General features: G+C 40.7%; 6 protein-coding genes and 1 long non-coding RNA gene across 10 annotated transcripts; 3 read left to right on the forward strand and 4 right to left on the reverse strand.

Moving 5' to 3' along the window:
- Positions 1–7660: 7660 nt before the first annotated feature.
- nf2a (NF2, moesin-ezrin-radixin like (MERLIN) tumor suppressor a) lies at positions 7661–43301 on the reverse strand. Of its 2 annotated transcripts, XM_072432847.1 has the most exons (17): positions 42885–43301; positions 42141–42266; positions 41947–42069; positions 37873–37956; positions 30249–30317; positions 30083–30165; positions 27648–27723; positions 26677–26811; positions 26523–26597; positions 25908–26021; positions 25706–25828; positions 24944–25161; positions 20762–20867; positions 18504–18622; positions 17793–17952; positions 16499–16544; positions 7661–9309 (listed from the first exon to the last, which is right to left on the reverse strand). In XM_072432847.1, exons 1-16 carry the CDS (start codon positions 42996–42998, stop codon positions 16509–16511), a joined length of 1761 nt encoding a protein of 586 aa, XP_072288948.1. In that variant the 5' UTR covers positions 42999–43301; the 3' UTR covers positions 7661–9309; positions 16499–16508. The 2 variants fall into 2 exon arrangements, with proteins under 2 accessions (XP_072288948.1, XP_072288947.1); XM_072432846.1 differs by lacking the exon at positions 16499–16544.
- A 588-nt stretch (positions 43302–43889) lies between these two features.
- Positions 43890–48353, forward strand: fbxo21 (F-box protein 21). The gene is made up of 12 exons (XM_072433087.1): positions 43890–44155; positions 44734–44869; positions 44972–45081; positions 45193–45314; positions 45702–45848; positions 45918–46054; positions 46128–46264; positions 46356–46535; positions 46625–46757; positions 46993–47183; positions 47249–47406; positions 47502–48353. The coding sequence occupies exons 1-12, from the start codon at positions 43932–43934 to the stop codon at positions 47735–47737; spliced, it is 1911 nt and encodes a 636-aa protein (XP_072289188.1). The 5' UTR covers positions 43890–43931; the 3' UTR covers positions 47738–48353.
- Positions 48354–48570: 217 nt separating this feature from the next.
- Positions 48571–60222, forward strand: tesca (tescalcin a). Of its 2 annotated transcripts, XM_072433592.1 has the most exons (9): positions 48571–48671; positions 50203–50272; positions 50587–50667; positions 52154–52293; positions 53242–53303; positions 53395–53502; positions 53583–53630; positions 53710–53799; positions 53871–55582. In XM_072433592.1, exons 1-8 carry the CDS (start codon positions 48611–48613, stop codon positions 53794–53796), a joined length of 657 nt encoding a protein of 218 aa, XP_072289693.1. In that variant the 5' UTR covers positions 48571–48610; the 3' UTR covers positions 53797–53799; positions 53871–55582. The 2 variants fall into 2 exon arrangements, with proteins under 2 accessions (XP_072289693.1, XP_072289694.1); XM_072433593.1 differs by lacking the exons at positions 53710–53799; positions 53871–55582 and adding an exon at positions 60074–60222.
- A 1545-nt stretch (positions 60223–61767) lies between these two features.
- Positions 61768–97767, reverse strand: fbxw8 (F-box and WD repeat domain containing 8). The gene is made up of 11 exons (XM_072433540.1): positions 97198–97767; positions 96556–96660; positions 96009–96173; positions 95730–95818; positions 73433–73590; positions 72819–73015; positions 72371–72589; positions 66475–66602; positions 62933–63106; positions 62417–62533; positions 61768–62029 (listed from the first exon to the last, which is right to left on the reverse strand). The coding sequence occupies exons 1-11, from the start codon at positions 97621–97623 to the stop codon at positions 61864–61866; spliced, it is 1944 nt and encodes a 647-aa protein (XP_072289641.1). The 5' UTR covers positions 97624–97767; the 3' UTR covers positions 61768–61863.
- A 2366-nt stretch (positions 97768–100133) lies between these two features.
- Positions 100134–112057, reverse strand: rnft2 (ring finger protein, transmembrane 2). Of its 2 annotated transcripts, XM_072433050.1 has the most exons (10): positions 111915–112057; positions 111754–111828; positions 110648–111171; positions 110508–110584; positions 110208–110308; positions 107411–107564; positions 103572–103721; positions 101184–101249; positions 100993–101094; positions 100135–100639 (listed from the first exon to the last, which is right to left on the reverse strand). In XM_072433050.1, the coding sequence occupies exons 2-10, from the start codon at positions 111798–111800 to the stop codon at positions 100505–100507; spliced, it is 1356 nt and encodes a 451-aa protein (XP_072289151.1). In that variant the 5' UTR covers positions 111801–111828; positions 111915–112057; the 3' UTR covers positions 100135–100504. The 2 variants fall into 2 exon arrangements, with proteins under 2 accessions (XP_072289152.1, XP_072289151.1); XM_072433051.1 differs by lacking the exon at positions 111915–112057 and having other exon boundaries at positions 100134–100639; positions 111754–111827.
- Positions 112058–112086: 29 nt separating this feature from the next.
- spring1 (SREBF pathway regulator in golgi 1) lies at positions 112087–114520 on the forward strand. The gene is made up of 5 exons (XM_072433052.1): positions 112087–112693; positions 113328–113484; positions 113564–113715; positions 113844–113957; positions 114113–114520. Exons 1-5 carry the CDS (start codon positions 112595–112597, stop codon positions 114194–114196), a joined length of 606 nt encoding a protein of 201 aa, XP_072289153.1. The 5' UTR covers positions 112087–112594; the 3' UTR covers positions 114197–114520.
- A 972-nt stretch (positions 114521–115492) lies between these two features.
- LOC140346947 (uncharacterized) lies at positions 115493–116225 on the reverse strand. Its single transcript, XR_011924346.1, has 2 exons — positions 115961–116225; positions 115493–115615 (listed from the first exon to the last, which is right to left on the reverse strand). It is a non-coding gene; the product is annotated as an uncharacterized lncRNA (long non-coding RNA).
- Between the last annotated feature and the right edge of the window lie 4128 nt (positions 116226–120353).

Raw genomic sequence — 120353 nt, forward strand, 5'->3', positions numbered from 1 at the left:
GTCATGCGGATTGATTGAAATAGTTTTAGAATTAGAGCAGCTGTGAGGAAAAGCATTCCACTTGACTTCAGATCTACTACATATTCGGGCTTCAAAACTCCTGCCATGGACACAATAAATGGTGGAACCTTTGGAACCTACTTCTGGTGGCATGGAAGAAGCTCATAACAAAGAACTAGATGACACAAACTGAACCAACAAGCAAGGACTGGTCCGACCTTGTAACTGACCTTCAAACAATTGAAACTATTACTTTTGGATTCAATTCAGACAAATTTAGTTTTGGAATAAATGGGATGACTATGCCAAACGTGTTTAGGGCCACGTAAAACTGTTTGTAAGTTCTCTGTGTCTTCTGTTCTGTGTTATTTCATGAAAAATGAAATACAGAGAAAAAGAGTGAATTACCATTAAGCAATATAATATAATATAATATTCCTGCTGAGAGAAAATGACATACACAATCGTACAGTTTGTGAAGACATATGTGTCATTTTAACGAGGACTATATGCACCTAAAATGTGAAATAATCATACAGATAAGTAAAGTGGTTGTTATATGGTGTCTATATGCATACGTTTATCATTATCATATCATTATGAGCCACATGAATCCATAATTTTAAATGTGGGGGCAGAACAATTACTATAATGCTCGTTATCCGAGGGTCATTATCAAAATTCATATTCATATAATTTCATCAAGAACAACTACCACACCAGTCTGAAGTATTCTTTCAAAGATACATGAAAAAGACAGCTCTATCCGTTTGCCAAAGCTCCAAAAATACCCTCGTCATTCCCAGGATCGGGCTACATAATGGAGCCAATCACAGAGCGATTTTACACAGGTATTTCGTTACGACTCATCCCCATCCCGCAATGAAAGAGCAGACTAATTTAAGACACTGACGGGAGAGATGAGGCAAGGCATATGTTTCAAATGTTCACATTTCAAATAAATGTGGGAGGATGAATCACTACTAAGTATACAAAATGTGTCAGACCAAAAAGGAAGGATGTCCGGACGGAATACAATAGGAAAGGAAAGTTTATTTGTAGAGCACTATTCATACACAAGGCAATTCAAAGTGCTTCACACAACGCAGTTTAAGACTAAAGAGAGGAGTGTAAATTAAATCCTTTCAGTCATATGCACAGCTTTTCCAGATTTTAGCTGCATAAAACTAAAACGCAGATCCTCATGTTTAGTCCTGACTCTGGCACCAGCAGGAGGCCGGTCCATGTTTAGTCCTGACTCTGGCACCAGCAGGAGGCCGGTCCATGTTTAGTCCTGACTCTGGCACCAGCAGGAGGCCGGTCCATGTTTAGTCCTGACTCTGGCACCAGCAGGAGGCCGGTCCATGTTTAGTCCTGACTCTGGCACCAGCAGGAGGCCGGTCCATGTTTAGTCCTGACTCTCGCACCAGCAGGAGGCCGGTCCATGTTTAGTCCTGACTCTGGACAGCAGCAGGAGGCCGGTCCATGTTTAGTCCTGACTCTGGGCACCAGCAGGAGGCCGGTCCATGTTTAGTCCTGACTCTGGCACCTGCAGGAGGCCGGTCCATGTTTAGTCCTGACTCTGGCACCAGTAGGAGGCCGGCCCTTGTTTAGTCCTGACTCTGGGCACCAGCAGGAGGCCGGTCCATGTTTAGTCCTGACTCTGGGCAGCAGCAGGAGGCCGGTCCATGTTTAGTCCTGACTCTGGGCACCAGCAGGAGGCCGGTCCATGTTTAGTCCTGACTCTGGTACCAGCAGGAGGCCGGTCCATGTTTAGTCCTGACTCTGGGCAGCAGCAGGAGGCCGGTCCATGTTTAGTCCTGACTCTGGGCACCAACAGGAGGCTGGTCCATGTTTAGTCCTGACTCTGGCACCAGCAGGAGGCCGGTCCATGTTTAGTCCTGACTCTGGGCACCAACAAGAGGCTGTCCCATGTTTAGTCCTGACTCTGGGCACCAGCAGGAGGCTGGTCCATGTTTAGTCGTGACTCTGGCACCAGCAGGAGGCCGGTCCATGTTTAGTCCTGACTCTGGCACCAGCAGGAGGCCGGTCCATGTTTAGTCCTGACTCTGGCACCAGCAGGAGGCCGGTCCATGTTTAGTCCTGACTCTGGCACCAGCAGGAGGCCGGTCCATGTTTAGTCCTGACTCTGGCACCAGCAGGAGGCCGGTCCATGTTTAGTCCTGACTCTGGCACCAGCAGGAGGCCGGTCCATGTTTAGTCCTGACTCTGGCACCAGCAGGAGGCCGGTCCATGTTTAGTCCTGACTCTGGCACCAGCAGGAGGCCGGTCCATGTTTAGTCCTGACTCTCGCACCAGCAGGAGGCCGGTCCATGTTTAGTCCTGACTCTGGACAGCAGCAGGAGGCCGGTCCATGTTTAGTCCTGACTCTGGGCACCAGCAGGAGGCCGGTCCATGTTTAGTCCTGACTCTGGCACCTGCAGGAGGCCGGTCCATGTTTAGTCCTGACTCTGGCACCAGTAGGAGGCCGGCCCTTGTTTAGTCCTGACTCTGGGCAGCAGCAGGAGGCCGGTCCATGTTTAGTCCTGACTCTGGGCACCAGCAGGAGGCCGGTCCATGTTTAGTCCTGACTCTGGTACCAGCAGGAGGCCGGTCCATGTTTAGTCCTGACTCTGGGCAGCAGCAGGAGGCCGGTCCATGTTTAGTCCTGACTCTGGGCACCAACAGGAGGCTGGTCCATGTTTAGTCCTGACTCTGGCACCAGCAGGAGGCCGGTCCATGTTTAGTCCTGACTCTGGGCACCAACAAGAGGCTGTCCCATGTTTAGTCCTGACTCTGGGCACCAGCAGGAGGCTGGTCCATGTTTAGTCGTGACTCTGGCACCAGCAGGAGGCCGGTCCATGTTTAGTCCTGACTCTGGCACCAGCAGGAGGCCGGTCCATGTTTAGTCCTGACTCTGGCACCAGCAGGAGGCCGGTCCATGTTTAGTCCTGACTCTGGCACCAGCAGGAGGCCGGTCCATGTTTAGTCCTGACTCTGGCACCAGCAGGAGGCCGGTCCATGTTTAGTCCTGACTCTGGCACCAGCAGGAGGCCGGTCCATGTTTAGTCCTGACTCTGGCACCAGCAGGAGGCCGGTCCATGTTTAGTCCTGACTCTGGCACCAGCAGGAGGCCGGTCCATGTTTAGTCCTGACTCTGGCACCAGCAGGAGGCCGGTCCATGTTTAGTCCTGACTCTGGCACCAGCAGGAGGCCGGTCCATGTTTAGTCCTGACTCTGGCACCAGCAGGAGGCCGGTCCATGTTTAGTCCTGACTCTGGCACCAGCAGGAGTCCGGTCCATGTTTAGTCCTGACTCTGGCACCAGCAGGAGGCCGGTCCATGTTTAGTCCTGACTCTGGCACCAGCAGGAGGCCGGTCCATGTTTAGTCCTGACTCTGGCACCAGCAGGAGGCCGGTCCATGTTTAGTCCTGACTCTGGGCACCAGCAGGAGGCCGGTCCATGTTTAGTCCTGACTCTGGGCAGCAGCAGGAGGCCGGTCCATGTTTAGTCCTGACTCTGGTACCAGCAGGAGGCCGGTCCATGTTTAGTCCTGACTCTGGACAGCAGCAGGAGGCCGGTCCATGTTTAGTCCTGACTCTGGGCACCAACAGGAGGCCGGTCCATGTTTAGTCCTGACTCTGGGCACCAGCAGGAGGCCGGTCCATGTTTAGTCCTGACTCTGAGCAGCAGCAGGAGGCCGGTCCATGTTTAGTCCTGACTCTGGTACCAGCAGGAGGCCGGTCCATGTTTAGTCCTGACTCTGGGCACCAGCAGGAGGCCGGTCCATGTTTAGTCCTGACTCTGGTACCAGCAGGAGGCCGGTCCATGTTGAGTCCTGACTCTGGGCAGCAGCAGGAGGCCGGTCCATGTTTAGTCCTGACTCTGGGCACCAACAGGAGGCTGGTCCATGTTTAGTCCTGACTCTGGCACCAGCAGGAGGCCGGTCCATGTTTAGTCCTGACTCTGGGCACCAACAAGAGGCTGTCCCATGTTTAGTCCTGACTCTGGGCACCAGCAGGAGGCTGGTCCATGTTTAGTCGTGACTCTGGCACCAGCAGGAGGCCGGTCCATGTTTAGTCCTGACTCTGGCACCAGCAGGAGGCCGGTCCATGTTTAGTCCTGACTCTGGCACCAGCAGGAGGCCGGTCCATGTTTAGTCCTGACTCTGGCACCAGCAGGAGGCCGGTCCATGTTTAGTCCTGACTCTGGCACCAGCAGGAGGCCGGTCCATGTTTAGTCCTGACTCTGGCACCAGCAGGAGTCCGGTCCATGTTTAGTCCTGACTCTGGCACCAGCAGGAGGCCGGTCCATGTTTAGTCCTGACTCTGGCACCAGCAGGAGGCCGGTCCATGTTTAGTCCTGACTCTGGGCACCAGCAGGAGGCCGGTCCATGTTTAGTCCTGACTCTGGGCAGCAGCAGGAGGCCGGTCCATGTTTAGTCCTGACTCTGGTACCAGCAGGAGGCCGGTCCATGTTTAGTCCTGACTCTGGACAGCAGCAGGAGGCTGGTCCATGTTTAGTCCTGACTCTGGGCACCAACAGGAGGCCGGTCCATGTTTAGTCCTGACTCTGGGCACCAGCAGGAGGCCGGTCCATGTTTAGTCCTGACTCTGAACAGCAGCAGGAGGCCGGTCCATGTTTAGTCCTGACTCTGGTACCAGCAGGAGGCCGGTCCATGTTTAGTCCTGACTCTGGGCACCAGCAGGAGGCCGGTCCATGTTTAGTCCTGACTCTGGGCACCAACAGGAGGCTGGTCCATGTTTAGTCCTGACTCTGGCACCAGCAGGAGGCCGGTCCATGTTTAGTCCTGACTCTGGGCACCAACAAGAGGCTGTCCCATGTTTAGTCCTGACTCTGGGCACCAGCAGGAGGCTGGTCCATGTTTAGTCGTGACTCTGGCACCAGCAGGAGGCCGGTCCATGTTTAGTCCTGACTCTGGCACCAGCAGGAGGCCGGTCCATGTTTAGTCCTGACTCTGGCACCAGCAGGAGGCCGGTCCATGTTTAGTCCTGACTCTGGTACCAGCAGGAGGCCGGTCCATGTTTAGTCCTGACTCTGGACAGCAGCAGGAGGCCGGTCCATGTTTAGTCCTGACTCTGGGCACCAACAGGAGGCCGGTCCATGTTTAGTCCTGACTCTGGGCACCAGCAGGAGGCCGGTCCATGTTTAGTCCTGACTCTGAGCAGCAGCAGGAGGCCGGTCCATGTTTAGTCCTGACTCTGGTACCAGCAGGAGGCCGGTCCATGTTTAGTCCTGACTCTGGGCACCAGCAGGAGGCCGGTCCATGTTTAGTCCTGACTCTGGTACCAGCAGGAGGCCGGTCCATGTTGAGTCCTGACTCTGGGCAGCAGCAGGAGGCCGGTCCATGTTTAGTCCTGACTCTGGGCACCAACAGGAGGCTGGTCCATGTTTAGTCCTGACTCTGGCACCAGCAGGAGGCCGGTCCATGTTTAGTCCTGACTCTGGGCACCAACAAGAGGCTGTCCCATGTTTAGTCCTGACTCTGGGCACCAGCAGGAGGCTGGTCCATGTTTAGTCCTGACTCTGGCACCAGCAGGAGGCCGGTCCATGTTTAGTCCTGACTCTGGCACCAGCAGGAGGCCGGTCCATGTTTAGTCCTGACTCTGGCACCAGCAGGAGGCCGGTCCATGTTTAGTCCTGACTCTGGCACCAGCAGGAGGCCGGTCCATGTTTAGTCCTGACTCTGGCACCAGCAGGAGGCCGGTCCATGTTTAGTCCTGACTCTGGCACCAGCAGGAGGCCGGTCCATGTTTAGTCCTGACTCTGGCACCAGCAGGAGGCCGGTCCATGTTTAGTCCTGACTCTGGCACCAGCAGGAGGCCGGTCCCTGAGGTCCTCAGAGTCTGAGATGGTTCATATGGCACTAACATATCCAAGATGTACTTTGGTGCTAGGCCATGGAGAGACTTGTACACAAGCAGAGCTGCTTTAAAGTTAGCTCTAAGTGTCTTGGTGGTTTTAGGGTAATTTTTTGCATTGTGGGATTTATAGCATTTTTAATGCCCTGAACTTTGTCATTAAAGAATAATGCAAACTCATTACACTTGGATGTGGAAATGAGTTCTAACGGCAGCTGAGCTGGAGGGTTTGTTAATCTGTTTACTGTGGCAAACAGGACACGCGAGTTGTTACTGCAGCTTCCAATTATTTCAGAAAAATATCTTTCCCTAGTTCTACATAAGATTAGGTTGTACATGTTCAGCTTTTCTTTGTAAATCTCTTTTTGAACCTGGAGCTTTGACTTGCGCCATTTCCGTTCGGCCCTGCGGCACTCCCTTTTCTGTGCCCTGACCGAATCATCATTTCTCCACGGCGCCTTCAGCTTATTTTTAACCATTTTAGCCTTTATAGGGGCGATGGTGTCCAGAACATTCAAAACACTAGATGTAACAGAGTTCAGCAAATCATTTACATTAGAACATGAGACATTTTCAAAGTTTATCTTTTCCTGTGAGTAACATAACATACTTAGTAAAATTATGTTTGCATTGCAATGGAAATCATCGTGTGGGAACTATGAGCTGCCCGAGGAGAAAACTCAAGGAGAAAAGTGTGTAAAGGGAGGTCCGAAAAGAAATTGTTGTGAAGTTGTGAAGAAAGTTAAGGAATGCGGGGAACTTATTAAAGAATCAAATGAGTGCAATAGTCCATCTCTGTGGATTAAAAACAACCATTTTTGGCCTTCATTGTTATGGTCATGAATTGTGCTTGTGGAAATGCACCTATTTTGTTGAGTGCCACTCACCATAAAACAAAAACTCCTGGTGGTTTTAGTTAACATAGAGCTGCAGACCTTGAATAACAAAAGGTGGGGTGCCACATATACACCAAATTAGTCTAAACATAATGAAGACAGGGCAAGTGTGAGATGACATTTTTCCCAGACAGTGTAGCTTAAACAGCCCAAGGTCCACAACACAGCAGCCTGATTAGACCTGGATACGTGTCAACACTCATGAGACAAGCTAACGTGACATTTTGCTCTAACCTCTCTTTATATAATCATTTTAATCATTAAAGCCATAGTTATATTTTTCACTAACAAGCAGGTAACCACATTCTGCACTTAAGGCTGAGAAATAAACAGAAAAACATTTAATGAATGTATTAGTTGTGCTTAGGTATTTTCCATCAAATGTACCTTCTACAACTGTTATCATTCTATAATTTACTGTACCATGTAAAAGTAAAAAAATCAAGGGAATAAGGGAAAATGTACGTACACATTGTTTCTCAAAGAAGAGGAAATACATGAAGATAACTGAGTGTGTGATCGGACCAGGTAGATAACTGAAGAGTACATTCACTGCATATGTTCTTTTCCATAGATGATTGAAGAGGAGATTTCTAAATGTAGCACAACCCACATACTGACATTGGAAATACACAGTGTAATCTAAACTGAGATCTAGTTACAATAAAAATCACCGACCATGAAATGTATTATGCTAAACCCTAATTTATGTATATATTTCTGCTACTCATACCACTTATACATTTCTGTGATCACTTGAGTAACTCAATTTAAATTACTTCTATATAGGAGGATTTGAAACAGATAGCTTCTTAAATTGCCCAAGTATGTGCTCCTAAAACCAAAAAAATCTCAAAAATACTTCAACAATACACAAGATGCACCGGTAATAAGTCCAGTCAGAGAGTCATTTATTTTCACATTTCTGAAAAACATACATTCACAATAATGTATTGTACTTTCACTTCAAATACTGGTTTCTTTGTCATTATAAGGTTACAAAAAAAACAAAAACAAAAGTGTTCATATGGCAAAAACTAAAAACATTCAAAGGGAAAGGGAGCAAATTAATTTTAAACAGATGCAAATTTATGTTTTGGATAAAAGTGTTTTTCTCCTCAAAAACATCCTGTGAGAAAAGACAGACTTCACAGTGTCACTGCAGAATCATAGTTTCTTTCTGTGGTTTATAATCTGCTTTCACATCTGAGGGCAGAACATGAAGTCCTTGGCCTTCAGGTGGTCTGAACTAGACAGAATCCACATGAGCTGTAAACTTCTATTACCTGACATGTTCAAACTTTTAACCCCTGCACTACATTATAAAAAGGCTACCCACAAAATGTAATTACTACAGCCTATCAACTCCCATTGTAGGTGATATTGCTATTTAAAAGGCAATATGGCAGAAAAGACCCTCTGTTTTAACATTAATTTTCTCATTAAACAGTTTCATTGAAGTGGTAAAAAGGCAGCAAGAAAAGAGAAGAGATAGAAAAGGTTTCGAATAAAAAATCTACATGTAATACAGTAGAGGTTATAACATTATCACAGACAATTTGCGTTAGAATAGGCAACATCAAGTCAATTTTGTTTTACACTAGGAGAATGTAAAACAAGGCACGAGTCCAATATGGTGAGCGAGATAAATTGCCATAACTACTCAAATTTGAGTATATCCTTATTTCTCCAAATGTTTAAAGTCATTTTTTTTTGAGTATACAGTTTTCCTGTTGTCCAAAATGATATGGAATCCCATAATACACAACATTTTGTTTTTTTTTCTACAAAGTAATAACTGGTAAACCAATATAATGTACACCTTTTCATAACAAAGAGCAAAACAAACACATTAGCACATTACATTAGTGCACACACACGTCCCTCAAGCTTAAAGGGGCTGTAACCAATATTTTTTCATGTAATAAAGTAAAATTAGTTTTGCCTCAGAACATTTAGAATGTAAAAGCAGCTCTTAGGGTCAAACTGAGATCCTTGTGTGCCGTCTACACCTAATATAAAGTACTTTTTATCGGCGCGAACCAGAAAGTCACTCTGATGCGCTGTTAGCATGCTAGTTGTTTTTAGCGTTCACAACAACACTTTGGCCTCTGGTTGTGAAATGTTCTTCATAAAGTAATCGCAGTGAATAATTAGGATACTAGGAATGCGTTAGGAAAGTGGGAAATACGTTCAGACTGCTGCAAACAAAATTAACTTGTTTCCCCCCCCACACACATAAAAAAATCAGGTACAGCACCTTTAATATAACAATTCACCATTCACAATTAAGGCCACCACAGTGTTAACTAGTTATAAAGCAGTAATATTGAGTGTATAAACACACACTCGTGGTATAAGACTCCCACGTTTAGTGCACAAATGTCACACCAACAGTTAAGGCTTTTTTAATGTCAGATATGTTTTGCACTGGTTTAGTAATCTGTAGAGGCACGGTTCCTGGGGGCTGCAGAAGTCATTCAAAGTTCCTCGAAGAATGCCACTCTGGTCTTGGTGCTTTGGAGGGTTAACTGTAAAAGAGATGAGCGGGATAAGCAGTGGAGCACAGGGGTAATTAAAGGTAATAGGCATGTCCTAATAAAGGTAAAGCAGTTGTATAGCACACACTCAGACACTTTGCAGTTAGGACAGACAATCTCCAGAGCAACACACAGCATAGCACAAAGCAAGATCTTCCATCTAACTTTTTCAGTCACAGAGCCCAAAATGCATGCAGTAATATTTCATTCTATTACTAGTCGATAGCATTTACATTTTGACAAAGTTTGATGAAAACTACATCAGATTCACTCAGTTTCACTTGTTACATTGCATTTTTCATTCACTCCCATGACGTCACAACATGACAAATGTGTCATGACAAATGCCAAAATGGTGCAACTTGTTTTATCAGTCTGAGTTCAGATGGGCGGGATTTGACAGGGCATACAGTCAATCAGGAACAAAACAAATAAGGTTTTTTACTAGGGAAAAAGAAAGGAAGCCAATAGCACAGAGGAATGAAACGCATCGTAGATTTCTGTAGAATCAATGAGTGGAGAACTAAATACTGTTGATAATAATGTGAACTGGTGATTGGGGGTGCCCAAGGACACAAAAACAGGACGGACTGCTCAGAGCTGGGATTAAATCAGCAACTTTTGAGCATTTGTGCCTCTAAAGTCTATCTTCTGGCCTGCCCTGATGGAGCAGTGGTGACAGGACGGCGTGTGCGCATCATCACACGTCGAAACAGATGCACTAAACAGAAGCTAATGTTTGGATCCGATGGTGCAAAACGACAGATGGCTTTAACACCATTGGTGGTTTTCAATTTGCAACAATTCACCTAATTATCTCCCGTATTGATTTCTATTCAGCAAGAAAAACAAAAGTGCTGTTTGACAACTTTCAGAGGTCAATATGGATTTTTCCAGCCAATACCACTCACTCTCTTGAGGCTGTAGTGATGACAATATTTGCTGACATGATAATCAAAATCTTAATAACTCCACACACTGTAGTATGCTGTAGTAATGTTCACAAGTTCATGGGTATAAAATAACTAGCAGCACTACGTTTTTAGCCTAATTGCTCTTTTATTTGCAAACAGTACTACGCTTAGTTGAGAAGACATTTTGCTTACTCTTCCCATTGTGAGTAGGTCCTAGTCCCAATGCTATATGTTGACAATACTGATTTGAAAAGTGTAGAATCCGTGCAGTATTTAAGGTTTTGTACGACTGATAACATTAACTCATAAATCAGAAATTGACAATGGTAATAAAGCTTTTTTTAAATTCTGCTTCTCAATAACGCTGTCATTCAAACTAAAGATAGATTTGTATAGCTGTAACAAGTTGTAACTAAACATACATTTGTGGAAAACCCTTGAGGGGAAATACAAACATGATTATGCTCGTTCCTCTTGGTTAATCAAATTGAGTGCTGCCATAAGGGCGGTTTAATTGAAAAAATCTGACGTTTACTGACAATGCCCAAGGTCACTGAGATTTTTAATGAGTCTATGATGATGCAGCGGTGATTGCAGCACATCCGCTATTTGTTTTTCCACAGAATAAACCCCTGTCCTCGGAGGATTGAGAAAGCTGTGGGACTCTTGGACGAATTCTCTACAATCACACTGAAGGAGCGGACTGGCTGCAGGATCAATGCCAGTCAAAGAGAGCGGCGCCATTAATTGTTTTTTCGTTCAAGCTTTACTGAGCTGGTGACAGGTTATTTCAGACCGGTGGCTGTAAGTAACTGCAAAAAACACTGACATAAGTAAATATTAGCTCAGGGGAAAAGCACAACATTTTGGACATGGCTTTTAAAGGGAGCATTGAAGGAGAATCAGCTAGATCCAAACAGCTATTATCTCCCATGACAAGCACATTTTCCAGGCAATGTTAAGAGACTTATCGATAATAAAACTAGTTTCAAAACTAAACACATTTCTGAACAAGTTTATAGATGAATGTCAGTGTAATCTCTCATTCGTCCAGGAGCGTTGTAGAAAAAGATTCAGTTGTAGTCATCTGGATTCTTGTTGTGAACCACCTTTTCATCCGGAGGTCCCGTCCAGTGGGCAGGGCCTCCCTATTGTAGGATAAATATCTGAGTTCCCGGTAAAAAAAAAAGTCCAGATGACTACAACTGAATCTTTTTCTTTATAGATGAATCATGATTAAGTAAATTGTGGACTTTCTCTGAATGGCCTTTATCTATATCAACTTATATCAAGTCACATATTAATAAACCGCTGTTTGTGTTCAAAATAGAACTGTCTACAAAATGTTTTTTTTTTTATCATCATTGTGGTATAAAACCATGTCATGCACTGATGACTTCCTCATGCTTTGAAGAAGAGGTGTCCAGACTTTTTTCATTGAGGGTCACCTTTGGAAACGTATACAGAGTGAACAATGACAATGAAGTGATTCATTTAAAATGTTGCATTTGACGTAGTTTTGATGAGACACCACACCTTTAATATGGCTTGGAACATTAATTTTAGGTCGGTATCACATAAAAAGGTTTTGAAAAATTCATAATAACCTAAATAACAAATTTACAGTAAAAAGTACCACTTTTGGTTATTTGGGCCAATTCAGCTGGACGCTAAGCTGACTCACAGAAGATTGAGCTGCGTCTCACTCTGAATTGAGTTCTTCACATGAGTCAGTCTGAGAAGGCTCAAACTGAAAGCTGGGGGGACGTTAAAAAAATACTTTAAAGTTTACACTGATTGGTGTCACAGCAGCGAAAAAAGCAGAACAATCTAAATTGTGTTGAATCCAGTGTTCAGAAAGTACAGTCCTCTTTTTCACCAACAAATGCACAAAGTTCCATTGTGCACATGTTTTTGAAAAACAAAATAGTCCGTACTTCTCCTAAAAAAAGCCGAAGTGCGTCCGTCGTTGCGCTGCCATGTTTATTTTGTTTGATTGTTTTGACTTTCACCCAAACCACAATGCTGCTCTGTGATTGGTCACAGTCCCCTTAAATGGCATGTGATTGGCCGTTAAACCACTGGCGTGGACTGCAAATGAACAAGATGGATTTTCAAGGGTTTGTGAAATCAAAAATTCCTATAATTAATGATTAGCAAGAAGCCTAAAGGCCAACAAAAATGAGTCTGAGGGTCGCATTTGGCCCCCGGGCCATAGTTTTGTCTGCTCTGGAGAATAAAGTGATCTACATAGGAGACCTCTTTTATATTAAATCACAAAGGCAGTTTAGGCTAAACTGATACAGGTGCCATTTTTGGTATTTTTGGTCATTTTGACCATTGAAAAGCTCTAATATTTTGTATTGGCAATTGCTATGGCAACAGTGCTAACATTTAATTTATCTAGGACAGCTATAAATTAAATGACAAATTACTAAATATCAGACAAAACACTTAAAAGCAACAGAGATTGGGGCGTGCATTGCTGTTTTTAATGAACATATAGTAGCAATTCATTTAACGTTGGTTTCCAAATCTAATATAAATTGAATAACCTTACAATAATCAATTAGACAGCTATTAAACATTTCAGTGCCTTTTGGCAAGAATGTGACTCAGAGAAGCAAAGAAACGGGCCTTCTTATCCTAAGAATCGTATAAACTAGTGGAATCACTTTTATTTAACTTGAAAGCGATGGCTAATCTGCAACTGAGATACTCCCTTCAATAGAGTTATGGTGCTGTGACTGCTCTAACAACATGAGCTGCTACCAGAAAACATCAAAGATAAGCGTAGGCCTAATCTAGCACATACAGCCACTACAGGAGCCTCAGTGAGTTACTATGAGACACTAAGTTGTTGTGAATGAGCCTTTGGCAGTGCTGAACCTGTGAGCTGTATCAGTACAAAAGCACTGGACTGGGTTAAGGCTCATTAATCATCCAGAGAGTGTTGGATGGAGAAATCTTTGCCTGGGGACGCCCTGGTGCTTTTGGCCGACACATCTGTGATTCATTGGGCATTCCCTCTGCTCTCCTCCTCCTCTTCCTGCTGCTCCTGTCCCCTCTTTAGCCACCAACTTCAGAGTACGGTCTCAGTCTGCACGCCTCCCCATGGCTCCTCGTCCTCTCAGGTTCCCGAAGAGTTTGGTCTGCTCCAGTGACTTTCTAAACTTGTGTGACATTACTTCACCTCGCATGCACTTTTTCTCCACTTCTTCTTGCCCTTTTCAGGAAGATGAATGGTGACATGCCAGGGGTCCTAATGAGTCTATATTGTGACCAGTCTTCATCTTTAGACCAAAGTGTTTTTTAGTTTAAGTCAACATTAGTTAAAATAATTGTGTAATTTTTCTTGACTACATTTTGTCAACACATCTCATAATCAAAAGCACCAAACTTGTTCCCACGACCTTGAATCAGGCTTGTCAAAAGCATCAAACATAAGATACTAATCAAAATTAAAATAGTATTGAAACTAGATACTCATTTGTGTAAGTATCAATACTATAATAATTACATGAAGCTTTATCAGACCTAGTGTAAGACCACCTCTTAACATAAAGGCTATAGTCTAAAAATATTTTTATATTATTGTGGTATCAAGTATCAAGCCTGTTCCATCATATCAAAATCAAGTTTGAAGATTTAGCATCATGTCAACACAGTCAGAATTTGGTTTGGTATATAAGGTGATTTAAAGTGAACCTTTCTGACGGGGGGTCGGGTCTGCCATCTGCTTGTCTCCATCGAGATATTTCTTTGCCTGGAACGTTTGGCAATAAATATATATATCACAGGGTGCAACTTTCACCGAGGTCCAATTTGAGAAAATTTCCACAAGTGGAGAACTTCACCGCATTTCTGCCACTTTGCTACTTTTATATTCTAATATATGTTATTATATTATAACATAAAAAGTATTATAATAGGCCTACTTATTTTTCACAATTTACCAATTAATTATATTTTATATTCAATAGTCTAATGGTGGTTTTTAAATGAACTGAAATGGTGTATTGCTGTTTTAAAAGGTAGAATATCACACACTGGACTCTTTCATCTGCACAAAACAATGCAGTGATGTGATTGGCTGATTGGCATTACATGCAAAAACTTTTAAGTTCCTCTCATTTCTCTAAAGAGCAGAAAAGTTAAGTGTTGCAAAGTGAACTCTCTCATCAGTCAGCGCTTGTCTTCTTTCTTATTTAGTCAGAATAAAACAGACATCAGACTGATCTCCAGCGCTATTAAAGCTTTCTCACGCCGCGCTGAGATCTGCTGCACAGTGATGCGCGGGCAGCGGGCTCATGGGCGGGTCCTAGTTCATTTGAAACCATTTCTTAAATTCCTCTCATCTCTAACACAGAGGCTGCACTGCTCGTTCTCCGTGAATGAGGGGCTTATGCTGTTCACTCCAAAGTTTAGTGCCAGAGGTTTTCGGTCCGTACGGGACTGCGCCTGGGTCGGCATCCGAAACAGAGTCCACTTTTTAGTGACCAAGGATCTATCGTCATGAAGACAAGCAGATGACGCCACCAGACCGGGTTACAGGTCAGATCTGTGGTGAGGCAACTCCACTAAAAACATCTGTAATTGATTCAATGCAGAATGGATATGTTTAACGCCAAAGTGAGAAACTTCCAGTCAAAGCAATAACATCTCCATGGAGACAAGCAGGTACATGGCAGACCCTATGTTAGAAAGTTACATAGTGCACCTTTAATTAGAAAATGAATACATTAAATTTAAACTATTTCATTTGGAGCTCATGAAGTGTATTAAAACTAGGTCCATGCAAAGTTAGGCCTCATTCTGAGACTGGCTTTTAGGAATATGTGTGTTTCTACCAAAATGTCTATTCCACGGAATGTAAGGGGCCCACATCTGATTAACTACCGAATGGGAGATGTCTCCATTGGCTGCGAGGCCTTGAGATGCCTTGTATACAGCTGTGTTTTCTCATGATCTCATTTCTGTAACTTCTCCCCTGGTGCTACCCAAATAAGGATACCTTTACATCTTGCTCTCTCATTGGCTAATCCGTTGGTACATGGATAGGGTCATACCTGTCAGATATTGTTTATCGGTCTTTGTGCGTTTTCAGTATATAAAGGCGAGATACGCCCAGAGACGAGGTTCGTCTTCCTGATCACCAGCGGACCCAGGGCGCTGTTTTCTGCTGTCCTGTATTTGACACTGCTTTCTCTGTAAATAAACTACCTTGAAAAGTTTGCAGAGCTTTGTCAGCGTGAATCCTTTGTCTACACCCTACGCCCCAAACGAGCATTGATCCAGCCACCACACTCACTTGTCCCTTGTATACCTTTTTGTTTTCTTTTTAATTCGCAAATGTTCAGTTTCCTAGAGTTAGGTTGTATACAGGTAAATATAGCGACATAAAGATAATCAAGAGAACATAATAATAATTTAGCAATTTATCTAGGCACAACTTATCTAGCCACTAACAGTGGCTTAACCAAGGCTCTAACCGCTCATGTTGTATAATAAATACTGTATCCAAGCACTGACCAATAAATTACATTTGCCCTACAGCTCACAAAGTTTCATTTTAATAGACTGGAAGGATAGACTTCAGATGCTGTTTTGTACCTGACGTCTTCTCAATAACAAACAGCTTTAAAAGGGGATCAATATTGCTCAGCTTGAAGCTGTTCAGTGTTTAGACATAATCGCATATTGATCTGCCCTGTTAAAACACTGGTGTAATAATCACATAAACTATATTTTAGATGTGATTTGATATAGCAATGTATTGAACCCTCTCCATCAATAAATACATTGAAAGGTAGATAATAATATTGTATATTGGTGTGGAATATCTGTGCGAAACAGAGTAATTAAATACATTGATTTTTCCAAATAAATGTTTTGGTGGCGAGTGTTTGATCATTTGGAGGCTGGGCATATTGTCTACATCACAATATATAATCACAATTGTTTTTAAGACATGCAAAATGAGAAGTATGTGATTTATTAAAAAAAAAATACTATAAAAACAAGGTTGTAAAATGGACAGAAACTTGCTGAGTAATTGTCTAAAAATGTGAATAAAATAAAATCAGTAAAAATGCACATTAAACAGTGATGAAATACTTTCCCGTAGCACAGTGTTATGATCCACTGCATGCCCTTGACCACAAACGTGCGTTCCACCAGCGCAGAGCCAGTATCTGTTAGTTAGCAGCATGCTATGCCATAAGCTCAGGCTTTGTCAGCGGAGGTCTGGCAGTGAAAAGACCCACCTGTTTGAGCTCAGCTGTGAGGGAACGCTTTGGGGCTCCCAGAGAACTACGGCAGCAACGAGAGCGCACAGGTCAGACAGTGTGTTTCTGAATCACTCATATGGTATTAATACTAAAACACGGCTACATACAGCTTCTGTTTGACCTGAGATTTATAGTTTGTAGTTTGACAAGAAAATGGTGAACTTGCAACAATCGATTTACTGTTTGTCAAATTTAATACTGTTTGGTCATCTACTTGATCTTTTCTGTGTTCTTTTCTGTTCTTTTGATTAACTCTTAAACTATTTAAATTATTATTTTTACTGATACTGAGAGTGTTTTTCAAACTTCCTATAAGTTGTCTGTTCTTTTCTTCTGTATCTACCTCTGTATCTACCTGCGTTGCATCAATTAAATTTCCCCATGTGGGACAATAAAGGAATATCTTATCTTATCTTATTTTACCATTACATTTTGTAAACTACATTCCGTTGGCTTTACTTGCTTACCTGTGTTCACACTTACACAGACTACATTATGGTTGAGGTACTTACTGTCCCCGCATTGTTGAGTCCCTTGAACAGTTGAGCAAAGTTTGTTTGCCCCAGTACAAAATGTACAAATGTATTGTAAAAGCAGCTCTTGGGGTCCAAATAAGACGTGTGCTGTCTGCATTTTATTATGTGTTAGCATGCTAATGCTTGTTAGCATTACCATAACAGTAAAACCCTACCCTGGATTGAAAAGAGCTAATAAACTTATTGTGAGAAATGCTTGGAATGGATTTGTAAATTGAGGAATAACTTTAGTTGGCTGCAAACAGTTAGCTAATTATAGTGTTTCAGGTTTTTAAAACTGTAAAATTCAGGAACCTTTAAACGCCTTTAAACCTGGACTAGACTAGGACCAAACAAGAACTAGAAGAGGACCAAACCAAATCCGGGACAAGAATGAACACACCCTAAAAGTACTAGCCTCAGTTAAATGCATGCTGCAACTTCATAACATTTTGAACCACAGTCTTCATTCTAGTCTAATAATTAATGGAACATATAAATCATTATTTTTGTCTACTATTTTAGGAGCATTTGTGGGCACACTTGCCCTGAACAATAGTGTCCAATTTGTAGTGCGCCCTGAACAATGACCCTCTGTACCGTCTGCACCTAATCAGAGCTAAGATGTGTTCCATCATCTAATGAGCTGATGATCCCACTTGACAGGGCATGAATAGGGAGACATTTATATGCATGAGTGTGGTATAACATGTGAGATATAAATGCATCTGATCATCATGACTGGAGCGTGGTACCTTTTTAAAGTTGCTGTGTTTGCTGGTGCCCTGCTCAGTGTTCTGGTTGTGAATGATGTCCAGAGGAGTTTCTCTCTCTTTCAACTTAAGACTTTCAATCTCAGTCTTCAGCTCGTTCAGCTGCTCCTGCAAGTGTTTACTCTTCTCCATGTACTCCACCCTGCAAGAGGGACACCACACTGGTCAGGCAGGAATTTAGTTTGATGTTCAAACTAAGGTATACAGAATAATACAAATACAAATTGAAAGGCCTCTGTAAATTTAAGATAAAAGGCAACTACTTTTACATGATAACTACTTAAAATCTAATATAATGCAGAATCTTTTGAAGATTTTCAAAGATTTCCACTTCCCCTACACACAAAACCAAAAATATGAGTGTTATTACAGTTTTCCTTCATCATCTTACTCAAAGTTATATTTTGATTAAGTTATGCATTCTTGTATAATTCTGTATTGTCCTACATTTGAGGCATGAGTGCTCAGAACATTACTGTTTTCACCTGCCGCCTTGCTCCGCCCACTGGTTTTCATCCCAGAATCAGAATCAGATTGCCATTGTCATTGAATAAAATTCAACTAGGGACTTAACGTAGCAACATAAAACAATGAATACTAAAAATCCTATAAAGCCTATAAAAAGAAATAATAATACATTAAATCATAAACCATAGGGACCGTGTTGTGTCCATAAAAATGTGAATCACTTACTTCTCCTTCTCTATCTCCATGGAAAGGCGCTTCATGTCAGTGTCTTTAAATTCAAAACTGAGGTTCTCTTTGCTGTAGTTCAGGTCGGGGGGCATGCGGGTTGCTGGCAATCCAGGGGGCTGGAAGAGAAAATACAAAAACATATATGAGAATAATGGAAATTGCATCTGAAAATGGTGGCAAGACTATAGGTCTAAACATATGATGTTGCTATGGAAAGAGAGAAAACACTTTGAAGCATGTGTATGTATGAGAAGCAGGTCTGACACACTATTTTAAATGTAAATTCATGGGTGACGGTGTGAATTCAAAGTAGTGTGAGGTGCGGTTCACATAAACATGGTTTGGCAGTGCAATGCAGGCCATTGTAAGAGTGGGTCCAGGGAAACAACAGCGAGATGTACAGTATTTATCGGTAATGTGTGGCTGCCGTGTGTTATAATGAATGCTTTTGTCACTTTTTTTACTGGCTTTGTTTTCACACCAAAAATCTGATCATTGTCTGATTTCTGGACTTATCATATTAGTGAAATGTCATGTTAACTGTTATATCGGTTGGAAAGCTAATAATTATCTGACACCAGCTGTTTTTGGTGAACAGATTTATTTTGTGCATGTAAACACACACTAAAATCATTCTTTCTATAGACAAAAAAATGAGAATTCCACACGTGTGCTTGGGGATATGGGAAATTAAATCTTCTATAGCAGGTGAACCGTTTGAGATACAGAGCTCATATTGGGCTTGATTTGAAATTAAGAAATTGGGGACATTTTTATTTACATATGGAACAGAGATGTCATGGCGTGGGGTCACTAATCAAAAAGAGCTGATTTTAAAAAGTATCATTTCAAATAAGGATATAAATTGTTATGTTTGCAAGTTTGTGGTTCATATTACTTCAACCAAAACATTTACAGACACTATTTACCACATTTCTGAATGAAAACAAAAATATAGTTTTATTATTGTCATTAGAATAATACACAATACTTGAAATACTTTATCAGTATTGCCAACACTTATGTTCAGTTTGAATGCAGACATTTCCCCCCCAATTATTTTTTACCAACCCAACTATTATGCCTTTGAAGAAAGACTTTGGACACCCCCTAATTGCAGCGTGTGTGTCTCATAAAATTATGCCTGTCAAACAGATAATTGGTTTTGCCACAAACAAAAACGTACAAAACATTAGCAGAAAAACAAAGAATGTTTTCAGGGTACGTAAATGACGTAAGAGTCTTCATGGGAATAACAACCATTATTTAATGTTTTTATTGCACAATTTTGACATGGCATATATTACTTGTTGTGTACCTCTCATATCAAATGAAAAAAATAAAAATTAAGTGTTATGTAGTAGGGTGTTAGTGCAATTTGCCCAAACAGATGTAACTTTACACCAGGTAGTGCACTGGTTTAATTAATCTATATACTCAGCATACAATAAACATCAAGTGAGTCAAACCTAGAAGCGTCACAAATTGATTTATCATAGATTTTATTATTTTATATTATTATATTTTTCCTTTTAATCATTTTCAACTGATCTCAGGGGTTTAGTGTCTGTGCGTGCATGAAAGTGGTACAAATGAAATTATGTGGTGAATAATCAATTTAATTAGTGAAAACTGCCTTATTATGAATTAGCAGAAGGAATATGGCAGAATATACAAGCTAAGAATTTGAGCATTAGGGAAGACATTAGTTCTAAAAATCCAAAGTGAGAGTGCTTTATTTAAAGAACAGGCAGCAAGCCCTGTTTCATAGAGTAGTTTATAAAAGGTTTGGAGGGAAGGTTGGTTCAAGTGGCTACACTGTGATCTACCATTGCTCCTGGCAGGTTGCCCCAGCGACCTTGAAGGATGGGTCCAATGCAGAGGACAAATTACATTTTCCAGGGACAAAAAAGTGTGCCTTAACCTTAAAAAAGATTGGTAAAAAAATGGTACTGAAAATATAGTTCTTTTGGACTGACTTTGTAACGGACATCAGAAAGAAAGAAAAACAAACATTCGGACTCAATTGTGAAATTAACACATTTGACAGAAACTACCAGCAATAAAGGAAATGTTCAGATATACTGGCTATGATCTTTTGTGGCAATTATGGAACATACCGGTAGTTATTTCTGTTTTATCATAGGTACTGATTTTTTTTTTTTATTGGGGTACCACTGGTTTCTTGAATAACGTTATGGAGAAGTAGTTCTTAAGATATTTTACTTGCAGCTGATGCGTTTCATTATTCTCACCATATAGACGTCTTTGCTCATGATCTCCAGGAGCTTGTGTTTTGCTCTGCGCTCGGACTCACGCGCCGCCTGCAGGTCCTGCTTTAGCTGCTCCGCCTCTTTAGCCCTGAGAGACACACACAATCACGTACAGATAATAGGGGAAACCACCCACAAAGACAAACAGAATTATCTCGAAATTAATCGCTTCAAATGATTACTCTTTGGTGCTTGGGGAGCTTGAATTCTACATTGTGATAGGTTTGGCAATCAATGCATGCGCCTGCCAGGCAATCCTATTATTCCAGCCCATCTCGTATGCACAGTGGAATTCCACAATGCTATAGCCGAGTGATTACATTTGGTTTCAATAGAATTCTTCCTGGATGTGGGCTCGAGTGGACATACTCGTTTGCATGTTCAGTGTCATGGGTCTAAATTCTGCTGCTGCAAAATGTGCTTATCCACAAATTGCAGTAAATGGTGAGTGGTTAATGGATCCTATTTGAAGTGATTACCTAATAAATGGTGAGGCTATAGTCCATTTATTCACCTTTATTATAAAGCTGGATTGATTGATATACTCTCCTACACTGTGCCCAGGTCGCATGGGGTTACAAGACACTTTAAGCTGTTTCATACATGGCTGCATTCACATTTAGCTATTCAAATACAAAGTATACACAGGATACAACCCATGTTATCTCCTCTCTCAGGCCTTACTAATGTAACTGACTAAAGCAAAAACCTGTTCATTATAAAACCGGGCTCTTCATTTTATAATTAGGTAACCAAAACATACCACGTCAGGGTTAGAAGACTGTGCACAGCTAAACAAAATGTTCCTTAAATCAAAATAAAGTGGACAGTAAACAACAAAATGAACACACACTCGGGTAACAAACATTGGGATTACATTGCATTATTCTGTATATATAACTTAAGTCTGACACCAGTCCCATTAAAAAAATATTTTAGAGAGTCTATGCTCTGGTAGCTGGATGAGGCGGTTCCACAAACACAACATTTGAATCCCATCCCATATTACCATCTAGTTTTGTGGTGAACTTGTGCCCACCTAAGAACATTCTAATAGCTCTATTCTGGAGAGCGTAAACACGGTAAAATGATTTAAAACCCAACAAACCTGCAGTGTAGAAAATAAGTGAGCAAACCATAGAATCAAACTATTTGTACATACAGAAACATTGTATAGATTATTTTATTCTCTGGTGGAATGGATTGAGGCTTGTATGGTATCAGATCTAAAAGAGACGGACAGCTTTAATTATAAATAATCTTAAAAAGTATAAAGGAATCTATCTTAGATACGTCATAAGGCGCTGGTACAGCTGGCAGCCCGGTGTAAACGCTCTCTCTTCTTTCTCACACTTGAGAGTCTGAGGACTACGACAAAGTCTGAGGAATAAAGTCTGGCGGTAATGCAACACTTGGATGCCAACCGCCATAAAACAACAACAACAACAACAACAACAACAACAACAACAACTTATTGTGCTTTATCTCCTATATTTTGTAAATATAGTTAGTATATTTTTTCTATTTTACTGTACGATAGGGACACGCGCTGGAATAGTTTTTTAATTCAACTGTTTTTGACTTTTTTCGGCTGGATTTGAGCGTTTTTCGTTGCGTTCGTTGTGTTGTTGTGACGTGAGCTAGCTCCGAGAGAGCCCACCAGCCCCCCCCCCCCCCGCGCCCTCCGGCCGCGCTAAAGTACGGCGTGTCGTCGGTACACGTTTATGTACACGTTTATATGAAAGAGGAACTTCACGAACGATCGGGACACGCACTGGAATCGCTTTAAATTAACTTGTTTTGACTTTATTCGGCTGGATTGAGTGTTTTCGTCGTGTCGTTGCGATGTGTCTTGGCTCTGAGTCCCCCGGCTCCGGCCCCGCCCCCCGGCTCCGGCCCCGCCCCCCGGCCGGTGCCGTACCGCGTTTACACAAAAGAGGAACTCATGAAACTGCGGAGAACTGTCGTCTTACCCGGAGATCGTCACGTTATCCCGTACTGACCTAACCTAATACTGATGTGCAATTCTGTCGTATGTGCAATTACTGTGAAATTCATGTGCAATCTATGTGCTGTCGTGACACATATTCATGTGCAGTTACTGTCGGGATCACATGCAATGGTATTTATTTATTTATTTATCTATGGGAGTTTTTATTTATTTATAGGAGATCTTCTACTGAAAGTGTTTTTCAGACTTCCTATAAGTGATCTGTTCTTCTGTATCTACCTCTGTATCTACCTGCGTTGCACCAATGAAATTTCCCCATGTGGGACAATAAAGGAATATCTTATCTTATCTTATCTTCATAACATATAAAACAAAGATTAAAAGGCACTGTTAAAAGGATTCTGTGTGGTGGAAAGATTATTTGATAGCGAAACCCTCATCAATCAGAACTACTGCTGATAATTAACTAGCACAGATTAACTGAGCCGCTTGGAGCAAAAGAAAGAGCCAAGTAACAGTTTTTATATTTTGCCGCTGCTCGTGTGGCAATGGCTGGCTGATTCACTGCAATTCAACGGCAGACTTGGAATAAAAGTATTAGAATTGAGTGGTTTCGAACAAGTTAGAAGTTTTCTTTCTTTGATCGGCCCATTTGAATGCAGCAGTATAGCTCCATGTGACAAGTAAGAGCACATAGACCACATTATTCTTATGCTCCCAGTCACAGTCCTCACAGTGAGGATTTCAAACAGGGACAAGTTTATCTTATTTTTCACTTGAGGTCTGTTTGTGCACTTTGTGTAAGTTTTCTGGTGGAAGGCCTGCCACCTTTTTGTCTCTATGGAGATGCTATTGCTTTGCTTAGAGTGCTCCCCTGTATGGCATTAAACTTTCTATCCAGCAACCATTACAGTTGTTTTTAATCGATTAAAAATAAGAAAAACATGTATTCAGATTATTTTAATGACATACTTTGGAACATTCTAGGCCAGAGGTTCAGTAACTTTTTCTGATTGGTCACCTCTCACGACCCACCACCCCAACCCCTCCTTGAACATTTTTTAGCCTACTTTTTTAAATAGACTATAGGCTACAGATATAATATTACGGATATAATATTGAGAAATAGGCTTTTTATCTGTACATACAACTGTTAATGACCAACAACTTGGTGAGTGATCAACTGCATTGTTTCTGTGCAGTGTGTGACAGAACAAACAGCATGAAGGTGGGGAAAGTCAAAGACTGGCTCACTGACAAACACTCCGATCAAAATTGTCCACTCTGCTGCGTGGGCAGTGTGTGGGTCAGTCCGTGTCCACAGCGCTATGTTCTGTGTGTGGGTCATTCGTGCAGCCGGTGCAGCAGGCCATTCATTCCAAAGGAAAACGATTATCAGGTGAAACGGAGAGGAAAGTTTCCCTGCACGGCTCTCTCCACTCAAATAAGCTCCATGTGAAACCCACGCAGGTTAATATAATTTATTCTTGGGGAAAATGTATACAAAACTCATAAGCATCCCCAATCTAATTTGAATGCACAAACCTGACAGAGCGAAAGAGAGAGAAAGGGAGGAGCATGGAGCTGTGGCTTGTCTCATCACTTAAAAAAGACTTTCAGCATTAACAGTTTTGAGAACAAGTGGGTGTTTTATGTGTAAGTGGAGGAACTGGACTTTGGCAGCAGGAGTCCTTCTCATCGCTGCACTGCAGAAGGGTCAAAACACTCACTGACTACTTCAAGTGACCCATCAAAAATCTCCCTAAATTTGAGAACCAATGTTCAAGGCAAAGCAAAAACATCTCAGTGGAGACATGCAGGTGGCGGACCCTACACCAAAAAACTTACATAGTGCAGCTTTAAATAAAAGTAAAATTCTATTATTTTGAATTATATTTAAAAATATTTATCTTAACGTAAAAACAACTGAAACAAATCATTTTTAAATTGCCTTTCAGTAACTTTATCCTACATTGTACTTTATATCTTGAAAAGCGCTATATAAGTGTTATGTATTATTATTATATTTGCATAATTAAAGGATATTTTTTTCTCAATACACCCAGAAGCCAGATTTACTAGATTGATAGGGCTCTTTAAATGCAACAGTGTGACAACAATGAGGTGATTTATGCACCACAGGATTGTTCCACACTGTGAGTTTGAGGACCCAGATTAAGAACTGCTGTTCACTGATGCTTTTATCCTTTTACCGTCTCTCAGACTCCTCTGCCATCTGCAGCGCTAGCATCTCCGCCTGTATCATCTTCTGCTCGATGAGGCGCCGCTCCTCTCGGCCGCGGATGGCAGTCACTTTGATTCTCTGCATCTCTGTTTCGGCCTCGGCAGCTTTTTCCGCCAGCAGCTTGGCCTCCTCCTCTGCAATCTGAGCCTTTTCAGCCAGCAGGTCTGCAGTCTGCTCTGAACGCAGCTGGAGAGGGCACCACGAGGACAAGGGGATTAGAGGGAAAAGGACACGCACAGTATAACAAAGACAATGGAAGAGGAAGAGAATGTGGACTCATGAACAGACAGACAATCCCTCCATTTGTGTTTATAGAAAATGAACAAAAACATGTTATGATTCAAAATGTCAACTCAAATCTGAATAACATTCATCTCTTTTAATTGTTCCAAATTTGACATTCAAACCAACTTTAGGTTTCTGGGAATGGCAAACTTTTAATTAGCTTGAATTATGGACAGCTGGAAAAGTAATTCTGAAATGTAAGCACATTTCTGTGATTTGTATATCATGTCTTAAACTTTTTTGTGATTTCTGTCATGTCTTTGTGATTTCTATGCATTTTTTCCAGTTGTGAGCGCTTGAACTTGAATTACTTTGTGTATGAACTTGCGTTACCTTGCCTTGCTATTTTATAATAAAAATTAAAAAAAAAACTGCATTTAAGACACAACAGAATTATGCAGGTATATTTAGAGAAAACGGCTGGCTGTATTTTGTTGACTCTCACCAGCGCGTCGTTGGCCATTTGCGCCTCGTCCTGCAGCTGCAGAAGCCTCCTCTCCAGCTCGTCCCTGGCCCTCTCTGCCTCTTCTCTCATCTGCTTTTCCCGCTGAAGCCGCTGCCTCTCCACCTGTCCGCACCACCATTAAAGACTGATCAGGTGAACGAAGATAATCAATGAGCGATTGCAAGAACAGTTTCTCCTCTACCTGTTTCCGGGCGCGCTCCTCTCTCGCTTGGGCTTTCATCTGCTGAACATCCAGAGAGTCCACACGCCTTCTCCGCATGAACAAATCGTGGTTTCCAATACACAACTGAAGGATCTACACACAGACATTTAACACTCATAAAAATAACATGGCCATCTATCATTGGGTACATTTACAGGGCCAACAAATAACTAGAACAATCAAAAAGCACAATTAGTAGATCTGATTTTCGGTGTTTACATGCCGAAGTGGAATATGAACGTCTGGTGACATTTTTATGTATTTGGAAGACAAAGTACAATTAACTTTTACAATCTGTAATCTAGGAGTGAACAATCAAAAATAAAACATTTCAATAATCATTTGGTGTGCCTGTGAACATTGTCATTATAGTAATAATTATATTTTCAACAAACTGCCATTTAAGAATAAGTAACACACTCTCTAGTTCTCACTTCTAAAACACCTTTAAGCAACAAGAAGCAGCTCATGTTTTCTATTTGGCAGTGTTATAGTAATTGTTTGGGAGGCAGCCAAAGACAACGAGCTCTTGTTTCACAGACCAGTGGTAATTGAATGTCTATGTTATTTATCCACTGCTTCTGAATAACTCACCAATTTGTTGACCCTTAACCGTGATGAGTTGAACTTGAAAACGTTAGTCTTCTTGTCCAAAGGCTTGATTGTGAACTAAACACAGTGAAACAATTGTCAAGTGAAGCACAATTATAAGGTTTTTTTTGGACAAAGTCATTCTTGATTTTCTCACCTCTTTGTCACTGTAGGAGATGTTGCGGATCTCGTTCCAGGGGAAGGAGCACTTGGGAGTCAGCTTGTTGTCCAAGTCGTAGATGTGGAGCCCGAGGGCATCCACTCCCAGAAGGAGATCGGTTCCCTTTTTATTCTATAATAACAAACATAGCATTGTTGGAATGTCTTTCTTAAGAAGGTTTTAACAGTGTCAAAATATGTAATACCGTACTCCAATATAAAATATACTGCTTTATTTAAGGCAACAGAACATTGGTAGTTACATGGCTACATTTGGCAATTGTAATAGAGGTTTAGCCTGCAAATACATTTAAATACATTTTCATTGAAAAAAAATATATTTTTCAGTCCTGAGGAACTATAATGTCATGATAGGTAATAACAATTATATAACAACAATTACTAATCCTATCGTATGTGACTAACTGTATAAACTTTCTGAATGATAAGATAAAGTGAAACAGTGAAAAAAGCCGTTTCATGTTTGTAACATCCTTTTTTCCTTCATAAATTCCCACATAATAATTATTAATTCTTACACCTATTAGCGATGAGACAATTATTCTTAACAACACCACAAAAGCTACTAAAAAGCCTCTAGCACACTGTGCGGCCCGTACTCATTTACTTGAAAAGTTATGCTCTGGTGCATTTCAGTGAAGCTGAGGCTGTCTTGGTGGTGGTATTTTAAAATGTCTTGACCTTTATAACATCACATTACCGAGGAAAGTTCCTTGTCATTTAGATTTATGTTGTTCAAGTTTGTTTGCCAACGTAATTAAATTGCATGTGTAGCTGTATATGGTAAAAAACAACAACTCAACAATATAATCAGTTTGAGCTCGGGAGCTGAGTTTGACTCGTTTCCCGTCTACATTTCAGAACAGCTCCGTAACATTAACACAAGTGCCTCATCCTCCATCATATTGGCTTACTTTACAACAATACAGAGAAGCAGCATTTCCTCACCCTGATTAAAAAGTAATTGACGCCGTACATGTCCAGGTCCTGAGCTATTTTTAAATACTCCATCTCGGCTTCATCCCTGTTTCAAAGTCAGACAGAAGGAGGAAGATTGGAAGGAATCCAGGGGGTGAGAGGGAGAGAGAGAGAGAGGGTGGAGGGAGGAAAAAAGAAGATCAGACCATGCTTCCTCCTCATCTTTTGTGCACATCATCTGTCATGTTGAGTGATCTCTAAAAAAAAAAAAACAGCTCTAGTGAGGGTGCAAACAGAATAAAGCCCCAGCATAAACTCCAGTCTCTAACAGGCTTGAGAGGTCAGGCTTGGTGGTAGAGCCGACTTATTCCCAAGCCTCCAAGACACTTTGTGCAGTGAAAAAAGCATCAACATATTTTGGCTTTCTTGTTGCTAGTGACACTTGGCAGATTGGCGGATTTCAGGGTCAACTCTGAAGGCGGAAATGATTATGAGCATACTTTGACAGTTGTGTGAAAAGCGGGGCATGCTGGCTCCTAAACTTTAATAACTAGATGTTTGATTTGCTTGCTGAGAAATGGGTGATTTAGCCCCATCAAAGCAGCAGAGTGTTATCCAAGTAAACAACATAACTAGGACTGACTTCAGAGGAAGTGTAAAGTATTGGAGTTACTGAGGATGCACCCAACAGAGGAGGTCTTTGATATAGTACTAAACACACAGGTTATTTTACAAAAACTAACTCGTTTGTTATATGTCTTATATTTATCGGATGCAAATATTCTGACCGTAGTATTACAAGTGATACTATTATTAGATACTTTTATAGTTTTTATATTTTATAGTTCACTGTGGCATGCTTTTATCACTATAAATTAAGGTGCACTATGTACGTACATTTCCAGCTTGTCTCCATGGATTGTTTTCCTTATGGAGCTCACATTAAGAACACATGTTCTTAGGGCATTATTTAAGCAATCAAAACTGCAAGATAGATAAACTTAATGCCACAATGTGGAGCATTTAGGCACATGATATTTATTGTTTGGATTCAAAAATAGATTTCCCCATAGCCATTCAGACTTTAAACCAATCCCTTATGTTACATATGTTGCTTTTTTACTGTTCTGGCCTGTTTTGTCTGTAACTGACACTCCTGGCACTCTTTGCTGTACGGAAAAGAAATTCCACCAACTTGTAGTTTGGTTATTAATACATTATATGGATTCAGATTAGGTGTGGTAGAAAATTGAAAATATGAATGATAATATCTTGGTGGTGGCCAACTGTGTTATCAAGAGTTCTTTAAAGTAAACGTTTGAAATATTGAGTCAAAAAAACAGTGAAAGTAAAGTAGTCTGGAGATTAGCAGCTTTTCTCTTATCGGTTTTGAACAGAACTAACAATGACTCATCCAATACTGATCTCCTAGTTCTGGTGTGTAAAGTGGATAAAAAACAAAACAAAAAAGCCTTAACTTCTGCAGGGATTTGAAGAAAATTTCCATTAATTTCAAAAACCCTTGAGGGACAGAAAATAAAACGCTACAAGCTATCTGTTTGTCTTTTTACAGGAAAGCTGTGAGATAAAGGTAAACGGGCCACTATATTAAGTAATTAGCTCAATAATAAAAGTCATAATATATTTTTATTTATTTTTTGTTTTCAATCATCACTAGGGTTTACAGATAAGAAAGGCAAAATGGCCCCTTTTATGGAAATAAATCACTTTCTGGGTTCTCTTGATTGCTCATTGAAATATGGTTGCTTTTGTAGTCTAGTCCTTTGAGCATTTTAATTGGTCAATGGTGTCCAAGTCAACTACTTTATTTTGGGAGATTATAAGGATTTATAGGCACAACACCAAAAAGAAGTGACAGCACTGAATAAAATAAATATTTTACTTACGAAGACTGTTCACTTCCCTTTGTACATAGTTTATTTTGCGCAAGATTCTTACATTTTTGAGAGCTTCTGTCGGTGCCACATCCACTTTTATTTAATTTTTCGAATCACTGTCAGCACATGTCTTTAGTCGACAAAGAATTTCCTAAAGTCGACTGCAGCCCTAGTTTGCTCTGCCAGGAAAGTTCCTTAGTATGGCCATGAATGTATCTGTCTTGCACCTATAAGTATATATAGATCTTTTTATAAGAAAAAATAAAGCCATGCATTCTTACTGTGAGCGGATCACCTCTAATACCATACCATACTGAAAAAGTCCAGAGAAAACAATAAAATCCCTGAAGAGGCAAGCAGGTTATATCATGCTCCTCTAAAATTGACAGGGGTGTTTTCTTTATTTTTAAATAAATAGTACATTTATAAAAGAGATTGAATGACATACATCCTCTGAAATTGTTGTTGTTCTATATTTCACAGTGAAAGACAAATACTCTTGACATATGTGGGGTAAGATAAAATAAAAAAAGACTGTGACTTGCAGATTAATGCAGCAATGTTTACCTGGTCCTACCCCGGTGCTGTGCGTAACACGCCGTGATCCTCTCCTCCCACATTTCTGGCGTCATCTGGTACAAGTTAATTACCTGAAATAGACCGGGCCACATACATAAACACGGCGAGTGCAGGCTGACAATAGAATACCACAGGCTTAACAGCTCAATCTTACCCTTTTCGGCAGCAGTTCCTCTTCAGCCAAGAAGCCAGGCTTGTGAATGTTGGGGTCATAGTCGCCATACTGAAAACCAATTGTTACATGTTAAGACTACAATACAACAAACAGTGTGCGAGAGTTGGGGAAAAAATAGCCTACAATTTCCAAATAAGTTGATGGTTGCAACATATTGCATAAAAACGCAGCAAGCAACAAAATAGGGCAAAGTAATGACCTACTTAAGAAACTAATACGAGCATTTTGGTTAATACAAATTATGTCAATGCAAAAATACAATCAAAACCTCCAGGCCAGTAAGAAAAATGTGTTACTGGGACTGAGCGGAGGTTTGACAGCCGCTGGGTCATTACACTCGGAATGGCCCAGTTGTTGCTCGACAATGTAAATGATGCTATTAGGATGGAAGGAGACCACTTATTAATCATTACGCACAAACAGTACAGCGTTTAAGGAGCGATATGGGTGGATTAGTATTGCGCGGATAATCCCAGAAGGGGGTTTAATTAACAAACGGTAACTGTAGAGAATGTGACACGGTTATGAATGTAAAGAGTTTAGGCGCCGTTGGCTGTGAGCAGGTGAACACACGAAAGCCTCGCTATATTGTTACCAGACCATGTGGCAGCGGTCATGAAAGGAACCCGAGGCACTCTGGAGTGTGAAATTCAAAGTCCTCTATTAGCGTGGATTGCTTTATGTGATTCAGGCCAGAAATTAAGTTGAACTGTCCAATGCTCTGTTTGTTGTGATCTGCTTTGAATAATTAAAAACCTCACCAATAAAAAGTGAATTTCATGTTATCAGTTGTTAAAACCTTACATTTAAGTAATAAACTTAACTTAACTTAAACATATTCAATTATAAACCACTTTTAACATATTTTTTGTTTAATTTCTCAAGTTCAATTATTAATGGTGCACCTTGTCGACACCACCTCTAACCATGCACTTGTTTTGTTTAGCTAAGAATGTATTAAACTAATCCATCTAGCTTTCTAGTGTTTGGTCAAAGAGTCACATCAGCGTGAGAGTGTATGCTAAAATGGCCAAAGTACGTCCATTGGCGCTGCCATGTTTGGTTTGGTTCAGTCCTGCACCACTATCAAAATCAAACGCATCATTGGAAGCCTAACACGATGGATTCTCAAGAGTTTGTGAAATCACACTCGTGAGAATTCATCTGGCTGGCAAGGTTAGGCAGACCCCCCCCCCCAACTGGGAAAGATACATACAGTCCCTTTAATTGTTTTGTGTACTATTGTAAGTTAAATCTTTATGAATATTTTGGTTGATTCTTTTGTAATGTATTGTTGACAGTTTGCAGCAGCTATAAGGTGTCACAGTTCTGCCTTTGCACTTTTGTTTATCCTGCCCTCCACAGCTGCCTCTCATCACCCCAGGGTAACCGACATGTGCTCCCCCTTTTCATTCAGGGTTAAGGCGCTGCATTTATATCCGATCTTCCGCTTTTGTATTTGAAATATGATTCTGCATTACTTCCTATTGTTCCCCGTCTGAAGTTCTGTTTAGAGATTTTCCCATTTTTGGATGATATTTAAGTTGTGTCAATAAAGAAGTATTCACCTGCCTTCTATGTCATATTTATAGCTTTCATGTTTGAGGACACTTTCTGTTTTAAGATAAGACTAGGTAATACTATTAGCAGGTAAGTAAACCGGATAAAAACAAAATAGAACACTCTTATTTACAGGTATTGCACATGGTAGAAAAAGCTTCAGTTGTAGTCATCTGGACTCAGTTAGAAAAAATAATATATTTTTTCTAACTGAGTCCAGATGACTACAACTGAAGCTTTTTCTACTATGGAACACGCCTGGACGAATGAGGGATTACACCGACAGTATTGCACATGGTTACATCAGTATTGCACATGTTCAGGGCTAGCAGTGTTTGTTGTAGAGTCTGACAGCAGCAGGAAGGAAAAATCTGCGAAACCATTCCTTCACACAGCGAGGGTGGATCAGTCTCTCACTGATCTTAACAGAAACTTAACAGAAATTTACGTTTGGCTCATTCTTTGTGTTGCATTGAGTTCAGGATACCAGTGTGATAGGAGTATTTGTTTACAGGACTGGATAGAGTTCCTTTTTGTTTTGCAACTATACACTTTAGAAAATGCATGTACTAAACAACTCAGAATTGAATAAGCTCTGCTGGCGCTCCTGCACAGTGGCCCGAGCCGAGGAAAAGGGCTCAGAGCAGACTAATTATATTATAATTCCGAATATAGAAAGGAGCAGCGTGAGTAACACCTTTTTTTTTTTTTTACATCTCAAACTAAAAGCAGTGATCAATTCTAAAAGCTCAATATTTTTACCTCTTAATTGCACTTGGCAAGCGGAGGAAGTCCGGTGAATGGTGTTTGTCCAAACTTTGCTTTCTGCACAGCTTGCGCGAATTAGCATGTCTCCTCAGTCACTTTAGCTGTGTTACTTTGGCTATTGAGTAGTTTGTAAAGCCACTGCTAGTCCAATTAAACTGAGGAAAGCATCAACTCTTTTGTAGCATGCTATAGTATATCAATAAGTATTGAAAAATAAACAGATTCAGTTATAAAATGTACAACTCAAAAGAGAAGATGTAAAATTGCTAATTACGATTTTTAAGACTTGTTGATGTAACGTTTTCTAATTCTACCATATTTTAGGGTCAACTTGGTTATGCATGTTGCCAGTTGGGGGTCTATTGTATTGATAAAAAATAATATAATTTTATGCATCAGAAATGTGCTAAAATGTGCCTTTAAATGCCTTGGTCAAGGTTCAAGTATTGTACGAAAAGGTAGTGATTATAACCCAACAATTTATTTATGCCGTTTAAAAGTACTGCAATACAAAAACATCTCTTCGTCACAAGACATTGCAGTATCGATATTACAGCATACAAAGGCAAATTGTACCAGTTGTTACAGGTCACTGTTTTGAGATCATATTGAAAATGTGTTGCACTAATGGTCAAGGTGTTTGTATGAAGCACACGCTAAGCTCTAAAAACTTACACTGCCCTGTCAGATATGGCGCATAGGAAACATAATATTAAAATATTCTAATGTCATTACCTTTGTTGGAGCCTGAAAACAATTTTTCTGTTTTTATTTTTGAAATATTATTGAGATAATTATTTCTATTTTGTTTACTTAAAATGCATGATTTTGTGGTTATTTTGGTAATGTTTATGGTTGCATGATTTGGTATTTATTTGTTTTCTAAATCATTTGATTTATTTTTTTCCTCCAATGTATTATTACTAATGTTAATCATGATTTATGGATTTAGTAGCTAATTTTGTTATTCATTTTCATTATTTTGTGGTTCATGTCTCCCTTAAGACCACCTGTACTGTGCTGGTAGTGGAGCTAAATACACATACTCTAAAGAGGCTTCTAAAGATTTTATTTATATTTGGGATTTTTTTTTTTAGAGGTGGAAATAAGGTGTGCAAAGCATGGTTTCACAAATGTTTGACACCTACAACCTCTTTTTTGTTATTATTTACTTTACTTTACTTTACTTTATTGGACCAGAGCAGCAGAATAGACTCCTTCCAGCCTGTCCTTGCCTGGACCCTGTTCAAGGCGCCACAAGACGCGAGGGAACTATGTACCTCTCGTCAGCTTGTGTCAACGGCTCCTTCTGTGCTTCTTGATATTTTCTGCACTTCTCCGTTGTATGCGGTCAGAATACAAATCACAAATTACCAGCACTGCGGACCAAGTGAAATCAACTCTTCCAGGTCCAACGTCTAAGGAGAGCTTAGATCAAATGTAAGATCGTATAAAGAAGAAATATGAATGCACCTTAATATCTGTAAAATATTTCAGCTTTGTCTTAGGATTTTGCATTGCTAAATTAAGTTTTAAGTCCCAGGCAAACATCACCAAGAGACCAACAGAAATGTTACATAGTACACTTTAGAAATATTGGGCCTTTGGGAGAGGGGTATTTTTAGTGCACTTTAAGGGGGATAGAATACACAGTCACAATAATTAAGACACAGACGGAATTAGACATGTGTTGACAGCGTTAAATTAAAAAAGGGAGATCAACAAGTCATCAGCATGCAGCTTCTAAGCGCTTGTAATGGTGCACTCATTTAGCAGACAAACAGACATAATTGTGCCTTTTCTCTCCCGAGTGTCAAGCAGACCAGACAAAACAGAGATAGTCAAGTTTTAATCAATAAGAAAAACTAACATGAACTTGTGTGGAAATTTTTTCTAAAAAAATCAGAAAGTCAGGTATCCAGTACATTGCGTAGCATGACAGAATTACCATCCAGACAACGATCTCATGCAAATTATTGCTGTTGCTATCTGTGTGACACTAAACGCAACAAGGATTTGCATGTTGAAAAATATCTTCCAACGCTGGAAGAAGCTACTTTACAAACAAGTGTTGCCACTCTTCCCGAGGCTGACAAACCATGATTAAAAATAAACCAGAACATATTATATTATTTTGTGATACTCCACACACTTCATGGTGAACAAAACGTTTGATAAACGGAAACAAAAGGCCAGGTAGGTAAGTCAATTTAGATATTATTGTGAATGTTTTGAAGATATGCAAAATTTGAATAGCGAGTACATTATTCTTATAAAAAATGCTACAAAAGTAAAATAAAAATGAAGACTGTTATGTTGTAAACTTTCAAATAAGGGTTGATAATATAAAGTTGATATTTCTGCACTTGTGATTGATTTTATAGACATTTAACATTGTCTGATAATTAAACTTTGACAAATACATTTACATTGTTTTAACACATTTCTGTTACAATATTCCTCAACTATTGTTATCGGGAAACTCAAAAAATATTGATATCAATTTTCGTCAATATTTCCCATCAAGGCATCACAAAGATAAACTACTCTGTCCATCCATCCATCCATCCAATACAAACAATATGCATGCTAATCAAATTAGACAACTGATTAAATAAAATATATCAACATTTTCCAAAACATAAGATAGTTAAGTTCAACCACAGACCATCAGCAATTGTTTTGTAATTACAAGTCGGCCCATTATTTTACAATATAAAAGGGGAAAAAAACAATTACCAGCAAAGGTTAGGAACTCCAACTTTAAACGCAAGAATTGTGTATTTTAAATATTGTAACCATTACCTATATTTGTCCTCAAATAGGAGGTAAATATATTTATAGTTTATAGCTTTAACTGATAACAATTATTTTTTTATTTTTTCTTGATAGCAAAAACTTTGTACATGATGAACACGATAAGATAATCCTTTATTGTCGACACATGGGGAAATTTCATTGTTGCAACGCAGGTAGATACAGAAGAAAAGAACAGATAACTTATAGGAAGTTTGAAAAACATTCTCAGTAGAAGATCTCTTTTAAACAAAAACTCCTATAGACAAAACCTCCCATTTCCCAACAAGGGATGGAGGGGGAAAATAATAAATAAACAAATACCATTGCATGTGATCACGACAGTAATTGCACATGAATTGCACAGTAATTGCACATGAATCACGACAGTAATTGCACATGAACATAACGGAATTGCACATGGTTAGGTCAGTATTGCGAGTGTTCAGTACTAACAGTGTTTGTTATAAAGTCTGACAGCAGCAGGAAGGAAAGACCTGCGAAACCTTTCCTTCACACAGCGAGGGTGGATCAGTCTGTCACTGAAGCTGCTCTCCAGAGCGGACAGAGTGTCCTGCAGGGGGTGACATTCATGGTCCAGCATAGATGTGAATCTAGCCAGAACCCTTCTGTCCCCCACCTCCTGCACCGAGTCCAGAGCACAGCCCAGGACGGAGCTGGACTTCTTGATGACTTTGTCCAGCCTCCTCCTCTCCCTCTCTGTGATGCTGCTGCTCCAGTAGGCCACACCGTACTGGAGGGCTGAGTGGAGGGCAGAGTCGTAGAAGGTCTCCAGGAGCGGCCCTGTCACTCCAAAAGACCTGAGTCTCCTCAGGAGGTAGAGCCGACTCTGGCTCTTCCTGTACAGTGCGTCTGTGTTATGAGTCCAGTCCAGTTTGTGGTTCAGATGAACACCCAGGTACTTGTATGAGTCACTCTCTCAATGTCCCTTCCCTGGATGTTCACTGGTGAGGGGGCAGTGGGGTGACGTCTGCGGAAGTCCACCACCATCTCCTTGGTCTTCCCCGCGTTGATGAGGAGGTGGTTCCGCTGACACCAGTCCACAAAGTCCTGCGCTAGTCCCCTGTACTCCGCATCATCGTCGTCCGTGATGAGTCCGATGATGGCAGAGTCGTCAGAGAACTTCTGCAGGACACAGCTGTCCGTGTCATGTCTGAAGTCTGCAGTGTAAAGGGTGAAGAGAAAGGGCGCGAGGACAGTACCCTGGGGCGCCCCCACACTGCAGGTCTGAGTGTCAGACACACAGTCCCGGGCTCTCACAAACTGAGGTCGGTCTGTGAGGTAGTCCAGGATCCACTCTGCCAGGTCATACTCCACATCAGCCGTCTCCAGTTTGTCCCTCAGGAGCAACGGCTGGATGGTGTTGAAGGCGCTGGAGAGATCAAAGAACAGGATCCTCACAGTGCTGCCAGGCTTTTCCAGGTGAGAGAGAGAGCGGTGCAGCAGGGAGATGACGGCATCCAATCATAATGATTATGATTATCCAATCACAATGCGGTTTGCATTTGGGTTGCTAGTTGCATTTGAGTTGCAAGTTGCATTTGGGTTGCTAGTTCCTACGACTAAAACCCATTAGAAATAATGCATCCTCTCTCTGATGTTAATGGTCAGTAAACCTCCGGCACCGGCATCAATCAGGAGTCAGTGCTAGTGCAGCCTCTGCAGCTCAGTGAGCCTCAGATTCTGGAGCTTCTGAGCTGAACATGAAACATGACCTGTGCATAAACTGAGAAGGAGAAACACTTGTATGTGTCCTCTTTATGCAGGTAAACGCACTGGCAACGGGTTCGCGTGTGGTTCTAGTACATCCTTTAAATCCAGCCAGATTTGAAAAGTGCACTTCCTTTAAAAGTGCACTCATTAAAAAGCAGGAGTGAATCTCTCATTGAATAAATAAAGCAGGAGAGAGGAAGAGGACACTTGGTTATTCCCATGTATCCACATTTTCTTTTAACCTAAGCCCTAAACTGGCATCTATGAGACAGGTCTCAAAGGGATCTGGGCCAAATCTTTGAGCAGCTCAGGTCTCACTGGAGCCTGTCCATCTGTCAGAGCGGCACCTTCCTCACACTATCTTTCTCCTGGAGTTTCTCACGGATGAAATCCTTCAACCACAACTCGGGAGATCGCTTGAGGTTTAATGGGGAAAGCTTATTTCTGCAATGTTTTGAACCCTTGAACTTGATTGGCCAGTGGGTTGCTGTGTTTTGCAGCACAATTCTGCGCTTGATAATAAACTCTTTTATTATTAGTCCTTTTGTGTTTAAATTCTCATTATGTTTTGTGTCAACAACAAGAATGGACCCTTTGTCTGTATTATAAGCAACTTTTACTCAGCTTGTCGACAAGTGTGGTCAATACAATGTGTCCAATTCAAGTTGCACATTTTTGTATACCGGTACTTAAATGTTGTCTACATTTTATTCTATTCCAGTGATGGAGAGAGAAGTACACTGACCTTGGCATGAACGGCATAGGAAGCCAACAGGACAGAAGCCTCGGGGGGACAGTGAATCTCTTCTTCAAGTATCTTCTGTTTCACCTAAAAAACATTTATTACCAAGTTATTTTTTTTATAAGAAATAGAAAACCAGTCAAATCTTATCTTGCAACTTGCTCAGATATTTGATGGAATGTCACAAAATACTAACCTTGTCTTTGACAAAATTACATACATACATATATATATATATATATATATATATATATATATATATATATATATATATATATATATATATATATATATATATATATATATATATATATAACAATTTGAGAGAAAGTGGCTTGTTTATTGCAATCATTATTAGAGAATCCATTTGAAAACCATTTCAATGTGTTCAACAAGTTTAACCAGACAAGACTAATACAATTTTTAGCTCTGAGTGATTATGAGGTTTTACTGCCAAAAATCCACAGCAATCCCTTGAACAAGCTCCCTGCAGATGAAACTCAAGTCCTGTCAACTGTCCAAGTAATGGAATCATACAATTTGCAGAGCTAAGGCTGCTAGATTTATCAGTATTGAATGGAAATCTCAATTGCTTAAGAGACAGTTTCCTCTGCAAACAACACATGTTATATATCTAGAACATGTAATAAACCCTCTACTCTGCAGTCTCTTCATGATCTGAAATGTGTTTGATTGTAACACAGTCTTCTCACATAGGTTGCTCCTGGACGTGTTTGTGCACTGTGAACAGAATCCTACTGTTAAAACATGAATCTAATGGCATTTTGTCAGAGAAATTGCTATTATATAATTTCCAAAATCATGCTGCTTTGGCTAAATAGAACCCAAAGCAGCAGGAAGGATCCACAAACGCACATTAACTTACGTAAGTGACCAATTTAAAAGTTCAAACTGTATTATCCACGATGCCAGTCATGCTGTAGTCTGATGTTTTTGAACTAAAAAAGGTGTGGAGCCAGAGGTGACGGCGGCTAATCGGGGTCAGTGGGAAGATCTGGTAAACAAATGAGGTTTTGTCGCAGCGGCGTGAATAAAAGCGTCGGTTTGGGTGCGCCGAGCTGTCTAGTGTGTGAATGTTTGTGTCCGGGTCGGTGATCATTTCTGATAAGCGCTAATCCTGCTGTCATGCCTGTGACACTATCTGAAAGCGGGCCCTCCTCCTGCCTTTATTGGAATTAATGGTGGCCGAGTAATGGGAGGCAAGCAACATGGGGCAGAACAATTTGTATTCGTCAGCCCTCGATGTGACACTGAGACTGTTGGCTAATTTGTCTTGTTTGGATAAAGGTCTCTCCTCTGTTGATACTAAAAATAAATAAATATATATATACACTTAATCATGTGTTCATTCTGTGGCTTTCATTTTGCCACAGTGAGCCAGATGTGGAGTCCAGTCACAATAATCTATATTACTGTGACTGGACTGGGCAATTGCTTAGGGTCACATGACATCACAGAGCAATTAAACTAAAGAGCAAATGAGAAAATAGTTTGAAAATGTCTGACAACTATGGTGGAACTTGCCTTCCAAGTGTCAAAATGCAGATGTTTTGACCCTGTTTGTGATTAATGTATCAGTAATGACTTGGAACAAAGGTGATTTCACTTCAGTATGGCATTGTCGTTAGTTGAATTTGAGCCACATCATGATGGTAAATGTGTGGATCCAATCCCAAACAAAATGGTAAAACTGTGAATTACCTTGACCGCCATCTGTATTACGGCATCAAATCTAGAAGGTCGTGAACAAAATCTGTGGTAGTAAAGTTTCGACTGACTACCTTTTGCTCTGACGGCCATCATTTACCAACATGGAAACTGTATGAAGATTAAATAAGCAGTAGGGCTTTACGCCTTTAGTCAATGGACTACGTGGACCCAATTTTCTGTAGTCTATACATTTTTTTATTTGGAATATAGGGATTTTCATTTTCACTACACACTGATACTTCTTCATCACTTTCAGTCTTCGGGAAACCAACTCCTGGTTCTCTTCTAACTGTCTCAAACTGAACACACTCAAAAAAATCCATCTCAATCTTCATCCATAATTCCAGAGTCTTACCTTCCCCTCAAGACATGGTCTGGATGTCATCCTCCACCGAACAAAATAATATCACCTGTTCTTCTTACTTTCACTTCTGTAACCCTCTCTCACTTCTCACACCACTTCCATCCTTGTCCAAAGTCTTGTCACCTCCCGGATCGACTACTGCAACTTTCTCCTCTTTGATCCCCCCCAACAAAGAAACCGCAGCTTCTCCCAAACCCCGCAGCCTGCATTATCACTCGGACACTCACTATTCATCACGTCACTCCCATCCTGCAAGAACTTCAACTTCAAAAAAATAAACTTCAAAATTTTCCTCACCACTTTCAATGCTATCCATAACCTCGCTCCAACATACATCTCTGACCTCCATCACATCTCAACTCCTTCTCGCTCGCTCCACTCTCCAGCTCTGTTATTCCTTTCAGCCGCGCCACAGCTCTGGACCTTTCTCCCTCCTGACCTGCACCACATAGACTCCACTCAACTTCAAAAGCTACAAGCTCAAACTTACCTGATCAGACAATTCAACACCACATAATTCAATACCTCTCACACCAACACCCGATTTTGTAATGTCTGTTTTATTTACCGGTAGTTTTTATATTTGGTCTGTATTTTTAACTTGCTGTCCAGTACAGTACAGCATTGTTGAAAGGTAATTATAAATAAAAATGTATTGTTGTTGTTGTTGTTGTTGTTGTTGTTGTTGTTGTTGTTGTTGTTGTTACTGTATTATATTGAAGTGACTGGATAGTTAAATCTGCCATTTACTTCTCTGTTTTAATTGTTTTTTTTGCATGATGTCTGTGCCACACCGTACCCGTTTTAGTTGACTAATTCATGCACAGGGCATATTTTACTCTACCAAGACTTCCTTTAGTTTACTACAGCCCTAATAAGCAGACCAATCCAAATAGTTTCAAGGCAGAGTCCATTTAAAGCTTGAAACAAAAGCAGCATATTGTGTCGGATCAGACAGGACACCTATCGGGGATGAGAATCCCACTGAAAATATGCTATTAAATGGGCCAATAAGCAAGCGGTCAAAGCCTAATGGGTAATTGATAAATGTAGCTGGCAGAAAACTGATAAATGCAGCACAGTTACAAGTCCTCTCCCCGGCAAAGAGAATAGTGTGACTGTCTCTCAAGGGATTCTCGGGGGACTATTAAGAGCAGAGAAAGGGCAGTAGTAATATGTTGTGGATTGATTCCACATGGCTGCACACAATCAGACAGGGACAATGGAAAAAATGGTATTACAGAGTGCTCAGGAAACTGTCAGGAACACTGTGGAGCGATGCCCCCTTTTGGTAAGAATTGGATTGGAAGAGTACAAGCTAAATTCTTGTAATAGGAAGTTATGTTTTTAATAAATAGGTCAATCAAATATATAGTAAAGAGTTTATTTTCTATATTGGATGGATGGATAAGGTACTGAAACCTAAGCCACCAAAACCAGAAAGTACATGTAGGATTATCCATATTTCTTTTTCACAATAGCTTTATAAAGTAGTGTCATTATTCAAACCTAAAGGCATGATTATTGGACTTAAAGGACTTAAAGCTATAACATAAATATGGCATGTTTGTAGTTATTTGTCTCTAACAAATAATGATGAAGGATCAACATTGGTGGATAATACGTTTAGAGATTTCTTTCAACGACTGTAAATATCCCATAGAGTTATATAAGCCCCTGCCCTCCAACGGATACGCTGGAGGGCATTCAAGAATATAAATGCAAAAAATGTTTACTTTTGATCTAATTTTGTGTTTTAGTTGTTCAGTTCTTAGCCAATCCAATCAGGAGACAAAACGATCGCCGGATTTTGCTAACGCTGCGACTCAAAAGACAGCAAATGGCATCTCAGGTTCAGTTGTGATTGGCTTTTTTGCAGTTTGATAGCCATTACCTTTAAACAGGGTGGCCCAAACAAAGTGTACAAAGGCAATTATGACAAAGCCCAGGGTGTTTTGTGAATACAGATAGTAGATACTGACTTGTAAAAAGAAGAGATGCTGCGTGATATCTTGCACCAGTTCATCCTCAGCATTTTCAGGATAAAATTTGGCTAAAAACTGGAAAGTGATTGGCTCCTCCTTTGGTATCTCCTGATCAAGAACCTGCATCAATAAATGAGTAAATTCAATTACACGGGTCAGAACCAAGGCAGCATTAAAGAGCAGACTGTCACCCGTTTTTCCATCTTCAGCCAGGCCACTGTGTCTTTGACGTTGTACTGAAGCCCAAAGAACCACGTTTCCCTCAGGCCCAGAGCACGGCACACAAGGTCAAAAAGGTCCTTTCCTTTCAATTTGACCTGCAACAACCAAGAGGTGTCTTGAGGTGTCAGAGGTGTATAAGGTGTTAGAGGAAAGAAGCAACAAAGACATTAGGGCTGCAACGATTAATCTGATGAATGATTGTGACTAGTCGACTACTAAAATAATGTAATAATAATTTTGATCATCATTATCATTATCTTTTTATCACATCGAAAGGCATTTTATATTAAGGGACAGCTGCATTATTAAATTGATTGTCGATCAGATTTTCATAAAAATACACCATTAGTAAATATTCTGTCTAGAAGCCTTCAGTCAATATTTCTGATTAATTAACAGCTAAAAGAATCGTTAGTTTCACTCCTAATGAATATGATTCACAGTATTTTCACAGAGATGTCCAGAGCAAACATTACTTGACACAGGTTCATGGCACAAAACATAAATGCTATGACTTGGCGCCATCTAGCGTTTAATAAAAACATTTACCCCTTTCCCTAAAAATAGTTTACTGCATTAAAACTTGTCGGAGTTTGTCACTTTTAATGTTACTTAACATGTGAGGAATGTTATTGTGTTACAGTTACTGAATTAGGACGTGAATTGACAACACAATATTTATTAAATAAACAGTTATAATCAATGATACGTACCTCACAGCTGAACTCCATGTCTGACTCCATCGTACAGATTCTAACGCTAAAGTTTTTAGCCTGTTTTCTTAATAGAGAGTTAAAGCCCATTCTTGCAGCTAAGGCACTTGCCATAGTGTTTTAATGCAAGTAAAGTTTCAAATGGGCAAAGTTTAGCTCGTTGTCAACTATAAAAGCATTATCCACTGGACTTAATAGTGGACCGTTGCGTGTTGTAAACCTTTTTCTAGCATTATTGTATCAACTTCAGAGTGACAACTAACTAATTTTCTTCATCTTGCATGATAGTCACTATTACTGTGTTATAACTAAAGCTAATGCTAACTGCTAACACTACCTCAATAAAATGTACAGTGTTAGAGAGCGATATAATTATCAGACATTAATGCCGATGTGAGAAGAAAGACAAATGATTGACTCAGTACAGCTGATAAAACTTGTTTCTAAGAAATTACCGTAAAATAGTCGTGCACTGAACTTATGCTAGAAGCTAGGTATCTAAGGTAAGCCGTGTTCAAGGACTGTCAACAATGTGGTAATACTGACGTATGCTATACCGAATTTCTCCATAGTTCATACTAGTGAACTTAAGGTGCATAAAAGTGCTGTCATATAATTTTGAGATGTAAGCTGCGACGGTTCAGATAACTGAATAATACTTGATACTTGATCAAATTGTTTGTCTCAGAAAGTGACAGAAATTCTTCTTTGAGAAGGCTACACATTCGTCACAAGTTAATGCTTGACGCTAAAAACTCATCACAGTAAAAATACTATGTGGCCTGAACTTATCAGTTCCTGTTCAGTGAAAAGAATTTTGTTCACGATGCAGCTGTTTAATGTGGCTGTTTAATGTGTATTGTTACGATTGATACAAGGTTATCTGCAATTTTAACGAGCTTCTTGAAAGCGACATGACTTCTTCTTGCCTTTCAGAACAAACCAATCAGGAGGCAGATATTTTCTCAGGCCCGCCTCTCATTCCGCCCCCCTGCACCATAAAGGGGCGGGGCCAGACATATGAGGTAATCGGGGTAAACAGAAAAGATGGCGACTTCTGTGGCCGAAGAGGGACAACCAAGTCTTAACGGGATTTATAAAGAGTGTCAGTCTAAAAAACTCACCGACCTGCCAACAGAGTTGATTGAACACATATTTTGCTTTCCTGTTTTAAAACATGATGACATTTGTAACGTTTCCTGTTGTTGCAAGCGGCTACACGACGTTTGCCACGGAAGGGGGAAGGTCTGGGAGCACCAGTACAAGCTCAGGTGCCATGGTCTTTGCCTTATCGGATAACTAGATTAGCTTTTAGTAGTTTGTTGCATAGTACATCTTCTCCTGTATGTTTTGGCATCGTGAAATTGATCTTTCTTGAAAACCCGTGCACGCATGTGATGATATAGTCTCAAATTGGCTAGCTGTAACCCTCTTTGACATATTGCTGATGCACCACATTTACAGTGTGTCTTGTCACTCCACTGCACAGGACATCATGGCATTAGTTTAGAAGTTGGATGAACCTGACTCACTTGTATATATTTTCTAATATAAAGACATTTAAACTGGTGACCTTGAATGCATATAAGAAGTGCATTGCAGAGAGGTATGCAGCTAAAGTCTTGTTCTTCACTTGACTTTTACAATTATTGTTTATTCTTCTCACTGCTAAATAACAATGTATGCCAGTATCAGTGAACTAACTAGTAATTCATCGGTTTCAGAATCATGTTGAATTAGGACTACTGTCATAGCAATTAACACTTTAAAGCAAAACACATTTTTAATTGGATCTATATCTATATAGATGCATAGAATATTGATTGAATATATTATGAAACATCTACAGATGGCCAAGGTTGCAGAAATTCTATCGTCAAAATGAGTGCTGTGACTGGCTCAAAGAATACAGGACACGCCACAGAGTTGGAATACAAATTAGAGGGACGGTTGAATCAATCTCCAAAAGATTCTTCACTGAGGTTGTAAGTAGTATTTTATTGTGCTATGATATGACTGTGTATTACTGTGGATTGTATGAATATGTTTTAAGTTCAACTTTTCCGCTGACAAGATCTGCTCCTTAGCCTTGTGTTGGTCAGGTATTGGGGGACAGTTTTGCAGAGATTGAGTCCTTGGGAATGCCTGAGCACTTTTGTGAAGATGAGCTCCTCTTCATCCTCAACACAGATAAAAGGTGAATCAACGCAATGGTTCTGAATACATCCTGCAACCATGACTGACTTGTTATAGTTACAAACAATGACTGTTCACATTTAATCTATTTTTGTTGTTTCTTATTTCTTAGGAAAAGCTTGACCTTGAAATACTATGCAAGGAAAATTCTATACTTCTTAAGACAGCAAAATATCCTCCGTAGTTTAAAGACATTCTTGGAACAGCCTGAAGAACAGCAGTCGGCACTTCAAGGTAAAGTACTATGTAATTGTCAATACCCACCCCTATACTTAATATTTGTTTTGTTTGTTTACGCTGATGATTATTATTGATTATTCAGATATAGTAACAAACCAATGTGCAAACATTTTGTGGCTGAGAGTCAAGTATTGTTCAAAGCATGAATAATGAACTGTGAAATGAACCACCAAAGGGAATTAATATCCCCTATTGGAAAGGTTGCACTACAAGTTTGTTTCATTTTTAATTGACTCACAAACCTATTTTTAATTTTCATTATTAACTAAATTCAGCATATTTCTAAAACAACAATTGCGATTGTATAAATTTTTCAATACATCTCTCACCTTGTGCATTCAAAACAACAGAGTAACATTATATCTTGTCCTTTCCATTCAGGGGCTGTCCTGGTTGATCAGTATTGTAATCCATTGGCTGATGTGACTCTTGAAGGTGTATCAGCACAGTTGGATGAGATGGTAGAGAAAGTCAAGAAAATGCTAAGAATTAAGAATCCATCCCACCCCAACTTGCGTTGTGCTCAAGGTTAGAAATCATACTTTATTATTGGAGATGTTTCATTATGAATTATTTATTTATTTATTTTTTGTATAGGTAACTGTTTTGAAACAGAGGACACTGAACTTCAGAGGCAGGTGCTGTGGGCCCTAAACTCTGTTTTATATGAGCAGCTTCAGTTCAAAGGCAATGAATTTGACTACTACAATCCTCTGAATTCATACATTCATCAGGTATTATTTAATATAAAATATATATATAATGTGTTTTTATCTTAAATTAAATACATGTTAATCTTTCCCTTAGGTGCTACTACGCCATACAGGCATTCCTATAAGCCTCTCTGTCCTCTACATGACACTAGCACATAAGCTTGGGGTTCATTTGGAACCAGTCAACTTCCCCAATCACTTCTTACTACGCTGGTGCCAAAGAACAAGGGGGTATGGTTTATTCCAATACTTAAGTAATAAATACTACCTGTATACATTTTCAATTAATTCAAATAATACATAGTGCTCCTGTATTACACAGAAGTGAGGACATCTATGACTTCATCTACATTGATGCCTTTGGAAAGGGAAAGCAGTTGAATGCTAAGGAGTGCGAGTATCTCATTGGCCATCAGGTGACAGCAGATTACTACAGTGCCATTAGTACCACAGAGGTGCTCCTCAGGATGGTGGGAAATCTACTCAATATTGGCAAAAGGGGGTAAGGCAAAAAAAATTAAAGTCTGAATTTGTCAAATAAAGTTGAAGAAATGTGTAAATATTATTAAATAAAAATGTAACATGTTTAAGGGAGGGCAATGAGAAGTCCTATCAGCTTTTAAGAGACTCGCTGGACCTTTACCTCACAATCAACCCGGATAATGTGCAGTACCTGCTGCTCCAGGCTCGCCTCTACTTTCACTTGGGAATTTGGCCGGAAAAGGTAAATATTACTTTTAGGAATGCCTACACATGGTTGCACATCAAACCAGTACTATAACATAATGCTAGTGTTATAACATGTAATTAAAGCCAAACCAGGGATGGGGACAACAAAATAGCCTTTGCAATTAATTGATTTACCCATTTAATTGCAACGTTCAATTGTAATGTCCCTGACAAATAAATCAAATAAAATCTTGATGTCTGTATAAAGTTGCATGCTTTTTCCACTCCAGGTGCTAGATATCCTGCAACATATTCAGGCATTAGATCCCTCCCAGCACGGGGCTGTAGGTTATTTAGTGCAGCACACACTGGAGCACATTCAGCACAAGAAGCATCCTGTTGCTCCTGATGAAAAGAGACGCAGTGCTCCTGAACATCTGGAGGTCCAGTACTCCGTGGGACTTATCATGAAACATAAACGGTCTGTTACAGTTTCACATTCATTCATTGTCTTTGTCAAGTCTTAATTTACATGGTTAATTTTAGGTCGGGATATAACTGTGTTATCTATGGCTGGGACCCCAAATGTACTATGAGTCAGGAGTGGATCACAACCATGAGGGTCCAGCAGCTGTCCAAAGGTGCTAACCAGCCCTTCTACAATGTTCTTGTGCAGGACGGTACATGTCGCTATGCTGCACAAGGTAAAGTGATGCAAACTTATTTGATGTAAACATTTAAACAATATACTGTATACCACTTCTCACTGCTCATCTTTTTCTATCCTACTTTTTCTCAGAAAATCTGGAGCCCCACTCTGCCCCACTGGAAATAGGTCACCCTGAGGTGGGACGCTATTTCTCTGAGTTTGTTGAAACCCATTATGTTGCTAATGAAGAACTACAGACGCGGTACCCCGAGGACAAACGGGAAACTCTGGGTAGAGTACATGAGCTTTACCACGGACTCTCTCTGGACACTGAACCACCAACATGTAGCAAACCACTAAACATGCCACATGCGTCGCAGACGTGAAGACGACCACAAACCAGGAAACCCTTTCTTCATTCACCATTACCACAAGCTTGTCGTAGAAAGGTTGCATTAGTGCTATGTAATGAATGAGACAAACAAAAAGTAGTTGCAGCGATCAATACGGTTTATCTGAAAAGATATATTCTCATCTTCATATATACAGTATATTTACATAAACTCTGAAGTATTATACAAGTGTAGCAATGCAAAGTATGCATTTGGTCTCTACACAAAATAAACCATCTGTCCTGCTTTAAAGGAGGTATTGGTGAGAATGTGAAGTATTGCACGGAACAGAAAAACTGATAAACCAAATGTAAGAATGGTAAAAGTATGCACTCCCAGTAGTGAATGCCCCAAACCCATAAGGACATACAGATGCCCCTTCAGACCTGTGCCATTATAATATCCAACCCTTTTAGTCCGCAGGACACGTTCAGAAAGACTGTATATTCATCTTATTTTAACTTTTCCCATGGTTTTACTGTGCATTTATGAAATGTTTAACTGAAACATTTATTTACTACCACTATGTTCTAACATGTAGAACAATGACGGCCTGTGTCACCCTTGTGAAAATGAACAAAATAAAACAATCTTTAATGTTTTTGTTTTATATTCGGTGCACCTGTCCTGCGCCATAAGACTATTTTGACATTACACGTTATTCTTATTACTGTACTTTTAAAAACATAAAACTGGTTTAGCTCAAATACATTTGGCTTGCTGTCTTTTATCTGTGAATAACTTTACAGCGCGAGTTTGCCGCGGACACTCGGGGTTTAGGACCTGGAGGACTCTGGAGGACACTGATTGCGCCATGACTCTGGTGGCTCATGTGCGCTTTGACGCTCCACTGACAGCAGTAGGAAAATGGGAGCCACACAGACACGCACCGAGGCTATTGACCATGAGCTCTCCGACAGGACGGGATGTAAGTAACTTTGGAGACATGTTTCACTTTTGGGAAACTTGTGCGCTTTGAGCCTTCAGACAGAATCTACAGGAGCGAGCTCGAAGTTTGGAGAAGCAAGTCTTATGAGTGAAGGGTTTAAAACACTTTTATGTTAAGTCATAGTTTTGAAGTTTGCACTATTATTTGATCAGTAATGTTTGGTTGGATTTGGGCTGTGCTCCAGTCCTGGAGGTCTCAGAGTTTGTGTGCTTCTGTCAAGTCGGGAAAAACACGCCAGTATAAGTACATCTACGACTCAAATACAAACTAGGAACCTGCGCCAATCAGCCTAAATGTGGATACATTGTGTTAATTTATTCCCTGACATCGTTTAATAAACTCGAAATTAAATATCAATGTTTGCGAATGAAATGTTGCTTTATTTACATCAGCTCCGTGTAGACTTTAAATCTCAGATGCGCAGGAGCAAATAAAGGTAAAATAACACAATATCAGTACAATCACTGAAGCTGTCAGTTTTTGTTTTTATTTAAACACATCCAGTCGCAGCATATGGTCCATTTTCTAACTCGGGCTTTGAACATTTCCCCGCGTTTTCGAACAAGAATTCCGATTGGAAAGTAAAAATGTTTGTCAAAAAATCCGAGCTTCGAGGACGACTGGAACGCACCATTACCGAGGCCAAGAGCTTATTATTTATAGTTTGTTTAATAATCTGAGGTGAGAGCGTGCAGTGGCATGCAGAGATGATGAACGAGAACACAATCTTCAACACCTTTATTGATGAGTGGTATTGTCCGGTGAGACTTTGACCCGTTTATGGCTCTTATGTTTAACTATTATTACCCTTTGTTCATCATAAATGCAAAGCCATATAGTTAGGTTGTGTCATACCACATTCAGTCCTGCCCATGTGAAAAGCATTGTGCCTCACCCCATCACCACTGCAGCTCGTGAAGCAGTCATTTAATTGTCTGTGACAGTGCAACTAGTCAGCAAAGTAAAATAACAATTGTGGTCACCGGTGGATAATAATGAGTACAGTGAGTTAATGATTAAGTGAAGTGTTTAAAATGGCATTAAACGGTCAGAGAGTGTGTTTGCACTGTCATTAGTCTGATAACACAACCCAGGAGACTGAGTTGCATGCATCAGAACACTGTGTAGAAGATATGCCTTAACTCGTTTGTTCACCAACCTCAAGACCAGAGATTTGTTTGATTTGTATTTGTATTTTTCATTTTTAAAACAAAACAGACACACACACAAGACAAAATTGAGGCAATTGAGTCATCTTTTTTCCCACCCATTTGACAAATATAAGTTATAATTCGTCTGGTCCTTAGCAGTCAGATTACTTTGTGTGAGAGTTCGAATCCCGACTCAGAGCATTTACTGCATGCCCTTCATTCTCTCTCATCCCCCATTTCACACTGTCATTTCCTGTCTGATAAAGCCTACGGGCAAAAAATAATAATAATAATATTGTCTGTAAAGTGGGATATGAGATTGCTTTGTTAAAGTGTGTTATGCTTGGATTTGTTTTCAGTTTCATTGGAACAAATCAATATTCTTCACAAGAGATTTAAGAAGCTGAGTGGAGAGTCAGAGACTATCAGGTAAAAATGTCAAACTACACTACATACACAGTATTTTACATGAGACACTAAATGGTAAGCATTTCCGCCATTGAGAAACGCTCAGTAAGCTGCTTATACAAATGATTAATATCAGCTAAAGCAAATATTCTTAATGTGTCTCCTCCCTATGCACACTGATAAATAAACGGAGGTCACAATGGTATTTAGCTGTAGGTCTGCATAGACTTCTCGGTCTTAAAAAAGATCTCATGTTGTTGATGTCATGTTACTCCCTGTAAACAATGTCAAGTGATTTATTGTTTTACCCTGGCATTTGTCTTGTCACTCCACAGCAGGGAAAACTTGAACAGCATACCCGCTCTCACTGACAATCCAATCAAAAAGCAGATTATTGAAGCCTTCTTTGATAAAAGGTATGTGCAGTCACATTCCACATTACTCTGCCTTGGGAAACAAGTGCAAAACGCATAATAATTTAAAGCTGCCGTAATAGCACAGTTAGATGCCTTACCTTTTCACATCTGAGTAGGATTCAAGCATGAAGTCCCTGCTCCTTTTACCACGCAAACAGGAACAAAGAAAATGTCCCTTAATGCAGTTAGTCCATAGATCTTACGCAAGGATTTGATTAGCATTGGCCCATTGAGTTCAATTGGACCTGCAGTGTTGCTATGCTATTAACATTATTTAAAACAAGCGTAAACTTAATGTAAAGGGGACACTGGGACATGTGGTCACACTTTTTTCATTCCCGTCTCTGAAAACAAATGTACCAAATAAAAGAGTTTTGAATTGGGTGATGTTTGGTTTAAAGTAGGTATTTACTCTCACGGTACAATATTCATTTCACGGTATGATATATTTTGTTGAATTTTCCATCTACTACTTTTTCCATAAAAGGGCCTTGATAAGACTTGGATGTAAATTATTTCTGTCTTAACAATTAAACTATAGTTTTCAGACTGAAAGAAGTAGGTCTTTAAACCTTTCTAACTCATTCCTAGCCCTCACAAATCCTTTGGCACATCACTAGTGTCCAACTTTTTGGGTCACTTGCACAGCTTTAGAGACGTTTTTTTTGGAACCAAAAGTGAAGCAAGGTGATGTCCCTAAACAGTAAACAACTCTCATCCCAAAGTGTCATCATCACTCACATGGCTATTTCTTACCAGTTTGAAAAGATAAAATGTTTAATAATTTGACAAAAACAGTATACGCTTTCTGGAGGAAATAGTCGGTTACCCCAACTTTAAGATATAAAAGTGTTTCAAGCCTATATGGTACATGAGACTACACTTTTGAGTATGATATATTTAAGGTTTTACCAAATACTTTGACTGTTTTTTTCCAATTTGGTAATTTTGTTCTTGGTCTACAGTATGTAGACCCTTTGTTTTTGTTTTGTTTTTAGCTGTTGCTGCAACAAAACAACGTCTTAAGCAAAGAAGCTTAGAACATCAAAATATAAATAAATGTACGTTACATTTTTACTTTAGTTCACTAAAATTTGCCATTTTATGTTTGTGAACAACATTTTGTTTTTGTTTTTGAAAGCACTGCAGTGTGATAACCTGGACACTGTAACATGCCCTGGTCCCTCTTTTTCTCTTGAAAAAGGGACAGCATTAGGAGGGCACTGTAGGCTAATCCAAAATTGTCGATTCTATCCCCAAACCTCTCTTTCCTATAAAGGCAGCTCTGGCTTGAGTATCAGCTTTCCACCAACAAGAGTGAATTAATAATATAATTTACAATAACAAAAAAAAACTAAAAGAACTACAATCACTCAAGAAAATCATGTCCAAGACAATGATCAATATTCAATATAGACTAGAATGGGAAATAAATGGATTTTTAATGTGCATTCTATGCAAGAGTAATATTACCCATGTGTTTCAGGAACCAGTGTAATGGCCAGGTGGGGGCTTATGAGGAGATTGGCTTTGAGGAGTTCCTGATGGTCATGTCTCACTTCCGTCCTCCCTCACTGAAGACTTCAGCAGACGAGAAAATGGCAATGAGAAAAGAGAAGCTTCGCTGTACGCCATTTATTTATTACTGTTATGAAGCATAAACTGTATTTCATCTGCGCAAGTCATTTTGGACCCTCTATAAATACACTTATCAAAGGTCACAAACAGACGCTCTTAGATTGACGTCCAATTAATAGCATGGGCGAGTGTTGGATTCCTTCCTCTAAATTAGACATGACAATTGACAGCTTGTATGTTCGAATGTCACAGGCGTAATGCTGTTCAAAGCTAGCCATGAATACGGTTTTGTCTCACTTATTAGCAACCACATTTATTGGAATTCATTTTCACAGAAGTGGAGAAAGGTGTGACGCTGTTGTTTGAGTTTGGCAGGAATAGCTGGATAAACAAGTGACTAGACAAAGCATCTGGTGGAGTGTAAAAGTGGTTACACATGCCGTGGGTTTACTTGAGCTTTTTTGGTCCTCTGGGATTACGTGAAATTTAATTGTATTTTTTTATTTTTATTTCTAATACTAATTTAGAAAAGAGCCGAGTTCTAAAAAGGAATCCCTCTATGTCATTAATGCACACAATTCCATCCAAAATGCAGGGACAATTTCACAATTTCACAGGGACACAAATCGTTTTACACACACAAATCGTGATCCAAAAAAATAAAGGTGACAAATCATAACTAATGTAGAAATTGGATGAGATTTGGCCCTTGTTTACTTATGCTCATCTCCAACCAGGAAGTAAAGTTCTAAACTCGTCATAGTCAAACTATGGAAAACAACTACTTCATATTAAGGCCAAGTTTGTTTTAAGTTACAGGGGCAAACAAAGCCTAAAATGAGATGTATCCAAGTCTAGGAAGCTCCAGAGTTATTTACCTTTCTCTACCTCAGATGAACACCTTCTACCACACTTGTTTCCTTTACTTTATTGAAACCATTTCCTCAGACCAGTTCCTTTCGGATTAAATTATGTTATTTCCATTTGTGCCCCTAGTCCTATTCAACATGCACGACACTGACAACGATGGCAAAATCACGCTGGACGAGTACAGAAAAGTAAGCCATCTCGTGCTGCAGCGATCACTGTTGATGTTTCACCTTGAAAGCGACCTTGCATGTATCCTGACACTTGCACATGTTTCTCTAGGTCGTGGAGGAGCTGTTGTCGAGAAGCGGCACCATTGGACTGGAAGCTGCCAAGGCCATTGCAGACGCTGCCATGTTGGAGGTGGCAAGCACCAGTATGCCCGACATGGTAACTCTCTCTTCATTATCAGGAAACAAACGGTCTACTTTGCCTGTCAAAACATTTATCATACATTTGTATTTCCGCAGCCTGCCGACTACTTTTATGAAGGAATTACTTTTGAACATTTTGAACAGGTGCACTATGATTATGCTTCACTTCCATCATCATTTGTAGGCTTTTTTTGCAACGATTTACTATCCGTTTTATTTACAGATATTAAATGGCCTGGAAATGGAGTCAAGAATGCACATTCGCTTTTTGGATGTAAACACGGTCACAATGCGTTGTGATAGGAAATAAAAGGTGAAAGTTGAATTCATGTTATCATTAAATTGTTTATTTTATTTTAATACAATGTCTTGTTTCTGTTGTAGTTGTAGATCGATGGAACCAGCTGTGATTTTAAATGTGTTCGCTGTCCTGGTTTCCCATGCAGACTTCTGCTTTGCTGTTGCTTCCCTCTTTGAGTTGTTGTCTGCGCTCACTGTTACTGCATGTCCTCTCTCAGAACGCTGCAGTCAGTTATGCCGAGGGGCAGCTCTGGTATTCCCAGGGTAGTGTGGCCCCAATCCAAAAGAAAAACATACCATTCCCCAATATATTTATCTCACAATCTACTGTATCTACAACAACCTTTGACAATCAAGCAACGATGCAATTTTAAACACTTAAATTTAATTGGGGGAAAATGTGGGAAAAAACATATATACAAAACAATATATACAATAAAAACATGGTGCCATATTCAAGCAAAATTGTAGAGGCCAATTTTTCCTCCGTGTCTGAAAGAAAAGAAGGTTTTAATCTATTCACTTCAAAGCATATTTGAAAAACGATTACTGCAGAAACATTAGCGCAGGATGAGAACTGCTGTGGAAGAAGTGCACTACTTTACTACAGAAATACAAACAATAAAGCAGCTCAAAACGTGAAAGAAGTGACTACAATGGAGATTTTCTTTCAATCTTTTATTGATAATTAGGCCCGAGCCCGCGTTGCAACTGTCCGACATGTTTGGTACCCCGTCGCCCCTGGCAAGTACAGTGAACTAGCCCATGCCGAAGGCATGGATCATGCATACTTACTCCTGCTACGCCCATTCACTCATTGTTGACAACAGCAGCACGAAGCGCTGCATTCCTCCAAAAACACTCCTGGCATCGTCCCGTACGCGAGAATCCATGCCGCAGGCATGGGCCATGCTTGTATCTGCTCAAATCAATGGAAGTCTATGGGGAGTGGGCGGGGCATCCCGACGGAATAGGGAGTGACGAGCGCGTAAGCGCTCGTAATGATGATTCCACCCCATGGCGGCATCGGGAAGGCTTAGAGCTTTCAAACTATGTATAATTTGTTGTTATAGTGGAAACGGCTATATTGTTTTTGCTAAAAATATTAGCAAAAACAATAAGCTGGCGAGAGGCCTATTAATCTCGTAAGGCCGTGCGAAGCACGGCTGCGAAAGTGCGCACATAGTGCACACGAAATCGAGCGCAAAGCGCTCGCCCACTTCCAAACACTCACTAACGCACTCCTTCACTCACGCACACCCCGTGCATACTAATTAGTAGTAGGAAAATGGAACATTACCGTTGTAAACGGGCAAAGCCCGTGCAAAAGTGCGCACTAAACGAGCACTTTACATTGGGATGACGACCGCGAAGCACTCATTTGCGCTAAGTAGCTCACGAATACGTTCCCCATATCTTGCATGTTCCGTGCATATGCAATGCAAAAATTGAACATTATTACTGTATAGAGTGGGCGGAGCCCACTCAAAATTAACGAAAGTACCCGTCAGTGACCAGGGACCCACACCATGAGGGAGCGCTTTCCGAAAATGTATAGTTTATGATATTTGAAAAATGGGAAACATTGTTTTCGCATCGGAATATTATTCTTTCTTTCTTTCTTTCTTCTCGGGACCAACCCCCCTATTTTTCACCCAGTGAACATTGACGAAAAGTCACAAAAATTAGCACACCTCTAAAAATCGTGCCTCTCTACATTCTGGCTATTTCCTTTTTCTAAAATTAAAAAAATTGGCGCGTCAGCGCCCCCAAATGTACCAAAAATGCATTGAGAGATGGGAAATGACCCAAAAAAAATCTGATCGTAGAATCATGAAATTTGGCGCAGAGGTAGATGGTGACAAGAGAAGTAAAAAATATTATTACGACAACGCCGTCCGCCCAACCAAATGTCGGCCATATTGCTTCAAAAATGGCTAAACATGACTTTGGAGTTTTTCCAAACGTCGTACTTTTACGAACTCCTCCCAGGGCGTTGGCCCTAAAAAGCTGAAATTTGGTGAAAATGCTACTGAGGAGTGGGACATCAAAAGTTATCCAAATTACATTGATACCTGTCACGGTCTCTGAGCGGCGAAGCCGCAAACTGTAGCAAGAATTTCAGAAATCTTCCAAATTTTACATTTCTGCCGTTTGCGCAGATAAAGTCCGAATTGCGTCAAATTAGAATCAGTTGTTAAACTCTTTGCCCTAAACCTACTTGAAGTGAAATAAATTAATTTGGAGCCACAGCGCCCCCTACAGATTTTATATGGAGGTTAAATGTTTAGTTTTGCGAAATTATATGAAATTTGACACACAACTCAATTTTAGAATCCCCATCAAAAAAGTCAATGAGACCCATGTCATAATTGTTATGGCGTTGCCGTAACGATGACCGAAACCTTCCATGTTATTCCAATGGGGAAATTGCCAGAACATGTTTACACTTTAGACTTTCACAAACTCCTCTTAGGGCGTCAGCCCTATTAACCTGAAATTTGGTGAGACTCATCTTCAGGGGTGGACCATCAAAAGTTATCCATATTTTATTCAAAGAGTCACGGTGTCTGTGCGGCAAAGCCGCACATTTTGCCAAGAATTCAAAATAAAATAGCTTTTTGATGGTAAAACAAAGGGGAGAAGATGTGACAGCGTCACAGATTCAGCAGTAGGCGTAATAAAAGGACAATTGGGGCGTGTTAGCGCCCCCTCCTCTTGCGGCGTGGCGGCGGCGTAGCGAGGGCCGATCATTGCCGCTTGCGGCTATATTTATTATTATTTTTCTTGTTCTTCATCGCTTTGAGCTCTAATTTGACCCCCTGAACATGCTCAAAAACTCACCAAACTTTGCCCAAAATTCAGAATCTGCGAAAAATTTGATTTTTTCTGGGCCATTTTTTTTTCGTTAAAAAATGGCGCGACAGCGCCACCGACAAAAGTCAAAATACATTGCGCCTATGGGAGACGCCCCGAGGTCAACTTTGTCATAGAGCTACGAAATTCGGGACACGCATTCCTCTCGTGAGGACAGAAAAATATATATTATTGTGGCCACGCCCCCAGACTTACCCTATGCCCGCCATCTTCCTTTGAAAATGAAAACACGCTGAGTTAGCCATTTTGTTCACGTCAAACTTTGACGAACTCCTCCTAGGGCGTTTTGCCCACCGACTTCAAAATTGGTGTACGTCCTCTGGACAAGTGGGGCATCTAAAGTTATCCACATTTTTGGGATACCTTTTACGGTCTGTGTGCGGCGCAGCCGCAAAGTTGGACAACTTATTTTGAGATATTGCAATTCTAAAAATTGCTCCCATTTGATCAAAACGAGTCCGATTAGGACCAAATTTGAATCAGTTGTTAAACTTTCTAGTTTGGACCAGTTTAGGATGACAAAATTGAAATGGGCGCGATAGCGCCCCCTACAGAGTTGCCTTTGAGTGAACATTGATGGACAAAAACTGCTTTTACACAAATGTTCTAAACTTTGCCCAAAATTCTATTTTGGGGTCACGAGCAAAAGGCCAATCAAACTTATGCCTTAATTTTTACGGCGTAGCCATAGCCATGACAGAAACCTCCCATGTTATCCCCATGGGAAAATTGCTAAATCTCTCGAATATCCACATTTTTCTGTTTCACACTTTAACGAACTCCTCCTAGGGCGTTTTGCCCACCGACCTCAAAATCGGTGTACGTCCCCTAGACAAGTGGGGCATCTAAAGTTATCCAAATTTTAAGGATAACTTTTACGGTCTCTGTGCGACGGAGCCGCAAACGTTTCCCAGAATTCTGACTATTTGGCCTAGAAACAATAGAGTTTTTCCAAATGACATGATATTTTGCACAAAATTCTAATTTGCCATCCTGATCATACAAGTATGAGGAGCCAAAGTCATATTTTGTACGGCGTAACCGTAGCGATGACAGAAACATCCCATGTTATCCTTGTGGGAAAATCGCAAAATCGCTCAAATCACCACATTTTTACGCTTCACACTTTAACAAACTCCTCCTAGGGCGATTGTCCGATCAAACTCATATTTGGGGAAAATCATCTATACAAGCGGGGCATCAAAAGATATCCATCTTTTGATTCTAAGTGCTACGGTCTCTGTGTGGCGGACCCGCAAATATATGTCACAAATGGGAAAACAGCGAAATCTCTAAAATGACCACATTTTTACGCTTCACACTTTTACGAACTCCTCCTAGGGCGAAAGCCCGACCAAGCTCATATTTGGGGAAAATCATCTACACAAGCGGGGCATCAAAAGTTATCCATATTTTGATTCTAAGTGCTACGGTCTCTGTGCGGCGGAGCAGCAAATTTGACTGACACTTGTGTTCATTTGCACTGGATTGGCCATGTCCAATGTGTCACCGTCTGTCAAGTTCTTTAATTCAACACACAATAAGGGCGCCATGGGCCGTTGGATGCCGCTTGCGCCTTTAATTAGATTGTTTTTGCTATCTGTCCAGATTTGAAATCCCAATATCTTTTTTTTTCTTTAATTATTTTTGCAGATGTGTCAGTTTTTGTGAAAAACATAATTGTATGGCAGACCTGTATTATTTATGTCTCACACACAAAACTTATTTTATTGTGAAGGGGCTAAGGAAGTATTAGAGGGGTGAAGGTATTTATGGTGACTGTTGTTACACAGGTGTGGTGGATGGAAGTTAATAAAGAAGAGACAGAAACGTACCTCTCGTCTGCTTATTCTAACTTCCACAATATTCTTGATATTTAGTGAAAAATATGGTTTCAGTAATATGTCTGTATCCACACTTGAATGCGTGTGTTTGACTTGGATTAAAAAAATGGAAAGCAGAGGTGCAGCAACAGACCAGCAGTGAACTGTGTTCCTCGGGGGGATATTGGCCCCCACTGCTGTGCCTCACTGGATGGCTGAAAACATAATGGTGCGTTCGTGGTCACACAAATGCCACATCAAAATTAAAACTAAACTTGGACAATACCAGAACTAATCCAGAAGAAGAAAAGACCCAAAGCAGGTCTGAATCAATAATAAACTGAATCACAAGGTTGTTTTTTCTTTTTTTGTTTGATTATTATTGTGGTTCTTTGAGAACTTTTGTGCAGCATTTTGGAAACGGTGGCTTGTTTATTAAAATGTGCCATTTAAAATATTGTAGCTTTGGATTTTAAATTAGCTAAAACCATGACCAAATCAGGACAATTGACAGCTGTGAATGTGTCTCTAGTTCCAAAGATTTTTTTATCAGTTTTTCCAAAGTTTTTGAGAGCACATAGAGGGGCTCACGTGTTTAGTATTCTGCCACAGCTTGATCCCCATCCTCATCTCCCATACACAAATCCGCCCCTCGCCTCCACCGCTTAGGATCTTCCAGTGATCCATTCATATTCATTCCAAAATAGCCAACTTTGAAATTCTTTAAGAAATATCAAGTATTTACTTTGCAAGGACTGCTGACTGCTGTGCTCCTTCCCTGGCCATGTGCTTGTGGCAGCAACTAGCTATTTAGCAAAACTGCAGAGCTAATTTGCTAAAATTTCTTCATTAGCAAAACACTCCTCACATAGATTTAAGAAGCTGAGTGGAGAGTCAGAGACTATCAGGTAAAAATGTCAATATACAATACATACACAGTATTTTACATGAGACACTAAATGGTAAGCATGAGAAACGCTCAGTAAGCCTGCAGTTATTTTATTACTTGATTTACGGATTTTTTAATTAAATATATTGCACAGGCGGACGAAATATAAATATAAATTAAATTTCAAAAGATGTTTCCGTCCGGGTTTGCCCAAAACGCACCACGGGAGGAGAGGGGGGGAGACGCGGCGCGCAGGTGAGTGTAACAGTATATTTAGCGTGTTTTAGACGGACAGAACTGACGCTTAAGTGTGCAACCTCCCCCAACCACCCAGTCACGGCAAAACGTGCTGGAAAAAATTCGGTAAACGGGTTTTTTTCCCCGGACCGCGCGCAGGGACAGAGCAGCTCGGAGCAGATCCGTCAGACTTCCGCAGGAGTTTGGCGAGAAATTGCTTCACGCGCTCTTATCTTTTGACTTAATACCGCTTTTTACATTTAATTTAATGCTATTTTGCGTTGTTGGCAGTACTTCATAAAAAAAAATTGATAATAATTCATTTTATTTATATTGTAGAAATCAATCATCTAAGTGCGCCGGATCCGTAAACCAAGTAATAAAATAACTACGGCCTTACGTCATCATTTGTAGGCTTTTTTTGCTACTTGTTGATAATGGAGACAGAGTTTTGTTTACAGAAATTAAATGGCCTGGAAATGGAGTCAAGAATGCACATCCGCTTTTTGGATGCAGACACAATGCGTTGTTATAGAAAATAAAGACAAAAGTCGAATTTATATGTTATCCTTAAATTGTTTACTTAATTGTAATAGAATGTCTTGTTTCTGTTGTAGTAGGTGTAGGTCGATGGGGCCATTCATAAACCAGCGGGCAAGTTTAGACATAAAGCTGAAAGAACCCATGGACAACATTAGTATTATTTGAATATAAATGTATTGGATTTCTAAGCACAGCTATAACAAATTAGAGCCTGTAATTAGAGCCTATTATTGTCTCAAATGCTTGACTTAAAGTGTAATTTCATGTACTTAAGGGTTTTATAAAGTACACGAGTATACTTTTAGCGGCTGTGATTTTAAATGTGTTCGCTGTCCTGGTTTCCCATGCAGACTTCTGCTTTGCTGTTGCTTCCCTCTTTGAGTTGTTGTCTGCGCTCACTGTTACTGCATGTCCTCTCTCAGAACGCTGCAGTCAGTTATGCCGAGGGGCGGCTCTGGTATTCCCAGGGTAGTGTGGCCCCAATCCAAAAGAAAAACATACCATTCCCCAATATATTTAGCACACAATCTACTGTATCTACAACCACCCTTTGACAATCAGGATAAGCAATCTTGCTATTTTAAACTTAACTATAACATTTTTTATTGTGGAAAAATGGGTACATAAATAAATATATATATAACAATAAAAACAGAACTTATTTCATGGCGCCACAGCCAGGCCAATGTTGAGGTTCATAGTTCTCCACCCGGTTTTAATTTCAGACACGTTAGTAATTTACCACTACTATTGCTAGGTCAGATTGCGTAACTGTGTGGCTGTTAAAAAAAAATAAACAAACTGTTTTTAATAATAGCACTAACACATTTGACAATTGAGTGTTTTTATGAATGCATAAATAATTTAAATTAGTATATAAGTACAGTTCTCATTACCAAAACATGAATCTCATCCACCGCAACAGGTACTCAATTGTTGCGGTGGATGATAATGGTGGAGGATGAGTGGCGCTAACATTTTAGGCTAATCATGTAAGCAACATGGTGGCCAACAAACTTCCAGCTAGCTTTTCACATTTAGTCCTCAGTTGTATGTAATGAATTTTAACTGGAAAATGCTGTTTCAGTAATGAGAATTAAAAAGTATTGTAACCACTTTTTTATTTTGTTTAATCGGAGGAGAAATGAAGATATTGATTTACCTTGTGTCCATCTTTTGGTGTCACATCAAAAGTGATCCCTCCTTCAAAAATGTCTCCAAAAAGAAGGTTTCTTATGTCTTTAAACAATGCTCAAGTATAGTTGAGGAAAATGAGAAATTATGTCATGGACACACATGTTTTGCATGTTATTTTCAAAGAGGTTTTAGTATGAGACCCAATAAACCACATATTTACTGTAAGTACATACATAATTATATGGACTGTTAAAAAATGCATTCAAATAAGTAATAAACATAACAAAAAAATGTAAATTTCGCAGAATTTTACTCTAAAATGTGAATCTGAAATTATAATTACCAATTTGAAACATATATAAGATAAACTAAGTAAAACCCTATAAGATGTATGTATTATTTTAATTTAAAAAATGTATCTGAAGTTCTGCCACCGTAATGTTGAGGTACATACATACCTACACATTAAACTTGAAGCACAGAATCTATTTCTTTATCTCATAAATATTTTTAAAACTTAAACTGTTGAAATGTGAAAACTAATTCCCGGGCTCTAAACCGTCACATGTGTTCAGAGCGGTGGGTGGAAGCCACTCAGTCTGTCATAGGGCACAGCCAGTCCGATGTTGTAGTTGTATCCATAGTTCTCTACGTAGTCAGACCGGCAAATGGGCAGAATGTGATCTTGGGACAAAGCATCCTCTGAGAAGTCGTAGTGGCAGATTACTCCTCTGTGTCTGAAAGAAAAGCACAGTGTTAAATTCTTGTTGGACTTTCCATATGTTCTAATTCAGGAAAACAAAGAAGGTCTTAAATTATGCACTTTTAAGCATATTTGAAAAGCGATTACAGCAGAAACATTAGCGCAGGATGAGAACTGCTGTGGATGAAGCGCACTACTTTACTACAGAAATACAAATAATAAAGCTGCAAAAAACTTGAAAACTCTATTCAAATTTTAAACCCCAATGTATTTTTTTCTTAAACTATTTTTACATATGTTTACAGTTTCTTGAAAAAACATTATACTTGATATTTAGTGAAAAATATATTTTTTTATAATATTTCTATACCCACTTCTACCATCTTAAAAAGGGGAAAAGCAGAGAGGTGCAGCGACAGACCTGCGGTGAGCGGTGAGGTCGTCGTCTGTGATGCAGGCCCCCCTCGGGACCTTGTCGTCCGGGATATTGGCAGTGACAAGGCTGCTGCCGCTGAAACGTATGTGCCTCACTGGATGCCTGAAAAACACCAAACATAACATTCATGACGTGTTCACGGTCACACATACGCCACATCAAAACTAACACTAAACTTGGACTAGACTCAGAACTGATCCAGAAGTAGAAAAGACCCAAAGCAAGTCTGAATCAGAAATAAACTGATACACACCTTTTTTTCCATCTGGCTTTTTTGGGGGGGTTGTTATAATAATCTATTATTGTGGTTCTGTGTGAACTTTTGTGCAGCATTAAAATGTACTATTCATAATATTGTGGCTTTGGATTTTAAATTGGCTAAAACCATGACCAAATCAGGACAGTTGACAGCTGTGAATGTGTCTCTAGTTTCAAACATTTCTTTTATCAGTTTTGTCTTGTCAAAGTCTTTGAGAGCATATGCGATGCAGAGGGGCTCACCTGTTGTGCATCTCCCAAAGCTTGGTCCCCATTCTCATCTCCCACACACACACCAGCCCCTCGCCTCCACCGCTTACGATCTTCCACTCATCCGTCTGCACCGAGGTGACACCCAGGTGGTGGGCGTAGAGGGAAGCCACAGAGGCACCGGTCCGAAGATCAAACACTCGCACTCTGAAATAAAAAACTAAAATGTGAAATGCATCCTCAAACTTTAAGCAGACAGAACAATGTCCAACTCAAACATTTTATTAGCTTTATTAGAATGATTTGCGCAATATTATTGTAGTCTAATATAAGCTACAAAATATCATGAAAGAAAAATATTATTAATTACACATTGCTATACTCAAACAAAAGTAAACACCATGGCCATGAGAATTTGATAAAGAAATTAAAGGGAAAAGTGTTAAACCACAAACTGTGTAGTGAGAATTCACAGATGAAAAACATTACAAAACAGAAAAAAACGAAAGACATTCACAACTTAACTGTATAAATGTATGCAACAACTAGTTTCATCATGTTGCAAAACAGTTTAGTCTTAAATCCTCAAAATTGGGTGTTGCAGAGCACAGCCTCTGGTGTAATAGGTAAAACAGTAATTAAATGTCATGCTGTTTTTTCAAGCTCCGTATATGTAATTTTGTAACTCAAATATCAATCCCACCTACATTGTATTTAAAAATTAATAGCTAGGCTTGGTGTAATAGTCACCCAAACAAAAAGACTCATGCCGCCAAGTCCTTAAAATGATGATTAAATTTCAGTCATTACTACTTTAATTACTAACATCAGCATAATATCATATGCACACTAAGATAGAAGACCAGAAGAGCCAGCATTTATTTAGTTAGGCAACTTGTGCCCAGGGGGGACCAGCTCCATCTGTTGTCACCGTGGCCTCATTGCAGCCGAAAGCATCCAGGACATGACCACATCCAGGACATGACTGCATCCAGACCGTCCTCCTTCCAAGCCTTCATTATCATAATCACATTCACTTTGGGGACTCACACAAATTGCACGTCTGCTTCCAAAAATCTTTTAAAGGCCCTGAAACTGGCTAAATAGTCACGGCGGACTTGTTGTGTGCCGTTTACTTTGTGTGCACAGTGGCATTAGGTGATGAAGGCACACATTTTAACAATGAGGACGGAGGGTTATTGGCAGACCACCGGGAGGAATAAATCTGGTGTTGGAGGCGGATCAGACTTCAGCGAGTTGTCAGGGGCCAAGCGAGTCTTCATTAATCAGAAGGAAGTCAGTCTAATAAGGCAATGTTGGGAGATGTCTGGATACTTTATATTTATGGATGAGTCTTTTCCTGTGATTATAATGCACTGACCATGACGGAAACTGAACACGCATTTGCATATAATTTGGCATAAGCTTTTCCCCTGATAGTCTCTGTGGGGATGTCAAATATATGCACAAATGAGTATTGAAAACAAATATTATTTATTTAAAAAAATAAATATTATTTTCATACTGAATAATAGGACAAATTTGACCTTTCCCTAATTTTTGTTTGGTCTTGATCTCTATCAGAACTAGAAAAAGGCAACAGTGTTAACAAGAAATTGTAATTTAGTTGTCATCAAGATTTAGTCAACTGATACATTAGAGTAAGAGTTTTTTATTTTAATAAAATATATATTTTTATCAATTCACAGATTGTCATTGCGTCATGGGACATGTCAAGTTGTGTGTTCCATGGACATTGTTTGTTTACGGCGTCAGAGTCATATTGAGGCCTTGTACATGTTTGTACCACCAATCATCATGGTGGCCTCAGGGCTACAGAGTGAAGGCATTCAGTTTTTGACCGTGGCTGTTGTGTTGAAAATGGCAACGGGTGCCAATAAAAGGATTCTTCACTACAAATGACTTTTGGGCTCTTAATCCATGCGTCCTAAAACCTTTAGCTCTGTCAGTCTAGTAGCTGGTGGTACACATACGGTCTGGTTTGACTCTGGGATTGAAAAGTGGAACATGGATCTAGTCTCCACTCATTCCTTTTCATTTACTTTTTATAATTCAAGGGAAATAACCTTTATTTTGGGGTAATTTTTAGTTATAGTTTGAGTAGACAAAAAATGTATGCAATTTCAGTTATACAGTAGTTTTAATCAGTAAAAATATGACATTGACAGAAACAATGACGAAACCTCAGCAAAGTTGATTTCCATAGCGTACCAGTGTGCTGTTTAAATAAAAAGTACAGAATTTGAGAGCACATACTGCGCCTTAGGTGGTTTCCTTCATGACATGCTAATCTGGAAGAACCAGAACATTAGTACAGCTCAAAAATCATTTACATTTCATTTTTAACTTTTGAAAAAAGGTTAGGTTTTAACATGAATAGGCATGTTAGCCTGTTGCAAATGTTTTTGTGTGTGAAAGTTTTAGGTGGGGCTATGGTTGGATTTTGATGTAGATTATCAGATTATGACCTTGAAACCAAAACAAGACAAATACAAATAACTCAGACTAAACATCTCTGCCTTTTTCTGTCTCCTTGCATCGATAAAAGCATTCCACCTGATATCGCTGTGCACATCCACATGGATACTACCTTTCATCATCCTTTTCACTAATGTTTTTGAAGCCCTTCTGTCTGGACAGATGTGGCATTCTTCCAGGCAGACTTTATCATGAAAACACCACACACAAAGAAAACAGAGGGACACAACTCATTTGGAGATGAAGAAGAGATGCATTAGTGATTGGCCCCATGCCATTCTGTGTAAGGGCCAAGATCAGCGGCTGCTCCCCTATTTTATTTGTCCATCCATGGGCCAGTGCGGGGGAGCCAAGCCTGTGTGCGCCTCTCTCCATCAGAAGGGACAAAATACTACACAAAGGAATTGGAGTGACTCTACAAATGCCCTGGCAACACTATTTTTGTATTTGCCATTCACACACTCTTGTTGAAATATTTTCTCTTACAAACAAAACACATCTTTCTAATGAAGCCATTTTCATTGCGCTGTATTAGGAGTCCTGAGTAGTGAGGAGTGAAGGCAGACAAAGCGAAGGAGCACAGTCTTTCACTTTTAGCCAACTCCTTAACAGCCAGATGGATTTGGTTGTGAATAGAAACAGCAGGGACAGCTTTTGGACGAAGACGAACCGCAGATTTTTCCCTTTCTGCCAGCTCATGCACCACAGCGCCCGCTAACAAGTGAAGAATGAATGAGAATGGCTCTTTTATGTGGCGTTCCTCATCAGGAAAGCCAGGTTATCAATAAGGCAGATGTGGCACAAATTGTTAATGGGATATCTCTATTCAGTGCAACAAAATAAGACGTCAAATTGTCAAAAAGACATCAAATTTTCTTTTTGTTCTTAATCTTTTTAATGTTGTTCAGAAAAGTAATCACTTGGTGCTAAAACCATTTAGCAACATTCTCTTTCACCTGCAGTCGTTGGTACACTTTCAACAGATGGATCCAAGTTGTAACGGTGTAGTTTGTGGTGTTATAAATAAACACCTCACAACATCTGTACTGAATCCTTTTTGTTTATGCGAGTCTTACCTCCTGTCTTTGTTTCCGCACACAACCAGGTGAGGTGGACTGTCTCTTAAGTTGATGCAGGTGAAATCCCCCGCGGAACTGCCCACACAAACGTCTGAGTTGCCCGTCTCCAGGCTGTACACGTGGATCTAAAACACATCAATAAAACTGTAAAGGATAGAATGATAACAATGAGAGCATAATGATATTAACAATGAGAGCATAATGATATTAACTGCTTTCAGCTTTTCCGTCAAAGAAAGAAGTTAACGTTTGCCATTTTTTCTCTGGCAACTTGTGATCAGTTGCGATTGCGGTTCCTTTTTTTAAAAACAGTAAGTATTCTGCCCTCCCTAGACGTCAGTGTAGTTTGGCAGATAGCGAACAGACTTGAAATGAAGACAATGTGTTTTTGGGCCATGTTTATTGCGCCATTCGCTCAAGTTCAATACTTTTTGTAAAACTAACATAAAGAGGCACAGTAAGTCACATAAAAACATGACTACCAAATACTAGCACAGGTTTGCAGCGCTTATGTGCACAACATGAATAATAGAGATACAATGAATAACAATGGAAAGATTGTTAGCATAGTTAGCCGTAATTAGCATAAGTAAAATGCAAACGTGTTCTAATTAGCATATGAATATGGTCGAACTGAACTCATAGTAACATAGAACAACTTATAAGCACACGAACTTCCAGGCATATGCTCCCTTAAACCTTGAGGAAGATACTTTGCACATACAAACAAGAGGCGCAACTTCTGATTATTGCAGACAGAAAAAACATGCGCCCTCTAGAGGACAGAGTTACACCAATAGTCCTTCTGGGACAGCACAGTAAGTGGAGGCTACTTACAGTTCCTTTACCTAAATGACTATTTTGTAACATTTTACTGTATGGACAAACACATTCGCTAAGACAAATTCACTTCTGGCTTTGGATTTCTTCATTAAAGTTACAATGATGTCATCTGGAGCTGGCCTAATTGGTCAATTAGCGGTTAGTGTTTTCTCATCCAAATTAGATGACAAAATAGACTGACAGCCAGGCAAAATTACCTTTGTATGATTAAAACACTTACAGAATTAAACCATGATGGCCGTGAGTAAATGTGCACGCAAAAGTAAAGGACAAAAGGACACGGGATAGAAAAAGCTTAAGATGAGACAAGTTTGCATAAAGTCAAAAGGCCGCATGAGGTAAGTCTTGACCAAGTGCCAGCAGCTTTTGTGTGTCCCTTATTTGGATCCAAGCTGTGGTTTAATTGTGCTCTGATCCAGGGCGGAACCCAAATTGCTCTGGACGCTGAAATGACAGCTTGATAGGATTCGACTGGGATGAGGGAGGGTCCTTCTTATTAAATAACTGTCACACTCACGATATAGTAAAAGGTAGCCGGCAATGTTAAGTGACAACATCATGCTAATGCAGAGTGTACTTTGGCTAAGGAAAGTCTAATGGTGGTTCCAGAGTCTACCTGATTGTAATGTTATTTCTTTCCACAATATTACATTAAATGTATCTACTTTATATTTGCTTGTCTCCATGGAGGTTACTGCCTCACTGTGGAATATTGTAAGCAAAGCCATCTTTATATTTATATATTGAACCTTTATTTTAACCGCAAAAACATCTCCACGGAGAGGTAGTACACCGTTAAATAAAAGCGTCTATAAAAACATGAATAAACCTCTTGATTTGCTGTCAGACTCAGACTTCTATTTGGTCCAAACACCATATGGCGTGGCGAGTCTGATTAGCTTACAGTACATATTGATAACAGATTTCTGGTTTAAAATCATCTGGCATTTATAGTAGTCCACAGGGTAGAGAAAACCTTTACATGAGATTCAGAAAGTTCAAAGAATGTGACAGCAAATGTCAAACTTTACAACACAGCTTTTACTGCAAAAATAACCAATAATTCAATACACATATCAATGAGTGGTTGTTGTTTTTTTGTATTGTCCCTATAGTATGTGCCCCTACAGACACATGGTAGATCAGCACTGTCAGCCAAACCAGAGCATTAAAGGTCCTGTGAACCAACAGAAATGGCAGGGTCCCTGACAACACTTGTGTGTGGTGCTCTGTGGTGGATCGGCTGGGTTAGGTGGATATGCTGCCAGTGGAGATGGCACAAGCGAGGTGAAAGCTTGGGTGAACGCCTGGGTCTTTTCGGTCCATGTGATGGGAAGGGAGCCCAGAGTAATGAGGATCTGGAGGCAGGTTTGACTGAACTGTTATGCACACACACTGGCACCACCACTGAGAGGGAGACTGCTTAAAGATAAAGGGACTGTGACATTTGTAATTCTAAGAAAAGGAAAAGAGCTGTGTACTAGCGACAAACGCGGTCCACATCAAATCTAGACAATGTGCGTGGGTTCATCCGAGTCAAACTGTTGTAAATTAAAAATGTGTCACTCAGCTGGGGAAAAATGTGTGAAATAATTCTGCAGAATACCACCTCTGTGTATTTCAACAGATTTTAATTAAACATATGTTTCCTCACTGAGAGCTGCATAAACCACGTCTGCTCGGAGTTAACAGCCAAGCCATGAGTGTTTGCTGGAAGCACTTATTGCTAGAATTCTTACTAAGTGACAGACAGGTTCATTTTAACAGGCACTATTTAATTAGCAAGGTGTGGACACAATGAATTGACATATTTTTTCTGAGTTATGACTTCCAACTTTTTATAACTTTAGTAACACCACACACTTTAAGCCTCAAAAAGTTACTAAAGAGCTGCCACTCTGCTCAGTGTCCACAGTGTGGTGCTTTAGAGTTAGAGTTCTAATAATGTTCAACTGCAACTGACACTGTAATAATAATAATCATCATAATCATAATAATCATAATCATAATAATAAAAATAATTTAAAAAACGTATTCCAGACTCGAGATTCATTTCCAAGACAAACAGAGGTACGCAAAATATATTATTAAAAAAAAGAAAGATTTAAAAAGACAGTTATACCAGTGTTTCCACATTTTGAACTGCTATCGTCTTGCACACATGCTATGTTTGTGACACAGGACTAGATCCATGCAACAGGATAACACAGGGCTCAGATTAAGGATTTTCACTTGTATAGCGGTGCTGCTATACAATCCGTTAATTTTTCGAAATTTGTATAGCAACATTTTTTCTTTAAATAAAACAGAAAACTTGCAAATAAAATTAGTTGTTGAACAAATTAATCAACACAAAGTCAGATGGCCTTATTTACAACTTTCTTCCATATCATCATCAATCAGATGACTATTTGCAGGAGTCTCGTTTACATATTAATTGTCATTACGCTCACAAAAAATATGTATTAGGTTCTGATGGAAAAATAAAGGTTGCTGTAGCGTTTCCACCATGGTGTATTTTATGTGTTATTCAAATTGTACCGCTCTATTTGACGTTCCATTCCATTTTTCGTTTTGCTATTTGAAGACGGTCCCTAAGTACTCTCGTCTCGGCTCCAGCTGCACATTTGATGACGGTCTCTAAGCACTCGTCTCGGCTCCGGCTGCACATTCGGATCAGTGTAATTCGCTGCGCCCAAAATACGCATCTGATTGTTAAAAACGAGGTTGTGTCACTTGGCAGTGTAAATATGAGTATTTTGGCATGTGAATGATCTGCAAAGACTTTTGCGTTTAGGAGCTATTGACCTTGGAAGTCTGTATCTGTGACTCTAACTTTACCGCACGTGGCTCCTCCCACTTTCAGACTCTGATCTGTGACAGCAGCGGGACTCGTCATGTCAACACAGCGTCCTACATGTGTCATGCCGTTATTGACGATCGATTGACGAGTGATCAGTACTTTTAGGCGTTTTGGTTATACAATGGAACACGCATTTTTGTATGGCAAAAGCTGCAATACAAAAGCACTTTTTTATGACGAATGCATCGCATTTGAGAGAAATTGCGTCGCATTTTGCGATGCGATACCGCTTATTCTGAACCCTGTAACATCTGACAATATTATAATATCCCACTCAGGAGCGAGACTGGGGCCGATTAGGCAATTACACTAACTGACTGAGAACGATGTTTACCTTGCCTGACCCAGCCAGCCCCGCCCACATTCTGTTCAAATGCGTAAGGGTCTGGAATCAGAGTCAGAGCCAATGAAATTGTCGGTAATCCATTTACCGACCAATCCCAGTCGGAGGTTTTAACGCGTCATACAGAGATACGGAAGTAGCGCTTTCCACCCCCGTTCCAAAACATTCAAGATGGCGGAACCGGCTCATGACCCGACTCGTGACCGAGTGTTTACTTCTGCTCTCGCTTCGGTTTGAACAATCAGGAAAGTCCGCTCTACTCGCCGTGATGAACGTGCGTTAGATGCGGTTATACAAAGGGTGTCATCGCGATTCAGGAAACATTTTATGCGTTTGGGGATGGACAACGCGGAACACGCCTTGTTGACAAGGGCTACGTAATATCCGGTTAAGCGTGTCACGTTTTTTGCATTCTTGTATTTCTTTTAGAGCAAATACACACGTCTGAGCCCAGCATGGCCATAAACCCAAACTGATCTACAAATCTAATAAATTGTGACTTTCAACACTATGCTGGCCAGAGCTATAGGTGTATAATTGTCAGAAATACCAACCTTCACAGTTTTATCTTTGACGGGGACCAACAAAACAGTTAAAAGAGTCAGGTAAAAATGTATGACTAAGAAAACTGTGAGACAAATGGAAAGCATTGGTGCTAACCTCAGACTTCCAAACTTTAAATGCTCAGCTGAAACACTATACTGCCCACTAGCCTTATTAACTGTGCATTAAGTGGAACAAAAAAATAAATGCAAAAAAGGCTGGGAACATACATTTTACAAATAAAACATGCAATCGATGACACACAGAACACATCACATTAGCATTGTGAATTATAATACAAAAAACAGTAAATATAAAACATAAAATATGAACACAACATTATTGTTTAAAAAATTAAGCGTGACCTCCACATGCTAATATGATTGCTGCACTTAGATCCCACTTGAATAGTAAAACCTTCAGAGTCAATTAGGAGCACAAGGTGCATAGAAACACAGTAAAAATAGAAACAAACAAATGCATCTGAGAACAACAGAGGATCAAAGTGCTCGTAATTATATGTAGAGCCTACTGAGGTTTACTACTGCGATTTGAAGTCACTATTTGTGCTGTTACAAAATTCTCCAAAGGCCACGTCTAATGAGACCTACACAGTCTAAAGGGATCATGTGTAACGTGGTTCAGTCAATAGAGATTTCATGTGTATATGGTTTATAAACTGTAAGACATGATTGCAATGCTTTTTGGCATTTATATTAGAAAAATCAGACAAGCTAGTACACTATCAGCAATTGCACAGTAAATGTCTCAATGAAAATAATGATGAAGAGAAACCACAAAATAAAATACATTATTTACCTCAGAGCATTTTCAAGGTTGCTTTGGACTCTGGCATCCTTGCTAAGCCTTTCGGAAACCATCTATTTGAATTACACAAATTTGGCTGTTCCAAGGTCCTAGTTTACAAAAAATAAACATTCAGCTCTGGTGTGTAGAGCCGTCCACAAAGTACTCCGTAATGGACAACATTACTATTACTAAGAGGACAGAAGTTCACTTAGGTTGATTAAATGTCCAAAGTTAAATATAAAACATCAAGAGGAGAGAGTGTAGAGGTAGATGTGCACCAGTGTGTCCCCAGCCGGAATATAATGAAAATAAAACTTCTCAATGTACATAATTTGAATTTACAGAACACATTTAAATCATATTCTGAGACCAAGCTTAGTGGGTCGCATTTTAAATAAAAATTATTAAGAACTGCTGATCTACGTATATAATAAATACTGAATTTTGTAAATGTTTCCCAATAGTGGCTGAATGATAGTAGACAGTAGTACCTTGTTGCCTCCATCGTGCATACCCCAACCAGTGCGCTTCACCCCAAAAGCCACCTGGGTCTGGGAGACGTCCAGGCAGGTAACAGGATGACCATAGACGGAGTGAAGAGTGTGTGGTTCCTGTGTCTGAGAGTCCAGCAAATATACACTGTCCCCAGCAGCAACAGCAGCCATTGGCCCAGGCTTTTCCTTACCAGGAACCACCACTAAACTTTCCACCTGCAACAAGTCAGAGGTGTGAGTTAGAGCTATTGAGTATTGAGGTAGTAGTGCTTCCCTGTTTTCACGTTTAAGCATAGAGGCAGTGTATGTAGATGATGTACACATTTTACTTAAACATTTCTCCATAGTCAATATTGACATGTTCTATTCAAAAACAGTTTTTAATTGTGGTATTGAATCAATCTCAAGTCAAAAGCTGTTTTTATCTGAGGTATTTGATGCTCACAGTCTTTGAAAGGTGAGCCCGGCACACGGTCTTCCAGTAGCCACAGTCATCCGGCCGGTCGAGACGTACATCCGACCCAGAGGAGGAGCCCAGGACTGGAGCATCTGGGCTCAAGGCCAAGGTCCTGATCCCCTCAGGGCACTGGTAGTGGTAGATAGGCTGCCCTCCTGTCTCAGTGCTCCACACATCCACACAGCCTGCACACAGCAGTTGATAGTAGAGTTATTTTATTCAACAAATATAACTTAACTGCCATTTCTAAGGTAGGAATTTGACCAGCTGTTAAAATAACAAACTATCTTTTCATTTTGTTCATAATAAACTCCAATAATAATCTAAAAAAGAACTGCAGGACTGATTCTCTGCTGCTGATTGCTTGATTGCTTGAACACGACCCGGAGAATCACAAGTAATTGCAGGGATGTGGGCGGGGATAAGATGTAGGTGAAAACAGAGACTGTCTGAGCACTCATGCCTCAAATACAAGACGATTCAGGATTAGTCAATCATGAATGAATGAATCAAATTATAACTGAGTAAGCTCATGATGAACACTGTTGAAAACTCATAAAGCTGATTTTGCATCGTATTTCTCGTTTAGCCTGAGCACTCACCGTCTTCATACGCAGCTGCAGCCACAGTTCTGTTCACCTGCACAAGGCTGACATAAGGCCGTGGCTCTGTGTTGGCAGACAGGCCGTTAGGTTTCAGATAGGACGCGCCTGAGTCCCAGTGCAGTGTATCCCACAGCCTCACGTCTCCAGAAGTATATCTAAAAAACATAATTCTTTAGTTCTAAAACAGTTCAAAAAAAGGTGCTCCAGAGTCCAGTTTATGTTTGAGTAAAATCACCATACTTTGTATTAGTTTGTAAGGGGGGCCTTTACGCGCCCGCCCATACGCTTTTCCCACAGTTTGATGTCCCCCACCCAAGGAGCCCCTCTGGCAATGGCCAGGGACGTGTTCTTAATGAAAGTGATTGCAAATTTAATTACTAGGTTAATAGCACCCAAACCGCCTACATATTTCTTAAATTCTTCTTTCGTTTGATCAGATTTTAATTTCCAGTTAATGTCAGAGCATTTATTACATATGAGTAAGCCTTATACTTTGATTTTAAGAGTTGATGTTTGTAGTGATTTTTTTTGTTTACATGTCAGATCCAGACGGCTTCAGTCTTGTTAGGCCCGAGCGCCACAAGCTGGCGAGAGGCCTATTAATCTCGTAAGGCCGTGCGAAGCACGGCTGCGAAAGTGCGCACGTAGTGCGCACGAAATCGAGCGCGAAGCGCTCGCCCACTTCCAAACACTCACTAACGCACTCCTTCACTCATGCACGCCCCGTGCATACTAATTAGTAGTAGGAAAATGGAACATTACCGTTGTAAACGGGCGAAGCCCGTGCAAAAGTGCGCACTAAACGAGCACTTTACATTGAGATGACGACCACAAACGGTCGTCATCCCCATATAAAGCACTCATTTGCGCTAAGTAGCTCACGAATACGTTCCCCATCTCTTGCATGTTCCGTGCATATAAGCATGTAATGCAAAAATTGAACATTATTACTGTATAGAGGGCCAAAAACACAAAGGGGGCGGAGCCCACTCAAAATTAACGAAAGTACCCGTCAGTGACCAGGGACCCACACCATGAGGTAGGAAAGCGCGAGCGCTTTCCGAAAATGTATAGTTTATGATATTTGAAAAATGGGAAACATTGTTTTCGCATCGGAAATATTATTCTTTCTTTCTTTCTTTCTTTCTTCTCGGGACCAACCCCCCTATTTTTCACCCAGTGAACATTGACGAAAAGTCACAAAAATTTGCACACCTCTAAAAATCGTGCCTCTCTACATTCTGGCTATTTCCCTTTTCTAAAATAAAAAAAAATTGGCGCGTCAGCGCCCCCCAAATGTACCAAAAATGCATTTAGAGATGGGAAATGACCCAAAAAAAATCTGATCGTAGAATCATGAAATTTGGCGCAGAGGTAGATGGTGACAAGAGAAGTAAAAAATATTATTACGGCAACGCCGTCCGCCCAACCAAATGTCGGCCATATTGCTTCAAAAATGGCTAAACATGACTTCGGAGTTTTTCCAAACGCCGTACTTTTACGAACTCCTCCCAGGGCGTTGGCCCTAAAAAGCTGAAATTTGGTGAAAATGCTACTGAGGAGTGGGAAATCAAAAGTTATCCAAATTACATTGATACCTGTCACGGTCTCTGTGCGGCGAAGCCGCAAACTGTAGCAAGAATTTCAGAAATCTCCCAAATTTAACATTTCTGCCGTTTGCGCAGATAAAGTCCGAATTGCGTCAAATTAGAATCGGTTGTTAAACTCTTTGTCCTAAACCTACTTGAAGTGAAATAAATTAATTTGGAGCCACAGCGCCCCCTACAGATTTTATATGGAGGTTAAATATTTAGTTTTGCGAAATTATATGAAATTTGACACACAACTCAATTTTGGCATCCCCATCAAAAAAGTCAATGAGACCCATGTCATAATTGTTATGGCTTTGCCGTAACGATGACCGAAACCTTCCATGTTATTCCAATGGGGAAATCGCCAGAACATGTTTACACTTTAGACTTTCACAAACTCCTCTTAGGGCGTCAGCCCTATTAACCTGAAATTTGGTGAGACTCATCTTCAGGGGTGGACCATCAAAAGTTATCCACATTTTTATTCAAAGAGTCACGGTGTCTGTGCGGCAAAGCCGCACATTTTGCCAAGAATTCAAAATAAAATTGCTTTTTGATGGTAAAACAAAGGGGAGAAGATGTGACAGCGTCACAGATTCAGCAGTAGGCGTAATAAAAGGACAAATGGGCGCGTTAGAGCCCCCTCCTCTTGCGGCGTGGCGGCGGTGTGGCGGCGGCGTGGCGAGGGCCGATCATTGCCGCTTGCGACTATATTTGAGATTTAGTTTTGCACTTGAAGCATGTTCATAGATTGTAAAAATAGAATTTGAATGTTCTAGTCCAGTTTGGTTTCGTCTGTATAGGCAAAAGCTTTAACGTTAACTGAGGCATATTAAAGATCAATCCCTTTGATATTTGAACATTTGTTAATTTCAGTTATTAGAGGATTAATGGCAAAGACATAAAGAGGACATCCCTGTTTTACCCTGCGACACACATTAAACGATTCTGTTAAAATTCCATTCACATAGAGGATTTAAAATACAAACATTTGATCATATCAATAAAAGCTGTAGGAAAACCATATTTAGACAGTAAATATTCCCACGAAAATCAAAAGCTTTTTTTTTGGTTAAGCCCAAAATATAAAGGTTCTGGTCTTCCTTACTTAAATACAAAACTTCCTTTTAAGTGCACGGATTGTCCCACATGACCCTCCTTTAATCGCACAAGTTTGTTCTTTTTCAGTAATTTCTTCAAATACATCGTTCATTCTATTTATGATAATGTTTTGCCAGTATTTTATAATCTGTGTTCATGATCGTTAAGTGCCTGTAGTTATTAATCACATTTGTTTCCTTATTTGTACAGCAAGTTCATAACACCTTCATAGAGTGTGCCCCAAACAGCCCCGGGACAGACCCTCATTATACATATGAGTTAAGAATTCACTTATATCATTAAAAACAATTGATAAAATTCAGAGGAAAGTCCATCAGGACCGGGACATTTTCCACGGTTAAATTGTTGAATTGCGTGTTTAACTTCTGATTCTTGTATTTGTTTGATGATAGGGTTGAAGTCCAGGTGGCTGTACGTGGAGACGAGTGTCAGACTCATCCGGGATTATGCTTTGGGGATTTTCTGTACATATTTGTTTTATTATTTCACATTTTTCTTTCTCTTTTGTAAAAATGGAACTTGGACTGAATCTATGAATTTATCTTTTGACACTATTTCTTTGATCTTAGTTACAACATCTTGAGGGTTTTGTTTAAGATTTATGTACTCAGCTATAAATTTATCATAATTGGCATTTGGGCCAATGACTGCTGTTTCTGCTGGGGACAGTGTTTATTTGCTGGACTCTCAGACACAGGAACCACACACTCTTCACTCAGTCTATTTTTGTTACTTAGATTTTATAGAAAACCTTTTACTCTTTACTTGAATATTTCCCAGAGGGAGATGTAAGATTCGGTTAAGCACATTAAATCAATTATTCTGTGAATTTGTCTTAACTCATTTGTTGCATCTACATTTTGGAAACATCGAACGCTGACTTTCTAGTATTCCTTTTGTTCAGACGTCTGGACTATCAAGTGGTCAGAGAAATCAGTTAATATAGTTTTGTAATTGAAGGCCTTTATATTGGAAGAAATATATATATATACGATCAATTCTAGTTTTAGTTTTAGTGTCAAAACGCGTAAAGTCTATATTATTAGGATACAGTGCTCTGTAGACATCAATCAAATCTTCAGTTTTAGAAGTTTTCCCTCTTTGCTAATTTGTATTGGAGTGTTTGCTATTCCGTCATTTAAATTTGTCACAGTATTAAAATCACCACATAAAATGATATTGTAGCTAACAAGTAAACATTCTTTTAACTTACGAAATAATTTACATTTGCTAAAACTTGCAGGTTACAGTAAACATTAATAATTCTGTATTTGTTATTTTTATAGATTTTTAAAAAAATTAAAAAAATAAATATCCCAACACCGTCTTTCCCTCTTTTCTTCACCCAGACTTGTTGTTATTTGGTTTCTCATGAACTTTCACAAGTTAATGAGTGCACAAGGGTTTGAACATCTCACTGGTGTTGTTTGGGTAGAACCATACATAGGCCATTATTAGGCCATTCAATGAGTGATAGACCAGTACCTATCACATATATACACGAAGAACCATATCAAAATAAATGTATTATTAATTAATGCATTGCATTGACTGACAAAACAAACACATTATTTTTGTACGAGACTAAATAGAAAATATAGCCGCAAGCGGCAATGATCGGCCCTCGCCACGCCGCCGCCACGCCGCCGCCACGCCGCAAGAGGAGGGGGCGCTAACGCGCCCCAATTGTCCTTTTATTACGCCTACTGCTGAATCTGTGACGCTGTCACATCTTCTCCCCTTTGTTTTACCATCAAAAAGCAATTTTATTTTGAATTCTTGGCAAAATGTGCGGCTTTGCCGCACAGACACCGTGACTCTTTGAATAAAAATGTGGATAACTTTTGATGGTCCACCCCTGAAGATGAGTCTCACCAAATTTCAGGTTAATAGGGCTGACGCCCTAAGAGGAGTTTGTGAAAGTCTAAAGTGTAAACATGTTCTGGCGATTTCCCCATTGGAATAACATGGAAGGTTTCGGTCATCGTTACGGCAAAGCCATAACAATTATGACATGGGTCTCATTGACTTTTTTGATGGGGATGCCAAAATTGAGTTGTGTGTCAAATTTCATATAATTTCGCAAAACTAAATATTTAACCTCCATATAAAATCTGTAGGGGGCGCTGTGGCTCCAAATTAATTTATTTCACTTCAAGTAGGTTTAGGGCAAAGAGTTTAACAACTGATTCTAATTTGACGCAATTCTGACTTTATCTGCGCAAACGGCAGAAATGTAAAATTTGGGAGATTTCTGAAATTCTTGCTACAGTTTGCGGCTTCGCCGCACAGAGACCGTGACAGGTATCAATGTAATTTGGATAACTTTTGATGTCCCACTCCTCAGTAGCATTTTCACCAAATTTCAGCTTTTTAGGGCCAACGCCCTGGGAGGAGTTCGTAAAAGTACGACGTTTGGAAAAACTCCGAAGTCATGTTTAGCCATTTTTGAAGCAATATGGCCGACATTTGGTTGGGCGGACGGCGTTGCCGTAATAATATTTTTTACTTCTCTTGTCACCATCGACCTATGCGCCAAATTTCATGATTCTACGATCACATTTTTTTTTGGGTCAGTTCCCATCTCTCAATGCATTTTTGGTACATTTGGGGGCGCTGACGCGCCAATTTTTTTTTATTTTAGAAAAGGGAAATAGCCAGAATGTAGAGAGGCACGATTTTTAGAGGTGTGCAATTTTTTTTGACTTTTCGTCAATGTTCACTGGGTGAAAAATAGGGGGGTTGGTCCCGAGAAGAAGAAGAAAGAAGAAAGAATTAAAGCCGCAAGCGGCATCCAACGGCCCTCGAGGGCCGACGGCCTTCCGACTCTGCGCTTTCGACTTGATAAAGATGGGGCCCTTATTGTGTGTTGAATTAAAAAATAACTTGACAGACGGCGACACATTGGACATGGCCAATCCAGTGCAAATGAACACAAGTGTCAGTCAAATTTGCTGCTCCGCCGCACAGAGACCGTAGCACTTAGAATATAAATATGGATAACTTTTGATGCCCCGCTTGTGTGGATGATATTTCCCAAAGTAAAGCTTGATCGGGCTATTGCCCACGGAGGAGTTTGTTAAAGTGTGAAGCGTAAATGTGAACATTTCAAAGATTTGGCGTTTTCCCATTTGTGACAGTATGTTTGCAGCTCCACGGCACAGAGACCGTAGCACTTAAAATCAAAATATGACTGACTTTTGATGCCCCGCTTGTGTAGATGATTTTCCCCAAATATGAGCTTGATCGGACAATCGCCCTAGGAGGAGTTCCTTAAAGTGTGAAGCGTAAAAATGTGGTGATTTGAGCAATTCTGCAATTTTCCCATAAGGATAACATGGGATGTTTCTGTCATCGCTACGGTTACGCCGTACAAAATATGACTTTGGCTCTCATACTTTTATGATCAGGATGGCAAATTAGAATTTTGTTCAAAATATCATGTCATTTGGAAAAACTCTATTGTTTATAGGCCACTCTGAAGGCCAAATATTCAGAATTCTGGGAAACGTTTGCGGCTCCGTCGCACAGAAACCGTAAAAGCTATCCTTAAAATTTGGATAACTTTAGATGCACCACTTGTCTAGAGGACGTACACCGATTTTGAGGTCGGTGGGCAAAACGCACTAGGAGGAGTTCGTTAAAGTGTGAAACAGAAAAATGTGGATATTCGAGAGATTTAGCGGTTTTCCCATAGGGATAACATGGGAGGTTTCTGTCATCGCTACGACTACGCCGTAAAAATTAAGGCATTTGTCTGATAAGCTTTTTTGATCGGGACGGCAAAATAGAATTTTGGGTAAAGTTTAGACAATTTTGGTAAAACTAATTTTTGACCTTCAATGTTAATTTAAAGGTCACTCTGTAGGGGGCGCTATCGCGGCCATTTCAATTCTGTCATCATAAACTGGTCCAAACTAGAAAGTTTAACAACTGATTCAAATTTGGTCCTAATCGGACTGGTTTTGATCAAATGGGAGCAATTTTTAGATCTGCAATATTCCAAAATAAGTTGTCCAACTTTGCGGCTGCGCCGCACACAGACCGTTAAAGGTATCTCAAAAAATTGAATAACTTTAGATGCCCCACTTGTCCAGAGGACGTACGCCGATTTTGAAGTCGGTGGGCAAAACGCCCTAGGAGGAGTTCGTCAAAGTTTGACGTGAACAAAATGACTAACACAGCGTATTTTCATTTTCAAAGGAAGATGGCGGCCATAGGGTAAGTCTGGGGGCGTGGCCACAGTGATTTTTTTTGTTCGTCCTCACGAGAGGAATGCGTGTCCCGAATTTCGTAGCTTTACGCCAAAGTTGACCTCGGGGCGTCTCCCATAGGCGCAATGTATTTTGACTTTTGTCGGTGGCGCTGTCGCGCCATTTTTTAACGAAAAAAAAATGGCCCAGAAAAAATCAAATTTTTCGCCGTTTCTGAATTTTGGGCAAAGTTTGGTGAGTTTTTGAGCATGTTCAGGGGGTCAAATTAGAGTTCAAAGCGCTGAAGAAGAACAAGAAAAATAATAATAAATATAGCCGCAAGCGGCAATGATCGGCCCTCGCCACGCCGCCGCCACACCGCCGCCACGCCGCAAGAGGAGGGGGCGCTAACGCGCCCCAATTGTCCTTTTATCACGCCTACTGCTGAATCTGTGACGCTGTCACATGTTCTCCCCTTTGTTTTACCATCAAAAAGCAATTTTATTTTGAATTCTTGGCAAAATGTGCGGCTTTGCCGCACAGACACCGTGACTCTTTGAATGAAAATGTGGATAACTTTTGATGGTCCTGAAGATGAGTCTCACCAAATTTCAGGTTAATAGGGCTGACGCCCTGGGAGGAGTTTGTGAAAGTCTAAAGTGTAAACATGTTCTGGCCCCATTGGAATAACATGGGAGGTTTCGGTCATCGTTACGGCAACGCCATAACAATTATGACATGGGTCTCATTGACTTTTTTGATGGGGATGCTAAAATTGAGTTGCGTGTCAAATTTCATATAATTTCGCAAAACTAAACATTTAACCTCCATATAAAATCTGTAGGGGGCGCTGTGGCGCCAAATGAATTTATTTCACTTCAAGTAGGTTTAGGGCAAAGAGTTTAACAACTGATTCTAATTTGACGCAATTCGGACTTTATCTGCGCAAACGGCAGAAATTTTAAATATGGGAGATTTCTGAAATTTTAGTTACAGTTTGCGGCTTCGCCGCACAGAGACCGTGAGAGGTATCAATGTAATTTGGATAACTTTTGATGTCCCACTCCTCAGTAGCATTTTCACCAAATTTCAGCTTTTTAGGGCCAACGCCCTGGGAGGAGTTCGTAAAAGTACGACGTTTGGAAAGACTCCGAAGTCATGTTTAGCCATTTTTGAAGCAATATGGCCGACATTTGGTTCGGGGGACGGCGTTGCCGTAATAATATTTTTTACTTCTCTTGTCACCATCTACCTCTGCGCCAAATTTCATGATTCTACGATCAGATTTTTTTTGGGTCATTTCCCATCTCTCAATGCATTTTTGGTACATTTGGTGGCGCTGACGCGCCAATTTTTTTTATTTTAGAAAAGGGAAATAGCCAGAATGTAGAGAGGCACGATTTTTAGAGGTGTGCAAATTTTTGTGACTTTTCGTCAATGTTCACTGGGTGAAAAATAGGGGGGTTGGTCCCGAGAAGAAGAAGAAGAAGAAGAAAGAAAGAAAGAAAGAATAATATTCCGATGCGAAAACAATGTTTCCCATTTTTCAAATATCATAAACTATACATTTTCGGAAAGCGCTCGCGCTTTCCTACCTCATGGTGTGGGTCCCTGGTCACTGACGGGTACTTTCGATAATTTTGAGTGGGCTCCGCCCACTTTGTGTTTTTGGCCCTCTATACAGTAATAATGTTCAATTTTTGCATTACATGCTTATATGCACGGAACATGCAAGAGATGGGGAACGTATTCGTGAGCTACTTAGCGCAAATGAGTGCTTTATATGGGGATGACGACCGCTTCGCGGTCGTCATCCCAATGTAAAGTGCTCGTTTAGTGCGAACTTTTGCACGGGCTTCGCCCGTTTACAACGGTAATGTTCCATTTTCCTACAACTAATTAGTATGCACGGGGCGTGCATGAGTGGAGGAGTGCGTTAGTGAGTGTTTGGAAGTGGGCGAGCGCTTCGCGCTCGATTTCGTGCGCACTACGTGCGCACTTTCGCAGCCGTGCTTCGCACGGCCTTACGAGATTAATAGGCCTCTCGCCAGCTTGTGGCGCTCGGGCCTAATTAAAGCCGCAAGCGGCATCCAACGGCCCTCGCGGGCCGCCGGCCTTCCGACTCTGCGCTTTTGACTTGATAAAGATGGCGCCCTTATTGTGTGTTGAATAAAAAAAGAACTTGACAGACGGCGACACATTGGACATGGCCAATCCAGTGCAAATGAACACAAGTGTCAGTCAAATTTGCTGCGCCGCCGCACAGAGACCGTAGCACTTGGAATAAAAATATGGATAACTTTTGATGCCCCGCTTGTGTAGATGATTTTTCCCAAAGTAAAGCTTGATCGAGCTATTGCCCACGGAGGAGTTTGTTAAAGTGTGAAGCATAAATGTGAACATTTCAAGGATTTGGCGTTTTTCCCATTTGTGACAGTATATTTGCAGCTCCACGGCACGGAGACCGTACCACTTAAAATCAAAATATGACTGACTTTTGATGCCCCGTTTGTGTAGATGATTTTCCCCAAATATGAGCTTGATCGGGCAATCGGCCTAGGAGGAGTTCGTTAAAGTGTGAAGCGTAAAAATGTGGTGATTTTAGAGATTTCGCTGTTTTCCCATTTCTGACATATATTTGCGGGTCCGCCACACAGAGACCGTAGCACTTAGAATCAAAATATGGGTAAGTTTTGATGCCCCGCTTGTGTAGATGATATTCTCCAAATATGAACTTGATCGGACAATCGCCCTAGGAGGAGTTTGTTAAAGTGTGAAGCGTAAAAATGTGGTGATTTGAGCGATTCTACGATTTTCCCATAAGGATAACATGGGATGTTTCTGTCAACGCTACGGTTACGCCGTACAAAATATGACTTTGGCTCTCATACTTTTATGATCAGGATGGCAAATTAGAATTTTGTTCAAAATATCATGTCATTTGGAAAAACTCTATTGTTTATAAGCCACTCTGAAGGCCAAATAGTCAGAATTCTGGGAAACGTTTGCGGCTCCGTCGCACAAAGACCGTAAAAGTTATCCTTAAAATTTGGATAACTTTAGATACACCACTTGTCTAGAGGACGTACACCGATTTTGAGGTTGGTGGGCAAAACGCACTAGGAGGAGTTCGTTGAAGTGTAAAACATAAAAATGTGGTAATTTGAGAGATTTTGCGGTTTTCCCATAGGGATAACATGGGAGGTTTCTGTCATCGCTACGACTACGCCGTAAAAATTTAGGCATTTTTGTGATTGGCTTTTGTGATCGGGACGGCAAAATAGAATTTTGGGTAAAGTTTAGACAATTTTGGTAAAACTAATTTTTGACCTTCAATGTTAATTTAAAGGTCACTCTGTAGGGGGCGCTATCGCGGCCATTTCAATTTTGTCAGCCTAAACTGGTCCAAACTAGAAAGTTTAACAACTGATTCAAATTTGGTCCTAATCGGACTGGTTTTGATCAAATGGGAGCAATTTTTAGATCTGCAATATTCCAAAATAAGTTGTCCAACTTTGCGGCTGCGCCGCACACAGACCGTAAAAGGTATCTCAAAAAATTGAATAACTTTAGATGCCCCACTTGTCCAGAGGACGTACGCCGATTTTGAAGTCGGTGGGCAAAACGCCCTAGGAGGAGTTCGTCAAAGTTTGACGTGAACAAAATGACTAACACAGCGTATTTTCATTTTCAAAGGAAGATGGCGGCCATAGGGTAAGTCTGGGGGCGTGGCCACAATGATTTTTTTTGTTCGTCCTCACGAGAGGAATGCGTGTCCCGAATTTCGTAGCTTTACGCCAAAGTTGACCTCGGGGCGTCTCCCATAGGCGCAATGTATTTTGACTTTTGTCGGTGGCGCTGTCGCGCCATTTTTTAACGAAAAAAAAAATGGCCCAGAAAAAATCAAATTTTTCGCCGATTCTGAATTTTGGGCAAAGTTTGGTGAGTTTTTGAGCATGTTCAGGGGGTCAAATTAGAGATCAAAAAGCAGAAGAACAAGAAAAATAAAAATAATAATATTTTTAGCAAAAACAATATAGCCGTTTCCACTATAACAACAAATTATACATCGTTTGAAAGCTCTAAGCCTTCCCGATGCCGCCATGGGGTGGAATCATCATTACGAGCGCTTACGCGCTTGTCACTCCCTATTCCGTCAGGATGCCCCGCCCACTCCCCATAGACTTCCATTAATTTGAGCAGATACAAGCATGGCCCATGCCTGCGGCATGGATTCTCGCGTACGGGACGATGCCAGGAGGGTTTTTGGAGGAATGCAGCGCTTCGCGCTGCTGTTGTCAACAATTAGTGAATGGGCTACGCCCATTCACTAATTGTTGACTATTTCTGTCATAGCAGGAGTAAGTATGCATGATCCATGCCTTCGGCATGGGCTAGTTCACTGTACTTGCCAGGGGCGACGGGGTACCAAACATGCGGGCTGCGCCCGCATGTTTGGTCAGACAGTTGCAACGCTGCCGAAGGCAGCGTTGCGGGAGCAATAGGCCCTCCGCCCTGCTGGGGCTCGGGCCTAATAATAATAATATTTTTAGCAAAAACAATATAGCCGTTTCCACTATAACAACAAATTATACATCGTTTGAAAGCTCTAAGCCTTCCCGATGCCGCCATGGGGTGGAATCATCATTACGAGCGCTTACGCGCTCGTCACTCCCTATTCCGTCGGGATACCCCGCCCACTCCCCATAGACTTCCATTGATTTGAGCAGATACAAGCATGGCCCATGCCTGCGGCATGGATTCTCGCATAAGGGACGATGCCAGGAGGGTTTTTGAAGGAATGCAGCGCTTCGCGCTGCTGTTGTCAACAATTAGTGAATGGGCTACGCCCATTCACTAATTGTTGACTATTTCTGTCATAGCAGGAGTAAGTATGCATGATCCATGCCTTCGGCATGGGCTAGTTCACTGTACTTGCCAGGGGCGACGGGGCACCAAACATGCGGGCTGCGCCCGCATGTTTGGTAAGACAGTTGCAACGCTGCCTTCGGCAGCGTTGCGGGAGCAATAGGCCCTCCGCCCTGCTGGGGCTCGGGCCTAATAATATTTTTAGCAAAAACAATATAGCCGTTTTCACTATAACAACAAATTATACATCGTTTGAAAGCTCTAAGCCTTCCCCATGCCGCCATGGGGTGGAATCATCATTACGAGCGCTTACGCGCTCGTCACTCCCTATTCCGTCGGGATGCCCCGCCCACTCCCCATAGACTTCCATTGATTTGAGCAGATACAAGCATGGCCCATGCCTGCGGCATGGACTCTCGCGTACGGGACGATGCCAGGAGGGTTTTTGGAGGAATGCAGCGCTTCGCGCTGCTGTTGTTGCTATTTCTGTCATAGCAGGAGTAAGTATGCATGATCCATGCCTTCGGCATGGGCTAGTTCACTGTACTTGCCAGGGGCGACGGGGTACCAAACATGCGGGCTGCGCCCGCATGTTTGGTCAGACAGTTGCAACGCTGCCTTCGGCAGCGTTGCGGGAGCAATAGGCCCTCCGCCCTGCTGGGGCTCGGGCCTAATAATATTCCGATGCGAAAACAATGTTTCCCGCTCGCGCTTTCCTACCTCATGGTGTGGGTCCCTGGTCACTGACGGTTACTTTCGTTAATTTTGAGTGGGCTCCGCCCACTTTGTGTTTTTGGCCCTCTATACAGTAATAATGTTCAATTTTTGCATTACATGCTTATATGCACGGAACATGCAAGAGATGGGGAACGTATTCGTGAGGTACTTAGCGCAAATGAGTGCTTTATATGGGGATGACGACCGCTTTGTGGTCGTCATCTCAATGTAAAGTGCTCGTTTAGTGCGCACTTTTGCACGGGCTTCGCCCGTTTACAACGGTAATGTTCCATTTTCCTACTACTAATTAGTATGCACGGGGCGTGCATGAGTGAAGGAGTGCGTTAGTGAGTGTTTGGAAGTGGGCGAGCGCTTCGCGCTCGATTTCGTGCGCACTACGTGCGCACTTTCGCAGCCGTGCTTCGCACGGCCTTACGAGATTAATAGGCCTCTCGCCAGCTTGTGGCGCTCGGGCCTAATAAGGAGCACTGTGTCGGTACCTAAATGTCCAAAAAAACTGTAATATTAAAACAGGCGCTCAATTGAACAAAAGTTATTTTTGTACAATTGGCAAAGTGATATGGAAAAAAAGTTATCAGTTTTTCTCCCCTTAAAAAAAAAGGCTTTCAAACCTAATTTCAATTACATTTATTTTTGAAATGGCCAAAATCCCAACAGCAGCAACATTTAAAAACAAATTAAACAATGTAAATTTGCTATTTTCCAATGGACATTGTTCAGTCAGAAATATGTTCATGTTCCAACAAGTTCCAAAAGATAAACAAGATGTGTGCCATGCAGCATCAATGTTGCAAAAAATCAATGTTGCAAAAAATTCTAGCTAAAATGATTTTTAATCTAGATTTAGTCGACCAAAATGTTATGCCAATGGTCATATACTTGATTAAATTGTATCATCATAGAGCTGTCTAAATTCTCTAATTACCATATTAGAAATTGAATCAATTGCCTTTTTTGCCCCAAACGTACGCTTATTTCTCCAGCACTTGTCGATGAGTTTCCGTCATGTCTGAGCTAGTGTCTCTACCTCAGCCTCAAAGTGTGACTAATGTGTGTGAGTTCCCATGGTTCAGCAGGAAGTAAACAATAACAATCAACACTTAATTGGTATGCCATCGTCAAGCCAAGTGCCAGCTCTCATATGATATATTAGTCAATTCTAAACCTTTGATTGCAGGTAAAATAAATAATGACTAGGGCTGTTGTATTTTGGTTGATGAATCTGTAAATAGTGTTTAGTCGCCAAATTATTTTATTATTAGGATTTAAATGCACAACAGCAGAAAGTAGAACGTATGGAGGGAGCTGGAGTTTTGGCAGGACATTTGAATCTGTTGTTTTACTTATGCAATTTACTAGTACTTTTTAGCTTTTGTCAGTGCCACGCCCTTTTATTGACTAATTGAAACATTGGGCATCTCTTTAGTAAACCAAGAATTTCTTCAGTCGACAACGGTCTTCATGACCAATTAGATAAACTGAAATACTGTAATTCTTATAAATATTTTAAATTGATTGTAAAAGTCGGACAATCTTTAAGGACACCTTAAAGGTTAAATGGATGATTTTTTTGGCCCAAATCTGAGTCTTATTTCCTCGTGGCGTGGACTGCCGATTAGTCCTGCCACGTATCAATCATAAAAGGCACCTACCGCTCACCTGCAGCCGCGTCAAGCTCGTCCCGACGTTTCCGCGTGTCTAAGCGCATTGATCTATCATAATATAGTTCCCTCAGTGTACGGGGCAAAATGAAGACGGAGAAAGACTGTTCAAGCTGACTCAGAAGAGACGGAAATCTACGGGAGACGAGTGATGCGATGCGATCCGTTGCGCTAATAAGACTGAGGGAAGCGGTGACGTCATTTCCGGTGAGTGTGTCGCGTTTTCAGAGCTGTTCGTTCTTAGAGCCTTTTACCGATTAGTCCACGAATTATACACACTATTTACGCATCATATACACGAAAGTGAACGTTTGATTTCTCCGCAAACAATCCGGAGCCTCAAGCCGCTCGCTTTTCAGTATTTCGTGGATTAAAAAGCCCTCCTCACTCTCTAGCTCCAGCCTGAACTAGCCTAGCGTAGCCTAGCCGCTAGTGTCATGGCTGGATCTACCTTAACCTGTTTGAGCTGTCATATGTCGAGTCAGAACCCTGGCTCCTTCTCTGATGATAGGTGCGTGAAGTGCAGTGTAGTGGTAGTTTTGGAGGCCAGGGTTACGGAGTTAGAAGCGCGGATCCGCTGTTTAGAGGAGCTTAAGTCCAGTTATAGTTCGGTTTTAGCGCGAGGGCTACCGGACCGCGCTGCAGGGCGTAGCATTAGCATTAGCAGTAGCAGTAAGGCCGAGCTCAGCCCCTCAGCGTCTCCCGTGCAGCCGGGACTAGACCAGGAACAGAATAGGGACCAATTTGTGACAGTTCGGAGGGGACAAGGCGCTAAACGCCGAACCTCAGAGCGCCGTGAGCTTCACGTCTATAATAGGTTTTCTCCCCTCAGCGATCACACGCCCGCTGAACACACGAGAGAAACTCTTGTAATCGGGAGTTCTATTGTTAGAGACGTGAAGCTGCCAGCTGCTAGCGTTAGGTGTTACCCGGGGGCCAGAATGGGTGACATCGAAGGAAACCTTAGGATCTTAAAGCGGAGCAGGACCCGTTTCCGGCGAGTCGTAATTCACGCAGGCGGTAACGACGCCCGGCGGAGACAATCAGAGGTGCTCAAAGTTCAAGTAGTCGCAGTGTGTGACCTAGCGAAGTCGATGTCAGACACTGTAATATTTTCTGGTCCCCTGCCCAATCGGATCAATGCTGAATTGTACAGCCGTCTCTCAGCATTCAACAACTGGTTATCCAGATGGTGCCCTCAAAACAACGTTGTCTTTATTGATAACTGGAGTGCGTTTTGGGGAAAGCCCGGGCTCATACGCAGGGATGGCATCCATCCGACTTCGGAGGGTACATCCCTATTAGTTCGGAATTTGACCGATAGTCTTAGTCGTGTTAAGTGACCATCTAGGGATGAGCCCCAGGTGCAGAGCAGCAGTTCAAGACGCTCCTCTGTCGCTGAACTCTCGCCCGTTCTGTTACATGTGAAGTGTTCAGATTCAAGACAGATAGAGACTGTGTGTGTCCCTCGTGTTCCTCGTACAAATAATGCCAAAAAGTCACATCTCAGAAAAAATATTTCAGGCGTCAGACCAAATAACTTAAGGAAAATAACAATCACAAATGACACAAATACACAAATGAATAAACACGTAAAATGTGGACTGCTAAACATTAGAGCAATTTCCTCCAAATCGCTCTTAGTTAATGAATTAATTAGTGACAATAACATAGATCTTCTAGCTCTAACTGAAACGTGGCTTCAACAAGACGACTACGTCAGACTAAATGAGTCCACCCCACCCACCCATGTTAACTTTCAGACTGCCAGGAGCACAGGCCGAGGTGGTGGTGTGGCAGTGATCTCACACTCAAGCCTACTTATGAGCCCTAAAACTAACAATGCATTTCACTCATTTGAAAGCCTTATGCTGTCGATCACATGTCCAAATATGAAAAACCAAAAAGGAGTTTTGTTCATAGTTATCTACCGACCCCCTGGTCCCTACTCAGAGTTTTTAACAGAGTTTTCTGACTTTATATCAAACTTAGTGTTAGCCTGGGATAAAATAGTTATAGTTGGAGACTTTAATATCCACGTGAACATGAGTGATGACGCTCTCAGTAATGCCTTCAGCGCCTTGTTAGACAGCATTGGTTTCACTCAGAATGTAAATAAACCGACTCACACTCACAAGAACACTCTGGATCTTGTCCTAACGTATGGAACAGAGATTAGTGACCTCATTGTCCTCCCTCAAAACCCTATATTGTCAGATCATTTCCTAATTACCTTTCAGTTTATTCTTAAAGATCATCCAGTCCCACAAAATAAAGTTATAATGAAAAGGACAATATCTGAAAAATCTATCTCAAAATTCAAAGAAATAATAGAGCCAATATTCAGTGACATGTCATGTGATCCTGCTGAGAACAGCTTTAGTCCCAGTTTAAGTGATCAATGTGTCGACTTGACCATGAATTCTCTGAAGTCTGCTCTTGACGTTGTCGCGCCGTTAAAACAGAAGGTCATTAGGCCAAAGCGCGCCTCCCCATGGTACAACCAAGAACTGCGTTCACATAAACAAAGAGTTAGAAAGTTAGAGGGATTATTTCGTCGCTCTCACACCGAAGAATTCCTAAAAGCATGGAAAAGTTGCCTGCTGTCCTATAAGCAGGCTCTGCGTAAGGCCCAAACCAGATATTATTCAAATCTAATAGAAGTCAACAAAAGTAACACTAAATTCCTTTTCAGCACTGTAGCTAGGCTAACAAACTGTCACAGTGCAGTAGAGCCCTCAATCCCAGCTACACTTAGCTCTGATGATTTCCTCCTATTTTTTAACAATAAAATAAAAACAATCAGAGATAAATTAGATGAAATTACCCCCGCTATTAGCCCTGAACTAGCCCAAGCTGTAAATCTAACGTCCCATATAAATCCACCTGTAAACTTAGAAAGTTTCACAGCTGTCGATCAAGCAGAGATAACTTCAGCCATTATGTCCTCTAAAAGCTCAACTTGTGTCCTAGACCCCATTCCAAGCAGACTCCTCAAAGACATTCTTCCCCTAATTATAGACCCTATTCTTAATATAATAAATACTTCACTCGAAAGTGGCTATGTTCCACAGTCCTTCAAACATGCAGTCATTAAACCTCTTCTGAAAAAGCCTAATCTAGATCCCGACCTATTGGTAAACTACAGACCTATTTCAAATCTTCCCTTCGTCTCTAAAATCCTTGAAAAAGTTGTAGTAAAACAGCTTTGTCGCCACCTGCAGGACAATAACTTATTTGAAGTTTTCCAGTCAGGGTTCAGAGCCCACCACAGCACTGAAACTGCACTAGTTAAAGTCACAAATGATTTGTTATTAGCCGCTGACGATGGACTGGTCTCAATCCTGGTTCTGTTGGACCTCAGCGCAGCGTTTGACACCATTGACCACAACATTCTACTGCAGAGGTTAGAATGTGATGTAGGTGTTGGAGGAACAGCCAGGGCCGGCCCAAGCCTTCAGGGGGCCCTAAGCGAAAACATTTTTGGGGGCCCCTCACCACGTCATCAGAATCAGTTTTATTGCCATTGTCAGTGAACAATTCACATATGGGAACTTTCTTCAACGCAAACAAAGCGCACCAAAACTCCAGGGCATCCGTTTGACAGTTTATTCTCAGCACCTCACAAGCTCAAATATTGATAACTTAAATCCCACAATGCAACTTGGTATTCTGCTGACATCACCTCTACTCCCTGTACAAATAACACACGTCCCAGATATGTTTTTGGGTGTATTTGTGGGCGTTAAGGGTCGACAGCCACATTAGCACATTAGTTTAAATTAATGAACAGGGGGGGTCTGGGGGCCAGAGATTTTCAGACCTTTTTGGGTCTTCTGCTGCATTTTAATGTGGTCCAGCCGGCTAAAGTAAGAGTAAAATGTTGAGGTTGTAATGCTATAAAATGATGATGTGATGAAACTGTGCCAGGAGAAAATGATTAAAGCCAGTTATTAATACATTAGTGTACTTAATTACTCAATACAATATTGGCTATGAAAAATAATTATGGTCAAATTGATTCATTTTAACTGAAAATGTAAAAGTAATAGTTATCCTTACTAATTTATCTTTTACAGCTCCCAACTGTTCCTTCTTGCCAAAGTGACAAAACAAGTTATATTAAATTAAATAAATGGCATAAGCATTGCTTGATTAACAATTAACACTGATAAAACAAACATGTTATTCCCAGAGAATGACCAGAACTAGAAGTGAAGGTCCAAACCTCGCTATAGTGAAGAGACTGCGTTTCTGCAACTTTGCCACTTTTATATAAAAATATATAGTATTATTCTATAACAGACGTAATCATAATATGTCTGGTTATTTTTCACTATCAATTTATTATAATTTATAACAAATAGTCTAATGATGCTTTTTAAATAAATTGAAATGTTTTATTGCTCTATTAAAAGTTAATTACAATATAAATGTTGGTTCTGATCAGAACACCACACACTGGACTCCTGCATGAAACAATGCTGCGATGTGATTGGCTGATGGACCTGACGTGCATAAACCTTTACGTTCCTCTTATTGCACGTTAAGAAGTCAAACAGACATCACGAGTCACGATTGATCTCACACATGGTGATGTGAGAGAGGGACACAAACTCAAACCCGCTCATCTCTAACTGAGGCTGCACAGGGGCCCGGGACAGGGGCCCGGGACAGGGGCCCGGGACAGGGGCCCGGGACAGGGGCCCGGGACAGGGGCCCGGGACAGGGGCCGCACACTGTTCACTCCAAAGTCTCACGTCAGAGGTTCTGGACGAGACGGCGCTCGTCCGGACCAGATCTCCGCCTCTTAGTGACCCGGGGCATAGACGCCCCTCACCGGCCTCACCTGCAGCTAACACTACCGGGCTGGTGTAAATGTTAATCTTATTATCTTTCATTCAGACACATATTATTGTGCGCGGGGCAGAGCTCTCGTCGCCTCCAGCCTGAGCGAACTAACGTGACAGAATCGTGTTGTTTCAAACAGCAGCATTAACCGTCTCTTTGTAAGAGAAGTTCAATACCTGGAGAGTGTTGTTGAGTTTGCAGTTTCTTTACATCGTCAAGAAGTTTCTTCTTTCGTTTTTCGGCACCGGGAGATATATTCTTCTGGACATGAGGACCATGTTCTGTTGTGTTTATGTTTTGCTCTCGTTCTGCTCGCGCACAATGAAGTTGACCAATCAGCGCAGGTTTGGTGTCTTGGTTGCCAGATTGTCATTACAAATAAATGCGGTTTGTGTGTTATATGTTACCGCTGTGTGCGCTGCCGCGCCAGCAGCGCTACTACACTAGTGGCGCACGCTGCGCTTGCGCTTCGCATGAGACGGGTTGCCAGATTGGGGGCCCTATTAACGCCTCGGGGCCCTACGCGGCTGCTTAGTTCGCTTATAGGCTGGGCCGGCCCTGGGAACAGCCCTCAGCTGGTTTAAATCCTATCTATCTGATAGGTTCCAATTTGTTAATGTAAACCAGAGCTCCTCACCAAGCTCTAAAGTAATTTACGGTGTGCCACAGGGTTCGATACTCGGTCCAATTCTGTTTACTCTTTATATGCTGCCATTAGGCAACATTATCAGAAAGCATGACATTAACTTCCACTGCTATGCAGACGACACTCAGCTGTATTTATCAATGAAACCTGATCAGAGCGATCAAGTAGACAGACTTAGTACTTGTGTGAAGGAGATAAAAACCTGGATGACACTAAACTACCTGCTTCTTAACCCTGAAAAAAACAAGGTCATTGTGCTTGGCCCTAAGCATCTACGAGACTCTCTATCTGAGCAGATAGTCACACTGGACAATGTCAGTGTAGCCTTCAGTTCTACTGTAAGAAACCTTGGAGTCTTATTTGACCAGGAGCTCTCATTTAAAGCTCATATAAATCAAGTCTGTAAAACAGCCTATTTCCATTTGCGCAACAAGAGCCAAAATCAGAAGAATCCTGCCTAAAAGTGATGCCGAAAAACTTATCCATGCATTTGTAACGACTAGATTAGACTACTGTAACTCCCTGCTTGCAGCGTGTCCTAAAAGCTCCATAAAAAGCTTTCAACTGGTTCAAAATGCAGCAGCAAGATTACTAATAGGAACAAAAAGAAGAGAGCACATTACGCCGGTGCTGAAGTCTCTTCACTGGCTCCCCGTCGAGTCTAGAATCAAATTCAAAATTCTACTCTTGACCTACAAAGCCATAAATGACATGGCCCCATCCTACCTCAAAGATGCTATAGAACCATATCATCCAAACAGAGCTCTTCGCTCTCAGAATGCCGGCCTTCTGGTGGTGCCAAGAGTCTCTAAAAGTACAGTAGGAGGTAGAGCGTTTAGCTACCAAGCTCCTGTGTTATAGAATCAGCTCCCGACCCATGTTAAATATGCTGACACAGTCTCTTCATTTAAGTCCAGGCTCAAAACGTTCCTCTTCGAAATCACTTATGGTCAGACTAGTTAGGAACAGAAACATAAACCCACAGCTTTAGCTACGCTGCCCTAGGAGTAACTATGCTGGGGGAAGTATGACAGCTTGAGCACTATCCTCTTCTTCTTCTGACTACTTATGCTATCAAACAATATTTATTTTTTGATTCCACTTGCAAACTGTTCACCGCCTTCTTTTCTTTCTCTCACTCCTGAGGACCTGTGGACCCAGATGCCCCTCCCCTGGTGAAGTGGTCCCTGCCCTGTGTGGACGGTCCCTCATCTGCCTGAAGAGTGGCTCCAGTTCGCCTCCGACGGTCCCTCATCTGCCTGAAGAGTGGGTCCAGCTCGCCTCCGACGGTCCCTCATCTGCCTGAAGAGTGGGTCCAGCTCGACTCAGACGGTCCCTCATCTGCCTGAAGAGTGGGTCCAGCTCGCCTCAGACGGTCCCTCTTCTGCCTGAAGAGTGAGTCCAGCTCGCCTCCGACGGTCCCTCATCTGCCTGAAGAGTGGGTCCAGCTCGCCTCAGACGGTCCCTCATCTGCCTGAAGAGTGGGTCCAGCTCGACTCAGACGGTCCCTCATCTGCCTGAAGAGTGGGTCCAGCTCGACTCAGTCGGTCCCTCATCTGCCTGAAGAGTGGGTCCAGTTCGCCTCAGTCGGTCCCTCATCTGCCTGAAGAGTGGGTCCAGCTCCAGTCTCCTCGTGTCCGTCTGTCCGAGTCGGATCTCTCCTTCACTGGAACTCCTCCAGGTTTCTACGCTTTTTTCCCAAAGAGTTTTTTTTTTGTAGTTTTTCCTGGCCGAGAAGGAGAGTCTAAGGACAGAGGACCCTGGGACATCGTCCCTCGCCACCACAGACATTGTCTGACTCCATCGCCACCACAGACATTGTTGATTCATTTCTCCCTGTGGCCCTCAGAGGCAACTGTTGTTGTGATTTTGGGCCTTACAAAAATAAATTGATTTGATTTGATTTTATTTGAATAAACAAACGCACGTGTGTGTTGTATCAGTCCGCACGGGGGAGTGCGCATGCGCACTTCCGCCTGCGTTCTCAAATTGCTGAAAAATCGTCCATTGCGCCTTTAATGTAAAATGTAGGTTATGTATCTGTGACATTTAGTTACGTACGTAGTGTTTTGTTATCAAACAATTCTCACACTCTCTTGTCTACAACCGAAACACAGTCATCACCGTTGGGACATAGTGGGACTGAAGGGAATCGACTCGTTGAGCTCACTGGAGCTCAACGAGTCTTAATATCTCCTAAGGCCTTTTTATCAGACACCTGTGTGTTTATTCTATTCTAGAAATGACTAATGCTACAATGTAGGTGACTGTTTTGGCTCCAACTCTGCATAATACAAGCAATTAACTGCAAATTAGTGAAATATCATTGGACTAATTGTAATAATGAGTTGATTTTTAAATTTATTTTCTAATATTAAGATTAGTTTCAATAAACAACAATATTTCTTTTATAATGTATCAATATAAAAAGTCACCAAAACAGTAAATATTTTCTAAGAATTTGTCGACAACAACAATTTTATATCATATACTAAAAGTATTTTGCAAAGATAAGGACAATTTTAGGAAATAGCTATTCAAGCTATTGCTGTTAAGACTAGGAGAATGGAGGAGCACCTGAACAGCTTTAGAAGTACAGAAATACAAAATAATGCCACTTACCCAGCAAAAACCAAGTTTTCACATGAGTCGACATCACAGAGCACCTTCCCAAGCTCAAACTGTAGCTGACTGATGGAACCCACTCGATTCTAGGAGAACACCAGAACTCAGAATTTCTCACTTTTCAGCACAATAGATAGAGATAAAGTCTAGCAGTCTAAAATGTGTTATCTGTTAATGTTGCAAACGCTGATTTATAGTTAAAAGAAAACCTTAGTGGACTAATGAATGTCTAGGAGATACACTAATGATCACTGGTGTGGAGCAGACGGACCAGACCTTCCAGTTGGAGCACACAGTCTTGGCTGAGTTCCTGAAGTCCCGTAGCGTGCTCTTCCAGCAGGGGGAGTCTGACACAGTGGCATCCAGATGAAAGCCCGCTCTCATGCACAACCTGAACCACAGAACTCCATCCTCTGCAAGGACACTCCACGCCTTGCTCACCTGGGAGGAGGTTGGACAGTTTAGACATGGATTAAGTCAACATAAATTACACACTTCTTTTACTACATCACTGCACTGGCTGCCAAACCAGACTGACTCTATTGCAGTAAATCCATCTCACTAAATTTCATCAATCCTTTGCTCCTTTAATGTTTAAATGTTGACGTATCAATGCAAGTAAAGTGAAATGTATTTTATAAAAGCCCTACTACTTACTATGGTGTAATAAAGATATTCCAAACAAACATTAGGTCACCAACAAAAACAACAGATTTAGTAATTCACTGAACCCTCCAAAATGACGTAGCATAAACAACACAAAATACATCTTTCTAAATATCAGCATGACAACAAAACAAAATAAAAATCATAGTACACTTACCTGGGCACATCGGCCAAGCTCTAGGCAGTTAAGATACTGAAAAATGTGTAATGCCAGTTCATAAGGCAAGTCTCTATCAAAAAACGGAATGTCATTGACCTCGTTCTGAAAAAAGAAAGGAACAATAATAACATTAGCAGTTATTAAAGGTGCGCAATTACACTTTTCAAGTTAAACTCTGTCACAATAAAAACTTTACGGAGACAAAGCCAGGATTAGACTAATTTAGATTGAACAAGTAAAAATGTTAAAAACTGTAGTTTTCTGTCAGATGGAGAACCTTGGTGTTATTGCAATATATTTAAATTCTTGCAATATTGATTATTGTGTACTTTTGCAATACATTGTGCTGCCCCAACATGCATCTCATAACTTTGAACACAAGCCAGTTCAGAAAAGGTTTAGTCTGACAATAAGACTTTGGTCCATCTAAATGGCACACAATTCTACAAAAGGTTATGTTGCAGACATTTCACATTTATCTGATGATTAAACCTGAACTAATAGGTTTAACAACTGTTGGAATCACTAAATATCGTTTGAATATCGCTAATGTCAATATCACCCACTCCTAATTACTCTAGGGTTATTTGAAAGTTTTGACTACAAAATTACAGATATACTATTGTTATAATCTCATACCAGATCCGCAATGAGTTGATCTACCAGCTGCAGATCTTGTCTCTTGACTTTCTTGATCTGCAGATGCTGATGTTGCAGTGACGTCCCCGTGTCTTTCGGTCTTCTCCTTTTAGATCTGTCCTCCTCGATCCTGTCCAACAGAGGGCTCGTCCGTCCATTCAGTAAACTCCTCGCTATGGAAACGTATCTAGGCTGATCTTCATCCTCTGACTTCGCATTGTCATCTTTATCTAAACAAACTTTATTTGTTCGACTAAAGCAACCAGTATTATCGTCTGTTTGCTCATCCGTCTCCACAAAATAACGCCTTTTTGAGTCTTTTTGTCTTACGTCACCTGAATCTTTAATGGAATCGGAATCATTTTTGCAAGTTAATTCTTTTTTCCAGCGTTCCCTAAAAGCAGAAAGGTCCCCGTCTTCTGCCATTTTATACACCGTTATTAACCAATAATAAACAGCATATTTAAATAAGATATAAAGTGCATATTTTACAACACAGAGAAGTGGAAAAGACGAGTGCAAAATACCAAAACAAGTAGCGGTTCTACTTTGTAAATACTCCGAGTAACAACACGCACGGCAACCAAAGTTCCGCATGATTTTAATTCCGCAGGTTTATTATTGAACATTGTCGAGTGGCAGATTAAATCATAAATGCACACAAATTCTACAAAACAGATTCATGTGTGTTACTAGACGTAATTGTTATACATTAAAATACAACAATTTGACATGTATTTGTGAACGCTAAACCTAAGAACACAATGTTCCTGAACTGAATGCTGCACAACAAAAGACTTGGGAGATGAAAGTGGGCAGGAGAGATTCAATAGTTAACCATTGCACTTCTCTTTTGGGAGAAGATGATGATGTAAACCCCACACCATGTGACACACCGTAATGAATAATACAGTAGAGAGAGAGCGCGCGCGGGAGAGGGGACAGTCTAAGGTTGGATGAGGATAAAAAGAGAGTCATTTATCCTGGCGACCAAAAGAAAAGTGCTGTTTATTGCAAGAAAGATGTGCTGGCTGCAGATAGACCAGCCTTTGTTGATGCCGGGAGACTCGTCGTTACCCCGGGGTCCGTCGCCTTGTTCCGTGGCTCAGGTGGTCGCGTCCCGTTTGAGAAGAGTCGGGGACCAAATGGAGAAGAGCTGGTTGGCCGGCGAGGACACGTCTTCGGTGAGGTTTAGCGGGAAGGGACACCTGAGGAGCGCCCTGTGGAGCCTCGCCGTGCTCGTGCTGCTCTTCACCAGGCGACACCTGTAGGGCGCCGGTCAGCAACAGGTGCGTCCGACAAACGACCCACGGGACATTTTAAACTCACGTGGCCTTGTGAAATAAACAATGTGCAATATGTGCGTGTGATTGAAGAGGCTGACCTGTTTAAGCATGATTCACACAACAGGTATTCGAATCAAATCGCGTGACTATGGATATATGTTCACATACACACCGAGCATTAATCTATGTGACTTCTGGAGTTATCAGATTCTTGAAAAGTTATAGTTGATCTAAGTTTGCAGATTTATTCATGATTATTCCGATATGTGCAACTGTTGAGAGTGAAAATTATGCACAAGGGACAAAATAATACAAACATGAAAGAGAAAATGTTAGAATAGTTACTATAAAAAATGTTTAACCAAGTGTATCTTGTGTTTTTATTAGACTATCTTTGTGCATGTAAACACACACCAAAATCAGATATAATTATTGAGTGATCGTATTCTAATTATGAGTTTTTGTTGTTGATGTTGTTGTTGTTGTTTACTGGACACGTAAATGTAGCCAATGACAACCAGGTCACGAAGTGTCACATGCATGCAGCCTGCTTGTAAAAGAAACGCACTAATGAAATCGAGACTATATTTTGTCTTGTGGCTTTCACATGTGCACTCAGTCTTAATAAAGGTCATTTACGGTATTTCTCTTTGTTTAGACGGTGCGTTTTGGCATTTGAGGAGTGAAACCAGACGATGAAACAACATGTCTGCGCAGTTCAGCTGGAAGATCGGTCCATCCAAGTTGGGGACGAAAGTCGGTCAGCAAAAAAAAGTTGGAAGATGCGACCGGGGCTTTTTGTTCATGTTTTGGGGTTGAACAAACAAGAGTGACGACTCAGGCCTTTTATGGATACATTTTGTACACTGATGATGTCAATGAAGCCCTTGAGCCCTTTACTCAGCAGCGCGTCCTGCCTGCAGCGCTCCTGTGCGTGCCTCTGCCTCAGTCTTAAACAGTGATGTAATGCTCTCTTGGTAGACCAGAGAGCAGAGCGTGCTCATCAGACTCCCAGTTCAGACTCCCTGTTCGGGTATGAGTGCACCAGTTTCCAGCGGGGAAAACCCAGTTAACCACGTGATGCAGGTACAGGTTACAAAGAGTTGTAAACAATGCACTATGCTGTCCTCTTTTTCTATAAGCTATTGAACATGTAAATACAGAGAGGAAGGTTGCTTTTATAAATGTTTTCTACAGTGTTTAGATAATGTAGCAAATTTCCAGCGCTTTTGCATCAACCGTTTTCTAAATGCAGTGTTATGTGGTTTTTGTTTGTTATAAAATATACGATATAAGCTATGCTGTGAGTTGTCTCATTTTTCTAATAAAAAAAAAGTTAATTTGTCAATGACTGTACTGTACAAAAATAATGAAGTTGTTTGTAAAATGTTTCTTTAATAACTGAAATATTTTATAATGATTTTAGTAAAGTCATGTTTTTGGAAAAAAATACTTTCTGTGTCCTCTGATTATTAAATACATATATGTTTATTTTTTAAAAAGCAGAATGTACAGGCTCATTGCAGGTGGTTTATTGAGTAACTTTTTCAAAAACACAAGATGACAAGCTGAGTTAAATATGATTATTTCAGACTTGAATATATGTTTAATATAGTGAGGAATTTAAATGTGATATAATCAAACATAAAGAAAGCTGGATGATATTAGTTTAAAATTGAACACAGGAAAAAGGATGAACTTTGATAAGGACTTGACACGTCTTCTCATTCCCTTTTTGAGATCTGCTGAAAGATATTGATGGACGAATTTCTCTTTGAATTGTATTTTTCCACATGAACGCACTCAAATAAATCTATTCTTTCAGTCATACATTCATTCAAAGAAATTAATTAAATACATTCAAATTATACTGAGAACTGGAAAATGATTTTGCATCACCCAGAGACATGACCTTTCCCTTAAAATGCCTTACTACATGTTTCAAACTCAGCACAGCAGATTGTCTACCACTGTTTACAGCGGGCCACATGGTACACAGGATGTATGTGGACTGATGAAGCTTAGTAGATTTGGAAGTGAGCCGAGGTGGTGCCATCTTTCCAGCATCGCGGGGTCTCGATGACTGTGGCTCTGCAGAGAGGACAAGTCCGCTCCCGATCGAACCAAAGACACAGGCAGTCCTCACAGAACACATGCTGCAAAGAAACAATGTAAAAACAACAGTAAGTGAGCAGGGTCACCTCTCCACAGATCTGACCTGATGACCTGATGGCGTCATCTGTTTGTCTCCTCAGAGTGCCATACTGTGGAACATTCCAGGCAAAGCAATATCTCCATGACAAAGTTACATAGTGGACCTTTAAACGAATTTAACTGAGGTTATGTTAAATATTGCCCATGTAATCAGCAATAATCATCTGCCACAGCTTCACAATCGGTTGTCTTGGTCTATATGAATTTTCTTGGTCATTTAGCATATCGGTTTAACTGCTGTTAAAACTATTTTCTCAGGTTTTGGTTTTGTTACTTGTAGATAATGACTTCTTACCTGACAGAGAAGCGCTATGGGGTCTCTGAAATCAGACTGGCAAATAGCACAAATGTCACCAGCCTCACTGCACTGCTGGCTGCCAGCTCGCACTCCATAGTTCTAGACGAAGAAATTATCATTAAACTGTGGCGCTCTGAACTCAAAGACAATATTTCCTTAAATTGGGGGTGAAAAAAAAGGAATCTCACCTGTGTGCCACAAAGGATTACAAATGCCTTGCGTATGGCAGACACACGACCACAGATGTCGAAAGACTGAAAAACAGTAGAACTTAATTTGAACAGTTCATATTTTTATAAACTGTATTGTGTGGGTTTTTTATAATGTGTTTTTAACATTGTAAAGCACTTTGAATAGCACTTTGTATGAATTGTGCTCTATAAATAAATTTGATTGATTTGAACTAACTGAGGAGGTGAGACATTTTCCACAGACATCAACATCATTATCAAAATATAAAAATATGAATTCATTCCATAGTGACATCAGGTGACAAATCGACCGTTAGCATTAATCACCTCCGTATAAGGATGCTCTAGGACCAAGTGTGTGCGCGGTTTTGTAAAACGACAAAATTATTGGAATTTGTCCTCCCACGGTTTCTTATCAAACGTCTTACTGATAATAACATGAATCTTGACGAGTAGATTTGGTTTTGTTTTACTATGTCAGTTTTCCGATGCATGACTCATCTTGAACAAAATAAAACAGTATACTATCAGCTGGAATGTTTCATGGCAAAAAATATTGCTGCAAAAAAAAACTTCCCACAAAGAATCAGACCAAAAATTTTTTGGGAATTTAATTTGAATAGGATGATTGTCAGAAGAGTGGCTGCCAAACTATATTATTAGGCCCGAGCGCCACAAGCTGGCGAGAGGCTTATTAATCCCGTAAGGCCGTGCAAAGCACGGCTGCGAAAGTGCGCACGAAATCGAGCATATATATCCTCCCCATATAAAGCACTCATTTGCCCTAAGTAGCTCACGAATACGTTCCCCATCTCTTGCATGTTCCGTGCATATAAGCATGTAATGCAAAAATTGAACATTATAACTGTATAGAGGGCCAAAAACACCAAGTGGGAGGAGCCCACTCAAAATTAACGAAAGTACCCGTCAGTGACCAGTGACCTTCTTCTTCTTCTTCTTCTTCTTCTTCTTCTTCTTCTTCTTCTTCTTCTTCTTCTTCTTCTTCTTCTTCTTCTTCTTCTTCTTCTTCTTCTTCTTCTTCTTCTTCTTCTTCTTCTTCTTCTTCTTCTTCTTCTTCTTCTTCTTCTTCTTCTTCTTCTTCTTCTTCTTCTTCTTCTTCTTCTTCTTCTTCTTCTTCTTCTTCTTCTTCTTCTTCTTCTTCTTCTTCTTCTTCTTCTTCTTCTTCTTCTTCTTCTTCTTCTTCTTCTTCTTCTTCTTCTTCTTCTTCTTCTTCTTCTTCTTCTTCTTCTTCTTCTTCTTCTTCTTCTTCTTCTTCTTCTTCTTCTTCTTCTTCTTCTTCTTCTTCTTCTTCTTCTTCTTCTTCTTCTTCTTCTTCTTCTTCTTCTTCTTCTTCTTCTTCTTCTTCTTCTTCTTCTTCTTCTTCTTCTTCTTCTTCTTCTTCTTCTTCTTCTTCTTCTTCTTCTTCTTCTTCTTCTTCTTCTTCTTCTTCTTCTTCTTACCCTTCTTCTTCTTCTTCTTCTTACCAACCCCCCTATTTTCTACCCAGTGAACATTGACGAAAAGTCACAAAAATTAGCACACCTCTAAAAATCGTGCCTCTCTACAGTCTGGCTATTTCCTTTTTCTAAAATTAAAAAAATTGGCGCGTCAGCGCCCCCAAATGTACCAAAAATGCATTGAGAGATGGGAAATGACCCAAAAAAAGTGAAGTGAAAGAATTTAATTTGGCGCCACAGCGCCCCCTACAGATTTTATATGGAGGTTAAATGTTTAGTTTTGCGAAATTATATGAAATTTGACACACAACTCAATTTTGGCCCCATCAAAAAAGTCAATGAGACCCATGTCATAATTGTTACGGCTTTGCCGTAGCGATGACCAAAACCTCCCATGTTATTCCAATGGGGAAATCACCAGAACATGTTTACACTTTAGACTTTCATGAACTCCTCTTAGGGCGTTAGCCCTATTACCCTGAAATTTGGTGAGACTCATCTTCAGGGGTGGACCATCAAAAGATAGTCATTTTTATTCAAAGAGTCACGGTGTCTGTGCGGCAAAGCTGCACATTTTGCCAAGAATTCAAAATAAAATTGCTTTTTGATGGTAAAATAAAGGGGAGAAGATGTGACAGCGTCACAGATTCAGCAGTAGGCATTGGGTTAGCGCCTCCTCCTCTTGCGGCGTGGCGGCGGCGTGGCGAGGGCCGATCATTGCCGCTTGCGGCTATATTTATTATTATTATTATTATTATTATTATTATTATTAATGTATTGTTTTTATGATTATTACTCATCTTTATTGCCAAATGACATAACGACATTCGACATTAGTTGGAGCAGGGACCACCCTTCTCATATCAGGTGTTTATTTTCATATGATGCCAACTTCATAAAGGCAAACACTTAGATGAAAAGAAAATACCTTGCAGAGACTGTAGATTATGATGAGTGCAGCCCCTAGAAAGTAGCTGTTAGAAGGGTCCTCCCCCATGATGTATTTGTACCAGAGCTGGATGGGCACCAGAGTCCGGAACAACTGGCTCAGCTCTTCAATCAGCAGGTAGCACTTTCCCTGTAAAAACATACCAAATTATTCAGGAGGCAGCCTGATAGACATTCACTAAATATGGTAAGCTAGCATTGATTGACCAATTCCCTCAAAAGTGGACAAAACTACTTAAGGATTTAAATATGAAATCCCACAATAAAAATTCATCAAAAACAGGAAAGACTCAACAGCTTCGGGCCATTTTTCTATCTAGTCAAGTGCAGTGCGGTATTAAAAGCTTAAAAAACAGCACGCCTCCAGCCCAAACATGGCGGTGGTCCAGAGCGCCACAGTTTCACAGCAGTATGTGCAATTTCCCCACACTGTTTGTGAAACTGGCAGCCGCTCTCTCCACCTGCTACCCCGCGCCTGCATTAAGCCTAGCCCTACGGGGGTTACACAGCGGCTCGAGAGGACCTGCAATGCCCTCCATAATCAGACGCAAGAAATGAACTCAACTGTTGAAATGAGAATTGGGGACTGAATAGACTTGAGTTCTAGTATCTGAAAGTTAGCATAATATTGCAACTTTTCTAGTGGTGGAGATGCTTGTCTCCAAGGACATGTGTTTTATCAGGACTGTTAAACTTATTTATCTCCATGAAGGAAAGCAGGTTGCAGACCCCCTATTAGGAATCTTACTTATAAAAGTGAATTCCTTTTTTAAAAATTTTCTCCACCCAGAGATCATGCGATGTTGGTCTGGCTCAGGAATGAACCCAGCGACAGCACTAACCACTCTGCCACTGTGCAGCCCTCTATATATAGAGATGCATCATTAAAATTGTTTGAATATTGAGTATATCTTTTATAGTTTTGATTAACTGATTATGAATAAAAAAATATGTTAATTTATTATTTATAAGTTATTAGTTATTCATGGTGATATTTCTGCATGTTTGTGATTAATTTTATAAGCATTTCACTATGCTGGTAATCAAATCTAAACTAATATGTTGACATGCCATGTTTTGATACATTTCTGTTGGCTTGACATAATATGTCTGACTATCGTTATTGGGACCATTTTTTAAAAATGTAGATATTCATTTTAGTCAATACGTCTGCAATCTGACGGTTAAAAGGCAAATTCTAACCCAGAATTCTTGGGGACAAAAGTTAAATCTTGATTCACTGATTGCCCCTGTGGCATCCCAGCGTGTGTAATGACTTCCTGGATTGTATTTGACAGAGATTGATGACTGGAAGTGAAGAGACGTAAGCAGCCTGGTCGGTAGAGGAAGATGGCCCACGCTAGCAGCCAATTCATCCTCTGTATTGTCCCCTCAGCTTGGTATCCCACTGTGCCCATCACACCCACGCAGAAACTGTCAAATCTAAGGTTTGGACTGAGGCCAAAAAGTAGAGTTCCTGCCAGCCATTTGATTTTTCTTTAATAGGTTTTTAACATAAAACACTATTTTAGGTGGTTTACACACATTTCTGCTTTGCTTCAACTGCAAAAGGTGGAAATTTGGATTTGGAAATATCTTTTATTATGTTGTTTTTGCATTGCCTTAATACAAGAATTAACAAAAAAAAAAATACAATTAATGTTTGTATAACTAAAGTACTAACTACCTTGTCCGAATGTTTACTTTTATATTAGTTCAGGGAAACAAAGACAAATGCGACTAAGCTAACAACAACATATGACTAAATAGAACCGGTTTTCACTTGTATTGAGAACTGCTATTATGCTAGAATGTTTTTTTGCATCCAGACGTTGATGTGGCAGCAAATCCACTCAGATTACTTCACACCAAGTCCACACTGCTTGGCCTGGGTTAACAGAGACCAAATCAGGGCACATCTCCTGTCAGAGCTAATCACAGACAGTTGACAAGACGTGTGTGTATGTTTTTGTTGTGAATGGAGTGAACAGGTAATGGTTCAGGTCCGGGGAGGGATGAGCTCACTCTTGCTAACCCCTGGAGGGCAAATGATCTCAGTTGTTGGCTGCTGTGGTTCTGATAGGCCCGTGGCTACGTTTATCAGTGGAAAATGTTCATCCTAATAATTTGTGTCCTCTGCCCTTGCTGCCCTACACACAAACTAGATGAATCCGAGCAACACCTGTCCATCTCATTGAGTGCACTGATATTGTTTGGCCTGAGGCTGCACTTTGCACTCGACTGGTGCAGACCTTATGAATACAGAGCAGCCGCACACTGGGAGCCCGCAGCACTGTCCCCACTATGGAGGTTTTCATTAGATGTTGAAAATTAATACCCATTGTAGGACCATTTAATTTAGACTTAAGTTTAGTTTGGATGGTTTACAATTTCCATTTCTCGTTAATGAGATTAATTGTACAGTATTCTCAGAAGAGGGTAGAGTAGGCAAAATGTGTACTAAAGTAAGAGTAACATTACTTTATTATAAAGTTTTTTTAAAAAGGAGAAGTACTTGAGTACTGAATAACGGTTTGGGTGTAAAATGCATATAAAATCAGATTAATGATAGGCAGATAATACATTTAATAATATATGTATTTTGTCACTTCGAAAAAATAAACAACATTACAAAAACAATATATATTTGAAGGTAAAGCGAATAAAGTGCAAATGCTCGAATCATTCAATGTTATCAACATAAAGCTTTTGTCACTATCGACTTACTCACAGTGGGAAGAGTAACCAAAACATTTACAAATGTATAATTTAATCAAAAAGTTACGAACTTAAATGTAGCTTAGCACAATTCACATGGAAGTACTGACTTCATGTTTGATCAAACTGTGCTTATGTTTAAGCTTATTTGAAATTCTGTTCATCAGTCATGGATTAAAATGTTCAAGTCCTTACTTATAGGAACAAATAGCTATATGCGAGCTATTAAGCAATTTACACCCCTCAGGCACAGGTGCCTCGAGTAATGCCCTCTAGGCATCAAAGAAGGGTAGTAATTAGTTGTGTGACGGCGTCATAGGGTTAATTTAAAATGATTATAACAGGGACCAGAGTTTGTGTCCTGGAATTAATTTTAACTCAAGATTATGATTTCCTTTTGGTGCCCACACAAACACATACTATTACCAGTATTAACATGCTATAATTTAGTAGTTCAGCGGTTTGAAGAGATGTAGGACTAGTGACTTATTTTCAAGTCACTTCTGGGACTCGTGACTCGACTTAAACATGGTTAGCGATTATTTATTTATTTATTTTCACCTAAAAATAATATATGTGATAAATGGTTACCAAACTCCTCAAGGGGTTGTATGTGGTAACTTATAAACATATAATATACATATAAATAGCATATTAGGCTCTAAAAAAATAAAAACAGTACAAAATATTTGATTGTGACTTGTGACTTGACTTGATATTCAGGCAAGTGGACTTGGATTTGGACTTAAACTTCACTAGTTACAGCTCTCAAGCTCTCAAGCCCTTATACTGCCAACTTGTTAGTTTGTGTTAGTGCACAATTGGTAAAGTAAAAAGAAAACTCTTAAATGGGCAGGACTTGTGACTCGGACTCGGTTTTAATTGACTCTTTTATTGTAATGACCAGCTTGAACTTGTAAAATGAGGATTTTTATTGGGAGACCTGAGATCTTGACTTGGACTTGACTTGAACTTGATAAATGAGGACTTGACCTCAAGGATTGTGACTCAACTACAACCCTGTTTAAGATAATACACCAACCAAGAGCTGGATCAACAACACAATGTACTACAGCTTTTTTGGGTTTGGTCATTTCTTACCCTAGATTTGAAGGCCAACATAATATTGGGCAGGAAAAGGACGAAACATTTCAGGCCAATGGTGAAGTACTTGAGGACAAAGTCTGTGATGCCCACGATCCAAATAAGATCAAAAAAGTCAAAACTGTCAAGGTTTGGTTTGGCAAATATGAGGCTAGAAGAAAGAGAAAAACACTTAGTACAAGTAGTAAAACAAGTAGTATTATTGTGAAGTTAATAGTAAAGAAAATACAACAAATATTCAGGAAAAGACATGATAATAATAATAATAAATATAGCCGCAAGCGGCAATGATCGGCCCTCGCTACGCCGCCGCCACGCCGCAAGAGGAGGCCCAATTGTCCTTTTATTACGCCTACTGCTGAATCTGTGACGCTGTCACATCTTCTCCCCTTTGTTTTACCATCAAAAAGCAATTTTATTTTGAATTCTTGGCACAATGTGCGGCTTTGCCGCACAGACACCGTGACTCTTTGAATAAAAATGTGGATAACTTTTGATGGTCCACCCCTGAAGATGAGTCTCACCAAATTTCAGGTTAATAGGGCTGACGCCCTAAGAGGAGTTTGTGAAAGTCTAAAGTGTAAACATGTTCTGGCGATTTCCCCATTGGAATAACATGGAAGGTTTCGGTCATCGTTACGGCAACGCCATAACAATTATGACATGGGTCTCATCGACTTTTTTGATGGGGATTCTAAAATTGAGTTGTGTGTCAAATTTCATATAATTTCGCAAAACTAAACATTTAACCTCCATATAAAATCTGTAGGGGGCGCTGTGGCTCCAAATTAATTTATTTCACCTCAAGTAGGTTTAGGGCAAAGAGTTTAACAACTGATTCTTATTTGACGCAATTCGGACTTTATCTGCGCAAACGGCAGAAATGTAAAATTTGGGAGATTTCTGAAATTCTTGCTACAGTTTGCGGCTTCGCCGCTCAGAGACCGTGACAGGTTATGGATAACTTTTGATGTCCCACTCCTCAGTAGCATTTTCACCAAATTTCAGCTTTTTAGGGCCACCGCCCTGGGAGGAGTTCGTAAAAGTACGACGTTTGGAAAAACTCCGAAGTCATTTTAGCCATTTTTGAAGCAATATGGCCGACATTTGGTTGGGCGGACGGCGTTGCCGTAATAATATTTTTTACTTCTCTTGTCACCATCTACCTCTGCGCCAAATTTCATGATTCTACGATCAGATTTTTTTTGGGTCATTTCCCATCTCTCAATGCATTTTTGGTACATTTGGGGGCGCTGACGCGCCAATTTTTTTTATTTTAGAAAAAGGAAATAGCCAGAATGTAGAGAGGCACCATTTTTAGAGGTGTGCAAATTTTTGTGACTTTTCGTCAATGTTCACTGGGTGAAAAATAGGGGGGTTGGTCCCGAGAAGAAGAAGAAGAAAGAAAGAAAGAAAGAAAGAAAGAAAGAATAATATTCCGATGCGAAAACAATGTTTCCCATTTTTCAAATATCATGAACTATACATTTTCTCCTACCTCATGGTGTGGGTCCCTGGTCACTGACGGGTACTTTCGTTAATTTTGAGTGGGCTCCGCCCACTTTGTGTTTTTGGCCCTCTATACAGTAATAATGTTCAATTTTTGCATTACATGCTTATATGCACGGAACATGCAAGAGATGGGGAACGTATTCGTGAGCTACTTAGCGCAAATGAGTGCTTTACAATTTAAAGTGCTCGTTTAGGGCGTACTTTTGCCCGTTTACAACGGTAAAGTTCCATTTTCCTACTACTAATTAGTATGCACGGGGCGCGCGTGAGTGAAGGAGTGCGTTAGTGAGTGTTTGGAAGTGGGCGAGCGCTTTGCGCTCGATTTCGTGCGCACTACGTGCGCACTTTCGCAGCCGTGCTTCGCACGGCCTTACGAGATTAATAGGCCTCTCGCCAGCTTGTGGCGCTCGGGCCTAATTAAAGCCGCAAGCGGCATCCAACGGCCCTCGCGGGCCGCCGGCCTTCCGACTCTGCTCTCTGCATTTTACAGAGATGGCGCTAACGCGCCCTCATTGTCTAAGAACTAAGACAGTGACACATTGGACATGTACAATGCTGTTCTTAACCAGTGCAAATGAACACAAATATCGGTCGAATGTGCGGCTCCAGCACACAGAGACCGTGTGCCTTCGGCAGCGTTGCAGGAGCAATAGGCCCTCCGCCCTGCTGGGGCTCGGGCCTAATAATATTCCGATGCGAAAACAATGTTTCCCATTTTTCAAATATCATAAACTATACATTGGTGTGGGTCCCTGGTCACTGACGGGTACTTTCGTTAATTTTGAGTGGGCTCCGCCCACTTTGTGTTTTTGGCCCTCTATACAGTAATAATGTTCAATTTTTGCATTACATGCTTATATGCACGGAACATGCAAGAGATGGGGAACGTATTCGTGAGCTACTTAGCGCAAATGAGTGCTTTATATGGGGATGACGACCGCTTTGTGGTCGTCATCTCAATGTAAAGTGCTCGTTTAGTGCGCACTTTTGCACGGGCTTCGCCCGTTTACAACGGTAATGTTCCATTTTCCTACTACTAATTAGTATGCACGGGGCGTGCATGAGTGAAGGAGTGCGTTAGTGAGTGTTTCACTTTCGCAGCCGTGCTTCGCACGGCCTTACGAGATTAATAGGCCTCTCGCCAGCTTGTGGCGCTCGGGCCTAATAAACCACACGCACACACAAATTACTCACAGGGTAAAACTAGAACACAAACACCCCCAAAATTTCACAAGAAATGACAGCAGTTGGGGTAACGCAGTCCATTCGTGCATATGTGTACCTGTTCTGAAGCTCTTCATTGCGAAACGTGTAGTAGATATAGACTATATTTCCTGCGAGGAACAACAGGATCCACATAGCAACTAGCAGAGAGCGATGCTCCTAGTAACACAGATGAGATTCACTCACACAATTCTAATTCTTCATCACAACATTAGAAGAAGAGCAATATTGATAAATAAGACACTTTCTATTACAAAAGACTAAAACAAAATGCAAACAAATTTAAAAAGCACCAGCACAGAGTAGTTTGCATTAACAAATCAATTAAAATCATATAGAATACACTTTAAATGATTACCCTTAATGCAACTTGGTGCTTTAAAGATGAGTTGGCGTATGCAAAGGTACAAGCCATCCCCACGCAGATGGCTAAACCTAGAAGAGAGAAAAACAATGATGGATCTTATTTTTCCTTTTCAAAACAGTTGAAATAAATACCTAGCTTGTGTTGAAAGCAGACTTTGGCCAGCAGGATGAGGATAAAGGGGATGCCTCGCTGCAGCCAGGTGACTACTGCCTTCAGCTCAGACAGCGCTGGAGCTGGAGTGGCCTGGTCCTCCTGAGAGTCCTCCCTGGAGCCATGCCTCTCAGAGCCAGCTGCTGTAGTGGCCTGTTGGAGCAGGGAGGGGGTCCGGTGCTGCAGGGGCTGGTGGTGGAAGTGGTGGTGATGGGAATGGTGGTGGTGGTGGTGCTGAGGCGGACGAGGAAGGAAAGGGCCAACCTCACTGTGATGGGGGCCACCTTCATCCCTGGAAGAGGTGGTCATCTGGATAAAAACGTCAGGAGGCGAGCCCAGGACTAAGCCAGCCGCCTGGAATTGAGCTGAGGACACGGAACAGGAGGGAACGCCCACCAGGCCAGAGAAGATCTGTTGCGGTGAGGTTGGCGATTCCGGTTTTAAGCAGTTAAACACACCACCCTCATCCAGGCTACTCTCCGACCCCAGGGTTTGGCTACGGCTCCTGGGAAAAGACAAAAAACCCATGGCTAATTGTTGTTTTTGTTTCTGATATTAAAAGAAGAAATGGAATATTTTCTGACATAAAAAACAAAACATTTCAAACGGTAGTCATCTGGACTATGTTGAAAGAAATGTTTCAATCTGAAGGAGCTGGTCTGAGAAGCTAGACTTTATACTGCCCAGAGCTAAATTGGCCTGAACCTCAGGGAGGGGTTGTGCACAAAGCAGTATAAAAGGCTGGACTAATGAGGCCTTACGATATTATCTGACGTTGAAATATATATGACGAGATACATATTGTTATAAAATTAGCTTATAATTCAGACTTCCTATAAGTGATCTGTTCTTTTCTTCTGTATCTACCTCTGTATCTACCTGCGTTGCACCAATTAAATTTCCCCATGTGGGACAATAAAGGATTATCTTATCTTATCTTAATTGACAATAGACTACTAGTAAACCCATCTATTTTGCTCACTGAATTAGGAACCACTGGGCCATAGAACACCCAGACATGCTTCAATAGAAACAATAAGTGTTTGTCGACAATCATAATAGAAAACTCGATGGCCTGTTCTCCCACCTTTCTGAGGGCATGCCATCCGTGTTGCTGCTATGTCTCCTCTGCATTGCACAGCACCTGTCACATGGCCCAGCTCTGAAAAACAACACCAAGGGCCATTTATTCATTAGATTTACGTTTTATTTGAGCCTGCAAATCAATAAACGACGGCGTGTTTTTACCGGAATATGCTCGCACATCACTTCTGCCTGGCTGGTCATTGGTGTCGTTGATGGGGAGGCTTTGTGGTGATGCTGAGACGCTGCCCTGTATCCCTGCGTCCCCCGCGTCAACCACTTCCTGTAGGGTAGGACATGTGATCCATATAAACCAATCAGAGGCATCCTTGCGCCCCACCACTTCCGCAAGTTGAATATATGTTTTGCTGTTTTAGCTGTCAAAGTATGCTGGGAATGCATATACTGTACAACAGCTTTTGTTTAATCCGCTGTATTTAGGCGCTTTTTGTTGTATCGAGGGTCAAAACACAGCGTAGTGGGATAATTTTTCGAAAATCGCATTATTTAATTCTTATCTGAGATATAGCGGTGCTACGACGCTAAAGTGAAGCTAACAACGCTAACAGAAGAAGCTACTTGCATCTGCGTGCCTACAAACTCGCATTCAATCAATTTCAGGGCTAAGTTTCTCACGTTTTTGCTCTGTGGATCGCTCTGAAATCCTAATCATGGGCTAACTCCAAGGACATTTGTGGGACCAAGCGCTGACCTTGCACCAAAACCTTTTTTACACTATACAATTGGCACTTGGGGTTTGCATCGCCTCGAAGGTTAGAAAGCCCTCAACACAAGAGTCGCGGAGGAAGACTGTTTGGGAGCTCCCAGTCTCCAAAGGCCATGCGATGATGATGATGCTGCGACGCCTGCTGAGGAAGCGCTGGGTGCTCGGTGTGGTCTTTGGGTTGTCTCTTATCTATTTCCTCACTAGTACATTTAAACAGGTATTTTTGCCAATCAAGATGCGTATTTGTGCAATATTAAGCCTGATTACATATTTTGAAGCATGATATATTGCTTCAGTATATATCACGATAAACGAATATTATGCCAATAACAATAAAGCAGGATAATGCCATTAAATCATTGTTTTATATGTATACAGTATCTGAAAATGTATGCTATATACATATAAACTATTTATTCGTTCAAAGCTTTCCTTATTAATTTATTTTATTTAAAAATATCCCCACTAATACAAATAAAATGTACATGCAATAAATATTGTGCTCCAAAATGTATTGTACCATCAATCATCTATTAAACAATAAGTCAACCATCCATCCAAAAGTAATTTTCAATTTGAAGGAGCTGGTCTATAGCTAAACTTTATCCTGCTCTGAGCAAAACTGGCCCCCAGTCTAGCTTCTCAGACCAGCTCCTTCAACTTGAAAACGTTTTGATTTGGAAAAAAAAAAAAAAATGTTTAGAAGACTACCTTTTGAACATCTTTATACAATAGATCGCTCCCAGTTTATTGGTTCTCGTGAAAAACCGATGTGTTGCGTAGTATTAATGGTGATTTTAAGTACCGGTAAGTGATTAAACACTATATTTAACAATTCTTATTTTCCTCAGGAGGAAAGGACCATAAGGGATCGAACACTCTTGGAAGTCAAGGTTTCCGACCACCGCATCCCATGGAAAGTGCGCTTCAACCTAGGCAACAGCAGCCGACAGATCACTCAGTGTAGAAACTCGATTCAGGGAAAAACCCTGCTCACAGATGAACTCGGTACTACTGATATTCTACAGTAGATCCTGCTTTTGGTTAATGCACCATATTTTTACAGGATAACAATTCTGTTTTGCAGGTTATGTTTGCGAGCGAAACGATTTGCTGGTCAACGGCTGCTGTAATGTCAATGCTCCCAGCACAAGGCAGTACATTTGCAAAAGCTGCCTTGCCAATGGTTGTTGCAGCATATACGAATATTGCGTATCTTGCTGCCTCCAGCCTGACAAGGTAATCTACCTCATCACTGACGAGTTTTGTACATATGTGATAACCATCACAAGCTCCAAACGCTATAGGAACCTGATCGAAATCTCCACTGATAAATTGACTCCTCTTATCTCTGTTCTGTTCAACAGCAACTTCTACTTGAGCACTTCTTGAACCGGGCTGCAGAAGGTTTCACTAATCTCTTCACAGCTGTAGAAGATCATTTTGAATTGTGCCTGGCAAAGTGTAGAACCTCTTCACAAGTATGTTTGATGTTTGAAACAAAATGTATTAAGTCATTAACCACAATAGACTATTGATATCTATGATGATACAAATATGTTTTTTATTAGTTTTAGGTTTGAATTGCAAAGCTGTCATTTAGTAACTTTGTTAATATATTTGTTTATTTCTGCAGAGTGTCCAACATGAAAACACCTATCGAAATCCTCAAGCCAAGTACTGTTATGGCGAGAGCCCACCAGAGCTGCTTCCTATATGACATTCTGTCTCTGAAACTACAGAGGTACATTTACAGACCACTGTTTGGAGCTCTGTTCTTCAGATTCCTCTGCTGAAATGAGACACGTAAATGGACCTCAAATGGGACAATATTGATTGTGTCTTTCTATTATTTACACTTCATAAGTGCGTCAACATTTTCACACATTCATCCATGATGATCATCACTGGCAGCTCATTTCATGACAAAGGAAACATTTCTTCCATTGAGGACAAACTTCATGTTTTGTTTTTATTGTAGAACAACAATGTATGTGTCAATCTGTCTTTTGTGCATGTTTATTAAAGTTATTTATTTTTTAAAGTTGCACAAAATATTTTACTTTTTTTTCATGTTGAAAAACAAAAAAGAAAACCTAGAATACAACAGTGTTAACATAATCCATAAAAAAAATATATTTTTTTGTCTTTGAAAATAATGAAACTTTCTAATTAAATTTTAATTGATCGGTTAATTTGAGGAGAAGGTGCCCCACATTAATCTTTGTTACAGTTTGGTTGTTGTACCATATCTCATTGACTGAAGTCTGACAGACTTATCGCCTTTCCCAGCGCTGTCCATCTGTCCACTGCTTCACCAGTGTACAGTAATTGGAGTCCAAAGCAGTGACTTCTTTAAAGGTGATTTTATCTGCCTTACCTCAGGCAACACACTAGCTCACAGGGGAGAGCCGAGCCAGAGTAAAACAATTAATCATTGTGAAGGCTGAGAAAACAAACTGGCATAATTAGGAAATGTAATGGAAGGCCCTCTCATTTGGCACATTGATTAATTACTATCACTTGGGATTGGCCAAAAAGGACAAAGCACTTTTAGAAATTGATACTTTGCGTTGAGCATTTTATTGCAAAAAGATCAAACAAGATTTCAACATTGACATTTACAATCCATTCAAATGTTACAAATTCTGACAGTGTAAATAGACTGTTGTTAAAAAAGATGACCACTTCCTTCTACGTACGCTCGGTGCTTGATGGCTCTTTGCTTGGGGTGTAGTCTCCAGCTCTTCTTGGACCTTGGCTTTGGGAGCCGGGTCTGCAGCCACTGCAGATAGTGTGTGGCTGCTGTCAGGAGAGTGTGGCACCACTGCTTCCTCTCAAAGGTTCTCGGGGGCATCTCAGGTGGTGCAGGAGAAGGTGAGCACTTCCCTCCCAGAACATCCTGCAAACAAGATGCTAGGAAACCCACTCTGGACACGGACTCCTTCAGCACCCTGTGAAGGGACACGTCTTCAGGGTTCAGATCGTTACACTGGTCATCGAGGATCTTTTCTAGACCTTGGGCTAAAAAAAGCAGGCTGCACTGTACTTTAGCCCCAATAACAGAGGAGTTCTGCTCCACAGTGAGCTCAGGGAAACCAGGCAGCCAGGTACCAATGTGCTTTCCATTGGCTTCATCCTGCAAACAACACAGATCCACTCAACATACTGCGCTTGTGACAAAAAAGTTAAAGCTTTTAACTAACCCCTTATCAAAAGGGTCTATTTTGTCCTAAAATTACCCCAAATTTAAACTGAAGACTTCTGAACACCTTCAAATACAAAAGACTGGACTCTTTGTGAAGCTCTGTGTAATTTTGACCTCTGATGTATCTACTTTACTCTGTGTTGCAAGCTATGCACAAAAAATATTGGTTGTTTGTAGTACAACCCGGAGATTAAATTAAGAAATAATTATATTTTAAAAATACATGCAAATATTAATTCACATACAGAACTTTTTGTTACATGGAGCTCTACTTACAAACTGAGTTAAACTGATTTCCACAAGCCGTTTGGTCAAAGAAGCCAGTTGTTTTGGTTTGCATGATAAACCGAAACTCTTTGGGAAGTGACTTGGATCCACAGTGTGCAGCATGACTAACACCCAGGGCAAAACTATCTCCAAACCTGCAAAATTGAAATGCAAAAAACACGAGTTAAGTGAAATTAAGTAAAGAATGATGACCACTAGCCAAAAGAATAAGGTACCTGCTTTGTAATGCATGCTGGATTTGAATTCTTCTGAATCTATGACTGTTTTATATGGGTGCATTTCAAAGAGGAGTGTGACAAGGCTGAAGATAAGCTTATCTAAATCTTACTCACATCCTTCACTCTGCATCAACTCATAATGATCAATGTGTGTCGCTGTCTTTTGACACTGTAGAATTTACTAAATTGGCAGTTATTTTTTATTTATATTTTTCTGTATTTAGTAATTCTATTTATTTTTACTCCATTCTATTTGGTTCATTGTCCTGATGACACTTGGTAAAATGGCTAACCACAAGATCAGTGCAGTGAGTAAATATGTCATAATTTGGGGAAGTACACATCATACAACTCATTTCTAAGCAAACAAGCTCACACATTTAATTTAGGACAAAAGACATGAATACACAGAGTCTTTGTAGAAGATGCACTTGTCCACCAACCCAAAGGTCAGTGGTTCAAATCCCACTTTGAACTTTACATATTGTCATTGAGTCCTTAGGCACTTCATCTTGCTTGCCTGTAATGAATGTGGCTTTTTCGCTCTACCCCAGGGCAGCTGTGGCTACAGATGTTATGATGATTACCACCATCAAATATGGAGAATGCATAATAGTGTAATATTTTATTGAGTCTTCTTGAAGTGCAATTCATTGACATGAACAATAAATAAAACAGTTGAAACATTTAATTGATACAAGTAATAAATAATGTACATACAATTTTGAAATAAATATGTTGAAATCACATTAACAGTATACAAATAAATATAGTTTATAATCCTTTTATAAAACATATACCTACTACTTAATTAAATCAAATATGTAGGCCTATACTATAAAGCAGAGCTCTAGGGTCCATGATACTGTGTCATCTGTGGCCCGTGCAGTTTGACCTGGAGAAGAACCTGTTCCACATTATTGAGCCACTGTAGCAGCCTGAGGAGCACAGCCCAGCCGTACACTTTCATCCTGTATCTGTGCATGTGATCCACCTCCAGAGGAGCAGGTGTTGGAGGCACAGCAGCCTGTGGCTCCAGGACTTTGAGAAGGTGCTGGACAGAAGAGGCTAAATATTCACATCTGGTCGAGACATGATTCAAGAGCTTTGTTAGTTGCCCGTTATTGTTCCATTGCTTTTGATTGTAGTGTTTTACTCGATGAACATGCATTCTGAAAAGCATGGCCTTGCTGAAAATGTGCTGCAGTCTCGATTTAATACTGACACCACCAATGGTACTATCAGGTACCTCAGCAGGAACTGAAGTGTTTCTGTGACCATACAAGCGATTCTGAAAAAACAAAACATAGATTTACATTTATATAGGGAGGTAAGTTATTGCCTGAACTTCTCAAGCTCTCTAAACCAGGAAAGAACAACCTTTTTTTTTTATCACTGAGGGCCACATATTGAAGCGAGGACCACGTGACTAATGAAAGTGTGTGTTCAGCATGTTTGTCATCACACCTTTATGTCAAAACTGTTTGAGGGACGCATTTGGGGCCCTGGGCTATATTGTAGTTTGGGCATGCCAGATCTGAACACTCCCGTCACAGTTGTGGTAAGATCAACCAGAGGGGCAGCTGCCCAGGGGCAGATTAACCGGGATGTGGTGGTAACTCTGTGCCCGTTCTCTGCACGTTTCAGAGGTTTAAGAGGTGAAATTAATGACCTGGCCTCACAAGAAATAATTTAAGATATGCGCCTCACCTATTGTTATCTAAGAAGCCAAGAAAGCAACAGGTAGAGAGAATATTTTTTTTTAAATACGAGACAAGTCAGAATAATGTAATTTTAACCAAATGTGGCATTCTGGTGGTACTATAAATGTTTTAAACTAATTTAAATTAAATAAAAATAAAGAAAATAAAACCAACAACGCCACCGGGCTTACACCCGGAAAACTAACTAAAAGGACACACAGATTCGTTCTTGATTATACAGAGGCAGATTCCAGTTTCACATGTAATTTAGTTAACAGGCTATTAATTTAATAAATACAGGCTTAGGTAACACAGTTCGTATCAGTTCTTTATGCGTGGATGTATAGTCTTTTAAGAGTCCAGTGGATCTGGACAACACAGGGCACAGACATCCATATCAACAGAGGGCAGGGCAAGGCAACGGCTCCAGAGAGTTTAGGTTACATCTGAAAAGAGACCTGGTTAACGCTAACCTGAACACTAGGCTACCGGCATATCACGCTCAGGACGTAACACGTTAGCTGCCCGGGACCACGCGTTGTGGGGCTATGACAGCGAGACCACAACAATCCCGAGTCAGCAGAGATCACATCGGAGCGTTAACAAAGCGGCGCCAGGTGACGGGCCACGGCACTAAACCACAGAAACCATTTTATGAGTAAAACTACACGATCGAATCGCATTAGCAAAAAGGACAACTACTACCTGGAGAGCGGAGGTACGTGGAGCAACACCCAGACCCAGGAAGTGCGTAGGTCAGAGGATGAATGACAAAACGGAACAACATTTTATTGGCCAACGGCCCTAATGATTAGCCAATAGGAAGTGGCATGGTCTGCCCGCAGGCCATACTGCCACATCTATCCCCCCAACATTTAATCGGCGTCCCGACGATATTTAGGCCTCACACACATACAAATTCGTACACATAGGTCAACTATAACCATTAAACTCACCGAACGGGAACAGGGTTGTCAAATACACCTCTGCAAGGTTAAAACCATTTAAAATGACGCAAGTCGGATTCTCCAACCGCCTAAGCTGTAAGCTACAGCTACCTCATCTTACACTCTCAACACAGATGAGGGGCCTTGACGGCAACTTTACTCAGCCAGCACCTGAAATGACATGGCCGGTTCAATCAGATCACACAGACCTGGGTGACATTTGGGCGCAGTGAGCTACCTCCCTTAAGGCAACGGTTGCTCAGCCCTAAACACTTCACAAAGACATCCACCCCAACTGGTACAGCTTCCTAGCCGCCTCTTCATCCTCTACTCACTCCTGGAGCTAGATGAAGTGTCCTTAAGACCCCCCAGTGGTTGAACGTTACACACCCTAAAAAATTTACTTTGCCCCATACTTGCTAAAGCCGTGCTCAGGCTCTTCCCCTCTGACAAAACTGTAACAGTAGCTGGCTTGTCGCCGACCGTAAGCGAGGCATCCTTCATCTCATCTCACATACCACTGCTGGGGGGTATGAGCCACCCACTGGAGGCCGCCAGGCACAGCACTTGCCGCTTGGACAAAGCTGCTGTGACCCACACACTCCCACAATCCACGACCACTCCTCCGTTGCCTTGCCCTTAAACACGACACAAATAAAATTACACAGGTTACCAATTTTGAGCTACACAGCTATACTTTAAACCTTAGCTCAAGTATTCCACAAGTGTCAGATAAAGCAACCATGTCAAATGACCAACATGTTTTGGCTATTGAAAACAAAATGTACATTAAAATAAAGCAAAAAAACAAACCAAACATGAAAATGCATGCAAATGTACACATTGAAAACAAAAGAAAAACAGAACACTGACGATCAATGCAGGTTTAAACCAACACATGTACAAACACTCTAGTCAGGCTATTTAGCTCACTGGGATAGGACCACCAACAATATACACTGGAAACCTTGCCTCTGTATTTTTAAAATCAAAGATCCTGCCAACATACGCCAATATGTGGCATTCTGGTGGTACTATAAATGTTTTAAACTAATTTAAATTAAATAAAAATAAAGAAAATAAAACCAACAACGCCACCGGGCTTACACCCGGAAAACTAACTAAAAGGACACACAGATTCGTTCTTGATTATACAGGGGCAGATTCCAGTTTCACATGTAATTTATTTAACAGGCTATTAATTTAATAAATACAGGCTTAGGTAACACAGTTCGTATCAGTTCTTTATGCGTAGATGTATAGTCTTTTAAGAGTCCAGTGGATCTGGACAACACAGGGCACAGACATCCATAACAACAGAGGGCAGGGCAAGGCAACGGCTCCAGCGCACACCGCTGCTCCAGAGAGTTTAGGTTACATCTGAAAAGAGACCTGGTTAACGCTAACCTGAACACTAGGCTACCGGCATATCACGCTCAGGACGTACCACGTTAGCTGCCCGGGACCACGCGTTGTGGGGCTATGACAGCGAGACCACAACAATCCCGAGTCA

Source organism: Eucyclogobius newberryi, unplaced genomic scaffold, assembly GCF_026437365.1.
Source record: "Eucyclogobius newberryi isolate DKJ021-1_F unplaced genomic scaffold, fEucNew1.0.hap1 SCAF_6, whole genome shotgun sequence".
Taxonomy (NCBI): Eukaryota; Metazoa; Chordata; class Actinopteri; order Gobiiformes; family Gobiidae; genus Eucyclogobius; species Eucyclogobius newberryi.

Bases quoted from the DNA above. Each gene is read 5' to 3' on its own strand.
- nf2a (XM_072432846.1), bottom strand. From the start codon at position 42,998: ATGGCAAGTGCCTTAGCTGCAAGAATGGGCTTTAACTCTCTATTAAGA. The intron at 37,957-41,946 runs GTCAGTATCTAC...AATGTTTTTTAG, and splicing joins AGCATCTCTTCTTTTTACAA to GTGAAACAGAAGATACTTGA. The intron at 17,953-18,503 runs GTAAGTGATTCA...TCCCTCTTGCAG, and splicing joins ATGGAGATAGAGAAGGAGAA to GGTGGAGTACATGGAGAAGA.
- fbxo21 (XM_072433087.1), top strand. From the start codon at position 43,932: ATGGCGACTTCTGTGGCCGAAGAGGGACAACCAAGTCTTAACGGGATT. The intron at 44,870-44,971 runs GTAAGTAGTATT...TCTGCTCCTTAG, and splicing joins AAAGATTCTTCACTGAGGTT to CCTTGTGTTGGTCAGGTATT. The intron at 46,536-46,624 runs GTAAGGCAAAAA...AACATGTTTAAG, and splicing joins CTCAATATTGGCAAAAGGGG to GGAGGGCAATGAGAAGTCCT.
- tesca (XM_072433592.1), top strand. From the start codon at position 48,611: ATGGGAGCCACACAGACACGCACCGAGGCTATTGACCATGAGCTCTCC. The intron at 50,273-50,586 runs GTAAAAATGTCA...GTCACTCCACAG, and splicing joins GGAGAGTCAGAGACTATCAG to CAGGGAAAACTTGAACAGCA. The intron at 53,503-53,582 runs GTAACTCTCTCT...GTATTTCCGCAG, and splicing joins GCACCAGTATGCCCGACATG to CCTGCCGACTACTTTTATGA.
- fbxw8 (XM_072433540.1), bottom strand. From the start codon at position 97,623: ATGGCAGAAGACGGGGACCTTTCTGCTTTTAGGGAACGCTGGAAAAAA. The intron at 73,591-95,729 runs GTAAGTGGCATT...TATGTTTTTTAG, and splicing joins GAAAACTTGGTTTTTGCTGG to ATATACTTCTGGAGACGTGA. The intron at 73,016-73,432 runs GTGAGTGCTCAG...TGCTGTGTGCAG, and splicing joins TGCAGCTGCGTATGAAGACG to GCTGTGTGGATGTGTGGAGC.
- rnft2 (XM_072433051.1), bottom strand. From the start codon at position 111,800: ATGCAGAGGAGACATAGCAGCAACACGGATGGCATGCCCTCAGAAAG. The intron at 110,585-110,647 runs GTATTTATTTCA...TCTCTCTTCTAG, and splicing joins CTGCTTTCAACACAAGCTAG to GTTTAGCCATCTGCGTGGGG. The intron at 103,722-107,410 runs GTAAGAAATGAC...ATGTTTTTACAG, and splicing joins TGTTGGCCTTCAAATCTAGG to GGAAAGTGCTACCTGCTGAT.
- spring1 (XM_072433052.1), top strand. From the start codon at position 112,595: ATGATGATGATGCTGCGACGCCTGCTGAGGAAGCGCTGGGTGCTCGGT. The intron at 113,485-113,563 runs GTACTACTGATA...TCTGTTTTGCAG, and splicing joins CCTGCTCACAGATGAACTCG to GTTATGTTTGCGAGCGAAAC. The intron at 113,958-114,112 runs GTATGTTTGATG...TTATTTCTGCAG, and splicing joins AGTGTAGAACCTCTTCACAA to AGTGTCCAACATGAAAACAC.